At 58.1% G+C, this 105,674-nt stretch overlaps 11 protein-coding genes and 1 long non-coding RNA gene across 19 annotated transcripts; 5 read left to right on the top strand and 7 right to left on the bottom strand.

Moving 5' to 3' along the window:
• Positions 1 to 15,992: 15,992 nt before the first annotated feature.
• LOC107541293 (ret finger protein-like 4A) lies at positions 15,993 to 16,888 on the top strand. The gene is made up of 2 exons (XM_016218315.2): positions 15,993 to 16,278; positions 16,356 to 16,888. The coding sequence occupies exons 1-2, from the start codon at positions 15,993 to 15,995 to the stop codon at positions 16,886 to 16,888; spliced, it is 819 nt and encodes a 272-aa protein (XP_016073801.2).
• A 2,617-nt stretch (positions 16,889 to 19,505) lies between these two features.
• On the bottom strand, positions 19,506 to 30,525 carry EPN1 (epsin 1). The gene is made up of 10 exons (XM_087826971.1): positions 29,776 to 30,525; positions 25,825 to 26,074; positions 24,352 to 24,476; positions 23,888 to 23,962; positions 23,349 to 23,432; positions 22,398 to 22,701; positions 21,975 to 22,085; positions 21,764 to 21,850; positions 20,632 to 20,886; positions 19,506 to 20,535 (listed from the first exon to the last, which is right to left on the bottom strand). The coding sequence occupies exons 1-10, from the start codon at positions 30,001 to 30,003 to the stop codon at positions 20,327 to 20,329; spliced, it is 1,728 nt and encodes a 575-aa protein (XP_087683097.1). The 5' UTR covers positions 30,004 to 30,525; the 3' UTR covers positions 19,506 to 20,326.
• Positions 30,526 to 33,975: 3,450 nt separating this feature from the next.
• On the bottom strand, positions 33,976 to 48,605 carry U2AF2 (U2 small nuclear RNA auxiliary factor 2). Of its 4 annotated transcripts, none has more exons than XM_087826953.1 (12): positions 48,445 to 48,605; positions 44,705 to 44,840; positions 43,957 to 44,001; positions 43,592 to 43,695; positions 43,213 to 43,364; positions 41,889 to 42,005; positions 41,587 to 41,725; positions 37,259 to 37,362; positions 37,052 to 37,174; positions 36,688 to 36,786; positions 36,265 to 36,513; positions 33,976 to 34,218 (listed from the first exon to the last, which is right to left on the bottom strand). In XM_087826953.1, exons 1-12 carry the CDS (start codon positions 48,491 to 48,493, stop codon positions 34,084 to 34,086), a joined length of 1,452 nt encoding a protein of 483 aa, XP_087683079.1. In that variant the 5' UTR covers positions 48,494 to 48,605; the 3' UTR covers positions 33,976 to 34,083. The 4 variants fall into 4 exon arrangements, with proteins under 4 accessions (XP_087683079.1, XP_087683080.1, XP_087683081.1 ...); XM_087826954.1 differs by having other exon boundaries at positions 36,700 to 36,786; XM_087826955.1 differs by having other exon boundaries at positions 33,979 to 34,218; positions 37,259 to 37,338.
• A 1,458-nt stretch (positions 48,606 to 50,063) lies between these two features.
• On the bottom strand, positions 50,064 to 54,579 carry CCDC106 (coiled-coil domain containing 106). Of its 4 annotated transcripts, none has more exons than XM_016218361.2 (6): positions 54,349 to 54,579; positions 53,109 to 53,181; positions 52,871 to 52,975; positions 52,596 to 52,772; positions 51,399 to 51,611; positions 50,064 to 50,883 (listed from the first exon to the last, which is right to left on the bottom strand). In XM_016218361.2, exons 2-6 carry the CDS (start codon positions 53,134 to 53,136, stop codon positions 50,567 to 50,569), a joined length of 840 nt encoding a protein of 279 aa, XP_016073847.1. In that variant the 5' UTR covers positions 53,137 to 53,181; positions 54,349 to 54,579; the 3' UTR covers positions 50,064 to 50,566. The 4 variants fall into 4 exon arrangements, with proteins under 4 accessions (XP_016073847.1, XP_087683076.1, XP_087683077.1 ...); XM_087826950.1 differs by lacking the exon at positions 54,349 to 54,579 and adding an exon at positions 53,750 to 53,872 and having other exon boundaries at positions 53,109 to 53,263; XM_087826951.1 differs by lacking the exon at positions 54,349 to 54,579 and adding an exon at positions 53,750 to 53,872.
• On the top strand, positions 54,174 to 57,121 carry LOC148091126 (uncharacterized). 2 transcript variants are annotated; one of them, XR_015716003.1, is made up of 3 exons: positions 54,174 to 55,068; positions 55,881 to 56,344; positions 56,744 to 57,121. It is a non-coding gene; the product is annotated as an uncharacterized LOC148091126 (long non-coding RNA). The 2 variants fall into 2 exon arrangements; XR_015716002.1 differs by lacking the exon at positions 56,744 to 57,121 and having other exon boundaries at positions 55,881 to 55,933; positions 56,087 to 56,539.
• ZNF581 (zinc finger protein 581) lies at positions 56,027 to 57,174 on the bottom strand. Its single transcript, XM_087826952.1, has 2 exons — positions 57,082 to 57,174; positions 56,027 to 56,665 (listed from the first exon to the last, which is right to left on the bottom strand). Exon 2 carries the CDS (start codon positions 56,645 to 56,647, stop codon positions 56,054 to 56,056), a length of 594 nt encoding a protein of 197 aa, XP_087683078.1. The 5' UTR covers positions 56,648 to 56,665; positions 57,082 to 57,174; the 3' UTR covers positions 56,027 to 56,053.
• Positions 57,175 to 57,587: 413 nt separating this feature from the next.
• ZNF580 (zinc finger protein 580) lies at positions 57,588 to 59,579 on the bottom strand. The gene is made up of 2 exons (XM_087827352.1): positions 59,468 to 59,579; positions 57,588 to 58,522 (listed from the first exon to the last, which is right to left on the bottom strand). The coding sequence occupies exon 2, from the start codon at positions 58,503 to 58,505 to the stop codon at positions 58,002 to 58,004; it is 504 nt and encodes a 167-aa protein (XP_087683478.1). The 5' UTR covers positions 58,506 to 58,522; positions 59,468 to 59,579; the 3' UTR covers positions 57,588 to 58,001.
• A 6,183-nt stretch (positions 59,580 to 65,762) lies between these two features.
• ZNF784 (zinc finger protein 784) lies at positions 65,763 to 68,142 on the top strand. Its single transcript, XM_016218355.2, has 2 exons — positions 65,763 to 65,840; positions 67,267 to 68,142. The coding sequence occupies exons 1-2, from the start codon at positions 65,763 to 65,765 to the stop codon at positions 68,140 to 68,142; spliced, it is 954 nt and encodes a 317-aa protein (XP_016073841.2).
• A 2,992-nt stretch (positions 68,143 to 71,134) lies between these two features.
• On the bottom strand, positions 71,135 to 74,744 carry ZNF865 (zinc finger protein 865). Its single transcript, XM_016218318.2, has one exon. The coding sequence runs from the start codon at positions 74,739 to 74,741 to the stop codon at positions 71,598 to 71,600; it is 3,144 nt and encodes a 1,047-aa protein (XP_016073804.2). The 5' UTR covers positions 74,742 to 74,744; the 3' UTR covers positions 71,135 to 71,597.
• Positions 74,745 to 82,487: 7,743 nt separating this feature from the next.
• On the bottom strand, positions 82,488 to 84,725 carry ZNF524 (zinc finger protein 524). The gene has a single exon (XM_016218347.2). The coding sequence runs from the start codon at positions 83,500 to 83,502 to the stop codon at positions 82,720 to 82,722; it is 783 nt and encodes a 260-aa protein (XP_016073833.1). The 5' UTR covers positions 83,503 to 84,725; the 3' UTR covers positions 82,488 to 82,719.
• Positions 84,726 to 87,243: 2,518 nt separating this feature from the next.
• On the top strand, positions 87,244 to 92,295 carry FIZ1 (FLT3 interacting zinc finger 1). The gene is made up of 2 exons (XM_087826949.1): positions 87,244 to 87,591; positions 90,137 to 92,295. The coding sequence occupies exons 1-2, from the start codon at positions 87,280 to 87,282 to the stop codon at positions 91,325 to 91,327; spliced, it is 1,503 nt and encodes a 500-aa protein (XP_087683075.1). The 5' UTR covers positions 87,244 to 87,279; the 3' UTR covers positions 91,328 to 92,295.
• Positions 92,296 to 100,756: 8,461 nt separating this feature from the next.
• Positions 100,757 to 103,336, top strand: ZNF579 (zinc finger protein 579). The gene has a single exon (XM_087827350.1). The coding sequence runs from the start codon at positions 101,269 to 101,271 to the stop codon at positions 102,940 to 102,942; it is 1,674 nt and encodes a 557-aa protein (XP_087683476.1). The 5' UTR covers positions 100,757 to 101,268; the 3' UTR covers positions 102,943 to 103,336.
• Positions 103,337 to 105,674: the final 2,338 nt, after the last annotated feature.

The raw sequence follows: 105,674 nt of genomic DNA, 5'->3' as shown, positions 1-105,674 counted from the left end.
TACAGGAACTGAAGTGAAGAATAATTTACAGGGAATCAACAGTAGAGTAGAAGACGCTGAGAATCAAATCAGCAATTTGGAACATGAGGAAACAAAAAACATCCAACCAGAAGAGCAAAAAGAAAAAAGAATCCAGAAATATGAAGATAGTATAAGGAGCCTCTGGGACTTCAAGAGGCCCAACATTTGTATTATTGGGATGCCAGAAGGAGAGGAAAGAGCAAGAAATTGAAAACCTATTTGAAAAAATAATGACAGAAAACTTCCCCTACCTGGGGAAAGGAATAGACTTACAAGTCCAGGAAGCACAGAGGTTCCCAAACAAGAGGAACCCAAAGAGGCCCACAGCAAGACACATCATCATTAAAATGCCAAAGGTTAAAGACAAAGAGAGAATTTTAAAAGCAGTTAGTTACCTAACTTGTACCTTGTAGGGGACACACATACGACTGTCACCTGATTTCTCAAGAGAAACTTTGCAGCCAGAAGGGAGCGGCAAGAAATATTCAAAGTGATGAAAAACATGGAACTACAACCAAGATTGCTCTACCCAGCAAAGCTATCATTTAGAATTGAAGGTCAGATAAAGAGCTTCTCAGACAAGGAAAAGCTAAAGGAGTTCATCACCACCAAACCAACACTACAGGAAAAGTTGAAGAGTCTTCTTTAAGAAGAAGCTAATTGACAAAAGAATCTGATGAACTAAATAGATCCAGAGACACTGATGCATGCAACAGACGATCATATTTCAGAGGAAAGAGGGAAGGGGGGTGGAGGGTGGGAAGAGATTAACCAAAGAAGTTACATGCATATATGCATAACCCATGGACACAGTTAATAATGGGGTGAAGGCCTGGGGAGGGGGTGGGAGCGAGGTGGAGTGGGTCAGTTGGGGGGGGGGAACAGGACACCTGTAATACTTTCAACAATAAAGTTTTTTTTTTTAAATCTGAAAGAAAAAACTAGTTTATTATAATTTTTTAAAATTACACTCAACAAAAATAAAATTCCACGTCGGGTCAAGGACATGAGTGTTACATATGTAGAGGCAAAGGAGAACCAGGCAATGTTTAATGATGACAGCGAGGTGTTTCCGTATGTTAAAACAACAAAAGCATTGAATTAAGCTGGTAGATGCATTTGAAAAAGGTAATACTGTATTTTAAAAATATGTTTTTATTTATTTGAGAGAGAGAGAGAAGAAGGGAGAGAGAAACACCCAGCGGCTGCCTCCTGCACGCCTCCTACTGGCGATCACACCCACAACCCGGGCATGTGCCCCGACTGGGAACTGAACAGGTGCCACACCTGCCGGGGCTCATTAGGGCGACCTGCAGGGACCGATGAGTGGAGATTCGGAAATGTGATTTTTATTAGACCAGACACTGGTCAGATCTCAGTGCTGAAGGGTTGCATCAGCCTCACTGCGCAGTGAAAGGCCCCTCGATACCTCCCCTTGACTTAAAAGTCCAACATCTATCCCTGAGCGACGTTTCCTCAACACACACGTGCCCGAGCGGTGCGCGCATGGGAACGTCTGCAGGCAGGTGTATTGGGACGTCCGCAGGGAGAAGGCGGGACGAGGGCGGGGCAGCGACGGCGTCCACAGGTGCAGTTTGGTGGCCCCGCAGGAGCCGGGGAGCAGCCCCCTCGCCGTGGCCCACTGGACGACGGCACCGTCCAAGAATCCGGAGCCCAGGGCGGTGGGAACGTGCCGAGGCCCGGCGGGAGCAAGGCCGCAAGCTCGCCCGCCGCCCGGCGCCTCTCTCACCTGCCGCCTCGCCCCAAGGCGGGGGTGGGGCCCCGCCACCGAGTCACGAGGACGCAGCGGGACCCAGGCACCTGCCGCGCGCGCTGCGGCCCCGGGAAGGCGGAGCTGGTGGGAAGAACGCCTGCGCCATAGCGCCTCCTACCGGAACACGACATAGAAAACACCTTAGCAACCCGCGGCTTCTTAAGATCAAAATGGGATTTTTAAAAATTTATTTAAAAAAAGGAATGTAAACAAGGAAACTGTAGGAAGAGGAACGATCCACCGATCCATCGAGTACCACGAACAATCTAGGCAACATGGGAACAGAAAATGACAGGTCTCCTGGGAACCAGACCCAAAGTCAGGAAAACCTGATTTAAATGGCAGGGAACTCCAGGTTATAGTCGTGAAGAGACTCAGCAACGCACAAGAAAACTCCGAAGGGCAGGGCAGTGACCTCCGAAATAAAATTAATTAGCAAAAGGAGCGCTTCCCCAAGGATGTTTAATCTATAACAAGGGACCCGACAAATCCTGGAGCTTGAAGGGCCCTGCCCATGGGATGGAGAATGAATTACAGAGCTTGGGAAATAGAGCGGACCCGATGGAGCAAAGAATGCGCGAACTCGGGCACAGAAACCTAAAAATGACCCAGGAGGGGGGAGAGCGAGAACTGAGAGTATGAAAAAACGAAAGAACTCAGCAAGAACCATCTCGCTCCATTAGAAAGAACGACGTAAGGATCAAAAAGAGCTCTCCCCGGTGGTGTCGGCTCAGTGGTTAGAGCCTCGGCTGGCACTTACCTGGGTTGCAGGTTCGAACCCCTGCCCCCCCCCCCCGCCAGGTCCAGGGTGTGTGCCTCCCATAGATGATCTCTCTCTTTCTCTCTTCCCCTTCCCCCTCCCTTCTACTCTGAAAATCAATGGGGGGGAAATATCCTTGGGTATGTATTAAAACAAAAATAGACACACACACACCCCTCTAAATAAATAGCAGGAAACAGCTTAATCGAGAATAGTTGTCTTAAATTAGTGGCGGATGGAAGACTTAAAATAGCAACTTTTAGTACCACCGATGGGCATAGAAAATACAACAGTGTTATTGGGAGCAAAGCACCCCTTAGCTTCCTAATGACTGCAGATAAAATCAATATGCATCTTTTTCACAGCACCCTATGACTGTGGCTAGGCTGCAATGATAATGTTCGGGCTTCCTGGAATCACCTGTGGGAAAATCTAGTCATAAAAATGATGTCATTCAAGGATCACATTGTTATATTTTTAAAAAAAGAAAAAAAAAAAAGATATCTTTATTGACCTCAGAGAGAGGAGAGGAGAGGGAGAGCGAGACAGAAACATCAATGATGAGCGAGTCATGATCGGCTGCAGCCCCAGCATGGGCCCTGACCGGGAATCGAACCCAGGTCGCCTGGATCCCAGGTTGACGCTCCACCGCTGAGCCGCGCCCGGCCGGGACACGGTGTTATCTTAAGCCTTACATAATGTTGTAACTTGCTTACATAAGTCTCTGGATTGGGGTCAAAATACTTAAGGATTTTTCCATTGGAAATAACCGGCAGTGGAGAAAAAGCGTGGTTGTTTTTTTTTTTTTTAATCCTTACCTGAGGATATTTTTTCCATTGCTTTTTCAGAAAGAATGAGGGGGAGGGTAGGGATGGAGGGGGAGAGAGGGGAGAGGAGAGAGAGAAACATCGATGTGAGAGAGACATTGATTGGTTGCCTCCCACACGCCCCCGGGGGCAGGGGCAGACCGCTGAGCCACACGGGCTGGGCTCGCATCACTTCTCAGTGAGAAGTGTCCGAGGATGGTGGTTCCCTCAAACCCAAGCTCCCACATTCGAAGACATCCATGAGGACACTAACGGCATGCTTTCCAAAATGTGTATCCTTTAATGTGTTTGATCTTCTAAACCTTACAGGGCGGGCTGGGCCTTTCAGGGAGCCGGGGATCCGGCCTCAGGCCCCGGCGGCGCGTGCACACCGCTCGTGCTCCGTGGTCATCCCGCAAATGGCTGTGAGGGAGCCGCTGGGGATGCGCAGCCCCCACCGCCGGGATGGACACTTTGCGGGACGGGATGTGCCAGGAGGAGGAGCACCCACGGCGACCAGGCGGCAGCCTCTCTGAGATTACGCCAGGGCGCGCCCCGTCAGAGGAGCACCCCTTTCACCCCAGCTCCTCGCTCTCCCAAGGCCGATGTGAAATGGTCAGCGGGGGAGTCTCCTCTTCCAGAGCTTTCAGCAGACGCTGAGCTTCCTCATCGAGTTCGGCCTTGTCCAGCCTGGGGAAATAGAAATATTGGGCCTCTGGGCACCCCAGTGCCCTTCCTCCCTGGAAATGACTGGGGCAATTGCATCGCAGGTGAAACTGGAGCCAGACTCGTGGATACAGAGAACAGACTGACAGCTGTCAGAGGGGCGCCGGCTGGGGGCTGGGGGCCAAGGGTGAAGGGATTAAGCAGAGAAAAAAAGACTCGAGGACAGCAGTGGGGTGACTGTCAGAGGGAAGGGGGTGGGGGAGGCAGAAGGGGTACAGGGGGGATAAATGGTGGCGGAAGGAGACTTGACCTTGGGTGGTGAACACGCAGTACAATATACAGATGATGTCGTGTAGAATTGTGTGTCTGATACCTGAATAATTTTATTAACCAATGTCACCTCAATAAATTCAAGTAAAAAATAATTTTTTTTTTAAAAAAAAGAAAGCACAGATCTTTCCTGTAGATTAGGAATGTGAACAGTAGAGAGGTGAACCATTTGTTTACCCAGGGACCTTGCATCTGGAAGGTATACAAATATTCACTCTACAGCTGTCCACCGTGGACACTCTAAATGCAAATATAATGTTCCGAACAGGACTAACTGCTACTCTTGATTCGGGAACGGACTTCCAGGTCAACACCCGGCTCAGCTCTCTGTAGAACCCCTACCCTCTCTGAGCGGGGACTGGATCTTTTTGGGCAATGTAAGTAGAGGATGGTGTTTCTAGTGAGGAAGGGTTGTCACCTGGAGCAGTTTTGCCTCTCAGGGGACACATGCCAACGTCTGGAGACATTTTTATTTTTTTTTTAACTTCAGGGAATGAGTGGGATAGACGGTGTTTTTAAAATTAATTTTTGTTGACATATGATTGACATATAATATTGTATAAGTTTTAGGTGCACAATGCATTGGTTCAATACATCTATATATTGTAATATGATGACCTCCATCAGGTCACATAATTATAATTTCTTTTTCATGGTAAGAACAAATTAAGATCTAGTCTCTCAGCAAATTTGAAGTTCCTGTTTCTGATCATCACGCCTGGAGGGAGGTGCTACAAGCATGTCATGTGCAGGGCGAGACCAGGGATCTGCTCAACATGCTGCAGTTCCGCAGCCCAATGTGGATCGTACTGAGGCTCAGCAGACTTGCCCAGGAGACGAACATCACTCTGGGATCACTCGCCACCAAGAAAAACATCCACTCACCTGAGCAGCTGCAGCGAACAGTCCAGGTGGCTCAAGGCTTCACACAGCACCACCACCCCACTGGGACCCAAGCTGTTCCTTTCCAGGTTCAGGCCCCTCAGTGATCTGCAGACGGTGAGAGCCGAAGCCAGGTCCTCACAACAGGCAGTGGTGAGCTCACATATTTCCAGCCTGCAACAGAGAAACACACCAGAGAAACCGCCCCAGCTTTGGGTGGCCTGCAAGGCACCCATCGTGAGATGCCAATTCCATGCGTCTGAGCAGGAGACTTTAGGGTCTAGACCAGTGGTTCTCAACTAGGGCCACTGTGTCCCCTGGGGGACATGTGGCAGTCAGACTTTCAACACACCTGGGGATGCTACTGGCACCTCATGGGTAGAAAGAATTCAGGGATGCAGCTAAACATCCTACAATGCACAGGACAGTCCCTTCTCCCCATCACAGCAAAGAGCGATCCAGTCCCAAATGTCAGTAGTGCCAAGACTGAGAAACCCTGGCTTCACAGGACAGCATTTTACTTAGATGGTTCCAGACTCACTTGTTTTAAACCTGCTTCCCTTCAGTCCCGTGAATCCTCCAGCTTTTCCTATTCTTGCAACAGGGAAGCCTTCCCATAAGGTGACCAGTAAACACTCACCCAAGGTTCTCCAGTTTGCAGTTAGGATGCTTCAAAGCCTCACATAACTGTTTGACACCAGCATCTTGTATTTTATTGTCCCCTAGTTTCAGGGTCTTCAGTTTTTCATTGCTAATAAGAACGGCAGAGAGGTCCTCACAGCAAACAGGAGTGAGGTAACAACCCATCAACCTAGGGGGAAAAACACACACACAAATAGATACAGTCAGAGGCCCAATGTTGAATGCCTCGGCTTACTTTCATTTACTGATATGAAGGACAAAAACGCCCAAGTTCTTCTGAGAAGATGATGGCGATGGTGATGATGATAGTAATGCTGGAGGTGGTGGTGGTGGTGGTGGTGGTGGTGGTGGTGATGATGGTGGTGGTGGTGATGGTGGTGGTGGTGGTGGTGGTGGTGAAGGTCCTACAACTTCTCAGTTCCATCTTCTCAGCCCAGCACTCTGGGCTCCCTGCAATTCTTCTGCCCTCGTGGTCTCTCTGCCCAAGGCCTCTGCTCTTAGTGTCCTTGCTGGTTGGAATGCTCTTGGCTCAAACACCAGCAGGCCTACCCCTCACGTCCTTCAAATCTCTGCACAAATGTCACCTTTTGGCGAGGACTTCCCTGAATGCTTTATATAATATGTCCCAGTGTCTTCGCTGCATTTAAGCTCATGATTCCCCACAGTATTTACCAACCACTAACATACATGCGTGTCTATATACACATGCACGCATATAAATACACACATACATATAAGTCTGACATGTATATGTGCACATGTATATGGGCACACATATATACACATATGTATACGTCTGACATATACAGGTGTGTGTGTGTGTGCTGTGTGTAGGCATATTGATGGTTCTCAAGCAGAAATTATTTTTGCCCATGCCCCTCCCAGGGTCACTGGGCAATGCCAGGAGACATTTTCGGTTGCCACAGAGACAGGGTGCTACCGACATCCCTATTCTGTTAAACAGCCTACAAAGCACAGGCCAGCACCCCCACGACAAAGAATGATCTGGGCCAAACGGCAACAGTGCCGAGCCCGAGGAGCCACGACACACGCAAGCACACACTCACCTGCAGCCTCACCCTCCTACGTGGCACATGCACCTGTGTGTGTGTCTACGTGTGTGTGTGTGAAACTCCATGAAATCAGCTTCTCCAAAAACACGGCTGCTGGAGCATTTCACTCGCCAGTTTGGTCATCTCCCCAGAAGAGCTCCCAGCGCCCTCAGGAGGAACGAAGGCTCCTCGTGTCGCGTCTCCTGCTGCCATTTACCAGCGCTGGTCACAGGCAAGTCCCTGGTAACAGCTCTGCATGTGCCTCCTTCCACCTGGCGCCTCAGTTCTTTCAAGGGGGGAATATGATTATCCTTGTGTTGCCCCGGGCAGGGGCGAGGCGCCCCCACAAGTTCACCCACCTAGTCGAGGGCACCGAGGGCTCCATTTTGGTCTCCCTGAGACCAGAGACCCAGCTACAGAGGAGCATGTCCCAAAGGGGCGGACACGCGCCAGCCGCCGGGTTCCTGGAAGCACCGGGCGGGTGGACGCCTGGCCTCGCTTTCCCGCAGCGACAGCCTGCTCTCCCCCTCCGGCCTCCTTCGCAGGACGCCAGTGACCGAAACAAACACAGCCACGGCCAGACCCCCGGCGCTGCTGTAAGCGGCAGCCTGAGCGCACCAATGCGTCACAAAGAAAGGTCACCCCGTCTTCCAGGAAGCTGGACCCCAGGCCCAGGAGCGACAGACGCGCGTCGCAGGGGACGCCCGGCGCTGCGGCCACAGGCTGGCGGACGGCGGCCGGCCCGACGTGAGCGCGCCGCGAGGAAGGGCGCGCACAGGGTCGCGCTGCTGGGGTCCCCCCAGCCCCCCAGCTGCCGCTGCGCACGGCTGCACACCAGCCCGCAGGCGGCGGGGGCGCGGCGCCTCTGTGGCCGGGCTGAGGGCCTTCCAGGCCTGCGCCTTCTGGGGAAGAAGTGGGACACCACAGCCTCCTCAGGGACCCCGAGAACCCCGCGACGGCGCTGTGCCTCGGCCGCCACGGCCGGCGGAGTTCTCTCCGGAGGCCGCCACCCGGCCGCGAGCAGCAGGTGCTCAGGGCGCCGCGCGGGACGCGCTGCCTCCGGGCCTTGCACGCGGGGCCAGGGCCAGGCCGGGCCTCAGCCCCTCGAGGCCGTCCAGGACGACCAGGGCCCGCCCGGGCTGCGGGAAGACGGCTTGCGGGCGCCCTGAGGGCCGAGGCCAGGCCCTGGGCAGGAGCTCCACCAGGCTGGTCTCCGCGACGCTGTTCAGCTCGCAGCCGCCGAGCAGGAAAACGCAGGAGGAGCGCCCTCCCGCCCGCGCCCCCCGCCCACGCAGCGCCGTCTTCCCGACCCCCTCGGGCCCTGCAGGACCACAGTGAGCGCGGGCCGGCCGGGTGCGCGGCCCTCAGCTGTTCGTGTCCCGTGAGCGTGGATCCCGCGTAGGAATGGTCAGGCACCTGAAGGCAGGCCTCCTTTTCCCACGTGTCACGGGACTTCTCCTTCATGTGGCTTTTGTAGGGGCTGAGCCTGCCTGGGTTCATGAGGACAGAATGCAAGACAATTTGAAAGTGCGCTCGGTCACAACAGCCAGGCGCGACCGCCGGGTGGGGGCCGTGCGTGCGCGGAGCACCGCGCGGCCAGGAAAAGCGCTGGGCCCGCGGGGAGCCACGCGGCATTTGCCCCCCTCGGCGGCTCACCTCGCTGAGCGCGGTGCCGTCTAGATCCATCTGTGCTGTTGCAAACGGCAAGACTGTATTTTCTATGGCCGAGTAATATCCCATTTATATGTGCACCGCTTCCTGTTTCAAAATCCTCACTCGAGGATGTTTATTGATTTTTAGACGTCGGTGTGGGAGAGAAACATCGATCAGTCGCCTCCCACACGCACCCTGACCGGGGGTCGAACCCGCAACCTTTTGGTGCCCAGGACGCCGCTGGGCCAGCTGAGCCACCCTGCGGGGCCCTCACCCGCTCAGCTGCCCACAGGACTGAGGTGGTTTCCACACCGTGGCTACTGTAGAAATGCCGCGGCGGATATAGGGGCGCACATATCTTCAAATTAGTGTTTTCATTTTCTTTCAATAAACGCCCAGAAGTGGAATTGCTGGGTTGTATACAAAACACAAACACAAACAAAACCAAACCAGACTTGCAGAAACGGAGACGAAAGGGATGGTTTCCAGAAAGGAAGGGGGGGTAGGGGGTGAAAGGGGGAAGGGCATATAGCCGATAGTGCGACAGGCTTATACGGTGACAGAAGATTACTGCAATTAGCGGGGCGACCACATAAGGTACGAAAACTAACTCGTACACTTGAAATTAATATAACCAATATATAACCAATATAATCAATATATAACCAATATAACCAATATATAACCAATATAACCAATATATGCCAACAAAATTAAATAAAAAATACTCAGTTGTAATCCCAAAGAAAATAGTAATGAAAGTTCAAATGCTACACTTTCAGGAATTAAAAAAAAAAAAAAAAGAAAAAAGAAATATTGCCATTTGCAACAACACGGGTGGGTCCTGAGAGTACTATGCTACATGAAGTAAGTCAGACAGAAAAGAAACGTGATTTCACTCCGATGTGGGATATAAAACAGAAGGCAACAGACGAACCCGCGGCCTCGCAGGCCCAGACGACAGTGTGGCGGTCCCGGGAGGGCGGAGGGAGACGAGGTAAAGGGCGAAATGGGCGGCGCAGGACGCGGGCTGGGGGCGGTCACCGCACAGCACAGCGCGCGGAGGATGCGCCGAGACCCGCCCCCGCAACATGTAATGCCGTTAGCCAATGCCGCCCCGGTGCACTTCATGTTTAAAAAATTGGAAAAACGCACTCATCCTGTGTTACTCAGAAAACCCCTTCCGAGGGACGTAAACGCCCGTGTGGGGCTGTGCACGTCCGTGGACACCCAGGCGGATTAACTTAGTTGTCAGGCCCGGAGTCCACCTGGAGCCCTGCCCGTGAGGGAACCTGACCGGCCGAAGCCCACCTCCCAGTTACAGGCGCACAAAGCCGGGCCCTTGGAAACGACGTCTCAAGTGGGAACCAGGAACCAGGGCCGGGACGATGCCATTGCCGCTGCGCCTCCCGCCCCCCGAGGCTCTATTAACAGCCCTGCACTTGGGGCTCGGTTGGCTGTGCGCCGAAGGGTTGCTGGTTCGATCCCCAGTCAGGGCACAGGCCCGGGTTTCGGGCTTGGTCCCCAGTAGGGGGCGTGCAGGAGGCAGCCAATCGATATTCCTCTCTCTCTCTCTCTCTCACAAAAAAAATCAATAAACATATCCTTGGTTGAAGATAAAACAAAGTGCTCACTGTATACCCGGGAGGTAAGGTCTCTCTAACTCTTTCCTGCTGTTTCCCCCCTTAGGATTCTGCCTGGTCCCTCTGCAGGTCTGGTCAGAAGGACCAACAATTACCATATGGAATTCCACCTCAACGGACGCTAAATCCCAAGTCATCTCCTGTGACGGCGTGGACTCATCTTGGCACAGGAAAATGGGGACACCACCGAGATGAACAGTCTGTCTCGGACACTACCCCCCCGACGTCCATCACTGGCCCATGTATGAGCGGAATTGCCTTGTAATTTTTCTACTACCCCCCAAGTCTCCCCTTGACTGGTAACATTCTCAGCAGATGGAGGGGTGGCCGTTAATTCAATGACGATATCACCTTTGTCACTGGAAGCTCCCAGTAGGCCACCTTCCCCCTCGGGCCCGCCCCTGCGTCGCACACTTACTCCTGATCTCATCCATACCTTGGTCCAGAGGTCTTTCCGCTTGATCTGCAGAAACAGGCCGAGTGTGACGTCCCACGCCTGCTTCCCGGGGTAGTGCTTGTCCAGCAGCATGGCTGTGTCTTCCCTGGAGGCCTTCTTCAGCTCCTGCCATGGGATTGGCTTGAGTTTGAATTTCAGGGGTTCTTCTTTGAGGAGCTCCTTAAATTTCAAGAACTCTTCCTTCCTGAGCTCCTTCAGGTACCACAACAAGCAAAAGTCAGAAAAAAAAAATTCAGCCATCTCGTCCCAGGACCGTGAGCTCGGACTTCTCCAAAGGGGGCAAAAAAAATCTTCAAAAACAAGAAATAGGCGATTCCTAGGAAACGATGATGTGATTAGAGTTAAAAATCTCAGCAGTTGAAAGTGGCTTCAGTGTATTACTTACAATAGTCAAGATATGGAACCAACCCAAGTGCCCACAGATGGACGACTGGGTAAAGACGAGGTGGTGAGTATCCACAATGGAATATTACTCGGCCATGAAAAGGGAACGGGGTTCTGCCACATAGAGAAGCTTGGAAAACATTATGCAAAGTAAAATAAGCCAGGCACAAAGAGATAAATGTTGATGGTTCCACGTATATACGATCCCCAGAATAGTCAGACTCACGGAGGCAGAGCAGAATAGCAACGCAGGGGGGGAACTGGGAGTGGCTTAGAGGAGGGTTTCAGTTGGGGGATAAAAACGTCCTGGAGACGATGGTGGTGACCGTTGCATAACAATGTAAATGCACTTAAAGCCGCTAAATATACTCTTAAAATGGTTCAATAAGGGGAAGGGGGTGGAGGAGGGAGAGGTGAAGGGAGTCAATTATGGAGACGGGAGACTGGACGTTGGGTGCTGAGCACACAGTGGAATGTGCAGGTGATGGATGATAGAATTATACACCTGAAACTTATATAATGTTATGAACCAATGTCGCCTCGATGCATTTAATTTTAAAACTGGTTACTAGGCCCTGGCTGGGTAGTGCAGTTGGCTAGAGCGTCATCCGGATGCACCACGGTTGTGGGTTCAGTCTCTGCTCACCGCACATGCAAGAATCAGCCAGTGGGGCATAAGTAAGTGAAACAACACACTGGTGTTTCTCTCTCTCCCTCTCTCAAATCAATCAATCAATCAATCAATCAATCATCTTAATGGTTAAAATAGTAAACCTTATTTTATGGATATTTTACCACAATTAAAACAAAAAAACAAACAAAAAAAACCCTCTTGCCCGGCTGGCGTGGCTCAGTAGTTGAGCGTTGCCCTAGGAACCAGGAGATAACAGCTCGATTCCCGGTCAGGGCACCTGCCGGGGTTGGGGCTCGGTGCCCAGTGGGGGCCGTGAGGGAGGCAGCCGATCCGTGACTCTCTCATCATTGGTGATTCTCCCTCTCCCTTCCTCTCTCTGAAATCAATAAAACAAAATGAAACTCTTGTGTCTTAAGGCTTTTCTCTAAACATTCCTTCTCCAGCTGAAACCTTTCCCTGAACATGGCATTCGTGTCCCCTGAAGGCCTCTCAGATGCTGGCTGGTTAGCCCCCCCTCACACTGCAGGGTCCAGACGGGGGGGCGGCCACCCCCATGGAAACGCCCTAACGACTCGCGGACCCTCTCTCGTCAGATGTGAAGCTCCAGCACCTTCTGGGCCCCAGCCCTTGCGGTCGGGCCCAAACCGCTTCAGTCTTCACAACCCACAGCACCTGGCTCACTTCCCCCCTCCGCTTCCGCTCGTTCAGAACCAACACTGGCCACGAAATTATTCACACACGACTTAGCAGAAAACGGGGGCCCACCAGGACTTCGGGGTAGTGGGGTTAGTAGACGGAGGCCAGTCACCCAGAGGACAGGGCGGTGGGTCTCACCCTTGTCTCCCACCTGCCTGCGGCCCCTGCCTCCCTCCCTCCTTTCCCCGGCCAGGATCCCGGCCTTCTCCCCTCTCCCCAGGTTGCACGAATCTCACGATCAGCAGGGAGAGACCAGCCGAGCCTAAGACTTCGGCTTGGGGTGTTTTCATAACTTCTCCTTAGTTCAGATACCCAGAGCCCTCCAATCCAACACTGACTTTAGAAGAGAGAGAAACATCGATTTGTTGTTCCGCTTATTTGTGCATTTGTTGGTTTAATCCCTGTGCGGGCCCTGCCCGGGGACTCAACGGGCAACCTTGGCCCACGGGCAGGCCGCTCTGACCCGCCGGGGCCGGGGCCGGGGCCGGGGCCGGGGCCGGGGCCGGGGCCGGGGCCGGGGCCGGGGCCGGGGCCGGGGCCGGGGCCGGGGCAGCCTCCTCTCGTCTAGCTTAGTGTTGGAAACACGGAGGTTTCAAGAGAAGCGCTGGCTGCACCATCTCTCCGCGAATTTAAGCGCTTTGCCCTTAGAACATCCTTTCCGCAACCGAGGGGCAGGACTTGGTCCTTTGGGGTACCCTCCGCCTCGTTTCTTATGCACCCCAGGCCCGCAGGAAGCGCCGAGAGGGGGAGAGGAAGGGGAGAGAAAGGCCCCAGAGGAGACACACTCACCCAACGCGGCCGCGGGCGCTCCAGGCTGCTGGTCGTCCCGTCGAGGAGCCTCTGCAGGCGCCAAAACTGAAAAGGCTGTGCCTGCCCTTTGATCGGCTGTGGGTCTCTGCCCTCCCTCGGCCGCTGACTCCTGATTGATGGGAATGGGCTGAGGCCTGTTTCTCCCGCTCAGGTGTGAGCGCTCGGCTCCCGCCAGCAGCGACGGGTGGGGAGGCCGCGGGCCGCTCACCTGGGCCCTGCTTTGCGCCCCCAGCTGCCGACCGTTCGCTGACCTTGCATAGCTCCGGGCGGGAAGGGCAGAAGTGGGATTCAAAGCTGTCTGTTTTGGCTTTTAATTGAGATAGGATGTGAGATCGACACTCTTACCAAGATTTTTTTTTTTTGGATTGATTTAGAGAGAGAGAGAAACATGGATTTGTTGTTCCACTTATTTATGCATTCATTGATTGATTCCTTTTTTTTAAAAGAGTTTTTATTGATTTTTTGTTTGTTTTAAATCCTCACTTGAGGATATTTTTCCCATTGGTTTTTAGAGAGAGAGGAAGGGAGAGGGAGAGAGAGAGAGCGATGTGATAGTGGGACATCAGTCCGCTGCCCCCTGCGCGTCCCCTCCGGGGATCGATCCCGCAACCCCGGGCATGTGCCCTGACCGGGAGTTGAACCGACGACCTTTCGGCGCACAGGCCCACGGCCGGCCCCAGAAGCTGTCTTAATTTCCGTTTTGGTTCCTTGGTAGCCGCCCCAGGATCTGGCATGAAGCTTGAAAGCGATGTGATGTGATGTGCCACGTTCTCTATTATTTAATATCAAAAATCCAGGCTGCGTCCAGATGTCCTTAGGCACCAAGAGACATGAATGGTTTCTCCGCTGACAGCCCTGCGATCAGGCGAGTCCTGGACCTCCCGAGGGCGGTTCAAAAGGCAGGACTGAGCCGGGCCGGGCGGGGCTCAGCGGCTGAGCGTCGACCTAGGATCCAGGCGACCAGGGTTCGGTTCCTGGTCAGGGCACAGGCCAGGGTTGCGGGCTCGATCAAAGACTCTCATCATTGATGTTTCCGCCTCCCTCTCTGCCTCTCCTTTCGTCTCTCTGAAATCAATAAAGATATTAAAAAAAAAAAAAAGGTAGGACCCAGGCGGGGGAAGGCAGCACCGAGGGAGTACTATGCAGCCCGGCAAAGGAGGAAGTCTTACCTTTTGCAACAGCATGGATGGGCCTGCAGAGAATTATGCTAAGTCACATACGCCAGTCGGAGAAAGACGAGTAGCATATACTTTTATTTAGATGTGGAATCTAGTGAATAAAATAATAGAAACAGGCCCATGGGTACAGAGAACAGACTGACAGCTGTTAGAGGGGAGGGGTGGGTGAGAAGGTGAGGGGATTAAGCAAAAAACAAACAGACAAAATGTGAGGTTAATTATGATGACCAGTTTTCAATTTCAATCCTAATTCCAATTCAATAGACATATTATTCTAGATCTAATGTAGAAGGACTATATGGCAATATTTTGTTAATATTAGTTTATAAATAACTTCCAGCCCTGCCAGGTGTGGCTCAGTGGCTGAGTGTGGACCCAGCAGCCAAGCAGCCACGGTTCGTTTCCCGGTCAGGACACCGCCCGGGTTGTGGGCTCGATCCCCAGTGGGGGCCTGCAAGAGGCAGCTGACCAGTGATGTTACTCTCATCGATGTTTCTCTCTATATATCCCTCTCCCTTCCTCTCCCTCTAAAAAAAAAAATCAATAAAACATTTTTTTTCTTAAATAACTTCCATATACAAGTATCACCTTTGTTCCTGGTAACCCCTCTGACCTGAGAAAGTCCCGTTAATTCGGTCAACACCTGATGGGATTAGGTGGGGCCGACAGGAAGGAGCAGGTGGGAGGAGCCACCTGCCTAATAAAACCCCTGGCCTGTTGGCGGCTCCTGGGAACTGAGCGCCCAGGAGAAGCAGCCGGAGGCCACAAGGGGACCTAGTGCTTGAGAGGTGAGTCCATCGGACAGGATTTCAAATTTTCTTTGTTTTTACTTTCAAATGTCTACGAAAAGTCTTGGGAATGGAGGAGTGCACTGATTCAGCAGGTGCTGTCTGAGGCCAACTCGCTGCGAGGCGTGGGCACCCAGAGGCGCTGGGCCGCTGATGGGAGCAGAGGGAGGGCTTCCATGTTCAGACCAGGTTGCAGATATAGGATGACGGTTGTTACCCCGAGTCAGATCCGAGCTTGGCGGACCCTGCAGGGTGGCGCAAATTCATTCTCTAGCAGCCACGTGAGCAAAGTGAAACCAAACAAATCTGCCCTGGCTGGTGTACGCAGTGGTTAGAGTGTTGGCCTGTGAACCAAAGGGTCCCTGGTTCGATGGGCATACGGGGGGGGGGGGCAGTGAGGCAGTCAGTTGATGTTTCTCTCTCCCTTTGTCTCTAAAAAACCAATGAACATATCCTCCAGTGAGGATTAAAAAAACAACAAATCTAATTCGTTGCAAGAGGCAAACGGCAGTCATTTCAACAAGCAGTCGGCTTGGGGGCTTCTGCAGGAGACAGCTGACACCTCTTTTCCTCCCGCTGTCCTCAAAATCCAGGGTACCTCTTACTCTCAGCACACCTCGCCGTGGGCCGAGGCCTTAACCACTGAGCCACAGCAGCCAGGGCCCAACTAGCATTTTAAACATCAGAAGTTCAAGACCATGAGCCCTTTATATTTGCACTCAGGTTGCATCTTCATTCCCAGGAGTGACTGCAAATAACTGTTCTAGAAAGAGGACGGTGTCCCTGGACACGCGCACTTACCCCCAGAGAGGGGCCATGGCCGGGCGCTCTAAGGAGGCCAGCCGATGCCCGGTCTGCCTGGATTACCTTGAAAACCCCGTGAACCTGAAGTGCGGATACATCTGCTGCCTCCAGTGCGTCCCCTCACTGCCCAAGGAGCCCCGCGGGGACGGCGTTTTGTGCCTCGGCTGCTCCAAGGTTTCTCAGAAGGGTGACATCAGGCCCAACAGCCAGCTGGGCAGGCTGGTGTCCAAGGTCAAGGCCCTGGAGCCCCAGCTGAGAACCATCCTGCAGATGAACCCGAGGATTCGCAAGTTCCAAGGTGAGACACGAAAGGGGGCGCGGGACGGGCGGGCACAGCCTGGGTGCCTGCTGACTTGGTCAGTTTTCTCTCCACAGTGGACATGACCTTGGATGTGCACACAGCCAACAACTACCTCATCCTTTCTGAGGACCTGAGGCGGGTCTCCTGTGGCTATTTCGAGCAGAGGCGCCTAGTCCACCCCGGGAGATTCAACTGGGCCATCTGTGTCCTGGGCTCCCCGCGGTTCGCCTCTGGTCGCCATTACTGGGAGGTGGATGTGGGGACCAGCAGGGAGTGGAGTTTGGGCGTCTGCACGGAGTCTGCTCCCCGGCAAGGGGAGGTCCTCCTGTCTTCAGAACGCGGCTTCTGGACTGTGAGCTTCAGGGACAAGGACCTGTTCTCGGCCAGCACCGAGCCCTTCACGGTGCTGCTGGTGAGCCCCCACTTACACCGCGTGGCCATCTTCCTGGATGTGGAGATGGGGACCGTCTCCTTTTACCACGTGGGCGATGGGTCCCATGTGTTCACATTCCCTAAAATTTCTGCCTCGGAGCCACTGCGCCCATTCTTTGGGCCTGTGAACCCGGCGATGGATGATGGGAACTGCCTGACCATCTGTCCTGGGTGAGCCCCCGCGTGGCCGGCGACCCTGGGCAAGGCCGGTGAGCCTCCGAGCGTGGCAACATCTGCACACGCTCCCTGCGCCCCGGGCCCGCGCTGCGGGCTTGTCTGCCTGGCACACGTGCGGAGAAACAGGAACAGTTCCCGAATCCCAGACACAAATTAACTACATTTGGGGAAAATTACACTTTCCAGAGGAAGTACTTAATGCTTAATGTTGTTATGGTTGATTTTTCTCTGGGACTTGTTTGTATTATTGTCCAATAAGCATGTTTTGAACTTTGAGATCAGTAGCCAAATGTTTTCCTTTTTAATTTCTGGGAGATTAACTTGGTGTCGAAAGGTTATATATGAAATAAAAGTTTGGATGTGACACAACGGACTAATTGACTTTCTCTATGATGCAGAAACCAGACCTATATAAACAGTTAAAACATGTGTGTGGCCCTGGTCAGGTGGCTCAGTGGTTGGAGTGTCGTCCTGGACACCACATACTTAGGTTTCAGGTTTGATCCCAGTCAGGTTGTGCAGGAGAGCCTACAGATTGATGTTTCTCTCTCCCCCTTCCTCTCTCCAAATATATATATGTATATAAAATAAAGCATATCCTCAGGCATGGATTAAAAACAGACACACAGAGATGTGTATTTTATTTCACTCAGCTGCAGAAAAACACACAGTTGTTTCAAGTGCACACCCCAGGGCACTGGAGGAGGGCAGAGAGGGCTTCAGGAGCAGCTTGATCAAGGAGGTTCATGTGCTCGAATATTTATTTTCAATAAGGGAGGGAGGGAGCGGGGGAGAAACATGGATGTGACAGAGACTCATTGATTGGTTGCCTCCCGCATGCTCCCTGGGGATGGAACCTGCAACCCTGTTGTAAGTAGACAAGGTTGTTCCCAAGGTGTGTGGGTGGGGGGCGATACCGTCCACACTTTTCTGTGCTTGACATTGAAAGTCCATTACAATTTGTATTTTAAGGTGCAAATGTTAAACAGTGCTCTTAGAAATTATATTCGAATCGATGTGAAATAATGTGGATGAAACATAAAGCTAAAGAATTAGCACTACGAGTAGGATAAAAGCCCGAAGACATACTCACTAGGAGGCAAAAAGACAGCAGAAGGAACCATTCCGGGCGGAGCGCATGTGGGGGACAGTGGGGTTGTCCTGGGGGCGGGGGGGCTGGAGTCCCGCAAAGTACCAGCCCGGGGAGCAAACTCTCTTAAGCAGCCGGTCGGTCCACATGTCAGGCGTGGGCCTCGCCGCCTCTGCGACGCCCACGTGGGGACGTCCGTAGGTGACCTGCCGTGGCTAGGCCTCTGCACAGTGAGGGGCGAGCTGCGGCTAAAGGCACGAAGGCGGCGCCGGCCCCGCGTGGCGGGGAGGAAGATGCTGGGGCACCAGCCAGGGGGCAGATGGGCTGACCGGGAGGGCTCTGCGTGTCTGGGTGGATTTGTGAGAAAACCTGACGGTGCCACTGAGAACCTGAGGTCCTGAGCAGCGGCGAGTCGCTGCAGAAACGCACAGAAGGCTGCCCGTTGGAAGGACGTCCTAGAGCACGCGTGGGAGGGAGGCACGGCGACGGCGCCCGCGTGGTGTCCTGGGACCGCCTGTCCCAGCACCTGCCGATTCCACGCCAGACAGGGCCAGGCCTCGGACTCTGGCGCCCCCTGCTGGCCTCAGGCCGCACAGGCCTCCCCAACCCAGGCGCCGGACTCTAAACCCAGATGGAGCCCAGAGCCCGCAGCCTGTCCTTCCGCAGGAAAGCCCGCGGTGGGCACCTGTCCGCTGCAGCCCTCCGAACAGACGCCCTGGTCAGAACCGCACCCACACGACCCTTCAGCACCCAGAAAGGGCCTGCGCGGCTGGGCCCCAAGCCTGGCATCTGAGCCTCGCAGGGGCCTGGAGACGAATTTGGAGGAAAAACACGAGGCACACGCAGCGGGAGTGAACCAACGAGGCAGGAATGACGCTCCTTCAACATCTAGTAAGTACGAACCTGGGTGCTCAGGCCTCAGGGGAGTGGGGGGGCAGGGTGTGTGGCCCCTAAATGGCAGCTCCCGGTGAGAAGTGGGGGCCAGAACGTTCTGCAAAAGCACAGGAGACACGAGACTCGGGCCGCTGTGCATCTCACACGGAAGCGGGGTGCCCAGCAGAGGGAACAGCCCCAACCGTGCCTGCGTGCTGGGGTCCCACTGTCCGCTCTCCGCTGTGACAAACGCAGACTGAAAACACCAAAGCACGGTTTATTTTACTGCCTTCCCTGCTTCTTTTAATTTTTAAGTTGATTTGAGAAAAAGGGAGAGGGAAGGAGAAAGAAACATGGATTTGTTGTTCGTTTATTTATACGCCCATTGGTTGCTTCTTGTAAGTGCCCTGACTGGGGATCCAGCCGGAAACCTTGGGGTTTCCGACGACACTAATCAACCGCCCGCGAAGGCAGGAAGGAAGGAGGCGCGGCCGTGGGTCCCCAGGCCCCGCCCCACAGCAACTGCCCAGGCCACCTGGCTCCCAAGAGCACAGGGCCCGCCCTCCCCCAGGCCCACGAGTCACACCGCCCGTCCTGAACCAATGGACCTGAGGCGGTTCTACATCCCTGGGCCTGTCCCCCGGGGGGTCCACTCTGTCCGGCCAGCCCAAACCTTCCAATCACCCTGGTCTGGAGGGAGCCAGCGGGGGCCACCACTTTCACCCGCACATGCTCACTCGGGCTGCCATCCCTCTGGAGGCCTCGGTCCCCAGGGCTTTTCTGAAGGTCACGTGCCACCCCTCCTGTCGGTCAGCCGGTCAGCCGTGGGGATTAGGCAGCACAGGCCACCCTGGGCAGGCTCAGCTCCTCTGTCTAGCCTGTGACTCTGTACCTGCCTGTCCCCTCACCTTTGCCCAGAGTGTCTCCAGGACAAGAAAGTCTGGCTGACGGCGGGGTGTCCGGCCCCGGACCATCACAAGGGGCAGCACCTGGCCCTGCTAGGGTGCCCCTCCATTCCACCTCCACGGCTTCAGAAGGGTCGGGAAACCAGGGCTTCTGAGAAGGGGGTGCTGCCCCCACGCCTGGGTCCCCAGGGTGAAGGCCCATGTGGATCATGGACGGGAACTCCAGGAGCCACGCCCATGAGAATTGCCATTTATTCCCAAAGTTGCCAAAATCATCACCAAGGATTCACCGAGGGTGTGAAGGGAGGCTCAACACTGATTGAGGGGCCAGTCAGGAGCGGGAGGAGGGGACGGGGCGCAGCTGTCCCTCCTTTCTAATGCCACGGAAGGGGTCCTCCTCTGGCCGGCACCTCCCCGTCCCCAGGTCCAGTTCTCGGGAGAGAGGCGGGGAGGTGGGAGGGTGTAGTGTGAGTGGCCCCAGGAGGGCGGGGCTGGGGCCGCTTCACATGCACTCACGACACTGGATTCCGGAGCGGGGGCTGGGCCAGGCCGAGCCCCTCCAGCCCGCTTATAGGAGGAAGGGGTTAGTGTTGGGGGCCGGGGGGCCCGGGGGCATGACGGGGGGCAGGCCTGGGCCCCCGCCCAGGGGAGAGATGTATGTTGGTGGCGCCCCCGGAACCGGGGGCCCGGGGCTGAGCCGGAGCTGGTTCAGGGTGAGCGTCGCAGGGGGCGCAGGCTGGAAGGGGTTGGTGACGGAGGGGCCGGTGGCCGGGGCTCCTGAAAGAGAAAGAGGCCAGAGGCCCACAGAAGAGTCAGGGGTCTGCCAGCGGGAGGCTGGGGCCAGCCCAGCATCCCTGCCCAGGTCACACTCACCGCTGGGCAGGAAGGGGTTGGAGGCCTTGGCTCCTGGCAGCGTGGGGCCCGGCCTTGTCACCAGTGAGTCCAGGTCCACTAGGGCTGCGTTGGGCCCCAGGAATGACTCCGGCGTCTTCCGTGTGGGCGGTGTGGGGGTCGGGGCAGCCGGCGGGGGGCTCCCCACAGCCTCGGCCAGAGAGCCCCCGACTCCGCTCATGTCGAACGCCCCTGGGCTGCGGGCAGGCACCTCCCCCGCGAGCAGCTGCAGCTCCCCTGGAAGGAGTAGAGGGATTCATGGCCGAGTGGCAGAGCCCAGGGCCAAAACCAGGAGGGTCTGAGTCCGAGGGGCAGGTAGAAGGAACACCAAGTGACACCTCCAGAGCAGTGACCAGGGGCTGAGTGACATGTCAGTTTGAGGTCTGCCTTTTAAAAAAGTTGATTTAAGAATTCTATCTAATGCTGAAAAATATACAAATTGGTATGAATAAAAGGCCGGGAAGAATGCAGACTGCAGGTTGGGTAGTAACCTAAGGGAGCCCTGGATGAGAGACAGGGAAGGGCTGGGACCTTGACCCCTGTCTGCAGGGGGCCCCGTCAGCCCCAGGTATTTGTTTCCATAAAAGTTGGCTTCACTAGAAGAGACAAAAGGGCACAAAGGGGCCCTCACGGGTGGTGGGAAAATGGACACCTCACCTCCTAGAGAGGCTCCAGTGAACCCCCATCACGGCAGACACACCACCAGACCCAGGGATGGTCCCCAGACAGAGCCAGCCCCACCCGCCGGAGGATGGGTGCTGACATCGCAGAGGTCCTGGCCCTGGGCAGTGGGCATGTGAGGAAAGGGGGCACTGTCCCCGCAGCTGCTGCACCACTACTGACTGCTACAGGGAAGCATCTGGGGAGCCTGCGACTCTCACTCGGCAAGTTTGAGAAAGGAACTTCTTTATATTATTTTTGCAACTTTTCTCTAAGTCCAAAACTATTTCAAAACAAAGTTAAAATTTCTTTTTGAAGATGGGGAACGATCAATTACACCTCAATAAACCTATTTTTATAAAAGATGGGTGCTGCACCTGGCCCAGGCTGTACTCATCTGCTACAACTTGACCCCTACCTCGGTCAGGTCAGTGGGGCAAGGGGGGGCCCTCACCTGTGCTGCTCCCAGACGTGGGCAAGGCTGTGCGCAGTCGATCAAAGTCAGAGAACTCGTCAGGCTCCGCGTCAAAGCCCCCGACCACTGTGGGGTCACGGGGATCAGTATGTACACTCAGCTCCCCAGGGGTAGCCTCCCACCCCTCCCTCCTCAGGAATAAGGGGACCAGACACTTCACTTGCAACTCTGCCCCTCGCCCACACAGTACCTGCGGTGCCATTAGTGCTGGGCTTGGCAGGTGACCCCCCCCAGGGGTCCGAGAAGGCTGGGGCTGGGGCCCAGGGATCGGAGGCTGGGGGTCCACCAACCAGGGCCCCACCTGGATGAGGAAGGAGGCAGGTGGGGGTTTGTCCCCTCAAATCTGTGGCTGCTCACAAACACAAGCCCCTCCAGGTCCCCTCCCCTTATCACCCCTTCACTCCCAGGCCCAGCCCCTCCTATCTCATCAGGGTCACACTGTCCAGCCAGGGAGGAGCCTCACCTATGTTCACCAGATTTGCCTGCCCACTGGCGTCCAGCTCCTTCCCAACCTCTCCCAGAGCCCTTTCCACTATCCCCACTCCCCAACCATCCTCTAGGCTGTCTTGTCTGAGCCCAGGACTGCACCCAGGACATGGGGGCTGGCACTCACCGTCTGAGCTCCCCCACGGATCAGGTGTGGGCCCCTCTCCAGCTGCGGGGGCCTGGGTCCCACCCCAAGGGTCAACCTGGGCTCCTGCAGCGGCAGCAGGCCTCCAGGGGTCCCCGGAGGCAGGTGTAGGGGCTGGACCACCCCAGGGATCAGCAGCTGGAGGGACAGGGGTTCCCCCCCAAGGGTCCGAAGCGGGGGTGGCTGTGGGGATGGCAGCGGCCACAGGTGCTGGGCCCCCCCAGGGGTCGGAGGCTGTTGGAGGAGCGGGGGCCGTAAAGACATCAGCAAGATCCATGAGTGACGACTGCAGAGAAAGGGTGTGAGGGGTGAGCAAGACAGAGAGTGGTGGGGAGGAGACAGTGCAGGGCTGCATCCAGAGACAGAGGGACCCACCAGTACACTTGTTCCTAGCACCTGGCCTTCCCCACACCCTTCAAGAAGCCCTACTGATCAGCACACCCGAAGTCGGCTGGGGAACCCAGGTCACCTTGAGTACACCTGGCCCGGGGCCCAGCACCTGTTCCACATCACTGCACGCTCCACTTCCCAGCGCCCCACACTCACCCACATGCACCCACACGCACACAGCTTCCTGCATCCTGGGTGAACCCTGTTGACCAGACTCCTGTCTCTGTGATGTGGAGGTGACCCTCCCCACCTTCCTCAGGATAAAAGGAGCAGTGGGAAGACCAGCACAGCACTGAGGACCCAGGCCCTGGTGCCATCTTCCTCTGGGGTCCTGCTGAGCCATGTGGGGCCTGTCCCCACCCTGGGAATCTGGACCAGCCTCATGACTTGAAGGCTCAGTCTAGGAGGCCAGCCGTGTGGTGAAGACACTTGGGACACCCACAGGGTGAGGCAACAGAAAGAGAGGCTGGAAGACAAGTCAACTTGAGGCCTGGCCCATGCACCTAGGGCAGGGGCACAGAGGGAGTGCGGGCCCACACTCACCTCCTCCTGACCCCCGGTCTCCCGCTTGCTCTCCTCTATGGCCATCTGCAACCTCAGATCATCCCCACGGCGGATTCGCTCCTCCTGTTTGGGTAGGGAAGGAGGTGGCAGGGGAGGGTCAGAGTCTGAGTGACGGGACGGCCCAAGAACCCTCTCCCACCCAGACAAAGGTGACCAAAAATTAAAATGGGATGCGGACGATGCATAGGATGGGGTGGGACACAGGGTCACAGGCCGGGGAGGCATGGATGAGGACACTGATCTGACAGCCTGGGAAGCACAGAGTCTGCACTGGTGGAGGTGACCAGGCCTGGGCTGCCACGGAGGGAGACGGAGGCTCTCGCTACCAGGCACCTGCTGCACCAGTGGGTTGTCATCTGGGGCTCCATCCTACACCAAGTCTACAGCTATGAATGCTGTGTGTGAACGTGTGTCAACTAGTGAAGGGGCAGTGGGGCGGGGCCCTTCAGGAAGACGGGAAGAGGCGGGACCTGGGGAAGGTCCCAGGAGAGCCTGCGGGGCGGGGAGACTGCTCTGACCTTATCGTGCTCCTCACGGCTCAAACTAAGGGCCAGCTGGAGCTGGACGTCATCCTCGGGGCCGCAGGACGGGGGCTGGGGGAGAGAGAGTGTGAGGGGACAGGGTGGGGGAGGGAGGCTGAGAGATAGAGATGGGGGAGCAGGCTCAGAGAGACTGACACACAGAGAGACAGACAGAGAGAGCCAGGGTCAGACAAAGCCAAAGACACAGAGAAATGGCCCCCAAACTGTCAAGGGGCAGGCAGAGCTGCAGCAAGACAAGAGTCCAGGAGTGGGGGGAGGGGAGGCCCAGGACAGGACAGGACAGAGGCGGAGGACAGGATCTGAGGGTGAGCAGAGATAAACAGAGACAGAGCAGGCCTCCAAGAGGGCAGGCGGAGGGTGAGGCATGGAGATGGGATGGCAGAACAAAAGTCAAACCCTGCCGTGGCCTCGCCCACACCCTCCGCCAGGCCCTGGGGTACCTGGTCCGCCTCCTCCTTGCTCATGGCCAAGGCCAGCTGGAGCTGCAGCTCCTCCTCCCCGCTGCTCTGCGGCCACGCCTGCTCCGCCTCGGGCGGGGCCCCTGAGCCCACTGCTGCCGAGGAGGCTGGGGGGGGAGGGGGCAGTGAGACGCAAGGAAGACAGGGGAGCCCCAGAGCCAGACCTCCTGCTTGCAGCCTGGCTGCCCCCAAGACCCCAACTGGGACTCAGACACCAGATTCCCTAGGAGTGGGGGAGGGGACAGTGAGCTGTTATCCAGCCCCACATGGGAGGAAAGGTCAGGAAAGGACAGCCCTGCAGGTGAAGGAGGAGGGGATATCAGGAACCTCTGAGCCTGTGACCTGGGTTCCTGCAACGTGTGGGGCCTGTCCTTGGACCTCCTCCTGGGTCCCAACTGGGATAGCTCCCAGTATTTCCCAGGTGGGAACCAGTGCCTCGGTGTCCAGGGCTGGTTGACAAGTGTAGCTCTGGCAGGACTGTGGGCATTAGTGGAGGCACAACACCTGCTCCCGGCCCCATCCTGGGTGACCAGCCTGAGTCATGACTGAAGAAAGGATGGAGAGAAAGGGAAGGAAGAGGCTGACCAGGCAGGGGAATAGGCGAGGCTGGGGCAGGAGGGCACAGCTGAGCTGACCAGGCCCCAGCCTGGCCTGCGCCTGAGGCCTGCGAAGAAATAGAAGCACCAGGGCAACAACGCCCAATCTGAGAGCTTGGTGCCCGCCAGCCCCTCTGTGCCAGGTGCACTCCTGGCGCACCCCACACAGTGCCCCAGGGCTGGGGTCTGCAACCAGGCCGTGGTACTAGCCCAGCCCTGATCAGCCCACAAGCCAGAAAAGGGTTTCACGTTTTTATGTCCTTGGGAGAAAAAGTATCAAAAGGTGAGTAACATCTCAAGACGTGCAAAAAGCACAGAACCGGGACTCCAGGGTCTGAGCACAATGCCTGGGGGTGCAGAGAACACTGCACTCTCGAGGGGTGGGAGGCGGCCCCTAACAGCATGGCAGAAATACAGCCTACTGTGTCCTTCCCCAGAGAGGGCGCCACCCAGCTCCCAAGGGCCCTCCGAGAGCACCTCTCCCTGCACCCTGTGCCTCTGCCTGAAACGCCGTCTCTCGTGGCCTGGACATGTCCCTGACCTCCGTGTGAGGGCTGGACAGTAAGAGGATGCGACAGGTCTGAGCAGCCCTTTCCCCTGGGCACTGACCACTCACAGATAGGACTGTGGGCCCACCTATCTAACAGCTCCAGGGACCAGGCTGAGGGCAGGGCACACCCAGGCCCTTGGGAAGCTCAGCTAGCACTCGTGGGTGAATGAAGGGAGCCTACCTCCCAGTGAGGAGGGCAAGGAGGCAGTAGGAAAGGGGTGCTGGGACAGGAGAAGACCCAGCTCCTTGGCTACAGGAGCAGGGTGGGACAGGGACCAAACATGGAGACGCGAGCCCCAGGGGCCTCACCGGTGGCGGTCTGTGCCAGCTTCTCCTTGGTCTTGAGTGCATGAGCGCGCTCCTCCCGTAGCCGGTCCTCGTCGCGCAGCAGGGCCACCAGCTGCTTGGCCTTCTCCCGCACATTCACGCCCTGGTCCTTGCCGTCACGGTCCACGTACTGGAAGTCCTTCAGCGTCTGCACGGCGTACATATTCTCCTTGCACTGCTGTGACACGCGCTCTGAGCCTGTCTTGATGAGGTACTCCATCAGCGTCATGGCCTGCAGGGGCAGAGACACGTCACTCACTTCCCAGCGCCAGCCCACATGGCCTGCCTGTCCCCTCAATGCAGCCCTGGGAAGGAAGGCAACGTGGATGTGCTGCCACCGGATAAATCCTGACCACCTCCTGACAGCAGCACCCAGGAGCACAGTGTGTGATCCCTCATGTGTAGGGTGCAGGACAGGCAGCTCCACAGAGCAGAAGTGTGGTGGCAAGTGCCCAGGGTCTGGGGGTGACTCCCTGGGCACGGGGTTTCTGCCTGAGGTCATGAAAATATTCTGGAACTAGGCAGTGGGGACAGCTGAACAGCACTGTAAAGGCACTTAACACCCCGAACTCCAGACTTCAGAGGGATCAATGGGGTGGCCTGGGATCTACATGCATCTCTGTAAAAGGACCTGAGAGGAGATGTGACAGGTACAGTCACCCAACCCCTGGCCATCGCTGAGGCACAGACCCAGCAGCTTCTGTGAAACGCAAATCTAAAGAACACGGCGGAAGTAGACAACTGCCCCATCCAGCACCACACCACTGCCCCCGCACCACAGCACCACACTGTGCTCTCCACTGCCCCCACGCAGGACTGTGTCCTCCAGCGTCCCAGAGCCACACTACTCTCCACCACACTGCACTCTCCAACACACTGCACTCTCTATCGTCTGGGTTTTCCACCACCCCCACACCAGAGTGCGTTCTCTATCATTGGATGGTTTGAAATGGTCATCACTGCAAGTGAAACTTCACGTGGACAGGCTGGGAGAGCCACCTGGGAGAGCCACCGGGCAGACAGAGGGCAGGAACAACAGAACAGGGAGGAGGGACAGCCTTTGGTGCTTTCTGCATTTTATGATGTGACAATAGTCTTTTCAACAACAGTTAAAATTAAATGGGGGGGAAGGGGGTTGGGAGAGACTAAGTAAGGCCTTTGTGGTCCTGAAGCCCTGCAGGTCTGAAGAGTAGACTCTGAAAGGTCATGTTGCCAGTCTTGGAAAAGGGGACACCTTAGAATTTGCAGGTGATTCCAGGGGCCCCCTAAACCCACCCAGGAAACAGCAGAGGGAGGGGCACTCAGGGCAAGCCTCTGAACACTTTGACCTCTGCCCAGGAGCCCTGCTCTGGGTCACTGACACGTCCCCAACCTTCAGGGAGCCAGACCTGGGCGTGGTGTAGCCTTCGGAAGGTGTGCCTCAGGAGGTTAGTCTTTAACTGGCCCTCCAGGCATCACACAGTCACAGTTGAGGAGAAAGGAAAGGACGGGACACACCCACATGAGAGGCAGACTGAAAACCTGGGCCACCCCTGTTCCACACCACACATAACACAGCCCCCCGCAGAGGGCACACCAATCATACAACGTGGGACCAACAAATGCCAGATAAACCTTGTGTGAAACAAATCTGGAAAATTTTCATTTTCAGAGCTCCGGAGACTTTGGAATTGCAGTAAAAAAGATGGTGAACCCGGAAATAACCAAAATACCCACCAAGGGTGAGAGGCTCATGGATGAATTGCCTCGTTGTCCTATGAATGGGTGCGACACCCATCAACCTCCTAGACACAATGGGGAGGAAAGGAAGCTGACACAGAAACCCTGTAGTGAAGTTCTAGAACATCTTGGCAGACAGAAGGCACGGCCTGGTGCCTGGGGGTGGAAAGTGTCCTCCACGGCCCTAGGGGGTGGCTACACAGGTGCACACACTTGCAGGAGCGAATGGAAAATGGAAGATGTTTTAAAAGTGGGCAACTAGATAGCCCAATAGTCCCCATTCATTCTGAAAGCAGCCTGGTCAGGGGTGCCTGGGACACCAGATGAGTGTTGATTTAAAATGTCTTATAGAAGGAAGGGGCCAGGTGAACATGCCAGCTTTTCAGGCCATGCTGTCTGGTCCTGATCACACAGCTGTGTCCCATAGAACAGACACTGTGCATGTGCAGGGGCCTGGCCACGAGCCAATAAAGCTTTATTAACAAAAGGCTTGGGGTAGGGGGACTGATTTGGCCTGTGGGCTGTAGTTTGCTGACCAGACCCCACGTTCAAAGAACAAGGCAGGGGACACAGCCAAGTCAAGAGGGAGGTCTGGGGCTCCCCTCCCAGCACCACCGCATCCTGCAGGCCCCTGAGCCTCTTTGTGCCTTGGCTTCCTCACCTGGAACATGGTGACAGTTAAAAGTACCTCCACTGTTCTCTGCCCAATGCTGGTCAGAAACAACCTGCCGTCCAGGGCCCCGCAGGACACATGGCCTCTCACATACCTGTCCCCCCAGCCCAGAGAGCTACACTCCTGGATTCAGCCCTCCAGGCCCTGTCCTTCTCCATCACCTGCACACAAAGGCTCGCCTAGAAATGATCAAACAACTTATTCAACAATGAGTCAATCGAATCAGTGACCCAATCTTGGTTTGTCAGGGTAGGCAGGGAAACGAGCCACAGTAAACAGGCCTCATGTCCCTGCTCTGTGAGTGGTGTGACCCCTCCAGGCCTCAGTCTCATCCCAAGAACGACAGAACCAGCCCTCTCTCCACATGACAGAGAGCTGGGCCAGCGAGGCCCCAGGCTATGCCCATTTGGCCAGGGCTCACCAGGCTTGTCCATTACCACACATGGAGCAGGCCTGCAACCGACAGTTGCTGAAAAAAGGGCAGCAAGAGGCCCCACCAACACTCCTGGGTTGGACCCTCACATGAAGGGAGGTTCAGGGACTGGCCGGAGGCCAAGCTATCAGCAGTGGGGCATGGCCACCCATCTCAGCCCCTGCCCTTGGCCACTTCTTTACCCAGTGGGAGGGGGGACAGCAGGCTCCCAGAGCAGCGGTCAGGTGGGAACCCAGCCACTGAGTGCTTCCTGCAGACATGTTCCCTGTGCCCAAAGCCTCTGGTAGGTCTGTCTGGGCACAGGGTGAGGATGCATGAATCTATCACTAAGGCGAGTAAAAGGGCCACATTTATCAAAGTGACACATGCACGGGTCCTCCAACCCAGAAACTCCAATTCCAAAAGGTGACAAACACAGGGATGCTCACAGCACCTGTTTGTACAGTTGGTCACCTCAGTTATGACCAGCCCACACAACAGACTGTTATGCACTTGTTACCAAAAGGACAGTGACAAATCCTCTATGTCCCGATGAGGACTCATCACTAGGACTTAATCTTGTATTCCTATTTAAAAGTGGGTGTAACTGACCTATGGTAAAATTAATTCTTTCTAGCGCACAGCCCTGAGCTCCAACAACAGCCACGTATCCACCTGCAACCGAGCCCATGGCCCCGTAAGTCCCACCTGCAACCGAATCCATGGCCCCATAAGTCCCTAGAGCTGCTCATATACTTGGACATACACAGACATACACAGCCCCAGAGGAAGACAGAGGCTGCGGATGTGGCTGCCCCCAACAAAGGGAACTGGGCACAGAGGGATGGCCACTGCGCACCTGCTTAGGCCTTCTGGGTGCGTGAACCCTGTGAATGCGCTACTGTTTCAAAAATAAGTTTAAATCATCAGGATCAAAATCCTAAGATTTTAGTTACATCTGTGGCCACCATTAAATGAGATTTTACAGAGAGATGCAGACTCTGGCTCCACTGGAAAACCTGGGAGGTCGGCTGCAGCCTGTCCAGAGCACCCACCTTTCCTGCTCTGGCCAGAGTCCATCGCCCACCCACAGGGGTCCGCACGTGAAGCTGCCCAGGCAGGCACTGACCTTGTAGACGTGCCGCCAGTTCTTGCCGTGGTCGTTGAGTCGCTTCCAGATCATGCTCATGATCTCCGAGAAGGCAACGACGTTGTAGGTGAGGTCGGCGATCTCGGACATGAGCGAGCTAGACGGGCCCCAGGGGTCGTTGCTCGTGGCCTCGCGGACCTTGATCTCGGCCTCCGAGTAGTTGTGGACGATGTTTTTCATCTGGCGCCGCAGTGACGAGGTCGACATGGCGGCCAGTGGTGGTGCCGGGAGTGGGCCCCCCAGAACGTGGACAGAGGAGGCCACTCAAGGGAGGCCGCGACAGGGGCTGGCAGGTCACTGCATCTGAGAGGAGAGGACCTTGGAAACACAAGCAGAACCTGGGGCTGCTGCCCAGCCCAAACACCCCCACCCTCGTGGGGCCCCCCCCCTACTGCCAGCCAGGTGAAGGTCCTAACGTGACCTAGGAAGTTCTGGCCCTTGTCACCCTCCATTTTAGTCACCCTGTCCATTTCGGTTCCTCAAATGTATCTAGCTCCTTCCTGCTCAGGGCCCCTGCTCAACGAGGCAGAGTGTGCTGTGACAGACCATGGCCCCAGGGACACACCCCAGAATTCAGCACTTCCTGGCTCAGCCACCTGGGAGGGCTGAGAACTCCTGCATGTTTTCTCCTCTGTAAAATAGGGCTCCATTGGGTAACTCAGGGAGCTGAGAACCAAGGAGGAGGAAGCAGGCTATCCATGTGGACAGTGTCATGAGCTGGTCACCCTGCTCTCCCCCTCTCCCTCATCACCAGGTCACTCCCACTTGCCCCGAGAGCGCCACTTAAGCTTCCCAGATCTTAAAGAGCCAAACACCAAGGTCTCAGTTCCAGGAGGGCCTCTCATGGGTACACCTTCAGCCTGCTGTTTTTATGCTCATTTGTCTGATTCTGTGGCTAAGGCCTACCCACCAGCCCCATGGGGGCAGAGACTGCGTTTGTCTGGAGAGGCCTTTTCCCATCAGAGGATCTGGCCCGGAAGAGCCTTTCAATAAACTGGAAGGAAGGGAAGGGGGAGGGCAGGAAACACCTCTGGAGCAGGGTGGAGGGGGCAGAATCCAAGGCAGACACAAGGACACACACAGCGGAGGCGAGGGAGTAAAGAAGGCAGGGAGTAAAGAGGTGGAGGCTCAGGGGAGGAGAGATAAGGAACGGCACAGCCCTGGGCCCTGCCCCAGCTGCAACCAGACATCCATTATCTCATTTAACACCGGGGCAGCTGTGTTCTCACAGATGCCTGGGGCCTATGGAGGTTAAATATTTCAGCCAAGGTCACCTGCTGGGCCTGACAGCACAAACTCAACCCCTGGCCAGCCTGGGCTCCCTAAGTTATACCTTTAAACGGAGAGCAGGGTGACAGGAAAGAATCAGAAGGGGAGACTCAGGCAAACAGGCCAATCCTGGCAAGCACTCACCAGCCCTGACCCTGCACCCGGCACTCCTCTAAGTGCTGGACACACAGTAACTCAATCCTCAGTTCCATGATTTACAGGCACCTCGCCGGGGAGGAAACTCAGGCACAGAGTGGGTGATACCCTTTCCCTGGGACACAGGCCTCAGCCAGGAGCAGCTTGGATCCAGAGCAGGCTCTGACCACCACAGTCCATGGCCTCTCTAACCCACCATGGGCAGATACCTGCTGAGTCCTCCCATGACCTCAGCCCCAGGCACTTGAGGAAAGATGTGAACAGTTGAAGAGAGGTGGCCACAGCGCCATGGCCAAAAACACTTGGGTAAGAGATGATGTGGGAAGACTGAAAGGAAAGGGAATGAGAGAGACAGGGAGGGGGAGGAACAGAGAAAGCGGGCAGAGGAGCTATCCAGAGACTCGGTGACACAGGCAGGGACACAACCAGACACGGGGCACAGAGCGGAGAAGAGACAGCGAGGCACAAAGACAAACAGAAAAGCAGAAAGACACAAAAAGAAGCAGTAACCTGGGACTGAGAAATTGAGACAAGAAAAATGGAATATAAAGGAATATGGGTCCAAATCATGGCCATCAGCTCCCAGCAACCTCGGCTGTGAAATGAAGGAAAGAATCCCTACCCGGCAGGCTTGCTGATGAAATAAGACAGGCACATAAAGTGCTTGGCACCATGCCCCACAGATAGTTGGTGCTCAGTGACGCTGACTATTATCAGAGAAAGCCCAAACGTTTCCTACAAGAGCGGCATCAGAAAACGGACCATCTCAATCCCGAGTGTAAGATTTACAATGAAGTGCGTTAGAAAAATACACAACTAGCTCATGGTCGCCAAGATCCCACCAACACTGCTTAGCATGAGACTAAGCTTTTCAAAACTTTAAAAATAATTATTACATTCAATAGAGGACGGAGGACAGGGCAGAAATCCTCCAGGGGGTACTCAAAATGACCGACATCAGAAACGGCAGGACATTAAATCTGTAACGGGAAACCAAGGCTCCTGGCGGTAAATTACACGCTTTCTACCTGCCGAACGACAATGTCTCGCACATAACCACCATCCCCTCTGTCCAAACGCACAGCGGCCCTATGAGTAAGGCTCGGACGCTGCAATTTGGAAATAAGTCACCACAGACATCATAGGCGAGCAAGCAGCGGGCCTCATTCCAGAGCCCGGAATGTCAGCACCAGATTCAGGAACCTGGGGGAGGGGCGGGTCCGACCCCCAGCCACGGTCGCGCGGGGTCTTGCGGTGGCAGAGGAGGGGACAGGGCAAAAAGGTGGGCAGAGAGAGACACCTGGTGAGCAGAGGACACGGATGCCCAGAGCGAGACTCGAACATGAATCGTGACCAGCAGACACGTACAGACGCACGGGGGACAATGCTTTGTAAAAACGGCGAAACAGATACGGGCACGAGCAAGGCCGCGGCGCTGACAGCCGACACGGAGACGCGGGCGGTGCAGGCCCAGACGGCGCGGAGACACGAAGGCCACGGAGGCGACCGGGGCCGGCAGACACCCGAGCCCCTGCCCGCGCTCACCTCGGGCGCCTCACGCCGGGCTCCGGGGGGTCATGGCGGGCAGCCCCCTGCACCCGCTCGGCCTCGGTGTCGCGGGGTGCGCGCCGAGCCGCGGGTAGCGGAGGCGGGAACGCGCTCGGGCGAACGCGCGGACGCACGGAGGGCCACACGACGACGGCCCCGCCGCCCCGGCGCCCGAGAGGGGCGCGGAGAGCCGGGCGGGGAAGGGGAGCCGCCGAGCGGACGGGAAGCAACCGAAAGAGGCGACGGACCGGAAGCGGAAGTGGCTGCGCGCCCCGCCCGGCCCCGACTGCAGCGCGCCTGCGCACCAGTGGCTTCCTCAGCCCCGCAGGAGCGTCACTTCCGGCGCGCGAGGCCCGGTGGACAGGCGTCGCTAGCCTCACTTCCGCCCGCCGCCAGCACGCCGGGGGACACACACCAAGGGGCAGGGGCGCCGTGCTGTCCCCACCCTGTCACCGCCGCAGTGCCAGCTCCAGGCCCGCGAGGCCTCTTACCCCCTCCCTGTCCCCAGCGGGCACGGTTGCCTACGTAGGGACCACACCGTTAAGCCCTCCTCTGCGCGGCCACGCCCGGTCGTAGAAGGCGGCGGTGAAGGCGGGTGCGCCCGACGCCAGCCAAGGGCATCAGGGCGTTGGTGCGGGGCCCTCAGGTTTTCTGGAGCAGAGGCTCGGCCTGGGACCATGGGAACACCCCGGGGTTACACACACCAAACAAAGCAGCTCCATAAAGTAAAATACAACAAAATGTTTAATGAGCAAATTCGTCTTAGCAAATATGAAACCGCCACAGAGTAGGAGAGGGGCAGGGGCCATGGGGTCCGGGGAGACTAGAGGAGAGAACCAACTACGTAAGAAACCAGGGGGAGGGCTAGAGGCCAAAGGGCTGGAGTTGCGGTCCTGGAAAGGGAGAGGGCAGGGCAAAGGGCCGGACAACAAAATTCAAAATAGTTTGGCCATAAAATATAAACACGCTGTTCCTACAGTGGAAAAGGGGAGGAAGGGGGTATAAGGGAGGAGAGGCTGTTTGGAGGAGGGGCTGTGGGGTCTTACCCCGCCCTTCTGTGCACCCCTCCCCATTCGGACCCCTTCCCTCTGTGTCTGTGGGTGCGTGTGTCTGTGTGGGCCGTGTGCACACTTCCCCAGTCCCCGCCCCGCCCAACCCCCACCCCCCCACCCTTAATTGCTGCCATTCCAGTTGCTGCCGGCTGTCATTCGGCTGTCACTCCTCTGCCCATCGTCTTCGGAGGGGGAAAAGAGGGAGGGGGGCATGGGGGAGAAGCCCCCAGCCAGCCCGGCCCCCCGCCCGCCCCCGCCGCCTCTACCAGAAGTCCCGGCGGTGGTAAGAGTCGGGGTCACAGTATTTTGTGACAACCACTCTGTTGGCGAACTTGCGACCTGTCAGGCCCTGCATGGCTTTCTGGCAGTCAAACACAGAGGTGAACTCCACGAAGATCTGTAGAACAAGAGGCAGGTTGTGAAGGCCGAGTGGCCTCTCTGCCACAGAGCAGGAGCTAGCTGGCTCTCTCGCAGCAACCAGCCAGTTACCACCCAAACCCTGAACTCTCGGAGTGAGAGGGAAGGGGGTTCCTCACCACACATTTGGAGGCTTTTACCCATATGTTCTCCAGAACCCCAGGATCAAAGAGCAGGAGAGGACAGAGCGGAGGCATGCACAGGCATGGAGAGAGCAGAAGCAGGCTCCCAGGGGAAGAGGTCACTTGTGTTGTCTCCTCTGCACCAGGCTGGCCCCAGCCACCCCAAGGGCCACGTTCTCCCCAGACAAGAGATGAAGTTAAGAGAAGCTCAAAAATTAAGATTCAGCCCGGCCGGGCGTGGCTCAGCGGTTGAGCATCGACCTAGGATCCAGGCGATCAGGGTTCGATTCCCGGTCAGGGCACATGCCCAGGTTGTGGGCTGCAGCTGATCAATGACTCTCTCATCATTGATGTTTCTATCTCTCTCTCTCCCTCTCCTTTCCTCTCTCTGAAATCAATAAAGATATTTTTAAAAAAATAATAAAATTAAGATTCAAACCCAAGCTGACAGCAGAAAAAGTTGAACTTTGACCTATTCAAGTGTCTATCTTGCTTGAACCACCAGTTTATGAAGTGGAGGGGCAGATGCATGGGGACTCTAGAATGCCCCTATTGCTTCAACTACAACTAATGGCTAGCAAAAAAGGGGGGCATGGGTGATGTGGAACTGAACAATTATAAGCAAGATTAAAACCAAGTGCATGAATCCCAGTTTGGACTCTGAAACAATCAAACTGTAGAAGACATTTCTGAGACAAGGGAAACCTGAATGTGGATTGGGTAGGTACTAAGAATAATTTTGTTAATAACGGTATTGTATTGTCATTAAAATAAAAACTTCAAAAACTTATCTTCCGCCCGGCCGGGCATGGCTCAGCGGTTGAGCATCAACCTAGGGCCCAGGAGATTGGGGTTCGATTCCCGGTCAGGGCACAGGCCCGGGTTGCGGGCTAGGCAGCCAATCAATGACTCTCTCATCATTGATGTTTCTCTCTCTCTCTCACCCCCTCCTTTCCTCTCTCTGAAATCAATAAAGATATATTTTTTAAAAAGTTATATTCCAAGCAGTTCTCAACCAGGGTCAATGTGTCCCCAGACTACATATGACAATGTCGGGATTTGTTTTTTGATTGTCACAAAGGAGGGCACAGTGCTTCTGGCAACGAGTGGGGAGGCTGGGGATGGGGTTAATCATCTTAACAATGCACAGCACAGACCCTAAAGAGATGGAAATACAGTTTAAAACAGGCTGATCCCAGAGTCCAGACAGGATCTTCCCATTCATTCCTCCAGTATCCTCTCAGTCTCCATTCTAGTGCTGATGACAGCGTGAACAAAATTGACTCGATTCCTCACTACCCAAAGACACCAAGCACACACTCCTGCCCGCCCCAGTGGCTCTGCACCCCCGGCCCAGGACACCACCTGCCTGCTGCAAAACCAACACATCCTCAGGTGCTTAAAGCCACCTCAACCTTGACGTTCCTATCTGAAAACACTGTGCAGGACCTGCTCCCTTCCCCAACACAGGTTAGCACGGTAACAACAGGCCCACTGTCCTGCTTGACCGCAGGAGAGGCACTCACAGATTCACTGGGTGGGTGAGATGCACACCCTGCCTCCCAGGGCACAGTGCTGGAGGTGACTTGACTTAGTAAGATCTGAAAAGGTCGTGAGAATCTGAAACCTGACCACACAGCCTGTGTCCTCCGAGGAAGGGGCCCAAGGAGCTGCTGTGAGAGTTCAGGGGTAACACAGGTGAGCTTATTAGCAGGGCCGCTTAGCAGGGCACCTGGCACCCAGAAAGTAAGTGGGTTTGTGGTGGTTGTGACCACTTGCACACAAGGTCACATAACAGCCAATTTCTAAACCAAAGTTACGAGCCACAGTAACACTGCACCACGGGCCCTGGGTGTGGTGTGTTTGAGAAAGGGAGGCATAGGGGAGGGGTGAGATGCACACACCTTTCCACAGCCGGGCACCTCGACACCGTCCACAGGCCGGGGGATCTCGATGGACTTGACCAGCCCGTACTTGCTGCATTCGTCCCGCACATCCTCCACGATCTCCTCGTATTCCTCGTCGTCCAGCAGCTCCTCAGGCAGCACCATGTTCATGAGGCACAGGACCTCAGTCGGGTGGCCGCCCATCTGCACCTGGGAGCTCATCAGGCCCGGCACTTGCAGGGTCACAGGAGTCTGGTTTATGGTGCTCTGTGGGACAGACACACAGGGATGTCACAGGGCTGCCCTCCTTCAGATGCTATCCAAGGAACACCAAGCCCTACCCTTAATGCCCAGGAAAACCAAGGGCAGAGCTGAGGAAGACCCATCCCATGCTGCCCCTTCCCACCCCCGAGTCCCCCTAGCCAATGGAAGATGACGTGCCGGGAGGCTCACCAGCGTGGCATTCTTGGCTCCCACACTCGCCCTCTGGACCAGCAGTTTCTTGTCCCCCAGCTGCATCCCGTTCAGCCCCGCAATGGCCTATGTTTAGAGGATGAGGGGTAGGGGGGTGCAGGGAAGAGGTGTGGGTCAGGGGCCAGGAGCCAGCCATCCCCCCAATACCGCAGATCCAGGCATTGGTGGGGGAAGAGGGGAAGGCAAAGGGCTGAGAGCTTGGAAAGCCCCAGGCAGGGCCCCGAGGCTGGCTGGCCTCCTCCCGCCCATCCCGAGGAGGGGAGACCTCAGCGAGAACACAGCAGGGTGCGGGGCAAGGGCAGATTCAGCCGCGCCAGGGCCCGGGGCTCACCTGATCTGTGACGTTGATGTCCACGTACTCACAGAAGGCGTAACCCTTGGAGAGCCCAGTGGCGCTGTCCTTGACCAGGTTGAAGGCCTTGAGAGGCCCGAACGATGTCAGCAGTTCTTTCACCTGTGGAAGTGCCCACCATGCCATCAGGGTTTGTTCAGGCAAAGGCAGGGATGGGGGTGGGGGTAGGGGTGGGAAGGGGCCTACCTGGTCATCGTTTAGGTAGTTGGGTAAGCCTCCGATGAAGAGCTTGTGGGCAGAGTCTGGGACCACAGTGGACACAACTCCTGAGGGGAGAAGGAAGGAACAGACTTGGATGCCCACCAAGAGGTTGTCACCGAACCCTGGGGGAGTGTGCAGGGAGAGGCCCGCTTTCCTCCCGGCCCGGTGACGGCTCAAAATAGAAAACACCATGTCTCCCACACCTGTCCAGCCTCTGAGGTTACCTAGGTCTCACTGTGACAGTCTCGCCCTGGAGACATAAAGACCTGAGCTCACAACCCAGCTTGCTGCCTGTGGCTATGCAAACTCACCCAACTGAGGAGGGGTCTCAAAAGACCCACAACCTTTTCTTTCTCCTGCAGCCCTTTTCTGGTCACCCACTGCTTACATCGGGTCTCCCGGGAGGTGAGACTCTGGGGCCTGCTCCCAGTGTTCCTGCACTCCACACAGCCAAGCAGCCCCCACGTGTGACACTGGAGGAGTCTGCTGTGTCCCTGAGTTGCCCAGCTCACTCAGCACCGTGTCGCTGGCACCCAGCAGGGACTGACACAGCAGGGTCTCGTTGGCGGAGTGGGTTTCGTGACCACTGTGCGTCTAATCCTCCAATCCTGCCCTGTGCACTGAACTCTGGGCTCAGAGATGAGTGCCAGCAGCCCTGGTACAACTGTCTGTACAGACCTGCCATCCATCCAGCCTGGCCTGCTCCTACCCCTGCCTTCCTCTGCAGCCTCACACCAAACAGTGACCCCCGCCCCCTTTCCCTGGGAAGATGAGCCAGGCAGGTGAAACGCACCTGAGACACAGAACCACCAACCCCCGGGGAGGGTGGGCTCCTCCCACCACCTGCCTGGCTCCCCTCGCATCCTCCTTCAAGAATGCTGGCACCAGCCCAGCCACTCTGAGCACCACGGCCGAGCCCCATCACCCTCGAGACCTGCTTGTCCAAGGGGAGGAACAGAGCATCCTGGGAACAGGGGCCTCAGACAGAGCAGTCCCCACAGGCCTGGCCCTGGGCCACACTCAGTCTACACCTCAATGCTCTCCAAAGCCCTACCCATAGTACAACAGGGGTACACTGAAGACCCCAGAGGAGCCTAAGGTCACACAGGCAGGAAGAAGGGGCCTCCAGGACCCACTCACTCGACTCCACAGTGAACTAAGGACTTTCCGGGGGGGTGTTGCCTTCCTGACAGCAGACTAGGACAGGGGCAGAGGTTATATCACCCAGCAGGTGAGAGGCAGAGCCTGGTGAACCCCAGCCGTGGGGCCCAGGCTGGTACCTGCTGTGCCACGCACCTCAGGGAAGCGAGGGTGCTGACGGCACCTGAGTCAGGCTCCCTGGGTTCAGATCAGGGCTGCAGCACTGAGCAAGGCTCCCTGCACCTCATGGGATGATTTCCTCAAAGTGTGTCCTTCACACAGGGCCTGAGGGCCAGACTTGGGAGAAGTCAGTGCCACAGCCACTGAAGGCCCTTCATGGACACTGGGCCCTGAAGCAGGGAGGAGAGTGACCTTTCAAGGTCCCCTGGCCAGGAAAGGGTGATGCCAACTGGGAACTCATGTTGGTTTCAGAGCCCAAAATCAAGCCCAACAACTTCTGACAGAAAAGACAGGCCTCCAAGCACGCCGGCTACGGGATGCTTCACGCATTGGCTCTTTGCCACCTCCCCCAAAGGCTGCCCTGGACCCCAACAACCAAGCAATCCTTTCTGCGCCCGGTGTCACCTCTGCCTCAGCAAAACCGAGGGCCTCGCACAGAAAACCTTGCCAACAGAGAGAGCGGGTGGAGCCCACAGGCAGAAGCCTCCTGGGGCAGAGCTGGACTCAGCCTGAACTGTAGGGTAAGCCTGACAAGGGGCAGGAACTCATGGCCAAGCTGAATTCACCAACACAAACATCACTGTGCCTTCTGGCCCCCAAACACAGCTCTGGCTCCATTGTTGCAGTTTACAGCTCGTCTCAGACTCCACACAGGACCCTGCTTCAGCACTAGACAGGTGGAAGTTTAAGGTGTCACTGCTAAATGATGTGCATCTACAGTTTCAGGTCCGTACCCTTCTGCCAAGAAGGTGCCTCCCAGGTTCCCGAGTTTTTCCCAATCAAAGACAACTGCTAGATTTTATGAAATGCTTTTCGCTTTTGTCATAGTTTCTTTCGTATGGAGAAGAGAATGTTAAAGTTAGCTTTATTACAGAGAAAATAGAACCCAAGGATGCTCAACCTACAGGCAGAATCCCGCTCCCTGCCACCCCCAGAATGGAGGGCTGAGGCGCGGAGACCCTGTCGCCCAGAGAGAGCAGCTCAGTGAGTATACCTGTGCTGCCCAAGCTTGGTGACAGCATCCAGACACAGGCCTGGGAACGAGTTCCAAGTCCCTGCCATCTCCGCCCACACAGGGAAGAGGCAGAGCAGAAGCCCAGCCTCTCACCCTGGAGAGAGTCAGCGTTGCCCAAGCCATGCTGCCTCCTATACAATGGGCTTCAGGACCTGAATGCCACAGAAAGGCCAGCTGGGGAGTATTCCACTTTGTGGGCCGAAGGCTTTGTCACTACTCAACTTGGCCACCACAGCACGAGAGCAGCTTAAACCATGGGCAACACATGGACAGAGCTGGGTGCCAATAAAAAATTAAAAAACAGGCGGGGTCCATACTAGCCCCAGGTTGTCCCTCACCAACCCTCACACTATAGAACTGTCACGAAAATCAACAGGTGACCCAGAGCACACCTAAGACAGTGCCTGACACAACAGCATGGGGGGGGAGGGGGGCTCCTCAGGTAATCATGAACGAGTTAGGACACGCTGGGTTTCCTGAGAAGAGCACAAAGGAACACTGCACTTGCCTGACGTGAGAGCTGGTTCCACAGACACTTAAGAACTCATCAGGTTGCACACTTAGAGAAGGTCAGCGTACCCTATACCTCGATTTTCAAAAAACTAAAAATGAAATGAATTTACCCAAACTGTTGTGGGGGCCAGTGCTGGAAATGAGCCAGGCACTCAGGCCCGGTCCCAAGGTGCCACCTGCCCTGGAACCCCACATCCCCACAACTTTGGAACGTGAAGAGCTGACCCAGTTTCTAAAAGGCATCCTCCAGAGCGAAACCTCAGTCCACAGAACCCCATGATCCCAAACCCCAAGGGCCTGGCTGACCCCCACACCCAGAGCATGTCCATGCTCACCCGCCTTTGTGGCAACAACTCCTGGGGCTGGAGGCCCAGGCCCCCAGCACAGCTGCGGCAAAAGCTCCTCTCACCCCAGGGTTCCCACAGACCTGAATCCTAACTTACACCCCACCTATGGACCACAGGGCTCAAGTCCGGCCCGCTGTCCAATTCTGTATGGCCTGCAAGCTCTGAGAGGTTACTTCATAACGTAAAAGCGGCACGAAATCCAAATGTCCACATCCGTAAACATCAAGGTGGAGGAAACAGCACGGCTGCTCACTGAGGTGGCATCTCTGGCTGCTTTCACACTACAGCGCAGAAGAGCTGTTTCCACACACTACACGGCCTGCAAATCCCAAAATATCTACCCTCTGGCCCTGTCCAGACAAAAGGGGGCTGGCCCCAGGTTGGCCATAATCTCCCAGCCGGAATGACAGTGCACATGCTGCGGGACAGGCCCCAGGACCCACAGTGGAGTTTCACCTGAACCCAAGGAACCAGCTCAACCTGGCCGGACACTGTTTATAACCAGACACCCAGTTGTTTTCGTACATCACTCAGCCCAAGCAGCACAGAGAACTGACCTCCAGTGACACCCAGAACCACAGAGCTCGGGAGAAGTAACTCCATCTCTGAATTCTGTCCCTAACATGGGGTCTGCTGTCCAGGAAGACCAGTGCTGAAGTCCTCCAACTGAAGCGCTTCCACTCACCAGCCCATCCTTCCTCACCTTCAATCCCACCTGAACCCCTCAACCCTGGGCAGATCTGAGTCTCACCTCCTGTTCTCTTGCCAGTTGACCTCGCAATACAGCCTATTCTCTAACGCCGACACAGTGGACAGCAAGCAGACACCTTGTACAGTAATACTGACCACTGATTGCACACACAGTTACGCTGCCCGAGGCCCCCGCACTTGGGCCCTTCACGCCCCACACCTGTGCTCTGGTCCTGGCTCTGCCACTCACAAGCTGTGTGTCCTCAGGCAAATCAGTTCATCCTCTCTGGCCTGGGGTGCCACCTCTGCTAAGCAGGGAGATCCTTAGCTTCAAAGGTTTGGGGAATTGGAGAAGACGAGACCAGAGCACTCGCACTGTTTCCCATGTGGCTCTGCTAGACTGACAGACAGGATAGGGCTCAACTCACCAGGCACGTAGACAGAAGGGTTCTCCGACATGCCAGGCAGGGGTTGGTAGTCATGAGGCCTGCGGATCTTCAGCGACTGGCCCTGGAAGATGATGCCATCGAAGGCCATAGCCTGGGTGGTCTCGTCCACTGAGCGGAACTGAAGGAAAGAGAACGAACGGGTAGTGAGGGGCAGGGGTGAGCAGCCAGCCCAGCCCCCCAGTCCCCAGGGGGCTCTGGGAGGGCAGAGAACAATCACAAAGGGCCCCATACAAACAAGGTGCTGGAGTCAAAGCAGCACAATGCCCTGCCCTGCCTCTCACCTCTAAGAAGGCAAAGTTCTTATCCTGGTTAATCTGCACAGCCAGGACGGGGTTGCCAGGGGCCTGTGTCAGCCCCCCCAAGCGCATCTGGGCGTTGAAGAAATCCATCATGGCCTCCTGCAGAGGGAAGAGGAGACAGGGAGGGGCGGGGAAGGGGGTGGAGAGAGGAGGGGGAGGGTGAGAGAGGGAGACACGGAGGGTTTGGGGGGAAGGGGGAGGGGAAGGGACAGGGAGGAAGGAGGGGGGGCAGTGGAATAGGGTGGGGATAGAGGTCCATAGTAGGAAAAGCGGGAGGGGGAAATAAGAGAATTGGGAGGGGGCAGCAGAGGCGCGGGGGGCCAGGTGTGGGGCGAGCCCCAGGGGCCCAAAGGGGGAAGGAGAAATAGGGTTCAAGGTAAGATGCAGGAAATGATGACCACAGGGAGAAGACAGAAAACACAAAGCAGAGAAAACAAGGAAACAGAACAAACAGCCGATGGCGACAAAGAGGGAAATGACAGGAAAGTGGAAAAGCAGCGGCAGGCAGGACAGAGGGACCCCAAGTGGGAGACAGAGAGTGGAAAGAGGAGCAGAGAGACAGAGGGGGAGGGGCACACAGGAGGAGGTGGGGAGGGCGGGGAAGGGGAGGAGAGAAGAGTGATGTGGAGGGATCTGGCCCTGGAGTCGGGGGCTGGTTCATCAAATGTAGCAAAGTGCAGGTTGAGAAAGTCAGAATGGACCTTACTTGCCTTCGCCGATGGTAGCAAACTTTTTGTTGCTACGAGGGATCTCAGCCCCACAATATTTCACTTTAAAGAGAAATGGAAACAACTCTTTGATCTCGGGATTCTCAGGGGTGCCACGGGAAGGGGTGGGGAGAGGGGGGAGAGGAGCATGGGGAAGGTGGGGAGGTCAGGGCCATCAAAAATAAAAGAGCAGCGACCACGGGAGGGCTGTGGGAGAGGATGGGGACAGGCGGCAGAGAACAGAGGCATGTCAGAAACTGAGGGGGGCGTGCGTCTGTGTGTGTGTGTCGAGTCTCCCTCTCTGTCTCTCTCCACACGGACTCGGATTCGTGGTTCGTAGGTAAGTTATGTGTGTGCTCGATCCATGGGTTTGGAGGAGGTTGGGGAGGGGAGACGGGAGAGGATAGAGGAGGGAGGGAGGGCCACCCCCAGCCCGGCCCCTGGCTGGCTCAACTCCATCGTCCGTCTGGGAGGGGGGCCGGGGGGTCTTGCAGGAGCAGAGTCTGACCCGTGCAGGTAGGGAAGGGAACGGAGGGAAGGGGAGGAACAGGGGGAGGGGAAGGGGCAGGGGACGGGCAGGGCAAGGGGGAGGGCAGTACCTCAGTGATGCCAAAGGGGATGTTGCCCACGTAGAGGCGCCGGGCCTGTCTGGTCATCTGGCTCCCGACCACGGGCACCGGCGTAGGGGTCACAGCCAGACCGTCCGGGGTCATGGTGGGGAGGAGGGCGGTGGCTGGAATCTGACCCGCAGCTTCGAGAAGGGCAGACAGGATTAGCCAGTGTCAGGACAACCCTGTACCGGTGCTGCCCAATCACCCCCACCCCCACAGCCTGTCCTCGGGTGGGCACCCTAATGGACCTGCTGCCTTAGGAAGCCAGGTGTCAGCCCCACCCCACCATGGGGGCTTCAAAGGGCAGAGGCTAAAAAGCCCAGGGCACAGATGAGTGACCCTCCCCAGTGCACGCCAAGAAGCCCACCTTGCATGGCCTTGTACTGCATGGGGGTGATGTGCTCAAAGCCGGGTGGCGGCACGTCCCAGTACTTGCGGACCTTCTTCTTCTTCTCATGGCGGGGAGAGCGACTGGGGAGGGTGGAGGGGAGAGCAGGCAAGGCCACCTCAGTGTGGCCCACAGCAGGCCTGCCAGCCCCCAGGCTCCCCTGGCTCCCCACCGGTAGCTCCGCTCTCTCCGGGAGGGAGAGGGTCTGGGTCAGGCGTGCCCAGGGGAGGGGCTCATTTTCAAGGCAGGTGCTTGGGCCAGGGCTGGACAGGGCTGGGCAGGTGCACAGGGTGGGAGGGGAAGGAGTGGACATCGGGGTGGAAAGGGCAGGAAGAGAAGCTCACATCAATCCACCGTGCTCCTCTTTAGCGCCTCTGGTCAAAGGTTTGCTGGGGGTAGGAGGGAAAGGTATGGGGAGGAGTGACTGGGGAACCTCGTCTTCCCCACACACCGCACCCCCCCAGGGCACAAAGCCCCAGGGCTGGGGGAAGGGCCGAGGTGAACCACAAGCTGGCCCCCTGGGCCCAGTCACTCCCCCAAAACCCACACGCCAGGAAAGAAAAACTAAGAACAGCAGGAAGGGCCAGACAGACAACCTTCTAGTTGGAGACTGAGCTGGGAAGAGGCAGGACTTCATCTACCCCACCCCTCCTCACCTAAGAGGGCAGAGAGAACAGAAGGGGCACCTTAGAGAAGGAAGAAGTATTAGACAACCAACGTCCCAAGCCAGAAGGTGGCTGGGACAGAGGTGCTGGCCTCTGTAATGGCCCCCTTCCCAGGAGGCAGAGCACAGGCTCCAAACAGTCCCACAAGAGCTCAGAAAGAGAGTGAGGAAGAGGTGAGCCATCTGGTTAGGGACGGGTGGGGCAGCCCCTCATGAAGGGAAAAGACAGAATCACCCGTGCCTCCAAGATCAAGAACCTGCTGCCGCTACAACCCACCAGAAACTATAGGAAATCCCAAAACAGAAAACTGAATTCCACAGACAAGCCAGATACCACCCTGACAGGAGCCACAGAGGCCAAGGACCCCCCAGCCCCCTCCCACGCTGGTCCACGCCATCCGCCCAGCCGGGGGTCTCCAGCCTGGTACCTTCGTCGCCGCCTGTCCCGGGAGGCGCTCCGCTGGTCCCGGTTGCGCCTGTCTCGGCTCCGGCTCCGGCGCTTGCGGTCCCGGCTGCGTGAGCGGCTGTGGCTGCGCTTCCGGTGCCGGTTCTCCTTGTCTCGCTCTGGGCAAGGTGGGGGAGGATGAGCTGAGGGAGGACGTGGCCCAGCCCACCCGCACACTGGGGGCCATGCCCCAGCCCCAGGGAGGCCACCCCCAAGGGGATAGGATTCGACAGAGGAGGGGAAATAGCAGGCTGCCTGGGTCCACAAACCAGTCCAGGGACCCTGGGGGACCCTGGGGATGGGAGCTGGTTACCTGAGGGGACAGGGCCTGGAGATGCCCCAGGGGTGTAAGATACCTGAGGCTGCTCAGGAGGAGCTGGGGAGCCAGAGAAGACAGAGGAGGCTGGCTCCTGGTCCCCCTCCAGGGCTGAGGGGCCTGACCCCAGGGTCGTCCCTGAGAGGGGCAGGGCTAGAGGCTGGGGAACCAAGAGACCCAATGATGTTTTCCTGAAGGGACCTGTGGCCCCTCAGGAAAGACATCCTCAATCACCAGGTGCACCCATAGCCCCACCATCAGGCCCAGAGTGAGGTGTCAACCAGGATGCCCTCCCCGAGGCCCCTTTCTGCCCCACAAAGACCTGAATCCCAGACCAACCCATCCTTGCCTCAAAGCAATCAAGGGGCTGGGCTGCTTTCTCCAGAGGCCCAGGAGGTGGCACAGAGCTCTGTTCCAGCCTCGCTCAGCTCCCTCACCTCCTGGCTTGGGGCAGCACCCTCCCAGCTAGGCCACAGAAACCCATTTGCTACAGACCTCTCAGCCTTGCAGAAGCTGCAGGCTGAACTGTGAGCAGGGGAGCTCGAGCACAGCATTCTACTTTAGTTCCTGGGTTCAAAGACACTGGTTCCTCAACTACCCATCAGGCCCCATTAGTGTACTCATGAGCTTCACCATGCTCCTGGGGACAGGAGGTGGAAGAGGCAGCGAGGAGAGGGCTCAGAGTAGACTTTAGCCTCCTCCACACGTATGTCTATTTTCTGATGTAATTAACTATGAACTTTTTGTGACTGCACCTCAATTCCAGAATCACTAAAATTCACGAAAAACAGGCACCTAAGAAATGGGAAAGACACAACAGCAAACACCAGGATGCTTCCTAAATCCAGAACCTGGGCTAAATATCTCACTTGCACTCAATCCTTACTACTATTTTGGGAAAACCTTGCTGGGGGCTTCTGTAACAGGTAAACTGAGGCACAGGGCACTCACAGGACTGGCCCAAAGGCCAAAACGCAAGGAAGCAGAGAAGCCTGAACATGAACCCTGCCGTGTCAGCAAGCTCATGAAAGAGCAGGCCACACTCCCGAACTCAGGCAGAGCACTTGGGGTCTGGATGGAACCACTAATGACAACGGGACTATCCCCTTAAAAGCAAAATATTAAAAATGAATCAAATACTGGAAACAGGAGAGTAGTGTGAGGGGGGCAGGTAAGCACACAGGCTCTGGTTCTGTGCTTGTGAGAAGGCAGGCTGCACTGAGAGCCCCAAGGGTCTTTCCTGTGGCTAAGGCTCTCAGACAGAGGAAGCGGTGACGCCTGTTGGGTGCCTGGGACGCAGATCAGGAAATTAACTCCCTGGAGACACAGGTGCATTAGGTAGGGGTAGAGTCAGGAGGGGGTTGGCTCAGACACAAAAACCCACAGTTGGGCAACACGTGAGCAGTGCTTCCCCCCATACACACCGAACCTGGAGAGAGAGGGAACTTCAGGTGTTCAAAATGCTGTGGCCACCGTGTGGGAACTGCACCACCAACCCAGGGGACAGGGGAGGGCTGAGAGCCTGGCCTGGCCTCCCAGTACCAAAAGGGCCCTGCACATGGGCAAGAGCCTCCAGGAAGGTCTCAGCCAGCTTCATGGCAGTCCAGCACAGCAGACCAGGCCTAGCTGCCAGCCAGAGCCGGACAGTGTCAGCTCTCCTGCTCACATGAAACCAGCAACAGCACCAACCCTCCAAAACTCGGGTTTCTCTCCTTCAAAAGAGGGTGCACGAGGACTTGGCAGTAGGATGTTTTGAAAGCACCTTCCCCAACTGTGACACCCATCTCTGAGGGAGCTAAAGACCTTACTACGCAAGGAAAGATTTCACAATGAAAAATACCCCTTACTGGCCATTTAATGTGTACCAACTCACATGCCCCCACACTTTACCTATGTTACCCTATTTAATCTCAACTCTGCCTCTGATCAGGCCTGGGAAAGTTTTAAAACTTCCTGAGCCTGTTTCCTCTTCTACAAAAGAAAAATTATTTCAGCCTCAGGGGGGTGTTGTAAGGGTCCACTTAGAAAATCTGTGCAAAGAGCTTAGCAAAGTGCCTGGCACGTGGCATGCACTGAGACTGTCATTACTACCACCCTTATTAATTTCAGAAACCCCGTGGCAAACGAATGGCCACTCCCCCCATTAAAACAAACAGCCACGAAGACATGAGAGCAGCACAGCTAAGCATCAAAGTAGCTGTCTGAACCCAGGCAGCTCAACTCTCAGGCCTGTGCTGTTACGCGGGTCATGCACAGAAAGGAAGACAAGCCCCGGGCACTCAGGCATGGCCCCTCAGCCCCAACTCCAGGCCGGTTCAGAGAACTCGGGCGCCCGCACGCAGCCCTTCGACCACGGGCAGCATGAGCCTCAACCTCCCCACCTTCCCTGGGTCTACGTTTCTTCGCCCCCAAACGGAAATAATGAGACAAGAGGAACTTTTCAAACGTCGAAGGGCTCTACCAGTTCCAAAATTCTTGGGACTCTCCAAGTTGAAGGGCACCTGCATGGCCCCCGGGGAGGGCCTTTGCTGCCCACCTTCCCCTATGGCACCCAACTGGACCAGGCCCTTTACTCTTTCAGTGCCTCAGTTTCCCCATCTCTAGATGTTGAGGTGATTTGCAGTCTAGAGGTCCCGAATTGGGACCGGACAAGGCGTGGAGTTTGTCTAGCGGGAGAACGGTGAGGGACTAACGCTGCGATCATTGCCACTGCCACCGCCTGCGTGTAGGCAGGACGTATGCCTGGGACACGAACACCTTAAAATCGCACAAGGCGCGCCTCTTTCACGAGGGAACCCACGTCACACGCGGTGACCCGAGATCCCCCAAGACCAGCGAGGACCCCTGCGCGGGCTAACCCGCAGGACTCGGCGCACGTGGCAGTCGCAGAGGGAGGGCTGGCCCACGCCGCGGGCGTGCCCATGCCCACGTGAAGTGGGCGAGCTCCCAACCGCCATTTTGGAACAAAGGGGGCGTGGAGACCCAGGCCACGGACCCAGCCGGAAGCGGAAGTGCCCAGGCAGCGGGAGGAAAACAGGGACCGAGGGGTACGATATACATGTGTATATACATATATATTCTCCTCCCCAGAATAGTAAAAATAGTCCGCGAGGAGACACGCGGGGAACCCTTCGGGCCGCGCCGCTTCCACCAGGGAGCAAGCGGGGCGCAGGACGAAGCATGGCGCGCATGCGTGCCGGCGCGCGCCCGCCGCCCCCTTCCGTCCCGCGCGCGGAGGCACGCCGGGCGGTCACGTGAGCGAGGCGCGCGCCGCCGGACGGTGGGGGGGGGGTGGGGGGTGGCCGCGCGGCCCTGTGAGGAGGGGAAGCGAGGGGGAAAATGGCGGGGGGCACGGAGGAAAGCCAGGAGCCGCCCCGCCCGCCGCCCCGCGCCCCCAGCGCCCTCACCTTGCTTATTCTCGTTGAGCTGCCGCTCGAACTCGTCGAAGTCCGACATGCTGAGGCGGCCGCGTAGGGCCCTGTGCAGCTCTCACCTCGCCTTGCCGCCCGCCCGCTCCGGCCGCTTCGGCTACTTCCGCCGCTCGCTTCGGCTACTTCCGGCCGCCTCCGGCGCGCCACCGCCCCCTGCCTAATCGAGCCCCGGCCGCCCGCCCCGCCCCGGCTCCGCCCCTTTCCCCGCCCGCCCGCCTGCCCGCCCGCCAGCCCGCGAGGTGCCCCTTCCCCAGAGCCTGGTCCCGAAGCGCTTCAGCTATTTCCGGGCCGTAGAGGAAGGAGTCGGCGCAGAGGCTTCGGCTTATTCCGAAAACACCCGAAGTGAGGGCTTCGCCGGGTTCTCAGGTTGTCGTAACTTTTCGGAAACTAGCTCTTCAACGTTCGGGTATTTCCGTGGGTCCTCGCCTTCCTCGGAACCCAGTGCCCCCCAGCCCCGCCAAGGGTTCGGCTTCTTCCGACAACTCAAACCGTCCGTCTTTGGCCGCTTCTGCAGGGGCTCCCCGCTGTACCCCGCCCACTCTGTCCGAACTATCCGCTACTTCCGATAAGCCTAACTGTCCTGGGACTCAGCACTTCCCGAAGGTTTCGGTGCTTGTCCTCGGGCCCGCCAGAGATTAAGCTCGACTCGAAGCTTCGGCTCTTCCCGGAGATTCCACTCGCTCACTCCTTCTCTCTCGCAGAACCTCGGCTCCCTCCGCCACCGCTTCGGGAAGGCCTCACTCTCGGAGATAGCTTCGGCTTTTTCCGTCGGTGCTTCGGCTCCTTCCGGCGTCGGGAACCGAAACGGGAGGGAGAACCGAGACGAGGTGGGTCAAGGGAAGGGATACGGGGAAGGGGCGGGGTCCCGGATCCCACCTGGCTCTCCGGGCGGGGAGAGTTGAGGAAAAGAAAGGCCGACCTCCTGGAAGGTTTAAGAAGGTTGCGCGAGACAAAAGCAGCCAGCGGGGTGAAGGGTGCGCGCGGCCGCTGCGGAGGTTGGCAGCGCGGCTTTGTGCGCCTGCGCTGGGTGGAAGCGTTGGAGCGCGAGATGGACTTCTGCGCCTGCGTGGCGGTGGGTCTAAGGCGAGGTTTCTCACCGCTCCGGGCGGCCGGGGGGCGGGATCGGGTCCAGAATCCCCAGTGCGCGTGCGCGAGACTTTCCCTTCCTCCAGCGAAAGTTCGAAACCCTGGCTGTTAAGCGAGGCCTCCCTCTCCCGGTTACCGTAGCAACCGCTTAAGCGCTTCGCTGTCCTGCCGCCGCGCAGGCGCAGCAGGCAGCGCTGAGGATGCTTCCAGGGGACGGGGAATCTCGCCCTACGGCCTCTCGGCGGGCGGAAGCCTCCCCCCGGCGGTCCCCCGTTTCCCCGCGGCCGCTCCGCTGGAGGTCACTGAGTCCCGCCTCCTGCCGCCGCGCCTCTAGTCCGAACAGCCCAGCGGGTCGTGCTTACGCCTTTCCCGCAGCACGGCTGCCTCGGAGGGCTAATCACACCGTCTCCCTGTTCCCGGTTTGACCGCCCGCTCCCCGGAACCCCCCAGGGTCCGTCACCGTCTCCGTGGCAACGGCCACCCCCTCCCAGGAAGAGGCCGGGGCCTAGTTTATTCCAAATTTTATCATCTTTTTAATTTAAATTCTCTGAATAATTAATTCTCTGTCTCACGTGGACTTGGGGGAGGTCCAGAATGCGGGTCCTCGGGGCTGGGGGCGGAGACCGGGTATGTACAGGGTCCCCGTCCCCCCAGCGTCCCGCCGTTTTCCCAGAAGGAAATGCCCAGTAAGGACAGGAGGGGTGCCAGTGTTTAGGAAAGGGCAGAAACAGGCCCCTGGGAGCCTGGCTAAGTGACACACCACCCTCGACCCCGGGAATGGGGAGGATGCTGGGAATGTGGGAAGCACAGAGGGCAGATCTATATACAAGGGGCCTGGGTGGGGTGGGGGTCTGCAGGAGGGGGAGGAGCGAGGCACACGCAGAAGCATGCTGTCCACCCCAGGCCCTGGCGAGGGGCACCCCACTCGTCACACGCCCCCCGCGTGCCAGGCGGAGAGGGAGAGGAGTGGAGTGGGGGCCGGAGGGCGGGTCCTGGGCCCGGTGGGGCGGGATCACCGCTTGAAGCGGTAGGTGATGGGAAGCAGCAGCTTGCTCTTCTTGAGGGCCTGCACCTTCTTGAGGGTCTCGTCGTCCAGGGCCAGGAAGCAGCGGCGCGAGTACTCGAGCAGACGCTCCTTGGAGGGGTCGAACTCCCCCACCTCCGCCAGCTTCTCGGGCGCCACGATGAGCAGCTCCGCGATGGGCGTGGTCAGCGCCACGGTGTTGCGGTCCACGCGGTGGTGCTCGAAGGCGCGCGACATGCTCTTCAGCTTCTGGAAGGTGCCCAGGATCTTCTTGTAGCGGCAAAGGACACCGTCTGCGTCCTTCACTGCAGGGCCAAGGAGGGGGGATTAGAGGCGGACGGGGGTAGATGGAGGTAGACAAGGGAGGCAGATGCTGAGAAAGTGGGACAGAAACGAGGTGGGGAGGGGGAGAGGCGTGCGGACAAGAGACAGAGGGGGTCAGGGGCCCAACAGAGCAAAGGAATGGAGGGAGACTGGAAGATATGGGCAAGGAGCCCAGTACAGGAATAGCCAGAACAAAATCAGAAAGAGGAGTAAAGGCAGGTGAACCGAGTTAGAGCAGGTGCGGGAAATAGAGGCAGAATTTGGAGGAGGGAAGTCAGAGGGAGGCCCCAGGGGAGGTGAGGAGGACAGGAACTATAGAACGGGTCTGAGGGATGAGCGCCCAGGCCTGAGCCATCACCCCCTGTTCCTGAGGTTCCAGAGGCCTGGGGAAGGTGGGCCAAAATGCAAAGACTAAGCCAGGACCACAGATAGGGGAGGGGACACAGCAAGTCCCCACCCAGGCCCCCTCCTACTTCACCCCCTACTCCTTCCTCACCCCGCTGTCTCTCCCGAGCCTTGGGCTTCCCGAAGCGCCTCTGGCCAGCGCCTCCCTTCTGCTTCTGCCTCTTCCTCTCCAAGTTACTGCCTTCTTCAGACACTCCACTGAGCGAGGAGGCAGCTGACTCAGGGTCTGAGGCATCACCGGCTGCTCCACTCCGGCCGTCACCCTCAGCCCGCCGGGGCCCAGGCTTCACACGGCAGTGGTCCTCTGGAGAGAGGTGGGAGAAAGACACACATTAACTACAGAAACACAAAAGAGGAGGGAGCAAGAGGCCTGGCTGCAAGGTGGAGATGGATGTCACATCACATAGGTCCCCAGGAGGGGCAGGAAGGGCTGTATAGATGCTTACTTAGGTCCCTATCTAGACGGCTGAATACAGGACAATCAGCTGGGACCTGAGGGCAGAAGTCTTGGGTGGGGCTTGATAGAGGATGCTCAGCTGACTCATAAACTTGGTGGCAAGAGGTCTAGGGAACAGTCAGCACTGGACTGGGGACCTCAGGAAAGTCTGACTATGTGGGGTTCCCAAAGTGGAGGAGGGTTTTTCTGGGGACCTAGTGGGACCTCCGGAAGAGTGCACTCCTGACACCCCAGAGGCAGGCAAGGTCTTATTGGGGTGTGGGGGGGTTAAAATCCTGAGCAAAATCTCAGGCTCCGGGTCTAGTGGGTGGGGAATGGCAGGGGCAGCCTCCACCTGGATGAAGGAGTGCTGAGGCTCTGTGCAGGGACCCCAGAAAGTAAGCTGGGGGAAGTCAGTGTTGGGGTTCCCGGGAGGTTCCCATCGTTGCGGAGAAACAGCAGTAGGTCCCAGCCACCCAGGCTTTTGGAGGAATTCAGAGAGAGGAATGTGGGAGTTTGAAACGGAGCCAGCCGGGGGCTGAGCACCAAGAGGGGGAGCATACAGGTAGGGTTCTCCAAAACATGGCTGAAGATTGGGCAAAGGAAAGCCCTGTCTGGGGAAAGGGATAGGGCACAGGATCCTGCTGATCAGCAGAGGCAGGAAGGAAGCTGGGCTTGGGGTCCCAGAGACACCATGGGACTAAGCAGGAGATAAAGATGCCAAGTCCCTACTGGGCCACCCAAGCTTGAGTGTGTGGGTGAGAAGGGTCTGGTGTCCCTGAGAAGGGTCAGAGCTGGGTGCCGGGGCCCAGGAGTGGGTCAGGGAGGGGACTGGTTCATGGGCACCCTCACCTGCATCTATGCGTGCAGAAGAAATGAACTTGTCCAGCTGACACCGCAAGAAGTCCCTCTCCTCCTCCAGGTCCTCAATGCGCTTCTGCAGCCAGGAGTTCCTCTCCAAGGCCATGTGCAGCTGGGCCCTGATGCCATTCATCAGGGCCACAGTTGGGGACGCAGCCTCCGGAGGCTCTAGGGCAGCCAGGGGACCCTGGTCACACTCTAGCCTCAAGGGCCCTACACCCCAGATGACTTGAGTGCCTCCCTGCCCTCCCCCACCCCCAGCTCACCCTTGAAGTCTCCCCCAGAGGGGCTCAGACTGTAAAAGAGCTGGGAGTCTACGTGGGGTGTCTCCTCGAAGGGGATAGAGATCTCCAAGGCCTCACCGTCCTTCACTAAAGAGAGGGGGGTTCAGCTCAGGGAAGTCCCCTCATCCCTGGGACCAGCCCCCCACCCTGGGGAGAAGAGGGCAAGCATGAGCAGAGTGGCGGTGGGCCCAAGGGTGGGGCATGGCCCCAGCTTCCTCACCTGTCCTCCGGCTGTTCCGGTCATTCATGACGTGGGCTCCCGCGGACCCAGGCAGCTGAGCGCCTCAGAGGCACTGGATGGAAAGAGCAGCCACAGATGGACTCCTGGGGACATCCCAGGAGGTGGGGCCCGATTCCTCAGGACTGGGGGAGGTGCTGATGGAGGGGAGACCCAGAACCCTCAGGACTGAGGGAGGACACCTGGGGGTCCAAACTCCTGGACTGCCACACAGGGACTCGGGGAAGGAGAGGGGTTCCGGTGGGGCGCACAGAGGGGACATCCTGGCCAGAACGAGTCTCCTCCGGGCCAAATGCTGCTAGAGGTGCTGGGGAGACCACCCTAACTTCCAGGAACAGGGTGGGGGCCCAGCCCACGCGCGGCGCCTCCCCCACCCACGGGAACCCACGCGCTCCCCCGCACTCGCGTGAGCAAGTACGACCCTTTCCCCGTGGAGGGAGGCTGGGAGCGTGCGCAGTGTGGGGGAAGGTCACGCGTGGGGTGCGCCCCCCCCCTTTTGTCCCGTGGGTGGGAGGGGGAGCGAAGGCTTCGAGGGCTCCCAGCCCTGGTGCGCCAGGACGCGGTGCAGACGCGGCCACCCGCCGGTGCCGGGGTCGGCCGGGCCAGGCCCCGTGCTCACCCACCCGCACGCGGAATCCGGCCCCGGAACGGTCCGCGGCGGCGGCGCCCATGCCCGGCGCAGGGGAGCGTCTGCAAAGTGTCGCGGGGAGCGGAGGGAAGCGGCCGCCCACCGGGGGGAGGGCGGGGCGGCGAGTGCCGCGGGGGGCAGGGGCGCTCTCCCGGTCCGCCGGTCCGCGCGCCGCCTCCTAGCCCCGGCCCCAGGTGAGGCCCGCCGTTTGCGGCAGACACCGAGGCCGCACTTGCGCGATGGCCCCTGGCAGCGCTCCCCCGCCCTCCGCGAGGCCCGGGCGGGGAACGTCACGAAATTCCCAATTCCTGGAGAGACGATGGCTCCGGGGTCTACCGGGTGGGCGGCCGCGCTCCGAGTCGAGCCCGGGGAGAGCAGGGGACAGTCGTGAAAGTTAAAGCACGGAGGGGGTCCCCTTAAACGATCCCCTGAGACTCACGGGTCCCAGGGTCCCGGGGGAGTGAGGCACCCCGCCCTGAAAATAGGGGCCTAGAGCCCACCACCAGCCCGCGTGGGAGTTTAAGGACCGGCACCTTCAGGTCTCGATCCCATCCCAAGTCCTGGCCGCTGCTTCTCTCGTCTCAGTGTACTCACCTGTAAAGTGGGGAGGATGCAGTGACGTCACGCAGGCAAACGCCCAGCCCCTCGCCAGGCCATAGCCAGGGCTCGAGATGGGCGCTGTTCGTGTCACCGTTAGTGTCCCCGGAGGTCAGACGGCGGGAGGCTCTCTCCCCCTATGGGAAGTGGAGCCGGTTGATCAGTTCTTCCACCCAAAACGGGGTCGGAGGAAGCAATGGGGCCCCGCACAGTGCCTGGCACAGACGAGACGCGCAAGGAAGATTCCTGGAGAAGGCGCGCGTCCAGCGCAGCCCCGCCCCGCCCGCCGCTCCGCCGGTTCACCAGGAGCCCCGGGGCCCTGGGAGTTTTGCCAGCCCCCCTGAGAGCCCAGCTTGGGCCCCGCAGGGGGAGGACCTAGACGTCTGCAGCACTGAGAGCTGTGGCCATGTGGCTTCCCATTCCAGGTAAATGGCAGCCTCGCCGAAACCTGCAAGGGGAGCCCTGGCCAGGATGGCTCGGGTTCGATTCCTGGTCGGGGCGCATACGAGAGGCGACCAATCTACGTTCCTCCCTTACATCAATGTTTCTCCCTCTCCCTTCCTTTCTAGAATCAATGAAAAACTTATCCTCAGGTGAGGCTTAAAAAAAAAAAGTCCAAGGGGAGGCACCTGTCCTGGATGGGCGTTTTTCACACTACAGGTTCATAGGCGGAGAATTCAATATAGTAGGATGGAATCTGCAATTAAAGGGTCATAGGTGAGCCCTGGCCGTGTGCACAGTTGGTTGGGTGTGATCCCATGCACAGAAAGCTTGCTGGTTTGATTCCAGGTCAGGGCACATGCCAGGGGTTGGGGCTTGATCCCGGGTAGGGGCATGCAGGAGGCAGCTGATGGATGTCTTCCTCTCACATCGATGCTTCTTTCAGTTTCTCCATTTCTCTCTCTCTAAAAGTCAATTTTCAATCCTTTTTAAAAAGTCACAGATAAAAAATATATCAGAATGGCCTACACGTGGCAGAAGTGACTCATTACTTCACATATGTTTGGTATATCCATACACTGGTTGCCATATAAAATGTGTTTCTTACAATGGATCGTGGTTTAGAAAATAAGTTAAAAAACACTCTGCCTAGATGACACAGGTCCTGAGGAACCAAGCAGGGACTAGCCCCTTCCCCAGCCAGGCAAAGCCAAGGCCCACTGGGTGAGGCACTTGTTGAGTCTCCCTGCTAGGTAACGGGTGGGCCAAGCTGCTGTTCCCAAAAAGAAGCCCCCAGTGCTCAAAGTGGAAAACGGGTTTATTGGGCATCTACACTTAGTCCCTGGGTAGGGGGTGGGGGGCAAGTCTGGAGCCTCTACCCCCAACATTAGTATGGAGGCCTTGGGAAGATGGTGCAGGTTCCCAGTGGCCCCCAACTATACTTTTAGGCAGAGAAGTTCCACATCCAGTGGTCTCCCCTACAGCCCCCCTGGTCAGGGCTCAGCCTGGAATAGCTGATGTCGCTGAGGCTAGAGGACTCCATTCTGTGAATGTGAGGTCTTGTTCCCATCTTGTCTCCAAAACACCAGACGGAAGATTACTCCTGAGCTCCTCCTTTCCCAGGGCTTGGCCTCCACAACAGGTGGGTCTATGTGTCCAGGGCCCCGAAACTCAGCCTCGGGTGCTCCCTGGGTGTCTGAGGACGACAGGAGTCCAGGCTCCCCCAGATCCCAAGGTGCCAGGGGTGCCCTGCAACCCCAGCTCACGGATGCTTCCACCGGGTGTGCTTCTGCAGCGTGCTCTGCTCCATAAACCGACGCGGGCAATGCGGGCACTGGAACGGGCGCTCCCCAGAGTGAACCCGGCTGTGCTGGGCCAGCTCGCCCGCCTCTCGGAATCGGCGAGGGCAGAGCGGGCAGCCGTGGGGCCGCCCACCACCTGCCCGGTGAATGGAATGGTGCCTTGCCAGGTGGCTGGCACGCTTGAATGCCTTCCCACAGGTGTCACACTCAAAGGGCTTCACCTCCGAGTGGGTGATACTGTGTCGCTGCAGGTAAGACATGTACTCGAAGACCCGGGAGCACACGGGGCAGCTGTAGCACTTTTTCTGAGCCGAAGCCCCGTTGGCCCCGGGCTGCCCCTGAGCCCCCCCGTCCGCCAGCACAGTGTAGGGGACGCCCTGGGTGTCAATGAGCAGGTAGTGGTTGGACCTCGGAGGGGACGAGCTCCGGGGAGATCCTGCGGAGGAGGAAGGTCTGGGTTCTGGGGACAGGCCAGTCCGAGGGGGAGGGTCCTCCATGGCCTCAGCGGAGGGCAGCGCTGGGGGCTGGGGACAGGGGGCCGGCAGCACCAGCATCCGGAAGGTGGCTGAGGCCTGGTGGGTGGGAGAGAGGGGCAGGTTACACGGAGAAGTCCGCGCGGCTCCATTCTCACCCTCCGTGGGCCCTGCCAGAACTCCTGCAGCCCCCATCTCGCCTCCGGTCCTCGAGCCCTGGACTCCGCGACCCTCTGTAGGGCTCCTACGGTCTCCCTCCTCGAGACGCCGCTGCTACCCTCGGCTCCACCACCCGCTACAGGCACAACCAGGACCTCGCTGTCCCTCCCCCCCGTGCCCTCCCCAGGCCACTGGTGCCCCTCTACTCTGGCCACCCACGCAACAGACCTCCCGGCCTTCTCCTCTGCCCTTGACCCCACACACTCCACCCAGAAGCATGTCTACCCCTCTTTACACCCCCAAGCCTTCCGCGGGCTGCCGCCTTGGGGCCCCTCCCACCCCGCGCTGCCCGCTACCTCCAGGCTCCCCGGGGCACGCCCATCCGCCCCAGATCTCTCTAGGTCCTAGCTCTCCCGGGGTCCCCCGCGCCCCACGCCGGCCCCTCGCCGAGTTGTGGGCAGCGCCCGCCCGGAGCCCGCGGAGCCGCCCCGCCCCGCCCCGCGCGCAGGTCCCCGGCCCCGCCCCTCCGCGTCCGCGCCGCCGCCGCCTCCCGGCCCCCGTACCCGGTGCAGCAGCCTCTAGGGTCCGGGCGACTCCGGAACGGCCCCAGTCTTCCCCCGCGGTGGCAGGCGGCGCCGGGACGGGGGCCTCTGCGGGTCCCCCAGGGGCTGGCGGAGCCGGTCAGGGGACCGCAGACCGGGGCACACAGAAGAGGGTCCGGGGGAGGGAGGGGAGCGGGGCGCTTGGGCAACTGCTCCGGCCAGAAACACACGCCGACATAAAGGTTCCCAGGTGCTTTCGGCCCGGCCTCGACGCTGAACCCTGCTGCCCCGCGCCCCATACGCAAATAAAACCCCTAAAGTGAAGTGTGGAATGTTTATTGAGTAAAGGGTGAGGGGAGTGGGTGGAAGAGGGTGATACAGAAAGGAGCCGTGCCCGTGCTCTTTTGTCAAGTCTTCCACGCGGACAACCATTCACTACTTCGGAGCAGAAAACCAGGGCTCGGAGAGGTTAAGTCACTTGCAAAGGCTCACACAGCACAGCTGGGCTGGAACCCAGTTGCGACTGGCTCCCAGGCCCAGGGAGGGGCAACGACTTGATCTACATCACACAGCTAGGGCGAAAGGGAGGGGATGAAGGCAGGAATGAGGTTTCTCCCTTTGGATAGATAGGAAAACTGAGGCCCAGGGTAAGGCAGTAGCCTCAGCAGAGCCAGGGAGTGTGTGGTTGTGCCTCGGTGTGGGTCCGACGCCGAGGCCCAGAGCCGGGTCTGGACTTAATGGAGGCGCACGTGCTGCGCCAGCTCCTCGGCGTCCTGGAAGCGGCGTGGGCAGAGTGGGCAGCTGTGTGGTGGGCCCGCCCGGGCGCGGTGCGTGGCACGGTGCCGGGACAGGTGGCTGGAACGCTTGAAGGCCTTGCCGCAGGCGCCGCACGTGAAGGGCTTGAGGTCCGAGTGTGATACACGGTGGCTCTGCAGCCGCAGGGGGCTGGCAAAGACACGGTCACAATCCGGGCAACTGTAGCCCTTGGGAGGGGGGGGCTCTACCGGAGGTTCCTCGGGCTGGGGCGGGCTCGGGCTCCGGGGCGGCGGCTCTGGCGGCTCCGTGTACGTGTAGGGGACCCCGTTGGCGTCGATGAGCAAGTGGCAACCCAGCAGTGGGGGTCGGGGCCCCGCCACCGAGGAAGGAGTGGAGGAAGGGCCTTCCGCCTTGGGGGACGGTGGGTCCATGGCCTCCGGAGAGGAAGGCGGGTGGGGTGGCCGCAGAGGCAGCAACAGCATCTGGAGCGGAGCGGCAACTGGGAGCGGCGGGAAGGGAGAGAAGTCAACATCGCCACTTCCTGGGGAAAGTGTGCCCCTTCTCGCTGCACCACTGACCTACCTCCCTACAAAAAAGAAACTCTGACTCCAGGCCAGGCCGCTCAGGTGCCGAGCAGCTTCGGGACGCCTCCGACTGAGAGAACACCCATGCCCCAACCTGTTCCTGCGGGGTCCTTCTCAGCCCCACCCACCAGAGGGCATCTTCCAGCCACTTCCCTACCCCCAGCAGCCAATCAACGTCCACGTCTAGTTCCCCTCTTCACTTCTTTTTTGGCTTTTATCTCAGGCCCCGGGCCCTTCGGAGTTTTTGTAAAGGGGTCGCTTTCTTCCTCTCCTTCCCAGCCCCCGGGGCCGCGCAGCAGCCCCTTCTCTCTTCCTCCCAGGCTCTCCTGGGTCTCCACCCCGGCCCCCCCCCAGGTTCGCTGCAAATCGCCCCCGTCTCGGGACATCCCTGTCCGCTCAATTTCCTCTCCAGCTACATCTCCAGAGTCCCACTAACCCGATTCCCCACTTTTCACTCGGGCTCCTATGCCCTGTTTCTACCCTTCGCGCCTCACGGTCTCCACATCCTCGCCCCACTTCCTCCCCATCGTCTGCCTCCGAGTCTGCGCCCCCAGGACCCTCAGCTGCCTGCTTCCTAAGGGCCCTGCGGCTCCTGCACCCCGCAGCCCCACCAGGGGTCCCTCCCGCATAACCACTGCCATCTTCACTTTTTCCCTCCCCCTTCCGGCGGGGTCTCTTTCCCAAACTACCTCCCAGGCCCCCTTCGCTTTCCCTTCCGAGCGCAGCCGGCATCTTTACTCCTCCGCCCCTCCACCCCCTCGCTCGCGGCGCTCCGGGGTCCCCGCGCCCCGCCCTGCCCGGCCTCGCGCGGTCGCGGGCCCAGGCTCCTCCCTCCGTCCGAGCGCCCCCCGCCCCCGTACCCGGTGCGGCGGCCTCTCGGGTCCGGAAGTGCGGGCCGAGGTCCCAGGCGGCCCTGGCTTCCCCTCGCGAGGGCCGGCGGCGACGGGCCCGAGACTTCCGGGAGCTCCGGGCCCGCGGCGCCGGGGACGCGAGCGCGGGGGGCGCGGGCGCCGAGGCGCGAGGGGCCGCGGCGTCCCTGGGAAAGGGCGCCGGCTGGAAACCCGCGCGCTGCCGCGGAGGTTCCGCCGCCCCCTAACGGGCCATTCCCGCTGCCCGCCTTTATTGAGCACCCTGGCGGAGGGGAGGGCGGGGACCACAGGAGCCCGCCCCGCGGCCCCCTCCCTGCCCGGACGGCCCGGACAGGAAACGTTGGGTCATTGTGACAGTGATCGATTTATAAACTGGAGCCCGGCGCGTTGAGTCTGCCGGAAGTTCCACAAGCAATGTGGTTCCCTTTGCTCTGGGTGGTCCCTGCGCCCCCTGCCCAGCAGTGCCCAGGGCGGGAGGGATGTGAGTGTCGGTGGGGCAGGTGGGGGGACCGAGGTCCTGAAGCCGGCCATTGGTTCTGATGTGGCACTGCCATGATTTTCCCGCCCAGCATATGGGGAAACTGAGGCCCAGAGAAGGAGAGGCGGGGGACGTGTGACCCTTCCCACTGGGCCCAAGGAGTAGCAGCTGCCCTGTCATTTTTTTTTTTTTTTTTTTAAGATATTTTTATTGATTTCAGGGAGAGGAAGGGAGAGGGAGAGAGATAGAAACATCAATGATGAGAGAGTCAAGGATCGGCTGCCTCCTGAACCCCCCTGCTGGGGATCCAGCCCGCAACCCGGGCATGTGCCCTGACCGGGAATCGAACCCCGAGCTCTTGGATCCTAGGTGGATGCCCAACCGCTGAGCCACGCGGGCTGGGCAGCTGCCCGGTCTTGATGGCACCCGGCACAAAGCGCAGTGGCCGCGTCGGGGAGGGGTCGAGGCAGAGAAGCGGCGGCAGGCGTGCGGGGGTCGTGCCAGCGGGAGGGGGCTTTTGAAGGCCGGGCCCCCGGCGGCGCACGCGAAGGGCTTAAGCGTGGAGTGCGATCCCGGTGGCACCGCAGGTGCACCCGAGAACCGCACCGGGGCGCCCGCAGCTCGCCCTCCAGCTGAGCCGGGAGCTTGAAGCGCAGGCTGCTGGGTCGGTGAGCAGCAGCGGCGCCGCGCGCTGCGGACCGCGGGGCGGCCGGCGGGGTTTGCATTACACCTGGGGGCCGTGCAGCTGGGAGCGCAGAGGGGCGAGGAGAGGCCTTATTGTCGGGTGCAGCCTCAGGACTCCAGAAAGTGGCCAGAGCTGCGTCCTAGAGATGATGGAAATGGTCGGTGATCTGCGCGCCGCCCAATGGGACAGCCACTAGCCACGTGGTGCTATTGCCTACTTAATACGTGGCGAGTAGGGCTGAGGACCGGGATTTTAAATGTTATTTATCTTAGTTTAAGTGTAAAAAGCCACGCGTGGCTCATGGCTACCCACCTTAGGAGACTGCTGCCCTCCACCTCCCAGGGCCAAAAAGGGCACTCAACAGGTTCCAGGACTTTGTAGTAAGAGTGTAACTCATCTCATGCATGACTTTTATACTGATTACATTTTGAACTGATAGGACTTTGGACATGTTAAGTAAGGAATGTTATTAAAGTCTATTTCACCCGTGCCTTTACACTGGTTTTGGTGTGGCTCACCTTCTATTTCTACTGGACAGCATCCTTCTAGAGGTGGGGACAGTGGGGACTGAGGGGGCATGCCTGATTTAAAGGGGAGGCTTCGCCTTCTGTCCACACCAGGGCTTAACTTTGTACTACTGACATCCTTTGTTGTGGGGCTGTCCTGTGCTTTGTAGGATGCTGAGCAGCGTCCCTGCCATCTACTCTGTAGATATGAGTAGTGCCCTCCCGACTCCCCTTCCTGTTGTGACAACACATATTGCCAAATGTCCCCCAGGGGTTAATTTTGCTCCTGGTCTACAGACACCCACCCAATCTGAGTCTCCCACCCAGAACCCTTGAGTTTCCGACCCATATACCCACCCCATCCCCAGAAATAATGACAATAACCAACTTATTGAGTCCTTACTACACTGCAAGCCATTGCTAAATGTACAGCATCCCCAGAGCAGACCCTCAAGGTAGGTGCTACAAGTTACCTGTTTTATAGATGGGGACGAAGCTTGGAGAGATGTGATTGGCCTGAGGTCACACATCCATACGTGGAAGAGCCAGGAGGGTACCTGCTTCAGCCTGACTCCTGAGTCAGAGCTGGTGACCACTGTCTGCAAGCAATTCACTTCTCCCCAACCTACAGTTGCTACCGCCCCACTGCAAACCACGGTTTAGTGACAGCCTGACAGCCACCTCTGCCTCCTCCCAGCCCTCTATGGCAATATTGCAGCATTAAAAAAAAAAAAAAAAAGCAAGCAAGCCCTGGCCAGTGTGGCACAGTGCTTAGAGCATCAGACTGCACACCAAAGGGTCATGGGTTCAATTCCTGGTCAAGGACACATACCTGGGTTGCAGGTTTGATTCCCACCGCCAGTCAAGGCACATGCAGGAGGCAACCAAACCATTTTTCTCTCATGAGGGCAGGGCTCAGCTTTGTACCGGTCAACATTCTATCCTCAGGATCTGGCAGTCTCAGGAGAGGGTCGGGGCTCAGTTCAATATTGGTTGCATGATGAATGGATGAGTGAATGAATGCAATCACCCCCTCCAAAAGTGAAGCATTATCTCCCCTCCCCAAATAAACTTGCTTCTTTCCCGGGACATGATCACGATGAGGCCCCACCATCCACACCAGTCTGGAACCTCAAATGTCCTCACTCCCCAAGGCCAGGTAGGCACCAGGTCCTGTCCACTCCCTCATCCTGAGATGTTTTGAGTTGTAGCCTCCACTCCAACCCCCAAGTCCCAGCTCTAGCCCTTTCCTCTCGTGCCTGGACCCCTGTACCTGCCTTCTCCCTGGTCTCTGGCCTCCTGTTCCCCTCCCATGCTGACCCGGCACTCTTCTCATAGCTGTATCAATGGAACTTCTGCACCATTCAAAACCTGGTAATGCCCCGCAGTGTGTACGTGTCCCATTTGCTCTTGAGGTCAATGAGCAGGTATGGGCCTTAACTGCAGGCAGGAGATGAGCCTGAAGGCCCAGAGGGAGGAGGAGGGGCTAACTGGAGGGAGGGGTGGTTGCTGGGAGTATGAAAATCTGCAGTTCTTGAGGATGAACTCATGGTCATCCTCGAAACCAGAGAAGTAGCAAAAGGAAGGAAAACTGCACTAACTGAGGGTGGGAAGAGGTAAGCAAAGGGTTGAGGCGACCACAGGACCTGCTGCACCCCCCAGTCTTTGCCTACTTATGTCACCCTCCACCCTCTAGTCCTTCGACTCCTCCTCTCTCCAGGCAGCTGGGGGGTTTTCTAAGCCCAAACTCTAGACTTTCTAACTCACTGCGTCTCCGTGCTCCCAGGACTGGCACAAGCATCTTGCATCCATCAACCAGTTCCTAAGAGGAGCGCCGAGGGTCTTCTTACGTGGCCCTAGAATCTGTGTGACGCAGATTCTTTCCTCTATCGCCCTCCATCTCCCCTCCCAGCCCCCTGGCGGGTTTTCTCTTTCCTTTGTCTCTCTTCCACTCCGTCAGGGTAACCCCCTCTCTTCTAAGACCTCCCCCCACAGGCCCTGAGGGTCTTTATCTCCCCAGCACCGAGCTCTCCTGCTTTCAGGCTTTGTTCTTTGACACTGTTTTCATCCCCTTGGAAATCTAGCACCAAGCAGAGCCTGTATTCAACCCACTCCACCGCCTCCCGCCGCCCCTCTCCAAGGCCCACCCCGGACTCCCCGCTTTAGCCCCGTCTAGGTCCCCGAGGGCTCCTCCCCCACGAACCTCCCCCACCCGCCCCACGTCCCGCCCAGCCCCCGGGTCAGGGGGCCCCGCTGTTCCCCACCCCCCAGGATGCCGACGGGAGCGTCGCCCCAAGCTCTCCGGAGGACCCTCCCCGTCCGTGCAGGACGCGGAGCGGCCGCCTGGACTCCGTTCCCGGGGACGCAGGAGGCGGAGGGACCCGACGTTCCGGGCCGTCGGGCGCCGACCCGCCAGAAGACGGGGGGGGGGGGGGGGGGGGGGGGTGTTTACGCGAAAGCCGTCCGGCCGGAAACACACTCTCGAAGGAACGGTTCCAAGAGCCCCCAGTTCCGATGACCTGAATTTCGGTCGTTCTTTGCAACAAGTATTTGTCACGTGTCTCCCATATGCCAGCTTCTGGGAATAAAAATGGAAAAGAACCAGGACGAAGTCGTCCCTGCCTTCCTCCCCCTTGGAAGCGACAAATCGTATTTTTACTGGATACGTGCTTCAACAAGGAACTCTCTTAGACCTCGTGGGGGCGACAAAGACCAAAATATGAGTGGAAATGTCTCACCTACCTGAGCACCTGCGAGAAACAGGGAAGGATAACACAATTAGGAGACTGAGATTCAGAGACGGGCATGGCCATGTTCAGCATCACTGAAGAATGATGTATAGGGTGATTTCGAAAAAGGTTCTTTAGTGTCTCAAATTCAACAGAGGCCCACGAAGCTAATGCAGCTTAAGCTTCTGAGGCTCCTCACTTGCACAAGTCTTTCCCTGGGTAATGAGTGTGGACAATTCAGAGCAGTTAAAATTATCAACTGCTCAAAACAAAATTGCAACGCCCACATCACATATGGGACCAACAACACTTTTAGGGGTCCTCGAAAAAAAAAATTTAATTTTGAAATTAGAAGAAAAAAGAATGCAATCCAGCCTAGTTTAGGTTCATCTTTATATCAACACAGTCATGAAATGTTATTTTAAATATATCTTTTGGAAATAAGGGGCATACGAAGGCAGAACTGCCTGGGCCCATGAAAGCACTGGAGAGAGTGACCAATGTCATATCATTTCACATATGTAGCAAAATAAGAAAGACATGTATGTGAAAGAGAAACCGAAAATGCAAGCTCACCCTCAGGTGAGGGAGGGAAGAGAATGGGGGGGGGAGGGGAACGACGACGACACAGAAGGCTTAGATTGCATCTCTAATGCTGTATATTTTAAGTTTATTAGTGAGTATGGGGAGTTGCTTATATTATTCTGAATACTTTTTTTGTATACAGAAATAGTTCATTATAAGATAAATATAAATAAAAGACTCCCTCTGTGTATTAGTCAAGATAGAATAGGTTATGCTGCAAACAACCCCAAAATTCAGTGGCTTGATAAAACAAATGTGTATTTTAAATGCTCCATCTCCAAGGAAGATCAGCACTAGGTTGTGTTCACTGTAGACACTCTGGGACTCAGGCTGAGTGGAAACTCAAGTTCAACCAGCAGATTCCCAAGGACAGAACAGCAGGGACTTGGTGACTGCCTCCCTGGCTCTCACTGTGAGCTGAAGTTCACACGCATCGCTTTCACGGACTCTTCACTGGCAAATACACACACACACACACACACACACACGACCACGTCTAACTGCAAAGGAAAGTGCAGTCTTACCGTGTTCCCAGAAGGAGGAAAAACAGGGAATTTAGGAATGATCGTAATTTTTAGGCATGTCCTACGCTGCCCTTACACAGAAAGCGTTTAAGGGTGCTCGAAAGGTCTTTCCAGTCTCTTTCCCCACTGGGTTTCCACAGCGCCTCTACAACTTTACACACGAGAAGATGCGCACGTGGCCCAGAGGAGTGCGGCGACTTCTCCAAAGTCACACAGCCAGGCCGCGGAAGGAGTAAGTGAACGACTAAGAAGAGCCCAGCCCTGTCCTCGGTGCTGCCGAGACGCCCAGCTTTTCCCAAACGTCACACCAACCTGCGGCTTCCAGCGACATCCCAGCACCACCGGTGTTGCTGTCTGCAGAATAGCCTTCTGTAAACGGACTTTGAAATCCTTCCGTTCGTAAACTTTGCTTCACTGCGTTATCCTGAGCCACGCGGAGCAGGTGACGACCACAGCGTGCAGTGGGAACACACAACAAAGGTTACTCAACTCGCGAGGGCCGATCGACAGCCAGAGCCGCCTAATGCCCGTTAAAAAGGGAAATCCGAGTCAGCTCGCGGCGCCTCGGCGGCCCACGCAGGCTGTGTCCTCGCCGGCGCTGGGAGGCAGGGGCAGGTAAATGTGGACGGCAAGGCGCCCCTCTCCGGGGGCGGGGCTACGCACGCTACCGTGAGCCCCGCCCACCCTCCGGGGCGCCGACGCCGCGGCTCTGACGCCAGCGCGAGCCCCGCCCCCTTCCAGAGCGACCCAGGGCCACGGGGGCGGGGCCTGGGCACAAGATGGCCGCCGAGCGCCTGGAGCCCCGGAGTCCGAGCTCAGCGGCCCGGGACCCGCGCGCCCCGGAGCCGCCAGACCTGGTGCGAACGAGGAGGGGACCTGGGCGAGGGGCCCCAGGCGGGAGGTGGCCGCAGGGCAGGTGGCGGGGACGGGAGGGGCCTGTGAGGGCTGAGCGGGGGAGGTATTTAGAGCTATGGCCCGGGGGGCGGGGTTTGCCGGGGCGAGAGGGGCGTGGCCTAGGAACGAGCCTATAGGCGTTGAGGGGCGGGGCTTAACAGGGCGGGGCCTGAGGAGGCTTGAGAATATTAGGGCTGCGGGTGGGTCCTGGGGTGGAGTTTGTCTAATTAGGGGGCGGGGCCTTCACGGGGGCGGGGCCTCCTCGAGACACGGGGTCTAGGGAACTTGGGTGGAAGGTTGGGAAGGTGATCTTGAAAGACAAGGGCTGGGGGGCCTATGGGGCCCCCACGTTGGGGTGGGGTTATGATTCTGTAAGGGTCTGAGCGATGCACCTCCAACGCCCAAGAGGGAGGTTTGGGGGGAGAAATGACTGCTCCAGGTTCCCCATATCGGGGCTGGACAGTGAGGACATTCATTCACTCAACAAACGTTTACTGAGCTGTTTACTTGGGGGCCCAGTAGATGGGTAGGTGCTCCCCTGAAGCCTGCAGTCTAGCAGGGGAGAGAGACATTTAGGAGATTTATTGTGTTGTGTCTAGAAAGGAAATGAAGACGGAGTGCTGGGGAGGGGGCGGGGCCGCTAAATTTAGACGAGCAGTCAGCTGCCTGCCCAGGGCTTGTGTTTACTCCGGGGTCAGAGAGAGAAGCGGGAGCCAGGCCGCGATGGATAGTACTACCAGGGTTTGGGATTTTTTAAGTGCAGTTGGAGCCACGGGAGCGTTCTGAGTGGGAAAATGACTTGCTCTGCTTTCCATTTTTCAAAACGTCATTCGGGCTGCTTTGGTCAGGTGGGTAATAAGGGGCAGGCTAAGAGCAGAGGTTCCTTTCAGGAGGCTTTTTCAGTTGTCAAGGCAAGAAATGACTGGCGTTTAGCTGGAGTGGAGGGGAGACATGGCTGGATCGTGATATATTCTGGACCAGAGGAGAAGTTTCTTTAAAATATATATATATTTATATATACTTATATATATTTACATATATTTATATATATATATATGTAATGTTTTTATTGATTTCAGAGAGAGGAAGGGAGAGGGGGAGAGAGAAACATCAATGACGAGAGAGTCATTGATTGGTTGCCTTCTGCAGCCCGGGCATGTTCCCTGACCCAGAATCCAACCGTGACCTCCTGGTTCATTGGTGGATGCTCAACCATTGAGCTACACTGGCTGGACCTGAGGGGAAGTCTTGATGGGGATAGAGCAGGACCTCAGGGGACCCAGAATGCTACAGAGGAGATGGAGGTTTTAAGTAAGTGGGACCGTGTTGGGGAGGCCTTGAGGCAGGGTCCACAGGCTCCTCTTTTCTTCCCCTACCCCCACCCGCCAGGTCCTGGTGCCTGATGACCGCAGGCCGGCCACGCCCCCGACTGACCTCATTGAGATCCAGGTGGTGAAGGTGACAGACACCACCCTGGTACCCGAGCCCCCGGAGCCAGGTTCTCTTCACTGTGCCTTGTGCCCAGCTGCCTTCCGGCTGGTCTCCGAGCTGCTGTTCCACGAACATGGCCACCTGGCGGGCGCCCAGGGCAGCGGGCAGGGCGCGGACCCAAGCCGGTGCCATGTGTGTGGCCACAGCTGCCCGGGCCCCACCAGCCTCCGCGCCCACTACAGCCTGCACACCGGAGAGCGCCCTTACCGCTGCCCCCTCTGCCCCCGGGCCTTCAAGGCTCTGGCGCCCCTGCTGCGGCACCAGCACCGGCACGGGGTGGCACCGGGGACCCCTCCAAGGGCCCCGGACGTGGCAGCCGAGGCGGCTCGGGAACAGCGGCCCGAGGTGGTGATGGCGGCGGCGGCGGCCGGCGCGGCCGTGGGCAAGCCCTTCGCCTGCAGGTTCTGTGCCAAGCCGTTCCGCCGCTCCTCCGACATGCGCGACCACGAGCGCGTGCACACGGGCGAGCGGCCCTACCACTGCGCGGTGTGCGGCAAGGGCTTCACGCAGTCCTCGGTGCTGAGCGGCCACGCGCGCATCCACACCGGCGAGCGCCCCTTCCGCTGCGCGCTCTGCGACCGCACTTTCAACAACTCCTCCAACTTCCGCAAGCACCAGCGCACGCACTTCCACGGCCCGGGGCCGGGGCTCAGACCCTCCGGGAGCCCGCTGGCGGCGGGGGCCGAGGGACCGGGGAGCGGGGGCGCGGCGGGAAACACGCTAGAAGAGGGGCGCGGGCGGACGGCAACCGTGAAGGCGGAGGTCGACCAGTAGGCCGGTCAACCTGGGCGCTGTGCGGCAGGTGACGGAAGAGGGGAGAGTGGGGGAGATGACACGCTGTGAGCAGAGGGACAGCCATGTTCAGGCTGCCACAAACCCACAGGGCAGCTCAGGGAATCGGAGAAAGGCACAGATGCAGCCCAGTGGATGTCCAGCTAAATGTGAGGAACACAGGCTGGATGTCGTTGTCCCATATGCCTGCTCCTTGGGTTGTCCTGTGCAAGGCACAGCGTGTCACAACAGAACCTGTGCCGCCCCACACAGGTGGAGCCAACACAGGGTTGAGTGGAAGGGCAGATCTGGGGTCTACCCGAGTGGCCCAGGCCAGCCCTTCACCTGCTGAACCCAGAACTGTCTTGGGGCCTAGGGTGGACCAGGATGGAATCTTTTGCCTACCTCACTGGGTTGCACTGAACATGGGAGGCCTCCCCACCCACCTTCAGACAGGAGACACCAGCCAGGTCCACCATAAAGACTCTGGAATCCCATCACCTCAAGCCAGAGGGTCCCCAAGTCATAGCCTAGAGCACTTGAGCCTGACTGACCACAAGGATCTTGACTCTGAGAGCTGCTAACCCTGGTCACATGATGGCCCCTCCTTAACCCACCAGACTCCTCTTCTGAGGCAACTGAAAATCCAGACAGCAGACAGCCACCTAACATCCCAGTCCTTGAGCTTTAGTCTCAGAGCCCACACTCCACACCCAGGTCTACAAAACAGCCTCAGGTTTCTCTCTCTTCACTCCCAGTGTGAAGCCAACAGCTTACTGCCTGGCCCCAGGCTTCCCCAAGAAAGGGTCAGCGGGTGATGACGGTGTGGATGGCGGGCGGTGTGGATGGCCGGCGCGTGGTGGGTGTGAATGAGAGTGGGGGTGGGAAGCCTCCAGTTCTGTTCCTATTAAAGGGCTTTCTGAGGGGTTGCTCTATATCGGTCTTGTGTGGGGGTTTTCTGCGCTGAGGGGTGGGGGGTTGAGGGGCTACACTATGGTGTTGCTACCAACTGGGGATTGCAATGGACCTTTCTCCAAACCTCTTTAGAAAGAGGGTGGACAGGTCTGACTATTCAGAGACGGGATGTGGTTCAGCTATGGGAATGGGGGCCAGGGACAGTTGGCAAAATGAAGGGGCTCCTGTGATCGGTATGCTCATTGACAGAGACCCGGGATTTGCACACATTCTTGCTCACCCAACACTCCGCATGAGATGTGAGATATCCCAAAGACAAGTCATAACATGAACAGAATTCTGTTTCCCTCAAAGAAACGCCCATGTTTCCTATATCCTGAAACCTGAGCTAGAAACCTGGATAGGTCCCTTAAGCCTTCACCCCTCATCCACTTATCTAATCCCTCATCAATTTCCTGCTACTGAGCCAGTGAAATATCTTTGGAGCCTGGACCCTCCTCTTCACCATCACTACTCTTGTAGACCAAGCCAACAAGGCCTCGCCTTGGGATAATCACACAGCAGCCCAGCCTCCAGGCCTTGCCTCCTTTCCCCATCCCACAGTCACGTGTATCCTTCAAACCCACAGATCCCACCTGGTCACCAACCCACAGCCCCTTGTGGCTTTGAGAAGGGATTGTGAACGTGAATGCCAGTAAGGGCTGGGTGGCAGTGTGAATTAAATGAGGGAGGTGGCGGGTTCAAGGGGAAATACAGCACACTCAAGGTGAAATGTGGAGGCTGACACTTGGGCTCAGAGTTGGGATTGGGGGGATGGTGGAAACTGGGGAATGTGGGCCCCATCTGAATAGCTACTGAGCTCGGAAGAAGACTGGGTTGACAGTGTCTTAATTTTTCAGCAGTTCCAATAGTTCATATTATGTAAAATGTCCTTTCAAATGTTGACAACAAAGTCCAAGTTTTTTGTTGTTTTTTAATGTGTGGGCTAATGAAAATGTGTCAAGGACTTGGATCCAGCCTGGCGGCAGCCAGCTCCCAGCCTCTGGAGTCACCCAAGCTCCACCATTTGTAATTCAAAGCCCTTCAGGATCCAGCTTCCCACACACCACCCCTTCCATCCATTCTAATCTACCTGAAACTCTCCAGAATGAATAGCTAGGTTTAGCCAGACTCACTAAACCCTCGGCCAGGAATCCTTTGCCCACTTTGCATGCTCAGCAATCACTTTCTCCTCCAGGAAGCTGGTCCTTGCCCCCCACCCCCCTTCTGATGACGACTCCTTGCTCCCCCAGCCCATGTCTTTTACAGTGTGCTGTTCACATCTGTGACTTTCAAGCCCTGGGACACGGGCACACTGGGTCTTTGGCATTAAGGCATGGTGGCCACACTGGGTGGCCACCTTCAGGTGTATTGGGTTGCGGGGAGTCCAACTGGACTCGCCCAGGCAGGCAGCACCCTGAGCCAGCTTTGTCTTCAGTTTCATATTGAAGCAGTGAGACTGCAACCCCAGCTCTAGCCTGGACCTGCCAGGTGTCCTCGAACCCTTCCTTCTCCAGGACCTCAGCCTACCCTTATGACAAACGGGGTAATACTGCACATCGCAGGGCGTGTCTCTCACTGTTCTGAGGGCCCAAAGGAGGGCTGTGAAAGGGCTTTTGGAACACCTCCAAATTACCCTGGGGGGGCATGCACTGGGAGTAAGCTGTACCAGAACCACGAGGCCAGAATATACAGTGGCCAACCAGGACATCTGTGCCACCTCACTCAGGGGCAAGGAGGGAGTCCAGTTCATGCTTCCCAGTGCCCAGTGAAGGGTCTGGAAGACAGGGGTCTTTGGGAAATGTTGGCCGTGAACAAATGCAGACCGCACCTTGAAGGGGAAGGAGTCTGGGCACGTTGTCAGTTCCTGAGAGCAGAGACTTACCTGTCTTGGATATGGTGATTACTCAGTAACTACCGGGGAGATGAGGAAAGGCAGAGGGTGTGGGGAATGGAAATCCCAGGGAAACAGGTGTTCTCACCCTCCCCTTTGCTAGCACTTAATCCCCTCGCTCCAGGAGGTAAGAAAGGACTCCACTGCCCTGGTGATGAGGTTTATTATCTCCGCTCTGTACAAGCCGCGTCTGCCACCCCGCCCCCCACCCCACAATCCAAGAGCACCCAGGCCCCTTTGTGCCCTCCCAACTCTGCTCATATCCCACTGTCCAGCTGGAAACCAAAGGAAGGGAAGGGCAGTTCATGCCCATCTCCACCGAAGCTTACGGGGGACAGAACGCTGCTGGGGTAGGGGCTGACGGGGTTTACAAAACTGGTTGCACGGAGGATCAGGTTCAAGGTTGGATGGGATGAAAGGATGGCCAGAGGGGTCCAGGTTGGGAGTGATTCAGCCTTGAGTTTGTACAGCACAGGCCTGGAAGGAGGCTAGTCTGTCAAGGGGTGGAGGGGAAAACAGCAAGGAGGGGGCAGAGTCTGACTTGCAGCCCAGGAGGGGCGAGTCCGGAAGGGGACATCTGAGTGGAGTGCCATATGGGAAGCCTCCCTGGTTAGGCCTCCTTTCCTGCCAAGGTGCCAGCCCCTGCTCCAGGCCCCGCAAGGCCCTCAGCCTTATGTGCCAGGCGGTGCTTTTTGAGGCCGTAGGTGTTGGAGAAACCCTCCCCGCACGAGGAGCAGCGGAAGGGCCGGCCACCCTGGTGGGCCGCCAGGTGCTTGCGGAAATAGCCGGGATCCTTGAAGGCCTTGAGGCAGGCGGGGCAGCGGAGCTCGGGCCGCGGCGGCTCGTGGGCACGCTGGTGGCGCAGCACAGAGCTCAGGTAGAAGAAGCCCTTACCACAGTGCTCGCAACGGTAGGCCCGCTCGCCCAGGTGCAGCCGCTGGTGCTCCAGCAGGTTGGAGCGGTAGCGGAAGGTCTTTCCGCAGGCTCCGCAGCGCTGGGGCCGGGCCACTGCGTGCAGCCGCCGGTGCTCCGCCAGGCTGGACGACTGCGCGAAGCGCTTGGCGCACACGCCACATTTGAAGGCCCGCTCGCCCGTGTGCACCACTCGGTGCTGCCGCAAGTACCAGGAGCGCAGGAAGCCTCGGCCACACACGCCACACCGGTAGGGCCGCTGCTCCGTGTGGCAGCGCTGGTGGCGCATCAGCAGGGCCGCCTCCCAGAAGCGCTTGCCACACACAGGGCAGCGGAAGCCCCGCTTCTGCCGGTGGCTGCGCCGGTGCAGGAGCAGGTCATAGGCGCCCGCGAAGCTCTGGCCACAGAGGCCGCAGCCCAGGGTCCGCCGCACCAGGTGCACGTACTTGTGAGTGACCAGGCCCAGGAAGTGCTTGAAGCTCTGGCCGCAAGTGGCACAGCTGAAGCGCTCGGGGCCTGAGCTGGCGCCTCCACTGCCCCCAGCTCCTGCAGTGCTGTTGGTATCATCGCCCCCGGACACCCCTGCCAGCGCCGCTACGGCTGCCCCCACCTCCCCTGCCAGTCCGTTGTCCAGCATGCTAGCCGCCTCCACCGCGCCACCAGAGCCATCCGGGGGCTGCTGGCCATTGGGTGCGGGCGGGAGCAAGCGCTCCGGGGCAGCCTGGTGGACCAGCTTGTGCCACATGAGGTTCTCAATGAAGCCGAAGGTCTTGCCACAGGCATCGCAACCATAGGGCTTCTCCGTCATGTGGGCCTCTTTGTGGCTCATGACATGGAAGAGATCCGGGAAGTGCTCGCCGCAGTCCGAGCAGGCGTAGCTCAGGCCCTCTGCAGCCCCTGCGGCCCCAGTCGAGGAGCCCGGACCACAGGCCCCTGGCGCGCCCTGGGTTGTTGGGAGGCCGGTGGCTCCGGCCAGGGCACAGGGCAGCTGCAGCCGGTGTACTTGGCGGTGGCGCGTCAGGCTCTGTGGGTAGCCAAAGACCTTGCCGCAGAGCTCGCACTTGTAGGGGCGCTCCCGGGTGTGCACCACGTGGTGCTTGCTCAGGTGGAAGGACTCACGGAAGCGCTTCCCGCACACCGGGCACTGGTGTGGCTTCTCGCCAGTGTGGATACGCTCGTGGCGCTTCAGCGTCTCGCGGCGCCCAAAGCCACGCCCACAGATGCCACAGCAAAATGTCTTTCCGGGGCCGCTGGCACCCGTGCTACCTGCCCCACTGGTCCCTGTGCCAAGCAGCAGAGGGTGCGCGCCCAGCAGCGGCATTGGCACGGCCCCATACACCACGGCCGCTGCGGCTGCCGCTGCCTTCTCACTGTCCGTGGCGGGGGCGTCGGGTGGCAGTAGGTAGGGACCCGGAGGAAAGGCGGGCGCGGGCTGCGAAACAGTAGCTGCGGCATCCTTAGGTGCATCAGGGGCTGCGGGCGGTGCGTGCGCGGCCTTGTGGCGGAGCAGACTCTGTGGTGCCGAATAGGACTTGCCGCACAGGTCGCAGGGGTACATGGGCCGGGGCCCTGCTGCGCCCGCGTGCGCCGCCTGATGCTTGAGCAGGTAGGCGGCGTCACGAAAGGCCTTGCCGCAGACCCCGCAGGGTAGGCGAAGCAGGTCAGCAGAGTGCGTCTTCACGTGGCGCTTGAGGCTCTCCCTGCGGTTGAAGCTCTTGCTGCACACGGAGCAGGAGAAGGGCTTCTCTCCCGTGTGGATGATCTGGTGCTGGTGCAGGTGGCTGGGCTTCTTGAAGACCTTCCAGCAGAGTGGACAGGCGAAGGGGCCCTCGCCGCTACCTGCAGCTGGAGGGGGAGCCCCCACACTTGCTGGTGGTGCACCCCCACCCGGGGCTGCATTTCCGTCCACAGAGGCAGCGGGGGCGGCCGGCGTGGACGGAGGGCCAGCAGGGACCGAGGTGGGGGCACCGGCAGCAGGGGGAGCAGCAGGCAGTCCCAACGGCGGGAGGGTCGCACCTGGTTGTGGTGGGGCCCCAGCGGCGGGCGGAGCGTCCTTGTGGCAGCGGCGGTGGCGGATGAGGCTGGAGACGTGGTTGTAGGTGCGGCCACAGACGCCGCACTCGTAGGGCCTCTCCCCCGAGTGCACCAGCATGTGCTGGACCAGGTGTGAGGACTGCTTGAAGGACTTTTGGCACACGCCACACGGAAAGCGCCGCTCCATCAGGTACTTCAGCCGACGGAAGTAGCCCTTGTCGTCCTTGGTGGGGTCGCAGGCCGCCCCCGCGACGGGTCCCGGCGGGGTCTGCGAGGGGGCAGGGAGCGGCCCGGGTGTCCCAGCGGCAGCGGCCAGCCCCGGCGTCACCCCTGGCCCGGAGGCGGGTCCTCCACGTTTCAGGTTCCCAAACAGGTGCTGGTGTCCTGAGAGGTCCACGATGCCCCACTGCGGGGCGGGGAAGGCAGCGTCAAAGAGGGGGGGCGGGGGCGCCCCGAAGGCGGGCGGCAGGGGCGGGTCAGGCTTCTTGGCTTGGGAGGAAGAGGAAGACGCGGAGGAGGCAGAGGAGGCAGAGGAGGCGGAGGAGGGCGTCTCCGCCTTGGGCTTGAAGCTGGCCTGCGGCGGGTAGTCGTACTGCGGGGGCGGCTGCGGCGGCGGCTGCGGCGGGGGCCCCGGGGTGCAGGGCAGGGCCGCCACCGCCTTGGCGTGCTCCCCGTACAGCTCCATGGGCTCGAAGCGCTGGTGGTTGAGGAACTCCAGGAAGTCGAAGGGGTAGCTCTGGAAGTGCACGCCGTCCTCGCCGCCGATGCCGCCGCCCGCCGCGCCGCTGCCCGCCGCGTTCGCCTCCATCTCGGCCGGCGGGGATGGGAGACCTTGCGGAGAAAAGGGCGCAGCTGAGCAAGCGGGCGGGGGATGCGCCCCCGCCGCGAAGGCGCTGTGCGCACTGGAGGCCCGCATCCACCCCGCCCCATCTCCTCCGGGCCTCACGCGTCCCCCAGATCCTGTGTCCCAGCGCTGCCTGCGGGCCTCTAGGCCCTCTCCTTCCCAACACCTCTGGTCGCAATCCACTTTGCAAACACTCAGGCCTCAGCTCTGTCCTAACCACCCCCCCAACTCCACCTTGGCAGGCGGTGGCCCCCCAAGCACGCAGTCTTCTGTCCTCAGTCCCTCAGGTTCTGTCCAATCATAATAATCATTTCTATCAGAGTGGTTAAGGGGGTAGCCTCCAGAGTCAGAATTGAACCTATGCTGTGTGACCACCAGCGAGTTCCTGAACCTCTCTGTGCCTGCATTTCCTTACCCACAAATAAAGGCGACAAAGCACACCCCTACTTCACAGGGCTGCTGTAAGGAGGATCTAAGGAGCTAAAATAAGCACAAGCCCCTCCAGTGTCTGGTCCCTGGCACTCTGTGAGCACTCGATCGCTGGAAGGTATTATATTGTCATCGCTATCACTCCCGGAGGAACAGAAAGTCATCACAAACCAAGAGAACTGGAATGAAGACAGTGTTGGGAGGGGTGAGAAGAACCTGCTGGTCTGGGACAAACAGGGTACAGCAGGGGGCCGGCAGAGAGGAAAGGCAGCCTGGCACCGCAGGGAAACACGTGGCCCTGGGCCTGGGCACACCTGCGTTCAGGTCCCATCTCCTTCCCACACTATCTCCATTTCCCAAGGGGCAGTAACCCCTACACTGCAGGGGGCTTAAGGGGGGCTGACACAGCAGCAAGGAAACACACTGATTGGCAGGGCTCACCAGGTCCCCAGAGCTCTTTGTACCTTCAATGACATCTCTTGCCTGAGTGCGGCCTGATGGCAGCCGCTCAGGGAGCCTTTTCCTGCCCCCTCCGAGGTGGTGGTCATTCTCTGGGTACCCTCTTTACAAAACTTTTCATCCCAGACTGCAGCTGTCCATGTCTGCCCACCTCCCCCCAACCTCAGCTCCTGCAATTGATCCCTGAGCCTGGGACCCACCCCAGGGCCTCAGCAAACGCATCCGCTGAGTCTGGGAGAGCCAGTAGGAGAAGGTCTGCAAGGTCTGGCTAGATCCTCAGCTACTGTCCCTGCCCCTGGGGGTCTGGCTCTGCACCTAGCCCACAGTATAAGTTAGCAGTGTCCACCACCAAGGCCAGGGCCTGTCAGCCCCATCCATCTGGCTGGCTCTCTACCCCTCAGGTGAAAGGGGAGTGTCTCCTCTACCCCCCCACCCCCGGAGGTGATATTTTTAGCTGCCAGCTCTGGGTGTCCCTGGAGGAGACCCAACATCCTATGTCCTTCACACCCTCTGGTTCATCTCATTGCCGGAAGGCAAAGCTGGCATGGGAGCAGAAGCCTGGGGTGGAACCTCAGTGGGGAGACAGGGATGGAGTGGCAGGTGGTAGAAGGGAGCAGGGAGGAGGGGCGGGAAGGAAGGTGTCTTGGGGAGGAAGCCGCTGCCCAGGCTCACCTCCACCACATCACTAATAGCTAACTGACCGGGTACTTCCTGCAGGCTGCCCATGTGCCAAGTGCCTCATGCAGGTTAACTCACTGAATCCCCACAACTTTACAAGGCTATGACACAGGGACTACGGCTATCCCCACCTAACAAATGAGAAGGCAAGGCACAGAGAGATCAAATGACTTGTCCAAGGTCAGAGTAAGTCTGTGGCTCAACCCACTCCCTCTCCTCACAAGGTAGGGGAGGTAGGGGTGGAACTGTAAGGGTAGGGCCCTTATTTGGGAGTGCTCTCTGATTACGAGGGGACTGGTGAGAGGGGGAGGTGGTTACCCTCCTGAGCAGACAGAACAGTGATGTGGTGAAACTGCACCCTCTGCCTGGAATGTTCTTCCCCGTATCTCAAGGCTCTCTCCTGCCTCCTTCAGATCTCTACTCCGATGTCACCTCCAAGAGAAGTGATACCCCCCACCTCATCCCACTTGCTATCCCCTTGACTTGCTGTATTTTTTTTATCATGGTCACTCTCGTTAGTTTACCATGTCTATTTCATTTGCTGTGTGTTTCCGGTCTGGCCTTGGCACTGAACAGCAAACACTTGCCTGCCTTGTTCACCACTGTGCCCCAGCACCTATCACAGTATGGGTGCTCCACAAATATCTGCTGGTATGTGGGAATGAAACAGCACCCTCCTAAATCACCAGTGGGTCCACAAAGAAAGCACCAGGGAAGTTAGATGCATGGAGATGGAAACACAACATACTTGGGAGATGCAGCTAAAGCAGTGCTCAGAGGTAAATTTATAGCTGTAAATGCCTATATTGATAAATATTTCTTGAATAAGTAAAAGGATGAGATTAGGGTGAACAGAATTTCCTGATAAAGGGAGGGGGACATTTAGCAGCATCTGAGCTGATACTGAGGTAGGTCCCCAAGAGAAGGAATCAAGGGATGGTGATGTTGTTATGATGGCAGGTGGGTAGATGCTGAAGGGCTGTGAGTCAGAGGAGAGCAGGGGGTGTTCTTGGGGGACAGGACTGATCAGGCTCATGATTATTCCATTGGGAAATTAGAGACATTTCCACTTTCAGGGCACCCAAGACTTACTTGGTATCTTTCTAAGGGGAGATGTATCACAGGAGGGTTTCCTACAGAAGCATGATGGGGGAATGGTCTTAAGGGGCAGGAGCCCATGGCAACCACAGTCACAGTCATAACAGCTTATGTTTATTGTCTGACCAGAGTGACAGGAACCATTGCCTTGATACATCACAAAAGTCTTGTGCCATTATTGGTCCCATTTTATAAGTGGGAAAACTAAGGAAAGGAGGCTTGTTTTCCCCAAGGTCATATAGCCAGTAAAGGGAAAAACAGGTATTGGATTCCAAATCTCTGATACCAGGACCTGTGGGTCATTCCCTTGCAACGAGCTGCCTTGTGATAAAATTCCAGTTTGTTAATAACAATAATGGTAACATCTAGTAGCATGTAACACTGAATGAATGCTTTCTACATACCAAGTACAAATCTAAATCCTTTACAGCGTCCACTCAAGGCATCTTCCCAATAATCCTAGAAAACAGTTACAATTATTATCTGTTTCACAGAGGAAGAGGCTGAGGGCCAGGGAGGAAAATTAATCTCCTAAAGTCACACCAAGAACAGGGGGCAGGGCCAGGAGTTAAAGGCAGGTAGTGGGGCTCCACAGTGTGTGCTCTTACCCCCTACATGCCCTTTCGATATTTCTCCAAAATAAAGGAACGTCCCCACTCCACTTTATATGGTATACTTTGTCTCATCCACTTCCCTGCCACTTGTCCCCAGGACTAGCCACTGGCATTTACTGAACACTAACAAGCACTGTACTAGGTCCCTTATGTGGCTTGTCTCAAACTTCTTAACAGACTCATTAGATAATTCATAGGCAGGAGGACTAAGGCCAAACCATGCCGCTCGTCTGCTCAAACCATGCTGTGACCCCATCTCACTCAAAGTCCTTTTGATGACCTACACAACCCCCACAGCCTCCTGGCTGCTCCTCCAACGTGCCAGCTACATTCCGGCCCTGGGCCTTTGCACTGGCTGTTGCTTCTGCCAGGAATGCTCTGACTCACTCCCTAACCTCCTTCATTTCTTTGCTCAAATGTCATCTTCTCAGCGAGGCTCTCCATGACCCCTGTAACCTGTCACCCAGACCACCACTCCTGCTCTCCCCACACTGCTTCATTTCTCTCCTTACCAGTCAGCATCACCTAGTAAACCATAAACTCTGCTTGTGTCTTGTGGGTGGTGTCTCCCCCTCTAGAAGGTAGGCTCCATGCACACAAAGGTCTTTGTTTTGATCACTGCTCTATCCCCAGGACCCAGCACAGATCCTGTCTCCAAAAATATCTGTTAAATAAGTGAGAATGAGGCTAGAAAAAGAGGGAGTAGTTTGCTCAGCGCTATCACCACCAGTGGCATCCAGGGTTCATCCTCTTAATCATTTCATTCTTGGGGGAGGAGAGCTAAGAGCAGTGCCTGGGTCACAGTGCCTGGAGGAGGGAGTAACTTTTTGGAACATGGCTTTTTGGAAGGACAAGAGGGCGACAGGAAATTCTTGGAAGAGCCCTTCCTGCCACCCTCTAACACCACAGTCCCTGTAACACTATACTCTTATCCTGTTGTATTTTCTTCACACTTTTTTAACTGCCTACCCCATGAAACAGCACATTCACTCCATGAGGACGAGGGATCCTGTTCTTTGTTGCATGCCCAGTGTGTAGTAGGTGCTCATTAAACAGCTGGTGAACAAACGAATGAACAAATGATGTCCACTCTAGGCTTGGTAGAGCAGACAAAGGCCAGATAACCAATCACAATGCCCTCACCTCCACAGCCCTCTAAGATCACACAATCTCTCCCCTCACTCCAACCTCATGGGCCTCCCCAGCCGCTCCCCCATTCACCATGATTGTGAGCACTTCAGGTCCTTTGCACTCCTCTTCCCGCTGCCTGTGGCAGCCCACCCAAATCTCTGCACAGCTAAGTGAGCTCTGCTAATTCAGGCTGCACCTCTAAAGTAGCTACCAGGTTCTCAGAAAACACAACTGATGATGTTGTTTACTTGTTTTTGATCTGTCTCCTCAACCAGACAGTAAAACCCCCAAAAAGAAATACTGTGCATCTCTCCCGTTCACACCTGTATGCCTCTGACCCAGAACAGTGCCTGTCCATTCAATGAAGACCGACTGAATGGACACTGGGAGAAAGGGCTCCTGCCCCAGTGAAGCTGGGGGGCTTCTCCAGGGAGTCCAGGCGGGTGGAGTAAGGGCCGGGTGAGAAGGGGCAGGTTAGGGCGAGGCCTCAGGAGGGGCGCTGCCCTGCGGTACAAGGACCAACGAGAAGATGGGTCGTGGAGAGCGATGGGAGCCGGGGGGGGGGGGCACTCCCCCCTGAAGAGCAAGGATGCGGGTGAGAACTCACCTCTAGAGGGAGCTGTTCTACGCGGAGAGGGTCTGGGGGTGTCGAAAGGGGTATTTTCAAGGGGAATTACTGGGGAGGAGCGCGGTGCAGAAGGAAAAAAAGGCATTCTTGGCTGCTGACCAGAAGATAAAGTATTTTTACACCAACGAAGGGGGCGTTGGGGGGAAAGTGGTTAGGAGTTTTGGGGGGCTGTGTGTGGGCAGAGGTAATGGGGGACATTCCGTTATAACGCACAAATGCAACAGCCTTTGGTGGCAACCTATAGGGGCTACTAAAGGAGGGTTCAGGGGCAGCTGGCCTGCTTGGGGGAGGGCAACGCCGGTGGCATTTGGGGGGCTGTCCCGGAGGAAGCAATGACGGGGAGCTATGCAGGGATCCCACAAGAAAGCAGCAGTTTAGGGGAGCGCCACGAAAGAGGGCGCTTTGGTCGCCGTCCTACGTGGGAGCGTTAATGGGGCAGATATCTGGGTGCTCTTGTGGGGGAGCAGTAATGGGGGCCCCCTGGCGAAGGCCCGGCGCAAGCACTGATGGGGACGTTTTGAGGACCAGAGCGAGCCTGGGCGGGACCCCCCGCCCCCGCTGTCCCCGGGCCTCCAGGCCACACGCCCCGTCACTCACCGGCGCCGGGGGTCTCCGCCGGGAGGAGGCCGAGGAGGCGGAGGAGGCGCCGCCGCTCTGGGGAGACCCGAGGGCCTGACCGGAAGTGCCGCCCCCTCCCCCTCCCTGGCAGCCCCGCGCCGCCCGCCTGCCCGCCCGCCGGAAGCGGAAGTCACGCTCGTCTCCGAGGCGCCGCCGTGGAAGAGCGGAAAGAGGAGGCGGCGGCGGCGGCGGCGGCGGCGGCGACCGGGAGAGGGAAGTGCGCCTGCGCGCTGGCTGGGAGGCGCAGGCGGGGACTGCCTACCCCGCTTCCGGCGGGCGAGCTGAACAAGTGCGCCTGCGCTCTGAGCGCCCGCTCCTTAGGGCCCCACCCACACGCCCGGGTCATCGGGTTAAGCCACGCCCCTCACGCAAATCTCACGCTTAAGCCCCGCCCCCGACCTGAATCACTATTTCAGAGCTTAATTGTAACAAGCCTCCACCGACCTCTCAAATTGCATCCTCCTTCCTTGCCTTGATCCCACGAATTTTCTGCTCATCCCCACTTCCAGGACCCTATTCTCTAGAAGTCCTCCTCACCCTCTGAAGCCCCGCCCCTCTAGACCCGGCCTCAGCTTTAGGCCAAACCACGCCCTTGCTTAGCCCCGCCCCCTAGCATGTAAGCGCTCTCGCAATTTCAATGTGATCTTTGTGCCTCCAACCTCTGAATCGTTCTCTTAAGTCAGTAGTTCTCAACTATGGTCCAAAGACCAGCAGCAGCGGAATCACCCCGGAAACTTAAAAATGTAAACTCAGGCCCTCTGCTCTAGACCTGAATCAGAAACCCTGGGGTACAAACTTCCAGTGATAAAATACGAAAGTCACGATGTCATGTACAGCATTGGGAACACAGTCAGTAATATAACTGTATGGTGACAGATGGTAACTAGATTTATCGTGATCATTTCGTTATGTATAGAAATGCCGAATCACTGTTGTAGACCTACACTAATAACGTATGTCAACTTATAACTCAACTAAAAAAAAAAAAAAATACCCTCCAGGTGATTCTGATGCAGGCTAGTCAGAACCACAGCTTTACCACACATTTGATACTGCCCCTCATATGTCGCTGCAAATTGCATCACTGACTCAGCCCCAACCAAGTAGCTGAGCCTAGTTCTATCTAGTCCATCTTGCTAAGCTTCCCCTCTCCCCTCTCAGGGATTTCCGTCACTCCTCTCTTAGGTTTGTTCTCTCTCCCCTTGGCCTGAATAGCAGTCATGCCCACCCCTCAGCATCTTAACACTTCGGTACCACCCCTCCTGACACCCTCCCCTCAGCTGAACACTATCCATTCCTCTAAAATACTCACTTTCTGCCGCCAACCCCTAAACCAATTTAAGAGCCACCCCAGTTCATATAGCCTGTCTAAACTCCGCCTATAGTTCCCACCTACCTGACCAATAAGCCTCACTGCTCAGTCCCCGTCGGGCTCCGCTTCTAGCCCCGCTCCCCAGGCCACACCCCTTTACCTACCTAAGCCCTAGCAAAGTTGTCAGTTCTAACTCAGACCATCAACTCAGCTTTTCCTTCCAAAAAGAGTCAGGAAAAAGAGATGGGGCAAAGTGGTGGCTGCAAAATTTCCAGGAATCTGGCTGGACCAGAGGATGAGGGACTTAGAGTCACATCTACACAGAAGGTTCAATGTCTTACTTAGAGTGGATGTTTAGGGGAGCGCTTTGGGGTCTGCTGGAGGTGGGGGAGGGGACAAAGGCTACCCCCAAGCTAGTTCTTTAGCACCAAGTTAATAAGGCACATGACATGGGGTCCTCCCAAATTCCATGCACTCCCATGGGTGTAGGCAGAAGAGCATTTGAAAAGGAGTAGCCCTGGCCAGTGTGGCGCAGTTGGCTGGGTGTCCTTCCATGCACCCAAAGGTTGATAGTTTGATTCCTGGTCAGGTCATATGCCCAGGTTGTAGGCTCATCCCCAGTAGGGGGCGTGCAGAAGGCAGCCAACCCATGTTTCTCTCTCCCTTCCTCTCTCTCTCTAACAAAAAGTAGAAAAGAAGTAGAGGAGGGCCAGCCCTGGTACCATCACTGAACACACAGGGGAAGCCAGAAGGCAGCGATTTATTTCCATGGCCCCTGCCTCTAAGGGCCTGTCAGTCCAGGAGAGGGTGGAAGAAGGCAGCAGAGCCCAGAAGTTTAGGTCCTCACCCACAACCCCCTCCCACAACAGGAAGACCACCAGACATGAGGGTGTCCCAGCCTCCCTACCCAGGCGCAGCACCAGCTGAACCCCCAGCTCTAAACCTAGCCTGGGGAGGGTTGGCCGGGGCTGTGGGTCAGGCCAGCTCTTTCCCCTCCAGCTCCTCCTCCTCTTCCTCGGCCCCTTCTGTGGCCGGGATGCCCTCATGGTCCCACGGTGGCTCAGGCCCTGGGGGACACATGGGTGACCCCATGGTCTCGGGGTGCTTTCGTTTGGCATGGCGCCGGAGCGAGTTGGCCTCTGTGAAGCGCATCCGGCAGATAGGGCACTGGTAGGGCCGCTCCCCTGAGTGGACACGGTGGTGGTGAGCCAGCTCGCCCGCCTCCCGGAAGCGGCGGGGGCAGAGTGGGCAGCGAAAGGGCCGCAGGCCGGTGTGGATGTTGCAGTGCCGCCGCAGGTGGCTGGACCGCTTGAAGGTCTTGCCGCAGTCCTTACACTCGTGTGGCTTCAGCTCCGAGTGGGAGATGCTATGGCGCTCCAGGTCCGAGAGGTAGGGGAAGGCCCGCAGGCACACTGGGCAGAAGTGTGGGGTCTTCCTAGGGCCGGAGCCCTCAGGCCCTTCAGCCACTGACCCTTCAGAGACTGTATAGGGCACACCCTGATCATCGATCAGCAGGAGGTCAGTGCCATCGCTGCTGCCCACCTGGGCTGTCACCCCCTGTGCAAGCGGGGGCTCCTGCCCTGACTTGGGGGGGCGGCCCCGCTTGCGAGGGAGGCAGGCCTTGAGCGTCTGATTGGAGGAGGTGGCCCCTCCAGGACATTCACCCCGGCGGCCCCGGGGAACAGGAGGCAAGGCCAGAGGTTTCTCTTCCTCCCCCGGCAAAGGCGAAGGCAACCGGTCTGGGCTGGGGGTGTCCATTGAGCAGTGGAGGACTTGGGTCTGGGCACTGGAGCCGGGCTAAGAGGAGAAAGGGGGCAGCTGTCAGTGGAGGGAAGGTCTGGAGCACCCCTTGTCCCCCGAGACCTCGCCCATCCCTCTGAGTCTCATGACCTGGACATGGCTGACATTCACCTGGATTCACAAGTAAAAGGACAGAATTCTGTGCCAGCTGGTAAACAGGCACCGCCCTGAGCCCCAGAGAGTGCCCAGGCCTCCCTAGGCCCTGACACGGATCTCGAAGTTCAAGGTCAATTTGAGCCAAAATAAAGAAAAATCTTCAAGAGAGGAGAGAGTCCAACTGAGGGTACAGGCCAGAATTGTGATCCTCAAAGCAGAGAGCCCATCAAACTCCAGAGCCATAGAGGCCTCAGAAATGTTTCTGTCCGTGCTCTTGATTGGTAGAAGTGGGAGGGCAAGGGGGTTCAGGACCACAACAAGTAAGGGGCTGGTCCCAGGTGATGTTTGACCCTGGGTAGAGGTGAGGAAACACACTGGAGTCTAGTCTCCGGAGTCAGATGTTCTGGGTTTGATTCCTGTGTCTGTCACTCTCTGTGTGGCTTTGGGCAAGGTGCACACTTTTCTTAGCCTCAGTCAAGCCTTCTGCAAAATATGACGAAGAGTTCCACCTACTCGCAGGGACAAGCCATGAGTGCTCAGAGCACTTGGGAGACATTAGCCCTCTGAGGAGGTCACAATCACCCTCATTTAGCAAATGGGGAAACCCAGGCACAGGAAAGCCACGTCAGTTGCCAAAGCTCCCTCTGCTAGGAAGTGGCAGGGCCAAGATTCGAACCAGATCTCACTCGGACACAATGGTCCAGCCTAGGGAGTGAGAAGAATGGGACTCAGGGGATGAGGTGACATCATGGGGTCCATTGGTCCTGGGTTTGAATCCAGCTCTGTGAAATGGGTATACCAGGGTTGTCCATTGGCACATAGTAAGGACTCAATAAACTACCACCACCACCACCACCATCATCAGAGCTGGGGACCAAGGGACTGGGGTGTCACAAAGTGGAGGGAGGGGGGAAGCACAGGTGCAGTTAGGAGCAGGGTTTGCAGGTGCCACTGCGACCCCTTGGAACAGGCACACATATGGAGGTCCAGAGGCGGGGCAACCGCTTTTCCAGGATCGAATGGTTCGCTCCAGTGGGGGTCCTGGACTGTAACCAGTGCCTCTGGAGTGGTGCTCCGACCCTCGCCCATCACCCACTCACGAGCAGGCGCGCGGCCGCGGGTCCCGCGAGCGCGCGGGGCGGGCCCTGCGGGGGCGACCAATGAGCAGCGCCTGGTCGCGGACGGCGAGGGCCGCCAGGAAGGGGGTCTGCGCGCGCGCGCCCGGGCCCGCTCCACGGGGCGCGAGGTCGGCGAGCGCACGCCGCACCGAGCGCGGGAGCAGGAGCAGGTGTGGGGGGCGCGCTCCGGGAGCGCGCGGCCCCGGGCCTCCCCTCCCTCCGCTCCCTTCCTCCCGCCCGGACCCCCGCCTCTCGGGTACCTCATTTGCATGTCGCCGGGGCTCGCGAGTGTGCGCGTGCAGGGGGCGACGGGGCCGACGCGTGGGAAAGGGCGGGGGCGAGGGGGCCCTTGCCCTGGCGGCGCGCGCGCGCGCGAGACGGCCCCGCCCCTCGGAGAGGACGCCGCTGGCCCCGCCCACTCCCCTTCCCGGTCGGACCCGCGACCGCCGGGAACAAAAGGACGCGCTGGGTCCTAAGGACCGCTCACGTCCGCGCCTGCACTCCCGGCGCCCTCGCTTGCCCCGAGCGGGAAGTTACGCACCAACACATCACAACCAGGTAGAAATGCCTTTCCTCCCACAAAGTACCCAACCGGGGGCCCAAGCAAACACAGGTACCGAAAGGATGAGGAGCGGGAAAATGGCTGCTCCTTCCCGTAATTAACATGGCGCCTGATAAGCTTCAAAGCCTCCTGGAGGGCTGAGGACAAGATGGAACCTGCTCTTTCCTCCTGTCTCTCTATCGCAGTTGGCGGACTTAGATTTCTCCTTCCTCCTGATGCAACTCTAACTTGCTACCCAGGAAGGGCCTGAGACTGCGAAAATGGACTCAGACCTGCCCTCTTCTGCGCCACCACCCGCCAGCGTCGACCCCGCGGAGGGGAGCCGCGCGCTGAGCTTGTTGCCCTTAGTCTGTATGGCGCCGGGGTCACCCCGAACCCTGCCCCGCTTCCTGCCCTCACCCAAGATGGCGCCTACCTGGCTTCTCTAACAGCTAGTGCTGGGAAAAGGACGGGAAAGAGGGAGAAGGGCGGGCAGCTGGGAGGGGGAGGCCGAGAAGGCGGGAGAAAGGGGGAGTGCGGGGGAGAAGGGAGCCGAGGCGGAAGTCGAGGGGCCCCCCGGGTGGAAGTGACGCTGCCCCCGCTGCCCAAAATGTCGGCGCCCAGAGGGAGGTGTAAGTAATTAAAGAGGAAAGCGGACTGACTTTCCCGGCCTCCCGGGGCCGCCCCAGGGCTCCAGAACCCCCGCGCCGTACGAGCGAGGTGGACTCACCCGGCCGCGGGTCCCGCCTGACCTACCCCTGCCCCGGGTGCCCGGGGCCGCACCTTTTAGGGACGGGGGGAGGGGCACAAAAGGCCAGTTCTGAGGGCCTGGGTCTTCGAGTGGACCGCGGAGGGGGGGCCGCCCCACAGGCGAGTGGGTGGGGAGGAGGCGGGGCTTAGTGGGGGGGCGGAGCAATGGCTGGGGGGGTCGGGTGGGCGTGGCTTGGAGTGCGGTGGGCGGGGCTTGGCGGAGGGAGCCCGGCCGCGGGTGGGGGAACGGGAGGAGCTTAGGCAAGTGGGTGGGGTTTAAGGAAGGGGCGTGGCCCATGGAGAACGGTGGAAGGGCCCGAGGTTGAAGGGTTCTAATGGGCTGAGTGGGGAAATGAGGCTCCATGCGGAGGAGGGAGGAGCTTAGAATAAAAGGGGCGGAGTTTGTCCCCGGGCGGGGTACAGTGAGGAGGTGGGATTTAAGAGTGCAATTTGGGGAGTCTTAGTGGAAATAGCAAGTCTTTATAACGTGCGTGAAGTGACTTAGCGGGCCTGGGGCGGGACTCAGAGGGGCCACGAAAGTGAGGGGTTGGGTAGACGGGGCCTTGGAAAGGATGGGGCTACTTCAAGGACGAACTGAGTGGGGCTTGGGGACGGGTCTTAGTGGAGAAGAGACGTGGGCTTCAGGACAGTAGCGAGCGGCGCAGCTTCCCTGCTGAGTCCTTGCCGTGCGCAGGCCTAAGCGATTTGGTTGAGGCCTCGCCGCCACGCCCCGAGCTAGGTCCTCCTATTGTCCGTGTTTTGCAAGTGAAAAGAGCTCCAGGTGCTTCTATCCGACGTTCCCGGTCTTTCCTCTTCGGAGAAGTGGGAGGAGCTTGTCAAGGAATGGAAGAGTGGGAGGGGCTTTGGAAGGAATGGGCGGGGTTTGGGTAAGAGTGGGCGGGGCTTAGAGAGGGGCAGGAGTCTGTTCGCAAAGCCCGTGAGACTTAAAAACACGATGCAGGGTCTAAGTTACTTGGAATGATTAGGGAGATTGGCAGATGTGTGGAAAGGGTTGTAGGAAAGCGGGCGGGGCTTAAAGGCAGTGGGCGTGGTTCTGGCGGGTGTGGCTTAGGGCTTATTGGTAAGGGCTCCAAGGGGACCGGCGGCGGGTCTGTGAGTCGCAAGAGCCTGATGGGGAGGACCGACGGGGAGGTGACTCCCTCACCTTCCTTCCATGTCTCCCCTGCTCCAGAGAGCCCCCACCCGCCACTGCCCTCACGCCACGCCACCATGGATGAAGTCCCGCTGCCAGCGCCCCCTGTCCCGACCCCGGCCCCGGCCCCAGCACCGCCCGCCGCCGCCCCCCGCGTCCCATTTCACTGCAGTGAGTGTGGCAAGAGCTTCCGCTACCGCTCGGACCTGCGACGCCACTTCGCACGGCACACTGCTCTCAAGCCCCACGCGTGTCCGCGCTGCGGCAAGGGCTTCAAGCACAGCTTCAACCTGGCCAACCACCTGCGCTCGCACACGGGTGAGCGGCCCTACCGCTGCTCCGCCTGCCCCAAGGGGTTCCGAGACTCCACCGGCCTGTTGCACCACCAGGTGAGTCCTGCAGGCTGGCCCGGCCGCCCTCCGGGGCTGGACATGGCCTTGGAGCCCAGCCCCACTGTGGGCGACAGAGAAAACTTTCCTCTTTTTTCCTCCCCTCTGGCCAAAGCGCGCTGACCAGTAAAAACACCAGGAGTATCTCTTCAGTCACCACCTACTTATGGATTGAAGGAAAACGTTCTTAGTACCTTTGTCTCACCTATAGGCTCCTCTCCTCCCATCCCCCTGTCCATACATCTCCCTTCCCCCACACACCAGCAATTTTGTGTTCCCTTGCCATTTTAAAGGCAGATTTACCACGGATGTACTTAATTCTTTCATTCAGCAATTGTCCATCAAGAGCTTTCCCTGCTCCCAACACTGGGGTAGACAAAGGGAAATCAATAAAGTCCCAGCGTTTGGGGAACTTATATTCCGTTGGAGGTAGACAATCAACAAGAAAGCAAATACACAGGCAAGACTGTTCTGGAAAGGGAGAAGTGCTGGGAAGGAAATTAAACAATAAGCCAATATGCAGGTGTAAAGAGCCTAGAGCTGCGGGCAACCAGACAAGGCGGGGAAGGGCAGGGCAGGGTGATATCTGAGCTGAGACCTGAAGTATGAGCAGGCACTCACCATGGGAACAGCATTCCAGGCAGAGGGAACAGCAAGTGCAAAGGCCCTGAGATGGGACAAGCTTGTAGTGTACAGGTCCTACCACCTTCTGTCTCTCCCCTTCATGTCCAGCCTGTGTGACCGGGGACCCCCCCCCATTAAAACCCCTGATCGTTAACTTGATGTGACATTTACAGCCCTCTGAGGTCTCCGTCCTGGCCTCTAGTGGGTTATAATTCAACTGAGCATTTAATGAGCACCTACAGTATACAGACTCCTTGGGGAAAAGGAGAGAGACAAGAGACACAGTTCACTCCTTTTGTGGCCTCCCAGAGCCAAGAGTCTATCTAGTTGGGGCAACAGTCACTGAACAACCAGGTTAATAAATGTCAAATTGCAACTGAGACATGAGGACACAGGGTTATCGTATTCTGAGGCTAAGGCAAGAGATCTGAAGTGTTCCGGGTCGGGCATGGGATGGGGGTTTGTTTTTTGGGGGCAGCACTCCCACTTCTTTGGGTTTCATGCCCCTGGCAGATATGACTAATGTAGCACTGCACTCTCTTATCCAGCCTCCCCACAGCTCTCTAGGCAGACACTACCAATCAATAGGACTCCAGACTCAAAACCTGTGTCTGTTCTTTCAGGTCTCAAGTAAACCACAAGGGCCAATATCCATAGAGACCTGTGTAAGACACAGTCTCGCCCAGCGACTAGCCTAGCATTTCCAATGCTCAACAGCCACACATGGCTAGTGGCCACCATTGTTGGCCATACAGATATAGAACATTTCCATCAATGCAGAAAGTTCTAGAGGGTTTACAGGAAAAGAGCCACCTCCTACGCTAGGACCCAGGAGGTTAGAAAGCCTCTCTCTCCTTCCCCCCAATATCCATTGGTTTAGAGGATAGTAGGACAGGAAAGTTTGTTGAGAGGCTGTTACTTGTCCAAGTTTTCACAGAGAGTGGAAGGCAGAGTGGGATTTGAACCCAGGTCCTTTAGTGCTCAGATCCTCAGTGCTTAGCCACTGCCCCAGGAAGCCCCAGTCTCCTAAACGGGCTTGTTGGAATTGAATAAGTTAGGAGCAGTGAGAGGAAGTGTTCCCCAGCCTCAGGGAACAGCCCTTACAAAGGTCCAAAGGCCTGTCAACATGTGAATTTGTGTGAGTTCATTTGAGCCAAACTGTCTACAATTGCCAGGAAGCAAAATCTCAAGGGACTGAGAAAATGCTCCAGAGAATGGCAGTTTTGCATTTTATCCTATACATTACAGTCAAAAGAGAAAATAGAAGTGGGTTGCATTAAATCCATTGGTGATAGATTAGGGAGGCGGGAGAAAGCAAAGGAGTGGGGGAGAGGGATCTCTGGGATTGGATAAAAAGTAAAATGATAGACACGTGCTTTTTTACATAGGTCTAACAGTCAACAATTAACTCAATAACAATAACAATGAGAGGATTTGTGGTTTGTACCCTGGTTCATTGGTTGTGCCCTGAGGGTCCAGAAAATGGGAAGTTACCCAGACATTACAAAGGTATATTATTGTAGGTGCAAAAAGACAATAGACAGGCTCAAGTTGAAAGTTGACCTTTATCAGGAAAGATTCTAGCCTAGGACATGACTACCCACCATAAACTGCTTTTAATTAAAAAGTGTTCATTTCACACCATCCTTTGTGGTTATTTTAGGCCTCTTGAGTTTGTAAGGTCGCCACGCAGGCCTTTCCTGGGCTCGTCAGGTTTAGTATATGGCCCCATTTCGTCTACAGGCTGGAGGGACTAAAGGCAATGCCAGCGTGGCCCAGAGCAGAGGAGAGGGACAGCACTGAAGCTAGTCCTGGCCCTGTAGACGTGGCAGGCGGCAAGGGCCCCCTCCCTCAGACAGCGCGGGAACCTGCGCCGCGGGCTAGAACCCCAGCCCTGAAACTGCTCCCTTCTTCCCCCCAGGTCGTCCACACTGGAGAGAAGCCCTACTGCTGCCTGGTCTGCGAGCTCCGCTTTTCCTCGCGCTCCAGCCTGGGCCGCCACCTCAAGCGCCAGCACCGCGGGGCGCTCCCGTCCCCGCTGCAGCCGGGCGCCGGCCTGCCCGCGCTGAGCGCGCCCTGCTCCGTTTGCTGCAACGTGGGGCCCTGCTCGGTGTGTGGGGGCGCCGGGGCTGGCGGTGGCGAGGGCGCGGAGGGCGTGGGCCCAGGCAGCTGGGGGCTGGCGGAGGCTGCAGCTGCAGCCGCGGCCTCCCTGCCCCCATTCGCCTGCGGCGCCTGCGCCCGGCGCTTCGACCACGGCCGGGAGCTGGCGGCCCACTGGGCGGCGCACACCGACGTGAAGCCCTTCAAGTGCCCGCGCTGCGAGCGCGACTTCAATGCCCCGGCGCTTCTGGAGCGGCACAAGCTGACGCACGACCTGCAGGGCCCCGGCGCACCCCCAGTGCAGGCCTGGGCTGCAGGGGCCGGTGCAGGGCCCGAGACCCCTGGAGAGAGTGGCACTGCGGAGGCGGGCGACACCAGCCCGGCCTGGGACGGTGGGGTGGTCCTGAGCCGTGCCGGGGGCGGTGTGCCCGAGCTGGGGGGGCTGCTCCCCGAGGGCTCCGGGGAGGCCCCTGCGCCGGCGGCCGTGGCGGAGCCGTCGGAAGACACGCTGTACCAATGCGACTGCGGGACCTTCTTCGCATCGGCCGCGGCGCTCGCCAGCCACCTGGAGGCGCACTCGGGGCCGGCCACCTACGGCTGCGGCCACTGCGGGGCGCTGTACGCGGCCCTGGCGGCCCTGGAGGAGCACCGGCGAGCCAGCCACGGGGAAGGCGGCGGGGCGGAGGCGGCCTCCGTGGCCCCCGAGGGGGAGCCTGCCTCCGGGGAGCCGGCGCCCAGCTCCGGCCGCAGCAAAAAGATCTTTGGCTGCTCCGAGTGCGAGAAGCTGTTCCGCTCCCCGCGGGACCTGGAGCGGCACGTGCTGGTGCACACGGGCGAGAAGCCGTTCCCGTGCCTCGAGTGCGGCAAGTTCTTCCGCCACGAGTGCTACCTCAAGCGCCACCGGCTGCTGCACGGCACCGAGCGGCCCTTCCCCTGCCACATCTGCGGCAAGGGCTTCATCACGCTCAGCAATCTCTCCAGGCACCTGAAGCTGCACCGGGGCATGGACTGACCATGCCGCCACCCGCCTGGCGCTGGACTCGGGGCCCCCAGGGGACCACCCAAATCCAGGCGCGGGCCCTGAGATGAGGGGACCCTGGCTGGAGGGACGCGGCCACCAGAAACCCACATAGGCACCCTGAGCTGGGGGATCTATGGAGATCCCTGAGCTTGAGGCCTCCCTGGAATCCATGATGGGCACCCCCAAATCAATGGGCCCCTAAGTTGGGGGGACCTAGGAATGAGAAATGGGCCTCCACAAGTATACATCTCACCTTGAGGGCCCTAATAAAAGATGGGCACCCCGCCCCCAAGGGAAGCCTGCCCTCTCCCTGAGAGCCATCATTCCCGACGACCTTGGTCTGGAGAATGTGGGGGACCATGCCCCTGAATTTCCCTGGATCCTTCCGAATGCACCCGCCACCGTCGCTGGTGCCCCTAGATGATGGATGGAGCCAGAATCTGCCTCCCCCGTTCCATTCCCTGTGCCAGAGGAGGACCAGGGTGGATGCCCCCTGCCCTCAGCCCGCTCCCCGATTAGGCCTCCCTCCCCAGCTGCGGAATGGGTGAACCCTAATGGTCTTCCCCACCCCCAAACTCTAGAGTAGGCCGGTTGGACATCCCCCCCCATGCCCAGTAGGATGGACTGATCAGATACACAGCCTCCTGTCCACTGGAACGGGCTGGCCGGGTTGTGGCCTCCCCGCTCCCTCCTTGCAGTGACTAGGGCCGACTCCCCTCCTCTTCCGCGTCATTCCCCATCCTGTGGACTCGCCTGAGTGGGAGGTGGTGAAGCCTAGGGTCTCCCTCTGCTCTGCTGTAGCACCTGTCGGTCTTTCCATCTCTGTTTGTCTGTGTTCCTCCCAACCCCAGGGGAAAGGGGGGTTGGCTAGGGGGTCCTCCCCATGAGCCTCGACCTCACCCCCTTATCCCTGACCCCAGTGTCTTCAGGACCACAATAAACCTCGTCCTGTCGGTTAATGCCATCTCGCTGTCTGAACCTTGGCTCCAGTGGGTGGGGAGTTCTCCCTCCCCAGCTTAGGACAGGCCTCCTAGTAGAGACAGCCTTCCCTCCCTCCGAGGAATTTGGAGTCCTTGAAATAGTGCTTGACCCTTAAAATCAGAGATGGTTTAAGTCTCATCTAAATGGAACCCTGCCCCTTAAATACTAGGTCCGCTTCCACGGGTGGACGTGCTCCCTAGAACCAGACAGGCCCTTTTGAAACCTTCAACCCCAAAGGACATGTCCCCTAAAAACCAAACTGCCACCTTACAGACCAGTTCCTTCCAGGAGGCTGAGCCATCCCCCGCTTAGACTCTGCATTTTAGGCCACTGAGTTAGTACCTTAGAGGCTACCTCCGACCTCAGATTAGGATCCAGCGGGCCTTCAGATTGCCTCCTGGGTTCAGGGTACATTCCTGTAGCAAGGGCGCATTGCGTGCCAGCATTGTAACCCCTCTGGAGACCCAACTGAACAAAACTTGTGGAGCTGATAGTCTAGTGCAGGCAGCTGAGGTGTAGAAGAGAGTAAAAAAACAAGGCACCCGGGCGGCGTGGCTCCGTGGTTGAGCCAGGAAATCCTGGTTCAATTACCAGTCAGGGCACATGCCCAGGTTGTGGGCTCGATCCCCAGTGGGGGGTGTGCTGGAGAGAGCCGATCAATGACTCATCATTGATGTTTCTATCTCCCTCTCCCTTCCTCTCTCTGGAATCAATAAAGATATATTTAAAAAACAAACAAAAACTGAAGGCAAATTGAGAGAGTTGTGAACTCAAGAAAACAAGGTAGGGTGTTAAGAAAGTGAGTGGCTGAACTATGCCGCCTTAGATGGGGTGGTCTGGGCAGGCTTCCTACAGAGGTGGCATTTGATCTGAGGCCAGAATAGCGAGGGAGTAACCAGGAGGGTGCCTGGTTGGGAGGTAAGCCAGGGTCAGGTCACACAGTCTGGTGGGCCAGGGTACGAGAGCAAGATGCTAAGTGTGAAGAGATGTGACCCCTCTTGCACTTCACAAGGATCCCTCTGGCTGCCAAGTGGAGGAGGAACGGGGGGGGGGGGGGCAGAGTGTAAGCAGTAGACTACCTCATTCCACCAGGAGAGGTTGGGGGCCTGGACCAGAGCGATGGAGACAAACAGGTGGATTTGAAATGAGTTCTGGAGGTAGAGAGAGAAAGAGAGTGTGAGTGTGTGTGTGTGTGTGTGTGTGTGTGTGTGTGTGTGTGTGTGATGGAAAGGGAGAAATCAGGAGGGACTGGTTGGATGGTGGGTGTATTAAGGCCAGAAAACTGGAGCAGGGCAAGTTTGGGCAGGGGGGCAATGGGGATCAAGAGTTCCACCCGGAGCCTCTCAGGTTTCAGACGCCTGGGAGGCTGGCATGCTCTCATAAGGCTGAAGGTGTGCATAGTCTGTGATGCAGTAATCCCACTGCTGAGCACACACCCTAGAGAAACTCATACTCCCTGCACCGGGAGACACATCTAACAACCTCCACAGCAGCGAAATGTCCAGCCCTGAACTCAGAAGTGGAATGTCCATCGCTACGATCTGAATGTCTGCGCCCCCTGACATCATATGTTGAAATCATAGTGCCCTAAAGTGATGGAATTTGGAGCTGGGGCCTCTGGGAGGTGCTCAGGTCATGAAGGTGGAGCCCCCATGAATGGAATTAGTGCCCTTATAGAAGAGGCTCCAGAGAGAGCCCTGGCCCCTTCCCCCATGTGAGGACGCAGCAAGAAGGCACCAGCCGGGAACCAGGAAAGGGGGCTTCACCAGAAGGTGACCATGGTGGAGCCTTGATCCTGGACTTCCAGTGTCCAGAACTGTGAACCATACTGTCTTTTGTTTACAAGCCACCAGGTTGCTGGTATTTTGTTACAGCTGCCCAAATGGGCTAAGGCATCCATCAACAACACAGTGGGTCTACCCAGCCGGGCGGGGCTCAGCAGTTGAGCATCGACCTAGAATCCAGGACACTGCGGTTGGATTTCCGGTCAGGGCACATGCCCAGGTTGCGGGCTCGATCCCCAGTCGGGGTCGTGCAGGAGGCAAACGATGAATGACTCTCATCATTGATGTTTCTCTCTCTCTCCCTCTCCCTTCCTCTCTCTGAAATCAATAAAGATATATATATATTTCAAAAATACAGTGCATAAGTAAATGGTGGTGTACTGAATGAGTACAGATACACATAATTGCAAAAATGAACGTCAGAAGAAGCCAGATACATAGAGAATGACTCCATAAAAATAAGCAAGACTAACCTGTAGTATTGTTTAGGGTGCACTGTGGGTACAGAACCACTCAGGAAAGCAAGGAAAACATTTTCTCCATAAAACTCGGAACAGTAGGGTTGGGCAGGTTAAGCGGGGAATGGAACATGCCAGAACCTTCTATGGGCTGTTGGGTGGCTGCCAACATTCTATTTCTTTTTTTTAATTTTTATTTATTGATTTGAAGGAGAGAAGCATTGCTTTGTTCCACTTACTTATGCATCATTGGTTGGTTCTTGTATGTGCCCTGACTAGGAATTTAACCCACAACCTTGGTGTATCCAGATGATGCTCTAACCAACTGAACTACTCGGCCAGGCCAACACTCCATTTCTTAACTTGGTGATAATTTCATAATTATTTGTTAAATTGTGTGTTTGTATGGTACCCTTTTAATCCATGCATCTTATATTTCACAAGAAAAAAATTTTTAAAGCAGGGACAAATATTTGGGGGCAGAGAAAACAGGTTGGCCTTCAAGGAATATTCTTTGGCCTTGACAGACATCCACAATTTCCCCTCTGAAAAGAATCCGGGTCAAGCCCCTGGGGATGCCCAACCTCAGAGATACGCCTTTCCACTCTGCCACCAACACCCAGGAACCCGGAGCCAGACTCATCCCTTCGCGGTTAAAAAATACAAAAACGAAAAAAACCCACCTACCTTGGAGAAACAAGACCAGCCCCCTTAGATACAGGCACCGCCCCAGGGGCAAGATCGGCCTACTCAGAGACCCACTCAGCCTGGAGTGTTGAGCACCTGGAAAGGAGCCAGGGTTGTCATGGAGGTGGCCTGGAGTCATGAATTGGGACCTCTGGAGTCTGGGGCTTCCGTCCACCACACCTCCACCTGAATCCTTTCTCTGAGGGCAGGACACTTAAGCAAACAGGCTCGGCAAACTCCAACCCCCAGGGGTTTATGTTCCAATGGGAGGGGAGGTAGGCAATTAGTGGGTTGGCCATGAGCACAATGTTGAAAATAAAGGCAGAGTACGGACTGGAGGGCGACAGGCTATTTTAGTCAGGTGGGAGTAAGGGAGATATAGGAGAAGGGCATTCCTGGCAGCGGGAAGGGCCTGTGCAAAGGCCCTGAGCCCAGAAAAGACAAAGAGGGCGGTGTGGCTGGAGCACATGAGGCAGAGGGAGAGAGGCATCCGCGAGGGAGGCCCCAGGAGCCAGACATGTAGAGCCTTTTAGGCAGGAAGCGAGGAGGGGGTGGAAGATGGGAGCCACGGAGGGCGTCCTGGCTAGAGGGACAGAGACGGGATCTCTGGGCGCCGGAGACTGCACGGGAAGCAGGAGAGCCAATGAGGAGGCAATTACAGAGAGACTGGCATCCGGCAGGGCAGGTCTGAGCCAATCAGCGCCAAGCCCCGCCCCCTGCCCGGAGCGCGGTTCCCAGCCCGGCCGGCCCCGCCCCGGCCGCGCGCTCACCTGCCCCGGCGCCCGCCCCCGCCCCGCTCCCCCCGCGGTCTCCCCGGCATCCGGCCGGCCTCCGAGCGGGTCCCCCTGGAATTCCTCTAGAGCACTAATCGCGTCATGTGACTCCCCAGCTTGAAACCTTTTCAATGGCTTCTCAGTGCCGCAGGAATGTGTCCAGGGCTCAGCCGGGACCAGGAGCCGGACACAGCCGCTCGCGCCCCGCTGGCCTCTCGGCCCCACCGGCCGCCTTTGCTGCCCCGACCCAAGGCCTCCAGGCTCCCCCAACACACACATATCATGCTGTTCTCTCGGCCTGAAGTTTTCTTTCCCACCACCTCCATTCCTGAATTCGTTTCCAAAAAAAAAAGCAAGCCTTTAAAATTTGGATGACAAAATAGCACACACACCTCCTAGGTATATAATCAAAAGAATTGAAAACAGCCTTTCAAACAAAAATTGAGCACGGAAGTCACAGCAGCGCTACTCACAATGGCCAAAGGGTAGAAACAACCCAAATGCCCACCAACCAATGAACAGATAAAATGTAGCTGCCTGAACAATGGAATATCATGCAGCCAGAAAAATGAATGAGTTACTGACACAGGCTACAACTCCGATGAATCTTGACAACGCTCTGCTAAGTGAAACACCACTTGTAAAAGACAGTATACCTTCAACTCCACCGATATGAAATGTCCACAGTCTACGAGTCCATAGGGACAGGAGGCTGATTACTGGTTGTCAGGGGCCGGGAGGGGGCGGGAATGGGGAATGGCTCCTTTTGGGATGATGAAAATTTTCTGCAACTAGATAGTGGGTATGTGGTAGGCAGTTAGGCAGCCATGAGCCGAGCAGGGACCATAGGCCAGCTATAGCAGGTCACCAAGGCAGACAGCCCCAGGTGCCTAGCAATGGCCAAAACAAGGACATCACCCCCCAGGGTGACCTCCCGTTCCCTAGAATATTGCTGGTCATGCGCTTTAGACCCCCTGACCTTTCATGTTGCTGGTCATGTGGTTCAAACCCTCCCCTGACCTCCCCCCCAGCATGTTGCTAGTTACGTGGGTTAGATCCCCTTAGAGGGGGAATGAACAAGGGGACCGGAGAATAGCCCTTAAGTATTAAGCACCCAGGACGATGAGGTTCTGACCTGCATCAAATATTTCTAGGCCTCAGTTCTGTTTCAGCTCCAGGCCCAGGAAAGCAGCAAAACCCGACAAGCGATGCCATGGCTGACCTCAGGACCAGCTGCACTGACTACCAACCCCCGTCCCTGGCGCCCAATCGATAGAGCCCATGACCCTGAAAGGATACACCTGGGAATCTGATGAATAGCCCATTGGGATCTTCCCCTGAGACCTACAGGCAAATACCCTCAAGACTGAGGACCCAGAATTGCTCTCTCCATGAAACGAGCCCCTGCCTTTCCCTATCTCCTGCCCCAGGCGCATTTTCCTTGCCTCTGTCTCTCCTAAGCTCCAAGGGCCCTTCTTTTGCCTCTGTGCCTTGTTCCCTGCGCCCACGCAGCTCAGGTGGCTCACTTCTTCCACGGCTCACTTCTCCTATCTCTGTGACTTTCTAAACACGCTTTTGCTTGTATTTGAGTCTTGGCTCTGAATTCTTTCCTAGCCGGAGCTCAAGTACGGAGGTTGTTGAACCGAGGCCTGATGGCTGGTAACATCCTGGTGCCATTCTACCACCAACAGGTATAGTTACCCACCATCACGAATATACTTAATGCCACTGAATTGTACACTTTAAAATGGTAAACCTGACATTGTGTGTGTGTTCCCCAATAAAAAGACATACCCACCCCTACACACATATATCCATGTGCTGACTCCCAGCTTTATAATTATTATTATTTTTAATCTTCACCTAAGGACATTTTTTTCCATTGCTTCTCAGAGAGAGTGGAAGGAGGGAGAGGGAGAGAGGGAAAGAGAAACATTGATCTCTCACATCCATTGGTTGCCTCCCACACCCGCCCCGACCAGGGAGGGGAACTGAGCCTGCAACCGAGGTATATGCCTTTGGCTGGAATTGAACCTGGGGCCCTTCAGTCCACAGGCTGATGCTCTAACCACTGAGCCAAACTGGCCAGGACAGACTCCCAGCATTAAAACATTAGAGAGACACCTCAATCTCCATAGCATCCTACAGGATCTAATTGCCTCTCCCTTCTCAAAGGTAACCCCTACCCCGAATTTGGTGCATATTATTTCCATGGATGTTTTCAGACTTTTATTCTATACGTACATGTCCTTAAAAAAAATAGTATTATTGAGCAGGTGCTTTTAAATATCATGCTCCTGGCCCCTACCCTTTACATATATGTAACTTTTTTATTGATTTTTTTTTTTTTTAGAGGGAAAGGGAGAGAGAGATAGAAAGTGAAACATCAATTGGCTGCCTCCTGCACACTCCCTCCCGGGATCCAGCCCAAAACCTGGGCATGTGCCCTCACCAGGAATCCAATGGCAACCTTTTGGTGCACGAGACAAGGCCGAACAAACTGAGCCACACCAGCCAGGGCTGGGACCCTATCCTTTCGCTGTCTCTTTGGGAAATGTAAAGACTTGCTGAGACTGGCTAGCTGGGAAGCCTTTAGTGCCTCACTTTACCTCTCTCTAAAATGGGAGAGCCAAGCAAATGGGCTTGTATTTATAAAGCACACGTGGAGTCAGCTGCTACTTGGTTTCCTCTCATTTTTGTCACCCTCCGTTTCTTTCTCCCTCGCTTGTTGGAGTAGGGAACGCATCCCACGCGGCGTCCAGTTCAGGCAGTGGCTCCGCTCCCGTGGCCGGACAGTGCTGCTAGTTCCCTCTCTTCCCCCAGGTCCTCGAGGCGCAGCCCTGAGACAAGCACAGACAGACAGGCTGCGGGCTGCCCTCCGCCTTCTGTTCCTCTCCCCTTCGCGTTCTCTCCGAGCCTTTCCACGTTTTCACACAGCGTCCTTCCTCACCTTTTTTAATGAACACGCAGCATCCCACTGCGGGGATCAATCACCATTGCCCAAGTCCCGACCGACGGGCGTTCAGCTAGTTTCCTGTCTTTTGCAAGGATTAAAACCTGGTGCAGACAGCGATTTGCATGTTTCCGAGAACGTCTCTTCGACAGATAAGTTCCTGGAACTGCTCGCTGGTGGAGGCTGTTCCAAATTATACTCTCCCGAACTATGTCCGGCCGGTCCTGTCTCCCACACTCTTGCCTGCCATGTTGAGCATTGATTTCATCTTGAACAAACGGCATCGAGCTGGGCGTGCAACATGCCTGTCCTGCTCGACTTTAGGTACTTGAGACCCGCTCCTCCTTTCCTTTTCCTAACCCTCGGCTTTTTATCCTGCAAGTTTCAGCTGAAACGTGGTTGCCTCCGGGAAGCCCTCGGGGATCTCTCTCCGAGTGTGAGCTCCAGCTTAGTGCCTTCCCTGTCCTCTGCATTCCCGCTGCACGTCGTGGGCTGCATTCGGACCCACCCTCCAGGAGGGTGGCTGGATCTGTGTCTGTCTGCCTCCTCCATCAGACAGGCGGTGAGCTCCTTGCAGACAAGGGCCTCTGTCTTTGCCACTGTCGCTCCAGCACCAAGGACAGATCCAGCCCACAGTAGGTGCTCAGTAAGTGCTGGTGGCTTAGGATCAAGTGACTATACGGAGCAAAACATATGCAGAGCTGGCCTACAGTAGATGCTCAGTTAACACGGATCGTTCAGGACTGAGTGGATATACGCAGGGCTTACCCCGGGGAGGGGGGCCCTGAGGCTTGGAGAAGAGACAGCCACGTGCTCGGGCAGCCCAGTGAAGGCTGGAGCCAGGTTCGAGTCCAGCGCTGGCACTTTCCCTGAAGCCCCCGTCACTGCTTCATTCATCTCGCCCGGCCACCGCCTCCCCCAGCACAGCGCCTGGCACAGGCAGGACCCGACAAATGTGTGCTTGTTGAAGGAATGAATCGAGATGTGTTTGGAGGGGAGAGGAGGGGGGGCCGGACGCAGCCCCCCAGGCCCCCAGCCGGCTCCTCCCCGCAAGCTCCTCCCCGTCACAGGTCCCAGGAGCCCCAGCCGCGCCCCCTCCTCGCCCCCAGGGTCCCCTCGTCCCCCCGCTTCCGGCTTCCCAGCCCGTCTTTCCTCTCCCGGGCTGGGCGGAAAGGCGGGTTTCCGGGGGGAAGGCTTAGGCGGTGACACCGAGCCCTGCCTCCGCCCCCCGCCCCCCGCCCCCCAGCACGCTACGCTCGGCCCTCCCTCCCTCCCCGCCACCCCCGTCCACTCGGCCGGCCGCGGGGAAGGAAGAAAGGCGCCGAGGAGGCCGAGGTAAGCCCGGGGCGCCCGGCGATCGGGCCCAGCCCGGCCTCGGGGCGCAGGAGTCCGCACGGTCCCCTCCTGGGCCCCAATTCTGCAGATCATGCCTGCGGGGACCTGCAGGCTGGGCCCAGCCCGGAGACCGCCCCCCCCGGCCCGGGGGACCTAGAGACCCCCAGCAGCCTCCTTCAGGGGTGCAGGCACCTGGCTCTCAGGCTTCTCCTCCTTGGAGAATTTGGGCAGCTTCGTCCCCAGCCCCCGCCTCTCCCTTGTCCGTGGAGCCCGGCCCCCTCCCCCACCCCTCCCAGCCACTGGGACCCAGGAACCCGTGCCCGCCCCATGTAGGGGTCCAGATGCTGCGCCCCAGCCGTCCCCCGGGGCCCGGGGCCCAGTCCCCAGCCCCCGCCTCTCGCAGCCCCAGGAGTCCAGGCCCCCAACGCCCTGCAGGAGCAGACCCAAGAATCTGAGCCCTGGTACTCCCTCCCGCCTCTCCCAGCCCCAGGACCTGGGCACCCGCACACCCCACTTCCGGGGCCCCGGGACGCTGACTCCCCCTCCCCGCCAGCACCGAGGGCTGGTCCCGGCCCCTCCCAGAGCAGGGCCCCTGGAGAAACAGCAGTGGCTGACTTTGTCTCCCTCTGTCTCCAATTCTGTCTGTGTGTCCGTCTTGTCTGTCTGCCCGTCGCCCTGCCTCTCCCTGCCCACTCCGGCCGCGGGCCTTCTGGTCTCTGTGTGCACCGTCTCTGCCCAAATCTCTTTGTCTTCTCGTCTCTGTCTCTGCTGGGTGTCCTGCCCTCTGGGGCTCACCACCCCGTTTCTCCTGGGCTCGCTCTCTCTCTTCTCCGCCCGACCTCTGTCTGTCTCACGTCTGTCTCTCTCTCCTTTCTCCGGCTAAATACCTGACCCTCTGCACTTCCATCTCTGTCTCTCTCTGCCCCCCATCTCTCCACCTCTCCCCCTTCTCCTCACAGGCATGGATCCGCAGCCCCCTCCACCCGCCCAGGGCAGCCCACCTCACCGTGGCCGTGGCCGGGGCCGTGGCCGGGGCCGAGGCCGGGGCCGGGGCCGCGGCCGGGGCAGGGGGGCCGCTGGAGCCCCTCGGGCGCCCCTGCCCTGCCCCACCTGTGGCCGCCTGTTCCGCTTCCCCTACTACCTCTCGCGGCACTGGCTGAGCCACTCGGGCCTGCGCCCCCACGCCTGCCCTCTGTGCCCCAAGGCCTTCCGCCGGCCCGCGCACCTGTCCCGCCACCTGCGCGGCCACGGGCCCCAGCCCCCGCTGCGCTGCGCCGCCTGCCCCCGCACCTTCCCGGAGCCCGCGCAGCTGCGGCGCCACCTGGCCCAGGAGCACGCGGGCGGCGAGGTCGAGCTGGCCATCGAGAGGGCGGCCAAGGAGGCGGCCGAGTCCAGCTGGGCCCCGCAGGACGGCGACGCCGACGCCGAGCAGCCCAGCACCGCCGCCTCGGGCGCCCCGGAGGAGGCCGCGTGGCCCGAAACGTGGCCCGCAGCGGAGCCGGCCGCGCCCGTGGGCCCCTCGAGCGCCGAGCCCCGGGAGTCGGAGTCGGAGGAGGCCGAGGCCGGGGCGGCGGAGCTGCGGGCCGAGCTGGCGCTGGCGGCCGGGCGGCAGGAGGAAAAGCAGGTCCTGCTCCAGGCCGACTGGACGCTGCTGTGCCTGCGCTGCCGCGAGGCCTTCGCCACCAAGGGCGAGCTCAAGGCGCACCCGTGCCTGCGCCCCGAGGGCGAGCAGGAGGGCGAGGGGGGGCCCCCGCCGCGCCCCAAGCGCCACCAGTGCCCCATCTGCCTCAAGGCCTTCGCCAGGCCCTGGTCGCTGTCCCGCCACCGGCTGGTCCACTCCACCGACCGCCCCTTCGTGTGCCCGGACTGCGGCCTGGCCTTCCGCCTCGCCTCCTACCTCCGCCAGCACCGGCGCGTGCACGGCGCGCTCAGCCTGCTGGCCCCGCTGCCCGCGGCGGGCAAGAGGGACCAGAAGGCCTCAGGCGGCCGGAACTCAGGGAAGGGGCCCGAGGGCGGCGAAGGGGCCTCCCCCGAGGGCGGGGAAGGCGGGCAGAACGGGGGCGACGCGGCCCCGGCCCGGCCGCCCGCCGGGGAGCCCCGCTTCTGGTGCCCCGAGTGCGGCAAAGGATTCCGGCGCCGGGCGCACCTGCGGCAGCACGGGGTGACCCACTCGGGGGCGCGCCCCTTCCAGTGCGTGCGCTGCCAGCGCGAGTTCAAGCGCCTGGCCGACCTGGCGCGCCACGCGCAGGTGCACGCGGGCGGCCCGGCCCCGCACCCGTGCCCGCACTGCCCGCGCCGCTTCTCGCGCGCCTACAGCCTCCTGCGCCACCAGCGCTGCCACCGCGCGGAGCTGGAGAGGGCGGCCGCGCTGCAGGCGCTCCAGGCCCCGCCGTCGCCCGCGCCGCCCCCGCCGCCCCCGCCGGCCGCGCAGGACGCGGACGGGCTGCCCCTGCCGGTCGCACACATCAAGGAAGAGCCGCCCTCCCCGGGGACCCCGCCCCGGTCCCCGCCGGCGCCCCCCGTCTTCCTCAGCGCCTCCTGCTTCGACAGCCAAGACCACTCAGCCTTCGAGATGGAGGAAGACGAGACTGACAGCAAAGCGCACCTGCGCGGGGTGGGCGGCCTGGCCTCCTGACCCCCACGCGCCCCCGCCCCTCCAGGTGGCCCCCGGTTTGCAATATGGAGGAGAGAAGTTGAAGGAGAGGTCCCTCCTCCGCCGCCCCCCCCGCCCCCCAGCCCCGACACTAAGGAGGGGGCTAGGCCGCCCCTCCCCGCCCCTCGCCCGCCCCCAGGTCCCCGATGCTGGGTAGGACCTGCTCCCCCAGCACCGTCTGAGGCAGGACCCCTTGGAAAAGGAGGGGCAGGATACTGGCCAGAAGGATGGAGACTGGGGGCCCCTGCTGGCTGCCCTCTTTATACACACTGGACACCATCACCTCTTTGGAACTGCCAGACCCTGGGGGTCCCCAGTGAGCAAAGGCCCGTCCCTGTCCCTTTGTCTGTCTGTGAATAAATGTGAGTTCGTGAAACGAGAGAGTGAGGCTGTCTGTGGAGGTGGGAGCTGGCGGAGAGGTGTGGGTGGGCCAGGTCTGGCCAGCGGGTTCCGAGCTTGGGTTCCAGGTGGGAAGGATGCAGAGCTTGGCCAAAGACGACGCACAGGACTGGAGGACAGGTTGCCATCTGCTGGGGCGACTTGGGGAGCCCCACGGGCCCCTGGAATTGGCATGTGCTCTCACTCAGCAGACACCAGGCGCAGACAGTGCTGAGCTCTGAGGACACGGAAGCCACGGCCCCCTCAGAGGAGCTGGAGTTCTAGATCTCAGCCCAAGCCGGGTTAGCCACGAGCCACACGTGGCTGTCTCCATTTAAATTTAGAATAAAAATATTTAAAATCGAAAAAGTGGCTGTTTCCATTTAAAGGTAGAATAGATGACTTTAAAGCAATTAAAAATAAGATTAAAAGTTTGGTTCCTCGGTCACTATTTCAAGTGCTCGGTAGCCCCCTGTGGCTGGTGGCTACTCTATTGGACATCTCAGATCCAGAATGTTCCGTCATCGAGGACAACACGCCTGAGGTGATAAACGATTTGCAGTCTAGACTTGGGTATTGATAAGGGCCCCCGGGAAACTGCAGGGCACTGTAGTGAGAGCGGGGCTGTGGTGAGGCGACATGCGGCAGGAATGAAAAGCCAGGTGAGGGAACAGCTCGGGCAAAGGTGGTGATGGGGGTGGGCTCTGCACGTCAGAGAGGCAAAGGAATTGGAGGTGGGAAGGGTCACTTTCTACAAATCCCCTGGGTGCACTTTTTAAGTTATTAACTTGAGAAAGGGGAGAGGAGAAAGAGAAGCCCTGACCCATTTCTCGGCTGACTCTTGTCTGTGCCCTGACCGGGAATCAGACCCGAAACCTTGGTGCATCGGGACAATGCTCTCACCAACCGAGCCGCCCGGCCAGGGCTGGGTGGTGGTGTTTTTGACACATTTATTCCAGCCCCAGGACTGGAGGGGGGAAGGTTGTGTCCACGTCGGTCTCTCCCTTAGACCCCTTCTCATTCCCTCTATGGACACCCTATGTCCCCCAGTGCTTTCGATGGCTCTCCTGACACTGACGACTTGGGTGTCTTCACACCTGGAAGGCCAGGCAAGGGAGGGGTGAGACCAGTGCCATTCCCCGGGCTCCAGGAGGGAAGGCGCTTTCCCTGGCGTGATGAGTACACGGGGCAGCTGGAGAGGGCCGGGGAGCGGGGAGGATGGTGGCTGGGAGTCGGGGAGGGGAGATGGTCACCCGGAGCCTCTCACGATCCCGTGTCCGAGGTTTAGCACATCTTGGCCGAGCCCTTGGAGCGGTGCCAGGCACGTAGTGAGCACTCAGTACGTGTTGGCCGGTGTGGTTATCACCCAGGGTGGGGGTGGGGGACAGAGCGGTGGTAAGACCAGCTGGGCACCTGCCTTCATGGAGCTCGCAGACCAGCGGAGGAGATGGGAAATAACCAAACACGGGCACAAAGAAATTAGGGTTGCCACATGAGACCAGGTCTCCCACACATTCCAAAGAAGCTGTAATGTGGCCTGGGGCGCTGTGGAGATGGGGGACCAAGATATGTTCTCCTGACATCAGAGCCGTCTCCCTCCTCAAGAACCTTCCGTGGCTCCCTATTGCAGCATCCCAGTGTGGGCTACCATTCAGTGAGCACCTGCCATAGCCAGACACCCATTTAGCACAATATCAAGGACAGAACCCACTGAGGGGGGGATTCAATAATGGCCCCATTTATAGAAGGAGCAAACCGAGGACGCTTGTCCTTTGGGAGCCACTGGTATCAATCGAGCCTTTGGTATTAAAGAAGCTGCTTTGTGGAGAAGACAGAAAACAGTGCTTGGCACCTGGGAGGCAGTTATTGCTATTGTTCCCTTATTGTTGTTTTGTTTTTATATGTTTTTATTGATTTTAGAGAGAGAAAGGGAGAGGGAGAGAGAGAGAGAAACATTGAGGAGAGAAACATCTTCGATCAGCTGCCTCCTGCCCGCCCCCTAGTGGGGATCGAGCCCCTAACTGGACATGCGCCCTGACCTGGAACCGAACCAGTGATCTCAGCGCCTGGGATGACACTCAACCAGCTGAGCCGCACGGGCCAGGGCTGTTGCCTTGTTCTTGCCGTTCTCCCAGGCTGGTGTAGACGTGGTCTCAGGGAATCCTCAGCACCCCTTTGGGAACTAGGAAACTTCCTCACCACTTTCCAGAGGTGAAAACAGCCCCAGAGAGAAAGTTCTCTTGTCCGGGGTCTCTCAGCTTGGAAATGGTGGGTGTGGGATTTGAACCCAGGCTGGACCAGCTCCATGCCCTGAACCCTTAACCAGGCTGATATAC

This window comes from Miniopterus natalensis, chromosome 18 (assembly GCF_054644295.1).
Source record: "Miniopterus natalensis isolate mMinNat1 chromosome 18, mMinNat1.hap1, whole genome shotgun sequence".
In the NCBI taxonomy this organism is placed as follows: Eukaryota; Metazoa; Chordata; class Mammalia; order Chiroptera; family Miniopteridae; genus Miniopterus; species Miniopterus natalensis.
The sequence above is the reverse complement of the archived record's forward strand: the minus strand, read 5'-3'. Positions and strand labels throughout refer to the sequence as shown.

Excerpts from the sequence above, each read along its gene's own strand:
- ZNF579 (XM_087827350.1), top strand. The coding sequence starts at position 101,269 with ATGGATCCGCAGCCCCCTCCACCCGCCCAGGGCAGCCCACCTCACCGT.
- ZNF865 (XM_016218318.2), bottom strand. The coding sequence starts at position 74,741 with ATGGAGGCGAACGCGGCGGGCAGCGGCGCGGCGGGCGGCGGCATCGGC.
- FIZ1 (XM_087826949.1), top strand. The coding sequence starts at position 87,280 with ATGGATGAAGTCCCGCTGCCAGCGCCCCCTGTCCCGACCCCGGCCCCG. Across the intron at positions 87,592-90,136 it reads CCGGCCTGTTGCACCACCAG|GTCGTCCACACTGGAGAGAA; the intron begins GTGAGTCCTGCA and ends TCTTCCCCCCAG.
- ZNF784 (XM_016218355.2), top strand. The coding sequence starts at position 65,763 with ATGGCCGCCGAGCGCCTGGAGCCCCGGAGTCCGAGCTCAGCGGCCCGG. Across the intron at positions 65,841-67,266 it reads CCCCGGAGCCGCCAGACCTG|GTCCTGGTGCCTGATGACCG; the intron begins GTGCGAACGAGG and ends CCCACCCGCCAG.
- CCDC106 (XM_016218361.2), bottom strand. The coding sequence starts at position 53,136 with ATGAATGACCGGAACAGCCGGAGGACAG. Across the intron at positions 52,773-52,870 it reads CTCTGGGGGAGACTTCAAGG|AGCCTCCGGAGGCTGCGTCC; the intron begins GTGAGCTGGGGG and ends TGGCTGCCCTAG. Across the intron at positions 51,612-52,595 it reads TTCTGCACGCATAGATGCAG|AGGACCACTGCCGTGTGAAG; the intron begins GTGAGGGTGCCC and ends ACCTCTCTCCAG.
- U2AF2 (XM_087826953.1), bottom strand. The coding sequence starts at position 48,493 with ATGTCGGACTTCGACGAGTTCGAGCGGCAGCTCAACGAGAATAAGCAA. Across the intron at positions 41,726-41,888 it reads AGAACTTTGCCTTCTTAGAG|TTCCGCTCAGTGGACGAGAC; the intron begins GTGAGAGGCAGG and ends TCTTTCCTTCAG. Across the intron at positions 37,363-41,586 it reads CCCTTCTGTCTACGTGCCTG|TCTGTTCCTTCCTTCTCCCC; the intron begins GTGAGTTGAGCC and ends TGGGCATCCAAG.
- ZNF581 (XM_087826952.1), bottom strand. The coding sequence starts at position 56,647 with ATGCTGGTGCTGCCGGCCCCCTGTCCCCAGCCCCCAGCGCTGCCCTCC.
- ZNF524 (XM_016218347.2), bottom strand. The coding sequence starts at position 83,502 with ATGGACACCCCCAGCCCAGACCGGTTGCCTTCGCCTTTGCCGGGGGAG.
- LOC107541293 (XM_016218315.2), top strand. The coding sequence starts at position 15,993 with ATGGCCGGGCGCTCTAAGGAGGCCAGCCGATGCCCGGTCTGCCTGGAT. Across the intron at positions 16,279-16,355 it reads GAGGATTCGCAAGTTCCAAG|TGGACATGACCTTGGATGTG; the intron begins GTGAGACACGAA and ends TTCTCTCCACAG.
- ZNF580 (XM_087827352.1), bottom strand. The coding sequence starts at position 58,505 with ATGCTGTTGCTGCCTCTGCGGCCACCCCACCCGCCTTCCTCTCCGGAG.
- EPN1 (XM_087826971.1), bottom strand. The coding sequence starts at position 30,003 with ATGTCGACCTCGTCACTGCGGCGCCAGATGAAAAACATCGTCCACAAC. Across the intron at positions 23,433-23,887 it reads GCCGTGAGGAGCACGATAAG|GAGGAGCGAATCCGCCGTGG; the intron begins GTCAGAGCAGTC and ends CTACCCAAACAG. Across the intron at positions 22,702-23,348 it reads AGACCGGGGGTCAGGAGGAG|TCGTCACTCATGGATCTTGC; the intron begins GTGAGTGTGGGC and ends CTTTCTCTGCAG.